The 144,179-nt window shown below is 37.5% G+C and overlaps 1 protein-coding gene across 1 annotated transcript; it reads right to left on the bottom strand.

Moving 5' to 3' along the window:
- Positions 1-42,103: 42,103 nt before the first annotated feature.
- On the bottom strand, positions 42,104-136,410 carry LOC128862722 (protein sax-3). Its single transcript, XM_054101408.1, has 13 exons — positions 136,225-136,410; positions 122,107-122,209; positions 117,690-117,974; positions 117,396-117,536; positions 100,732-100,863; positions 97,490-98,427; positions 97,289-97,408; positions 96,580-97,006; positions 81,798-81,893; positions 79,961-80,207; positions 76,630-76,793; positions 66,684-66,921; positions 42,104-50,131 (listed from the first exon to the last, which is right to left on the bottom strand). Exons 1-13 carry the CDS (start codon positions 136,384-136,386, stop codon positions 48,652-48,654), a joined length of 4,533 nt encoding a protein of 1,510 aa, XP_053957383.1. The 5' UTR covers positions 136,387-136,410; the 3' UTR covers positions 42,104-48,651.
- Positions 136,411-144,179: the final 7,769 nt, after the last annotated feature.

Raw genomic sequence — 144,179 nt, 5'->3', positions numbered from 1 at the left:
GTCGCAAGAAGGCCTTATCATCGAAACCCACCAGTTCGGACGGAGAAAACGATCGCTGCTGTAGCTGCAGCTATACAAAGCAATCCAAGGGTTTCAACAAGAAGCTTATCTGCTCAACTTGGTGTCAGCCGACAGTCTTTGCAAACAATAATGCACAAAGATTTAGACTTATTGTATTTCCCTACAAAATTCAAATGGTTAACAAACTGAATGCAGCAGACTTGCCGATTCGCTTGGAATTTTGCCAGAAGATCCTGCAAATGGTGGAAGAAGACCAAAACATGTTAAACTGCCTTTTCATGTCTGATGAGGCCCATTTCGATTTAAACGGCAATGTGAACAAACAAAATTGTCGAATATGGAGTACTTCTAACCCACAGATACTCCACGAGACGGAATTGCATCCTCTTCGCGTGACAGTGTGGTGTGCGGTTTCTTCACGCTGTATTGTCGGGCCTTATTTTTTTGAAGAAAATGGTCACACCGTTACGGTTACTGGAGACCGTTATTTGAAAATGCTGAAAGAATTTTTCTATCCAGAACTACGCTGAAAGAGAATTCCTTTCAACTCTGTGTGGTTTCAATAAGATGGGGCAACGTCTCACATAGCCCAGACTGTTATGACAGAGTTGCGACGAAAATTTCCCAATAAACTGATTTCAAGAAACTCCGAATTTCGTTGGCCCCCCAGGTCGCCTGACCTTACTGCACCTGACTTTTTCTTGTGGGGTTTATGTAAACAAGAAGTTTATAAAACAAAGCCAACAAAACAATCCATTCGGGCAACAATTGCGGCTATTCCTGTCGCAACTCTCAAAGCAGCAATGAACAACTTTTTACTTTTACTACAAACGCGTATAAGAGGCATATTTTGTATTTTTTTAATAAATACTTTCAACATCTTTTTTATTAATTTTAAAACCACCTTTTGAAAACGCACGCACTTTTGGAGTGACCTGATAGTACATTGTTGTGGTATCAGAGGTAGAAGAAGGCTTCATGCGAATTGAAAATTTTAGATGAGAAGGCATCAGTTAGTGTGGAGCCTAACTGATGCCTTCTCATCTAAAATTTTCAATTCGCACTTCTTTTATGCTGGTGAATTATTACGTAAGTCTCAAACCCAACGCATAACCAGATAACTGTAACCATATTCGCGCTTGTTTCGCCTTCTCGCATTTGCTCGTTCCCACACGGATGCTCGAAAGTTACTAAGAGGATACTTGGGCGAGTCTCGGAAGTTGTGAGCTGCTTGAACCATGTGCAAAAGAACCAATGGTCAGTAGTGATTGTCGCTCAGGGACCTTCACCACTTGCGTGAACTTCTATACATGCAACCATTAAACATCTGAATGATGGAAAAATATTGCCGAGAAAGGAGTATTCCTGAACGCACTTGGGTGAAGAAAAAGGTTTTCATATGAGCCATTAGCTTCTAAGTTGTTAGGACTATACCACAAGTTGCGGAAGAAACTCGGCTTAGTCAGTTCTGGTGTATAATTTCTTTATAGGTTTGTAAAATCCAAACCTTCGTCCCATGAAAGTTCTTTCTAACTTGAGGCAAGCAAGTGCGATAAAATATATGTATATATTTTTCAGAAACAATTAGCCTTAAATATCCTCGTATCTATAAATATTACGGCTTTGAATAATTTCTCGTTTTGTTAAACTTTTTATTTCACTTGCCCCGGTTGATCGTTGATACTTTATGACCTCATAGTGCTTTTGCGGGCTACAATCTTTTTACCCACATTACCTTAGCAACAAAAAATCTAATTTCCAATATCTTAAAAATAAATTGAATTTCTGAACTAGTTGAACTACAGGGGTGCAACGATATTGTTGTTAATTTAGTAATTCAATAATGTGCAGCTATTCATAAAACTACTCATCAACCGCCGGCAGGCACAATTTGCTTTACGGTGTATTAATTGCATTTATGAATGTGCACGTTTAACTATAATTGAGTTATGTATGTATGTGTATGTGTGTAGCACAAAGGACTATCTGTGAACATGCGACGCTCACACTTACGGAGACCTATATGGTATATGGCAATATGGATAATTGAAATCCTAAACTAGCTTTCGACTTGTCTTACCGAGATCGCTCTGCCCTTTGTTAATACATAAGAAATCTCCATGTGGCAGCAAATTTAGCTAAAATTTAATTTTCCCATAAATGCCCTGCGCACCTATTTCCAGACATTCAAGTGCATTTGTATGGGTGTACATAAGTATGTGCAAGTAAGCTCTTTAGTATGCAAGATATTCACGACTGCATTCGCTTAAGTCATTTAGTTTTATGTAACACAATATGTGCTCATATGTATACGTATGCACGTGTGTGTGTATGTGTTGCGTGGGTGGCGAACGGTTATATATGAAATTATCGAAAAGTTTGGCGTAATCAAACAATAATAGGAAGAGGAATGTGATGAAAGTTGAAGTAATTAAATGCAAATGAAGAACTATCCGATTTCGGGGGGAAGGGGTAATAGTAATTAACGAACAGGAAGATAGAACCTTGGTTAACTAATCACAAGTATGTATGTTTATATAAGTATTCGTATATAGATAATGATGGCCTCATATCAGCGGCTCATGCAATGAGGCAGCAATTCGTTTTTTTACTTTGACTTGTTTTTGGATATCCAACTCATCAGAGCCAATATAAAATATTAGATGCCTACAAATCGGAGTGCCGATAGAGGAGGAGTGAAATTATTTCGCTCACTTCGCCTATCTTACAGTTTCAGCACCATAATCCGAATGATCTATCCCGGTGGATTAATTAGCTGGTATTGTTGTTCAGCTTTGCCAAATCTGCAGATCAATCAATTTCCTTACCACGAAAAGTTTTAGGAGCTATTCTTCAAACATATTTGTTTACAAAATCAATTATTATTTTAATTATGTTTAACAAAATGGAAGAATATCAAATGGACCATCTGCAAGCAACGACGATACAAATAAATGACACTCTAGGCCAGCTTACCATATCAGTTGCTTACTGCCCTCCGAAACACAACAACAAAACAACAAAATACGCTAACTACCTTAAACACTTGGAAGTATATTAGATTTATTGCCGGAGAAGATTATAACGCAAAAAATATGATGTGGGGTTCAAGATTAACAAACACGAAAGGAAAAGCATTACTTGACGCCATCAGAGCGCGTAATTGTAATTATATAAGTGCCGGAGAACCCACTTACTGGCCCTCTGACTTTAAGAAAGTACCTGACTTACTTGACTTTTTTATCATGAAATCAATTAATCCAAACGTACTGACAATTGAATCTTGTATTGAGCTCTCTTCTGATCACTCGCCAATTATACTAAGAACTCAACAACCACCGCAACAAAACTTAAATCCACCACTTTACAATCATCGTACAGACTGGAATGCGTTTACTGAGCTTTTGGAATCATATTTAGACACAAAAGTATCTTTGAAAACAGGCGATGAAATTGAGACAGCTATAGCTTTTTTTAACGACAAAACTATTAAGGCAGTTAGTAAATCTACACCCTCTTCACCAACTAAAGTAAATAATGACTAACTACCTGATACGAAAAAAAGAAACTAAGACGAAAAAGAAGAAGGAAGAAATGGCAGACAACCAGATTTCCAGACGACAAGAAAAAGCTAAACAAATTGGGAAAAGATATAAGAGACCTACTTCAAAAGGAAAAAGACAAACAACTTAGCAATTATCTCAAAAATATTGACGCAACAGAATCCTCAAACTACACACTTTGGAAGGCGACGAAAAAAGTGATGGGCGCCACAATACATTTACCACCAATAAAAACAACTAAAGAGAAATGGGCACGAACCACTTCAAAATTAATGATGACCTGAATAAAAAAAGAGTGCGCATGTCCATATACCTCGACGTAGCTAATGCTTTTGACAAAGTGTGGCACCCTGGGTTACTCCATAAATTAAAAACACAACTACCTAATGACTTTTACCTTATGCTTAAGAGTTACATCCAAGACAGAAAATTCTATGTTAAATATAACGACGCATGTTCAGACATTCAACCTATGAACGCAGGCATTCCCCAAGGCAGTGTCTTAGGACCAACATTGTATCTATTGTACACGGCTGATCTACCGGAACCGAAGTCAAAAAACAGCATGATTGCAACATTTGCGGATGACACAGTCCTCATGGTATCTCATAAAGATACAAAAGTCGCAAAACAAAATTTACAAAACGAATTAAATGTGACATTAAACTGGTTCAAAAAATGGAACATCGAAATTAACACTGACAAAACAATACAAGTAAACTACACAAACCGAAGGACAACCACTGAACCAGTTAGCGTTGGTAATTCTGACGTGCATATTGACACCAAAGCGAAATACCTGAATATTGACACCAAAACGAAATACGACTCGAAATTAAACTGGTAGGAGCATATAAATAAAAAGCGAAATGAAGTTAAAAATCGTTTTAAGAAATTGTACAGGCTACTTGGATCTCGGTCCAATCTATCATTGCAAAATAAAGTACTTAATTATCGAACGATAATTGCTCCGATCTGGAAATATGGAATTGAGATTTGGGGTCCTGCTGCAAAAAGTAATCTAAGTATACTTCAACGACTCCAGTCTAAAATACTTAGGACCTTAACTAATGCACCTTGGTACATACCTAACGCAGATATTCATCGCGACATTAACATCGATACTATTGATGAAACAATACAAAGCGCTAGCAGAAGACACATAAATAGATTATTAACGCACACAAATCCTATGATGAGAAGACTACCAAATAAAGAAAAATCTGCCCAAAGTCGGCTTAACCGTCAAACACTAACAGATCTTGCAAAATCCATGTAATCAATTGTCAACTAATCGTATATGTCATTGTTTGTTAACCACTTGTTCTTAAATAATATGTATATTTTTTCTATATGAGCTTGGTGGCATTGGCCCTTCAATATCACTCTCATTCCATCTTTTTGTAAATCAAATTACTTATTGTCTAACGGCAGGTGTAATATTTTATGGAAGAAATAAAAAACAAAAAAAAAATAAAAAATTTAATAAACTTCAATAATTACATAATAACAATAAATTTTCAGACGTCAAAATTTAATACCTTAGCGTCGGATGGGCCGAAAAAAACTTAAGGAAACAAGATTTCAAGCTACATCACTGACGATTGAAATACAGGGCCGCCAAGTGAAAAATGCAATAAATTTATCACCCGAACGTTCAAATTCCAGATTGTCAGGCCATTTACACTTAATTATGAATTTCTTCTTCTAATTTAAGTTCTATTGTTGTGATCTTAGTTTTCTTTAATGTTTCGATTTTATAATCCATCAGAAGTATTAACACGCATCTGTACATATATGTAAGTAGTTCTCTAGTCAATACAATTAATGATGTAGCTCTCCGCCTTTCCTTTCAAATTGCTTGGCGGGTTGTTTTTCTTTCAATTCATGTTTTATTTCTCGTATATCCATCGAATTGAAATGTTAAAGCATTGTGAGTATAAATATCCTATCAAGTGCGTACAAGTAATTTCTACTTGAATATATATAAATGTGTGCGGTACATGCAAGTATGGATATGTGCACATCTACATCTGTCTGTCTCTTTGTTCGTGGGTAAATGGATTGCGGTGTTATCATGATTGAATGACCAAAAATAAGTTTGATCTTTATCGCTGCAAGCTGTTTCGACCTCTGTGTTCGGACGACTGGAATGTTGATGACTTACACACAGTTAGTTACACATACACAGTTAGAAGCACGTAAATATATGTAGGTGCATATGTATGTAGTAATGCAAAACACATAATAAACACATAAAAGCGCATAAATACTTTGCACTTTTTAGCTTTTCTTTCATCTTTGATTTTCTTTGTTTGTGTTTGTATTTTGTTTGAAATCTTTTATCCAAAAGTCAGTCAATTTCATTAAATGGTATCCACCATTGTTATTGAAAAATCCAATTTCCTTTAAAACTTCGTAAATACAAATCTTAAAAATCTGTGTAATTTTTTTCGCCTAATCTTTTTTTGAGACTGGACTTTCTAAAAGTCTTAGTTAATTACTTCTCAATCAGTGCTGATATGTCAGGTATTTATTTTACAGTTAGACATTTATAGAGTGGGTTTATTTCCAATAGAAAAAAGTAAGGAAATATTGTACATTCGAAAATCGAGTAATCAAACGAGACGTTGATATTAATTGGTGACCCAAAAGCTATGATTTGTATTCATTAAACAATTGTTTATGAGTCTACGTTGAGGATAAATGTAACACCAGCAATCCAGAGGCGATGCAAAAGCTTAAACATGGAGTCCTAGTTGGATGAACCCCGCTTCACAAAAAATATTATATGGCGGCTACCGTAGCCAAATGGGCTGGTGAGTGGCCACCATTCGGTAGTGTCTGGGTTTGAATCTACAGTAACACCAAATGACAGGAAAAGTTGTTTGTAATAGCGGTCATCTTTCGGTGGGCAATGACTAACCTCTCAGTGTATTTCTGCCATGGAAAAGCTCCTATAGATCCCTTTATTTGTGGAAAAACATCAAGACGTGCATTACACATTGGAGGAAGAGTTCGGCAAAACACAAAATATATGGTGTAAGCGCCAAATTATCATCATTATCATTACCCGCACGCATTCATTCATTCAGACTCTATGAATGTTGATACACATTTCATTTTGTTTCCCTTCTCGCTTACTTCCCTTACTTGCTTATTTCCTTTTATTTTGTATTATTTTCCATTCGTTCACTAACTCATGATAATTTACTAAATAACGCCATGTAAATATAAGCGGCAAAGGTGGATAGCAGCAGAATAGTACTAAAACATCGGGAAATAGGTGAATCAAAGTGCTCATAAACGATATGAAAATAAAATAATTAATTATTTTTGATGACTGTCGGGCCGCTCGCCTTTGAAGTTTCTTGAAGATATTCACAACACAATAGTCAATCAGCTGCAAACTTTATAAGAAATCAGTCCAGTTTGGTAGTCGCATGTAGCTAAAACCAGCCTTTACTGCCAACTTACAGACTGGACTGCTAACTTTCACTCTCTGCGTACTTATCATTCATTACATCGTAAAAGTTTTGCCTCAGTTATTAGGCAAAGTATTGCAGACGAGCTCGTCAGACAGGCTGCTTAAATTTGTTTGCAAACTACCACTAGCTTTCTATTTCCTTGCTACCCAGTAGGTAAAACTTGAAATGGTGCAATAATATTCTATTTTAGTACCAAGTTAAGATGGAATAGAAGTAGATGCTTTCCATTTCAATTCAAACGGGCTATTCGGGGCATGTTCTTCGATGTAACTCAAATATGTTGCTCTCTGGTCAAAATATTGAGACACGCATTTTTTAAATTTTGATTTTATTGATTCTGGGTAAAAAATGATCGTTATTACTTGCACGAGCAACTTCATGTTCAAGCAATAGCTTGAAAATTTTTTATTTTGCAAAAAAACAAAAAGGGCGATCCTGCAATCTGTGTCAATTACCGCGAGATAAGTCTTCTAAATATGTCCTACAAGGTTTTAGCGAGCGAGGCTGAAGCCCACCGTCAACCAACTGATTGGACCTTATCAGTGTAGCTTTAGACCTGGAAAGTCTAACATCGACCAAATATTCAAAATACGCCAAATCTTGGAAAATACCCATGAAAGGAGAATCGACACACCCCATCTTTTTGTCGACTTCAAAGCTGCATTCGACAGTGCGGAAAGTAGTTACTTGCATACCGCGATGTCTGAATTTGGTATCCCCGCAAAACTAATACGGCTATGAAAGATGACGTTGCTCAACACCAGTAGCGCCGTCAGAATTGAAAGAATCTCTCCGAGTAGTTTGATACCAAACGAGGTTTCAGACAGGTTGACTCGCTGTCGTGTGACTTTTTAACCTGATGTTGGAGAGTATCGTACGAGCCGCAGAACTTAATCGCTCAGGCACAGTATTTTATAAGAGCGTACAATTGTTGGCGTATGCCGGTGATATCGATATCACCGGCCTTAACAAACGCGCTGTTAGTTCTGCCTTCTCCAAACTGGATAAAGAGGCAAAGCGAATGGATCTGGTGATGAACGAGGACAAAACGAAGTACCTCCTGTCTTCAAACAAACAGTCGGCGCGCTCGCGTATCGGCAGCCACGTCACTGTTGACAGTTATAATTTCGGTGTTGTAAAAGACTTCGTTTATTTAGGAACCAGCATTAACACCTATAACAATGTCAGCCTTGAAATCCAACGTAGAATCTCTTTTGCCAACAAATGCTACTTTGGACTAAGTAGGCAATTGAGTAGTAAAGTCCTCTCTCGACGAAAAAAACTAACACTCTACAAGACTCTCATCATGCCCGTCCTAACGTATGGCGCAGAAGCTTGGACGATGACAACATTCAATGAAGCGACGCTTGGAGTGTTTGAGAGAAAGATTCTGCGTAAGAGTTTTGGACCTTTGCACGTTGGCAACGGCGAATATCGCAGACGATGGAACGATGAGCTGTATGAGCTTTACGACGACATAGACATAGCGCAGCGAATAAATATCCAGCGGGTCATGTCGTCCGAATGGATACAAACGCTCCGGCTCTGAAAGTGTTCGATGCGGTACCAGCTGGTGGTAGTAGAGGAAGAGGAAGACCTCCTCTGCGTTGGAAAAATCAGGGGGAGAAGGACTTGTCTGCACTTGGTGTGCCCAACTGGCGCCGGTTAGCACGAGAAAGAAACGACTGGCGCGCTTTGTTTAACACGCCCAAAATCGCGTAAACGGTTATCGCACCAAGTAAGAAGAAGAAGTAGGTATTTTCATATTTTCAATTCATATAGAGGAATCATCAGTCCAAATGCAACATTCTGTAGTCTAACAACCCTTCTGAAAGCAAAGCTCTTAGCATAATAGACGAGGTGGTTCCTTAAGGTGCGACTTTTATCCACTGAGTAGCTGCTACGAGTAGAGACTGATTCCAGCGCTATTCTCCATTTCCAGCCTGTCTGATGTCTAAAAAGGTGGCCGAAAGTTCTTTGGTACTCAAGAGGGAGCAGAAACTCTACTCAATATCGATATCAGTTTAACTATAAATGACCTTTTCGGACTTCCTTGATCTAAGGATCCCCGGTAGAAAAACTTTGGTGTGAAAATTTTAGATAAACTGCTCATAGTACTTCCGATTATGCAGATTTATTCCATTCGTTGTACAAAACTATTTCTAGTTCTAATCCTTTATTTTTTTAGTATCCAAATCAAAGCTACAAAAGTAATAAGTACGTCTAGTAGACACAGCTGGAAAGAGCTGATTAAGGAACTAGCTGCAATCTATGAAATTCAATACTAGTTCGCAACTATTGAAAAACTTACGCCGTAGCTCACTAACTACAGTTTTTCTAACAGGGTATTTTGTTGATTTTCTTGCAACTCATAAAAACCACTGTATTCATATACATAACCCTTGGTTGTGCTCACCATTCTATCTAATCTTTTGTAATCTGCTTTCTTTTTCTTCACCATTACTATTTATCATTACTCAAAACTCCTGAAATATTTACTTGAACGAAACTTAACCTTAAGATTATTTTGGCACATGTGGTAACCACGCTGCCCCAATACCAAGCTGTGCAGTTGGTGTTGTATGTCAATGAATTACTCACACGTAATTCTTCAGGTCGACTCATTACAAGAGCATCAATTAATTATGTCCGACATATCACCTGAAGAAGGGCCAATCTGATTTATTTTAGAGCTTTCGTGGTGGCGAACGTGGCGTCCTATCAGTTCATAAAAGTTGTGTTTGATTTATTTGCCAAAGACATTACACCTGCGGTTATCATATAAAATTATTTTTTATTGATGAAAAACAAACAATTGTGTTGTCGGAATTCATAATTTCTAGTTTTCACCAACTTACAATGGAATGATTAATTAGAAAATCTCATTTGTTCATCACTTAGGTTTTTGAATTTAATTCACACTAAATGCCTATTGGATTGCTGAAAGTGGAAATCCAGTGTTCGCCTTTTTTTAATTCATCTATCACTAGATCAGCTGTTATTCCAAAATCGGAGCAAAGAAATTATTCCACTCATCTTAAAATCAAAAAATACATAAAGCGTAAATATTTGTGCCGCCACGATTTTTACAAAGTTGAGACTTTAATTTGATTTACTTCTTTGTTCTGGCCTGTCTTTATTTGTTTTTAAATAAGAAAAGATCTAACCTTTAATGGTAATATAGCTAAAATCGTCAAAAAAAAAGCCGAATGAGATTTGCGAAAATTCTCATGAGGAAGATTATACATCGCTTCTGGTGAGTGCAAAGGATAGTATTGCTTAAGGTATTCATATATGTATGTTTTCCAACATTCCCAATTAGGTAACTGCAGGACCATTGCATAAATAGTAACTTTGCAGTGAATTACTCAATTAACTTCTCAATAAATATATATAAATAGTCTGATGTCTTCAAGCCCGATGAGTCAATTAAATACATGCCTCGCTTTTTATTCGCTTAGGATATCCATAAAAGCACTCATACGAAAGTAGTGTTTTATACTCCCAAATTGATGATTTCCACGATACTTCTAAAGGGTGATTTTTTAGCTATTAGCTTTTTAAACAGTTGGTTTAAACAGCTGACGCACGTTTCGTGTTTTCTTTCACAAACATCTTCAGTTTGGTCTATAATTTAACCATGAATCGTCTTACAAACGAACAACGCTTGCAAATCATTGAATTTTATTATAAAAATGCGTGTTCTGTTAAGAAAGTTTAAAGTCGAAAAATTGTGTTCAGCGACGAAGCTCATTTTTGGATCAATGGGTACGTAAATAAACAGAATTGTCGGTTTTGGAGTGAAGATCAGCCAGAAGAACTGCAAGAGCTACCAATGTATCCAGAAAGCAGAAAAGGTCACAGTTTCGTGCGGTTTATGGGCTGGAGGTATTATTGGACCGTACTTCTTCAAAGATGCTGCAAATCGTAGCGTAACTGTGAATGGTGAGCGCTACCGGGAAATGATATCCAACTTTTTTTTGTCCAAAATGCAAGAGCTTGACTTACTTGACATATGGTTTCAGCAAGACGGTGCCACATGCCACACAGCACGCGTAACAATGGACTTGTTGAGAGGCGAGTTCTGTGAACATTTTATTTCACGTTCGGGACCTGTCAATTGGCCACCCAGATCGTGCGATATAATGACTTTAGATTATTTTTGTGGGGCTATGTTAAAGCTCATATCTATTCAGACAAGCCTACTTCAACTAACACATTGGAAGACAACATTAAAGCAATTCTATGTAGATTCGATCGCTGATTGCGAAAATCGAGGAAATTTTTATGGACAAGTTTTCAAGATATTTGCAATTTACCGTCTTTCAGAAAAAAACAAACAAAAAATAGCTCCACTTAATTAAGAATATTTCACTTCTTAAGAATTAAAAAAATGAAGTTACTAGAGAAGAAAATCGATGGAGAAATAACACAATATTTGGTCTACGTGTTTTTAAAGGGTGGTTAAGTTTCAAAGGCCGGTGTTGATTTTGAATAAAATACAATTTTTTTAAGAAATTATTCTCATTTCTCTTTATTATGATAATACTGATATAGCTCAATTACGTATGGAACAAAATATTGGCCAAATAGCACACCTTCATCCGATGGTCCAAATTTTCGATGACACTGCGGCATAATTGAGGTTCTATGCTGTTAATGTGCCGAATTATCTGATCCTTTAGCTCTTGAATTGTTGATGGCTTATCGACGTACACCTTTTCTTTCAAATAATTCTAAAGAAAGAAGTCCAGCGGTGTCAAATCACATGATCTTGGCGGCCAATAGACATCGCCGCGACGTGAGATTATTCGGCCAACAAATTTTTCGCGCAAAAGAGCCATTGTTTCGTTAGCTGTGTGACAAGTGGCACCGTCGTGTTGAAACCACTGATCGTCCACATCCATATCTTCCGATTCGGGCCATAAAAAGTTCGTTATCATCTCACTATTGTGTATCTTTCCATGGTTGAATTTCAGACTAAAATTGAAAAATGTCAAATGAAATCAAGAAAAAAACTTGACGTTTAGGTGTGGTTCACATTCAACATCGGCCCTTGAAATTTAACCACCCTTTAGAATAAATGAAAAAGAAGGAGTTAAAGTACATTTCGGTGAGAAATATGTTGCCAAGGCGGATGATTCAATAATAAAAAGTTCTGTATAGTTTGACAACGTATTTCAGAAGCTGCTTATACATTTGATGTAATTTGGTGGTAACGGAAAGAGGAACATAAGTTTATCCCCTTTCTGATATGGTAGTAAAGAATTAAAGAAAGGTCTATGTAAGTCATGGAACAACTTTGTTATTTTATGAATGGTACTTAATTATTTTCATTATGTTTTTAACTTAACAATTCTCGAAGATTTGTCATAAATATATAGGCAATGCAAGTGATTGGCATCTATTTACGTCTCCTTACCAAGTTCTTTCATGGTATTTTGTTTGTAAAGCTATAATATAGTAATGCTTCCCAAATTTGCTGTTGTTTTTTTAGGGTTTAGAAACATGAATATCTCAAATCCAAAAGTTAGCAGTTTGACAAACAATTGTGATAACAAAAATAACCAAGTAATTTTTAATAACTATTTAATGTTTTTTGCGAGTAAAGGGGCGGAAAATGTCTAATGCATCATCGAAACTACCCCCGCAGCAAAGGTATGCCCGGAGACTAAAAAACTCTCCTTCGTTTTAACCGTCGCCCCCTCTGGAGCCGCTTTCGCATTCCTTCAAAGTAGCGTTCCACCTTCCTCATTACAAAGGTCTAGGTACTTGTGTCCAAGTGCCGCTTTTTTATCCGGAGAATTCTTTCCTCGAAACCACTGATGATCTCGCACGTTTCCTCGCTACTTAGCAACTTGCCGATTACATTTTCAGTGGCTATGTGACCGACTGCATTCTCCAGCGTTCGACATTCTTCTTCCCAACGCATGCATTGGAAGAATGTGTGTTCAGCGTCATCGCCGTCATCGCATTTACCCATTTTGAACAGGTATTTCTGGAAATACCCGTGCCCTTGACTTCACCGAAGTTCCTGCCACTTGATTTCTCTCATCTGATGTATTGGGGTGTAAGAGAGGTGAAATGTTTCACCAAACATATAAAGCACGGCGGTATCATTGCTTCATTCACTGTCAATCTGTGTCTATCTAAAGGGACCTTCTTTCACCGCCACACTTTTAGCTTTTCAAGGTCAACTTCCACGTCTTCAAGCCATCTCTTTCTGGGGCATCCTATTCTTTGGCCTCCTATAGAGCGTAATTCAACTGCCTTTCAAATTGTTCTCTCCCTCTTATCCCCTGAGATTTTATAAACCTTATCACAGTTTCATTTTTTGCTAATAGTTCCAGCTCATGATTATATCTAATTCGATAGGTACAGTACCTGCAGTCTTACAGGTCCATATATTTTTCTAAATATTTTTCTTTCAAATACCAGTCTGTTTATGGTGATAAGATTTCGCTTTCTGTTTCTCCAACTCCACTTAAACTTTTTCCACGGTTTGGGTCGATATCTAGATATTCGCTTCGAAAGTTGTCTTCAGAGCAAAACAACCTATTTTTTCATAATCTGTGCATAGCCAATATTTTAGTGAGATTTTACCATTTTTAAACACGATAATACTTTTTGTGCAAAGCTCCATAAAAGCTAATTAGTTTCATTAATTTTAATAATAACTAAGTGCTTTAAAAGGCTATTTATTAAAGCCATTGTTTGCTGCTCCTTTCCTCTTGGCCATGGACTGGTGTCCTGATAGTCAGCAACAATTCGCCAAACCATTGAATTTCAACTGACTTGGTGTAGCCATTGGCATAAAATCAAAGCAAACGACGCAACAAATAGCAATAGGAAGCGGCAGAAGTAGCAAATACAAAAACAATCCAGACAAAAGATGCTACTACTGCAATAACAACAATGATCAACTAAATGACAATAAAGGAAATGGCGTTTATTGTGAAATAACAATGAAATTGTTAAATACAGCAAAGAACCAAGAATGAATATCGACGGCGAAATTTGATAATCCGAAATGAACTTTTCACCTCTGTCATATCGTCAGACAAACAACCAGGCAACGAGCCTGTGAGACAGCCATACGGGCGAAGAGTGAACATGAGGTTGGAGGGGATGATAGAGTAGTGGTGCTAATGAGAGCAAAATGCTATAGATAAAATGGTGGCAGTAGCAATGGTAGATAGACAAAGAGCGGTTAAAGGCAAGAGGGCAGAAATAACTACAGGGGGAGTTTTGGAACGTCAAAAATATCGCATACACAACTATAACACTATCAATTGACAAAAACAACAATCTAAGCAACATTGTCGTAAACGAAATGGAAAAGTTAAAAATCATTGTGATTTTAAAGCCAACAAACATTGGGACTCAACAAAGCACAATATTCGGCTCTCCATTGCGTGATGCCATACTTGCTATAAGCGGCCTTATAGGAAATTTCAAGCTTAAACTACATTTGGAACAGAGTGCAGCACAACAAATTTAGGTTTCTTGATTGGAGGAGAAAAGCGATGATATAATTCTGAAAGTGGATCTAAAGCAGACCATTATTTGAAGTTATAGCCCAGCACATCTCAGCTTTTATCTTTGCCGTGGGTCAAAGTTTCCAAGTTTCTTCATGGTAATCTTTATATCGGGCTGCTTTATTTTTAGCTGCTAATAACTATCAATATCGATAAAAATGATTTGACTGTTGAGAATGGGAAACTGCGTTGACATTTGAGTTTATTAAAGTTTGGGAGGTCATTATAAATCGTTTAGAGCCAGAACAACGCTTCCGAAAGGTGGAAACATTCTTTGAAAAAAAAAATCTCTTCACGATTAAATATAAATTAATCAACTAGTAGTATAAAAAATAACATTTCAAAACAGTTCAAAAAAATAAAGATACAAAGATTTTTGCATTATCAAATATACAAAACATTTTTGACACTGACATTCTTCAATAATTAAATTCTTAAATGAGTAATTCTCTATAATTATAGGCATATGAGGGTGGATTGATAAGTCTTTAGAATGAAAAACTAGACATTGGTTTTTAACAAAAAATTTATTTATTTTTCAACATAATCTCCTTTTAAGTCAAAACATTTTTTCCAACGCTTTTCTAACATATTTATTCTTTCTCTAAAATAAGTTTTTTCAAAACCTTCAAAATAAGCATTTGTTTCAGCTATATTTTCACTATTTGACACAAATCTTTTTCCGCCGAACCATTTTTTCATATTTGGAAAAAGGAAAAAGTCACTGGGAGCTAAATTTGGCGAATATAGGGAGCAATTCATAGCCTAACTCATTTATTTTTTCCTGCGTTTTCCAAGATGAATGTGAAGGAGCGCTATCATGATGAAAGAGAATTTTCTTCTTCTTCAAATGTGGCCGTTTTTGCTTAATATTTTGGTCCAATGTATCCAACAAAGATGAATAATATTCAGCTGTGATGGTTTTACCCTTTCCAAGATAATCTATGAAAATTATACCTTGTGCATCCCAAAACATAGATGTCATAACCTTACCAGCTGATGCAACGACCTTTGCCTTCTTTGGAGCACTTCAGCCACGTTGTACCCATTGTTTGGACTGTTCTTTAGACTCTGGTGTATAGTGGTTTCATCCATCGTTATAAAACGACGCAAAAATTCTGATGGATTTCTGTTAAACATGTCTAAACCAACTTTTGAAGTCGACATTCGGTTCATTTTTTGCAGAGGAGTTAGCAAACGCGGCACCCATCTTGCTGAAAGCTTTTTCATACCCAATTCATCATGTATTATGTTATGCACACGTTCATAACTAATGTTTACAATGTCAGCAATCTCTCTCAATTTAATTCTTCGATTTTGTGTGACAATTTTGTACACTTTTTCTACCGTTTCTGAAGTCGTTACCTCTTTTGGCCTCCTAGAGCGTGGCTCATCTTTGGTGCTTATCCGACCACGTTTAAACTCGTTTACCCAATTGTAAACTGTTGCATTTGAGGGTGCATGTTCCCCTAATACTGTCTGCAATTCCTCAATAATTTGTTTCTAGTTTAAACCTTTCAAATGAAAGCACTTTATAACAGCACGAAGTTCGCTTTTTTCCATTTTTAATAAAAATACAATAGTGTTTTGCAAAAATAATTCTCAAAAAAGTACCGTTTGACCAGATGTTATGAAATTTTGACAGCTCGCTTTTGACAGTTCACTTTTAACGATCACAATAATTAAGTAAATTAATGGCCGATAGATGTCGCAATTCTAAAGGCTTATCAATCCACCCTCGTATTTAATGTAAGCACGAGTTTATCTCAGTACCCATGGACAAAACTGTATTCTATACTCCTTAGTACTGGGCAGTGCACCAAAAAGTGTGCTATGTATTGTATATTGGACATGGAACAAGTTCTTAAGACAAGTTATTTAAGATAAGCATATATATAGCTCTTATTATCAACATGCTTAAATCAAAAATTAATCAACTAAACATCGACGACATTTGGTTCTAGCAAGACGGCATAACTTGCCATTCCAGCGGGCTTGCCAATTGATTTAATGCAATATTCAAGCTATCAATGACGCCATACCGCCAAAATTGTACTGATCGAATGGACCATGTAACTCGTGGTCGCGGGGCATATGTGTTGGGTATCATATTCAAGAAATAAATGTCATGAAATTGTCTACCAGATTATAATAAACAAAATTCATTCCAACAATATTTTTGTTTTTTATTGTCATTTTACATAAGTTCTTAAAAAAACACCCGAGATACGTGTAAAAACTGTTAAAATAAATTTCTGGGGTTTTATAGTCAATGTTCTGTAGTAAAATTTCTCGTGAATCATTCATGTGATATTTTCTAACCCTCTAGCATCCCATTTTGCGGGAGAATTTTACTCGTTGTTAAGAAATTGTGGAAGAGATTCTTTTAACTCCGAGTCAAACTGAGTCGGACTCAAAACAAACTGCTTGTTAGTTAATAATATTTTTTATTTATAAATAGTCGCAATGTAAACTTAAAAAGAAAAACTGAGTCTGACAACTTTTTTTTATTTTTTATTTAAATTTATGGAATACCATATGTTCATTTGACAAAAAGTACCTAATTAAATAATATAAGAAATTAAAAAAAGATTCAAACGCATTCTAGTAAGAAAAAAATTAAATAGATTTTAGGTAAAAATTTAATTTACAAAGTAAAGACTTTGGATAAAAAAATAATAAAAACAAAACGACGATTTACTACGTAATCACTATTTTCATTCAAAAACTACACTGGAAGTATTTTTCAAAGAAATCTGGGCACCACTTTTTTGATTGAAATTGCAAGACAAGCTTAAAGCACCTTTCTGGTCTAGAATTTCAAAAACATCGATTTTTTTTTTTCATGTTATGATAGTTTATAGTTTAAAAAATATACTTGCAAATTTTAATTTTTTCGTTGTAGTTCAGACACAGTCCTTTAAAACGAGACCGGTTTGGAGTACGACGCCCAGGTGTTTGGTAATTTATCAATAAGGACTTAATTGATTGATTTGAATTTTTAATATATTATTGAGTAGACTTGTGACTCTCGCGGGTAGCAGAATCATAATTTTATTTAATTTAATAATTTTATTAAATTTTTATTTTGTAATAAATTTTTCTATTTTTTTAAGACCGAGAACGTGAAAAAATCCCTTTTTTCGTTTTTACGAGAAACAGATAAAATATCTAGAAACATTTTTTTTTTGTAAATCTGCTACCCACTATAGCGATATATCTCCTGATGAATAATCGACTGAATTTTTTTTTCAGACGTACCTGAGCAGTTACGCCAGGGGAAGCAATTTTTTATTATTGTCATTGAAAAGAATAATTTTTTTTGTTTTGTAAATAAAGAATTGATTTAATGATCTTTAATTTTCAACACCTTCAATTTTCACGTCTCTGGACCAGAAAGGTGCCTAATGGATTTTTGAAGTATTAGAGCAAAGAAAATAGAAGGTACATCCAACGTTTTTGTTACTCCAGGATCACTGTGGATTATATAATAGTTTATCCCATATAACCGGGCGCGCTAACTGCAAGAATTTTCCTGGTTTTCATAAATTATTTTCCGCTACCAAAATGTGGAACAGAACTGAGAGATTAAAACAATATTTTCCTATCCATGCTTTTTGTCGACCACAATGTTCTGCAGCACAACAATAAATAGGTTGGCACTGTTAAGCAGTACTCTGGGAAACAAGTGTCCTTCGTGTAGTACATTAGGTATATCTGGGTTAAACTCTTGTCACCTGACTGCGACACTGGGATATAATGAGTAAAATAGGGCTTTTGAGAATTAGAAGTTTCTGCGAAAATTTTTGAAAGAAAATTTTAATGGAGGTTATAGAAAACACAAAATCAATTTAGGCGTTTAAAAGTTATTGAGAAAATACATCTCCTGCATATAAAAAATAAAGTAGGTGGGTTAGATGCCAAGAGTGCCACGGCTACATTACAAGTAGCACTAGAACGTCGTTTTGTGGGCCACTACCTGCGAAATTTGTCAAACCTTAAAAGAAGAAAAACCATCTACAGCCATCTAACGCTGTTGATAAAGTGGTTGACGGAAGCGGGATCTAAGCTGCAGAACTGCCTCAGGCTATCTCCGAAAGGCACACTAAGGAAACTCAAGTGCCTAGCCACCAGACCCGGACATTTCCAAAGAAAGTGTTCAACAGTATCTTTCTCTGCCGGATCTCCACAATTTCTGTAAACGAGATGAGGACAACTGAAACTGGCTCCGTCCACCCTTTCCTGGCAAGCTCATCGGCAATTGCATTTCCCTCTATGTTCCTATGCCCAGGAACCCAGATAAGAGAAATGTTTCGTGCACGTTCGAGACGTTTGATCTTCCCCTTACAGGAGTTGACCAGAAGAGAACTTCAATAGAGGAGGCCTTCCTCTTCCTCTGCTACCACCAGCTGGTACCGCATCGAATACTTTCAAAGCCGAAGCGTTTGTATCCATTAGGACAACATGACAAAGCCAACGTAGCCGCTGGATCTTAATTTGCTGCGCTATGTCTATGTCGTCGTAAAGCTCATACAGCTCATCGTTCCATCGTCTGCGATATTCGCCGTTGCCAACGTGCAAAGGTCCAAAAATCTTACGCAGACTCTGTCTCTCAAACACTTCAAGCGTCGCTTTATCGGATGTTGTCATCGTCCACGCTTCTGCGGCATACGTTAGGACGGGCATGATGAGAGTCTTGTCGAGTGTTAGTTTTGTTCGTCGAGAGAGGACTTTACTGCTCAGTTGCCTACTTAGTCCAAAGTAGCACTTGTTGGCAAGAGAGACTCTAAGTTGGATTTCAAGGCTGACATTGTTATCGGTGTTAATGCTGGTTCCTAAATACACGAAGTCTTTTACAACCTCGAAATTATAACTGTCAACAGTGACGTGGGTGCCGATATGCGAGTGCGCCGACTATTTGTTTGAAGACAGGAGGTACTTCGTTTTGTCCTCGTTCACCACCAGTCCCATTCGCTTTGCCTCTTTATCCAGTTTGGAGAAGACAGAACTAATATAACAGCGCGGTTGTTAAGGCCGATGATATCGATATCATCGGCATACGCCAACAATTGTACGTTCTTATAAAATATTGTGCTTGAGCGATTAAGTTCTGCGGCTCGTACGATGCTCTCCAACATCAGGTTAAAGAAGTGACACGACTGCGAGTCACCCTGTCTGTAACCTCGTTTGGTATCAAACGGCTTGGAGAGGTCCTTCACAATTCGGACGGCGCTGCTGGTGTTCTGCAACGTCATCTTGCATAGCCGTATTAGTTTTGTGGGGATACCGAATTCAGACATCGCGGCATACAAATAACTCCTTTCCGTACAGGCGAATGTAGCTTTGAAATCGACGAAAGGATGGTGTGTGTCGATTATCCTTTCGTGGGTCTTTTCCAATATTTGACGTATTGTAAATATTTGGTCGATGGTAGACTTTCCAGATTTAAGGCCACACTGATAAGGTCTAAGCAGTTGGTTGACGGTGGGCTTCAGCCTTTCACACAATGCGCTAGAACCTTATAGGCGATATTTAGAAGACTAATCCCGCGGTGATTAGCACAGATTGCAGGGTCGCTCTTCTTAGGGATGGGCAGAGCACACTTAAATTCCAATCGGTAGGCATGCTTTCATCCGACCATATTTTGCATAGAAGCTGATGCAGGCACCTTACCAGCTCTTCGGCGCCATGTTTGAATAGCTCAGCCGGCAGTACGTCGGCGCCCGCGGCTTTATTAATCTTTAGCCGCGTTATCGCTATTCTCACCTCGTCATGGTCGGGTAGAACGACAATTCCGTCGTCGTGGGGTATCGAGATCTTCACATTCTCTGTGACATGCGCAGCTATCACTGTTTAGCAGGTTCGAGAAGTGTTCCCTCCATAATTTAAGATTGCTCTGGATGTCAGTCACCAGTTCGCCGTCTTTGTTTTTACAGGAAAACGCCTCGGTCTTAAAACCTTCTGTAAGCCGCCGAACTTTCTGGTAGAATTTTCGGGCGTTGCTCCTATTGGCCAGCATTTCAAGCTCCTCGCACTCATGTATTTCGGCATCTCGTTTCTTCTTTCGGATAATACGTCGCTCTTCCTTTTTGAGCTCTCTGTTATTTACATCTAATGCAGTTATAATCTTCGTTTGTGGACTCTATTTTAACAAAAATATACAAATATTGTTGCTTAAATAAAAATAGTTCTGGAGGGCTGTATGAGTACCATTCACGTTATTTTATTGTTCGCAAACGTTTAATATTTCCTACCGGTCCCCATTAATTCAATGTCGCAGCCAGATTTTCTTTCATGTAAGTATGGAAGTGTGCGAATGGGGGTCGTAAACAAGCATATCACCGCTTCCGTATCAATTCAATTGAAATGCCGAATTCACAACTGAATCCTGAATTTGAATTGAAATTTGCAGCTCATTTCGGAGGGGTGGAAGTGGGCTAGCCATAGTAGCTGGAGTAGCTTTTCGCGCCGATAGTATCGCTGAAAATTCCTCTTCGTTTTTCCATTTCATCCGCCTCACAACGCACCATCAAACCCTCCCACCCACATTTTACGCTTCATTTCCACATTTTTGGTTGAGAATAAAACGAGCAAATCATGCACTGCTGGTGTTTTTCAGGCACGCTAGATATTTTAAGAGCTGTTCTACTCCTGCCTCTAAGTTGGGCTGTCTGTCTGCTTCATGTTTCGCTATTCAAGCGCTGCCGAAGCGCCACTTGATGCGATGCGCTGATGCGTCGAAACGCTAACGACATTTGTTTTCTAACAAACAAACAAAAAATAAAAGCAACACAACAACAAAAAAGAAAAAAAGAAAGAAGATGTTTTCCAGTTGTTATCACTTGTTATTGTTGCTGAGGTAGCTGATGGCACTCACTACTAACTTTTTAAGTATTTATTTTTGAGTGTAATTTTTGCGGGTAAGGAAATGACTGATTTCCTCTGCAAGTGCGGAAATGAATTGTAATATTGAGTGACTGAAATGATGGCTTTACTGGTGAAACTCCCAAGTTTTTGTGAGTAGTGGGGCGCCCGAGGATTTGCAGTTTTCTTTCATTTTGTGATTTTGGAAATCGTAGTTGTTAATGACTGCCGTTTAGAAATCTTGCAAAGTCATTGTTTAGTTATTGGACGCAAATCTGAAATTGCACAAGATTAGAATTAGGGATGCATATGGACCTTGTAGCACTGAAAGTATTATAAGCAGTACCTGTAGATGGTGCAAGGGAACAGGCCCTTTCTCAGCTGGATTGACCAAGTGAAGAAGAACTTGCCAACGCACTGAAATTCTAATTGGCGTCGATTAAGACGAGAAGCAAGTGGCGGACTTCGCTTAGATCGGTTAAAATCGCTTTTTAGCGTTTGTACCATTCTGTATAGAATTCACAGATCGTCAGTGAATATCCTCTGCATTAAAATACAAGATGATTTTTATTGACAACTCGTCAGCTATATCTAAGCTTGACCCGCTTCTGTTAAGCCTCCTGCAGTGACAAAAAGTGCTCTGACACGCACGCCTGTTAGGTATTTGACCGAACTTGTGAGTTGTGTCTTGATCTTGTGGAGGAAGAGGTGGAACCTACAGTTTTACATCGCCTGTGAACGACAGATGGTCTGTTATGAGAAGCTTTTCTAAGGCAGATATGCACTCGGAGGCTTACCATTGCCTGGCGACTGACGTCTCTTATTAGAAAACATATTTTTTGTCATTTGGTATTTCACGCCCACTGTGGGTTTCGAACCCGAGCACTATCGATTGGTAATCATGCACCAATCCACTCAGATACCACGACCGTTTTTCTTCCTCAATACGTAGTCTTTCATTTTTTTAAACTACTGAGGTGCTTGTCAACCCTGAGTAGCCAGCTGGAAAGTCTGTTGCTCTTAGTACGAGTATGAAAGCTCTGAAGAGGAAGATTTTAGCCCATCTGAGAGTAGCTACAAAACCATCGTTAAACTATGGGAACAGCAAAGCAGATGGAGATAATACTTATGAAGGTGAGAGTGATGCTTTCTATTCCGAATCAGACGAAGAATATGCTGCCGATGACATAAATTCGAGTGTGGATGAGGAAGAAGAATTATGCGAGAATGAGGTGAGTGAAGCACCTGCCATTGCCACCTGGACTAACGTCATAGAAGATGGATGCTTCGCACCCAAATTTCGAATGCCATTAGAAAGAGATCTTCCCAGAGGGTCTACCGAGTTCCGTGTATTTAGAGAATTTTCCCCAAAAAGTTTGTGTATTTTTATTGCACAGTGCACAAATCAGCGTCTAAAAAAACTTAATAAAGAGAAGAAAACTAATAGAGCATTAACCGATGAACGTGAAATAATGGTGTTTTTACGCGTGGCTATGATTATGCACTACAACCATTAGCCATCATTACATGATTATTGGAGCAAACACACATCAATGGGAAACGAAATGATAAAGCAAAGTATTTCTCGCGCTCGGTTCGCTCTACTTTCTTCGAAACTATATTTAAATGATTGTGACAAACCTGATAATGCTCCAAAAGATTACTATATTTCCGAAGTCGTTTCATGTATGAAAGAAAAATTCATGCGAATACGAAGTGATAGTCCTTTTCAATCAATCGATGAATGTATGGCAAAATTCAAAGGTAGGTTCAGTCTAAAGCAGTACATGCCTATGAAACCAATCAAACGCGGTGTTAAAATTTGGTTGCGATGTGATGCAAAAACAGGATATACATACATACGATTTGAATGTATACACTGGTAAAGATGTCACCACTAATCTTTCTGGAACTCTTGGAGAAAGAGTGGTTTTGAAATTAGCAGGTACTATCCGTGATAATGATGCGGCTGTTGCATTCGATCGATTTTTCACATCAATAACATTGATGAAATCCATTCCATTTCCTGCTATTGGTACATATATGAGAAATCGAAAAGAAACACCGGAGTTCGGGTCGCGACTAGAACGTGGGCAAAGCCAGTTTCAAACAAACTGCGATGGTCTACTAGCTACTCGTAGGATGGACTCGAAAGAAGTACTTGTTGACTCCAACTGTCACAAGCCGAGCATAGGAGAAGTAGATAGGAAGCAAAAGGACGATAAGAAGAAAACAGTTGCCTGCCCTTAGCTAATGTGGACTATAATCGTTTGATGGGAGGTGCAGATCTAGCTGATCAGAAAGCAGCGGTATACGATATCAACCGGAAATCCCAAAAGTGGTGGAAAAAGGGGTTTTTCAAGATTCTGATGCTTTCAACTGTTAATGCTTGGATTGTGCATAACGATCTGAACCGTAAGAAATCAACACTGATACAGTTCATAGTCCCATTAGTAGAGTCCCATATTGCGGAAGGAACCAAGCACAAGAAGTTAAAAACTCAGCCAATTGGTGGAAGACCATCTAAACGCCCACGTATCGAGCTCTTGAATATAGGTGATCATTTACCATTAAAAGGTAGTTCTCGACGTCGTTGCGTAAGATGCACTTCCCTGCAAAAAGAAACGAGAACAAATTACGTTTGCTCTGGATGCAACAATGCACTTTGTTTCAAATGGTTTGCCTCGTACCATAAGTAAATACTTTTTCTGTAATAAAACACAAAAATACTAAATTTTTCAAATACATTTTTTAAAACTAAATTCGACGGTTTATTAAATTGTCCCAATATAAATCCTTATTGGGACAATTTTTCCCAGGATAATGCAAGGAATTAAGGACTTTTTAAGTATGCAGAACATATTTTTTCTATTATATTTTTCGTCTTTTTTGAGTATGCGTACAAGAAGTATTCCGGTAGCGAAAATAAAACTCCGACGCGAAGGGGTTAAACCACTTTCCAAATAAACGGCTCGTATAATAAGTTAATGTTGCGTAAACATTTCTGAAGTTTCATTCAATTTTATTCAAAATAAAACCTTTTTACTTTTACTTTCGAGTTTTCTTCAAATTCTGTAACCTGCATATAAATTTTAATACAAGCAATTTAAATAAAACATTGACCAAAAGTTAACAACTCTATTATTTTTCACCAGTACTTGAATTAGTATAATTTACTATAAGAAACTCCACAAAAATATTACGTATTGATTGCTCTTGTCGACTGAAAGCTCGTGGCCGGACTGAAATAAAACAAATTTTTTGAAGAAACTTTGGGTTAAATATATAATGTTAAATTTAAAATGAGAGGTTATTTAATTTTCTGGCTAACCAATTTATTTTCAAGAGGTTTATTTCACTTTTTTTTTACATGGATCTTTCAGTGAGACTTTCTTTGGACGGACACTCACCATCGGCCAGATATTGTCCTTGCACATAAACAATGGTAATTTCCTCCGATACAAAAAAATGTCTGCTCAAGGGATATGCCCGTCTAATAGAGGTGGCCGTTAGGAGAGGTAACAATTTGTATACACTCATGCAAAGGCATTTTAATTACCTGTGGCATGATTACATTTTTTTAATTTTGAAACGTAGTTTGGGCGTTAAACGATTTCGGATGACTTGAACATTACTTACTGAACAGAAATGTCAACGCAGCTTGCCATTCTCTGCGATCAAACCATAGTCGGCGATACGATAGTTGTCATGTAGCTAAAAAAACACCCGATATGTATGCACAAAAGCGTTAAACGCCAAAAAACCATAGCTTTAAAGGGATTGTTCCAATTGCAACCTCAAGAACGGAAGTCCTGAATTAGAGTACAATGAACCTATAAAAATCGGTAGCCACAGGAAATTTACTGAATGAAATGGGAAATATTTAGGGCGTCATTTTTCTTTTTTCCTTTTTCATTAAATGCGGTGAATGTGCTGAAAATACTTACGTATCTACTATACGTATATACATATACTAGTACGCGTAAAACAACGGGAAATACAAAACTAAAGAGACAAGTGAGCTTAAGCGCCAACAAAAGCAAAGCACTTCACCGCGCAAAAAGGCGAAATGTACAAAACTAAATAAGATGCGAACAGAACCAGCAGCACCAGAAGAACAGGAAGAAGAAAAACGAAAATCCCGCCACGTTGAGTCGACAATCCCGTGAATTTGGTCCAGCCAGCCTGAATCCAGTTGAGTCGTCGGGAATGTAAATTAAACTTTTACATTCATTGAAATGTGAAGTTAAAACAACAATAACGAAGCGCCACAATCTGAGTGTGTGTGGCATGCGCGGTCGCACATAGTGTTCGTACACTAACAATTACGCCATAGCCAACAAGGATGAGTTGTAAATATGCGAATGAAAAAAAAAGCAACGCAGGATTACAACAGAATCAGGAAAAGTACAAAATGAAACTTCATTGGCAGTAATAGTCGGGCAGACTGAAGTGCTATGTGCTCGAATTTTTAATTTTTGTGTATGTTGCAAACGGCAAAGCGACAAAAAATTAAGCGGCCAGGCTAAAATAAACAAAAGGAAGCGCTAGCATAAAAAAATACTTGAAAGTGGCTCTGTACGCCGTCAAAAAATGCGCAAAATGCAATCAGCGTAAATGAAAAGCGAAACGTCAGTTGATGGGAAAAGCTATTAAGAAGTCGTTAAGCACTGTTAGTAGCGGAGGTTGGTGGAAAGGTTCCACTCTATGTATAGGTATGTAAGTACTTTCATACATATCCACGAATGTGTACAAGTTTGTTCATATGTCGGTATTCCATGCTAAGTTCTCTAGCATTGATTATATTGGAGCTGAGAGTGTTGAAAGTGGGGCAAGGCACCACTTGACACTTAAAATAAGAAAAAAGTAATGATTTAGCAATTCATTGTAAATTAGTGATAAATGTGCAAACAGCTAAACTTCTCATCTTACGTTATATTGACTTTTGACTTAAGCAAAGAATTGCAAATTCATGAGCTTAAAGCAATAAATAGGCCTTTTGAAAAGTATCCGTTTGGAAATTGCTTACGTCAGAATTTTATTATTCTACATTGCAGGATTTATTTTCTCATACGTCACAACGCGCACAACCAAATATTTTTCCGGAGGAAATTTTTTTAAATAAAATCGTCTCATACGTATGAATATATGAAATAAAGTGAATGTTTATGCTTTTCTTACAATAATGTATTTAGAAAAAATTAAAAAAAAACTTGAAAATGTAATGGTTGCGCAAAATGAATCAGCCCATGAGAAGATTTATAATTTTTGAAAATAGCGTCGGTCGTCAATCACATTTGGCATTTCTGAACAAGGCAGTTTAAATAAACAAACAGACAAGCAATGGAGCGCGTAAAAGCCACAATAAATATTTCCATCACTCGAAATCATTTTTTATTTAATATAGTAAAAAATTTATTCAAAAATAAATTGGGTGATTAATTTTGCGCCACGTTATATAGCACATAAAAGGTGATATATATATATATATATATATAATTGGCGCGTACACCCTTTTTAGGTGTTTGGCCGAGCTCCTCTGCCTATTTGTGGTGTGCGTCTTGATGTTGGTCCACAAGTGGAGGGACTTACAGTTTTAAGCCGATTCCGAACGGCAGTGAGTCGTAGAAAAGTTGAAATGAAAATAAGTTTGATTTCCCGGCGTCCTATCAATAATATGAACTGCCACATAAGCATTAAAACAGCGACAACTCTGAGTGGAAAAATTAAATATGAAGCAAAAGTTTGATACAAAGCTTAGCGCTAGTTCGCATAGAAAAACAATAGCTCAGGTCAGCCATCAATATTGCATCAACAGCAGCTGTTGCTTGTGTCATTTTGCTCCTTCATTCCCCCACTAACGTGTCTGCACAGCTGACAACACACATTCGTCGAAACGTAATTAGTTTTAAAACCAGCGTTTTTAATTTTACACTGCTAATTATGACAAGATTCAATTAAATCGTCATTAAGGCGTAACAAATTGTAAAACTTAGCCTTTTATGGGTGTGAGTGTATGTGTGTTCCACAAAGAATAAGTACGAGTTAAATAGCAATTATCCTTTTGCAACTCATACCTCCCTTTAGTTAAATAGATTATGAGTGTGTATGTGTGGATATGTATGAGGATGTGTATGTGGATGTATTTGTAACAGTATATGTAAAAATATGTGTAGAATACAGTTCGGAGGCTAACAAGATTGTACGCTACATAACTATTTTAATTTTCTGCACTCGCTTACTCGTATCCAGCAAAGCTTGTAGTTCGTTCGAGGTTTTTTATGAATCGAAAAGGGTTTTTTTTTAACGTAAAATTACATTTTCACTTGTACTGCTCGTTATTAGCTTTCATCTACGGCTTATGTTCATATTTATTTATGTATGTATATATCCTATAGTATTTGTACTACATTGTAGATACATGTTGCTAGTTGTATGCCTTAGGAGGACCTTGAATGGATCTGTTACAGAAAAAATACTGCAACATTATCTGCCACTTATTGCTCTAGCATCTAACAGCGTATTAAGGCATATTGAAAGGCTATGAAGGAAATTTGTGAAAGAAAATGAAAAGGTTATATACCATGGCTTTGAGTTGGCATACAAGGGTTGCTATTAATATTTACGAAGGTGGGCATTTCTAATATTGTCAGGCGCCATCTGACGTTTCCATTGGAATATTTTACATATTTTACCAAAAATACACTCAAAACGTTTTAATGTGAGTCATATTAATGTTGTTTCATCTCATGCCATTTTCGTGCGATTATTTTTCATTATTTCCGACGTTGATTTGAAAAAAAGAATGCATGGTTCAACTGAAATCTTTTTACGGTTAGCAGGCATCATTCTTTAGCACCGTATGAAACTGGTAGAATGAATAGCCTCATGGTCGCTGATCGCTTATCGACACATTCCGGTCGTCCGTCCGAAACCAATTGTTGCGCCAGAAAATATCGACTCCAAAGATAAAAATTAGAAATTCATAGATTTTCCCTATTGCCCGCTAGACAACCCAATAAGTAATAGTGCACACAGAAACTCCTTGCCGGCGACAAAGTCAGTCATGCGAAGCTTCAGCTTTCTTCGTCGTGATGGCAGCTGTGCAGAAATTATTCGCCAACAGACCTATTTTACAAGAGCGTATTTTCAATAGACTTTAACAAATGATAACTTCTAAAATAAAAGGAGAGTCCTGGACATTTTCTTATCATTTTTAGAGCAGACACGTTGTGCTATCCTCCATATGAGTTCTGAAGACAAGCGGTTGGTCTATTAGATGAGTTTGCAGACTATAACCGGGGAGATTTATTTTAAGTTGGCGTAAGTTTACTGTAATTCTTGCTTCCTTGCAAAATGTATTTGCTTTTCGCCAGGTGGTGTGCGTCTTGATGTTGTTCCATAAAATGGAGGGATCTACAGTTTTAAGCCGACTCCGAATTGCAGATATTTTTTATGAGGAGCTTTTTCATAGCAGAAATGCGCTTGGAGGTTTACCATTGCCTGCCGAAGGGCGACCGCTATTAGAAAAAACGAGTTCTTTATTTTGGTGTTTCACTGAGGTTCAAACCAACGTTCTCTTTGAATTCCGAATGTCACACACCAACCCAATCGGGTACGGCGGCCGTCAATGTATTGAAATCATTTTGATCCTGAGCAAGTGTCTTTAAAAAATTCCAGGTTGTATTTGAATTTGATAAGTCCGTATCCACAATGCGTTGCCGGGAGGTTTTTGGTCTTCTACGGTTTCAAACACCACCATGGATCAGCCCTGCGCTCTGCATACTTCGCTGGGATCTTTGCGCAAAGTGTGGCATATCCAGCCAAATCGTCTGCGGTTAATCATGGGCTCGATTGAGAGTTCGTTGGTTGAGTTAAGCAACTCTTGATGCGGGAACGAATGTTCGCAGCCTTCGGATAAGCACAAATGTAAGTGACCAGGAATCGCAGCCATATAGCAACACTGCTTTCTCGTTCGAGTTAAAGATTCATAGCCTAATTTCGTCAGAGATGGGTTTTGAGATCCATTTGTTGTACAACTAGTAAAAATCTGCATGAGCTTAGTTGATACGGTGTGCTATGTCTTCAATCGTTGCACCAGTTAGTGTTATTTTCCCCCCAAGGTAGCAAAATTCCATCTTCTGATTGATCTCCATTCCATATACTGTAAACGGAGGGTCTCGGTTTTCATACAATTTGAAATTAATTCCGTATTGTTAACGTTTAGTTTAAGGCCAACTTCAATTGCGACACAACGGAGTTGTTCCAAACTTGTTTCCAGATCTGACCTTTTGATGGACAAAGGCGCTAACTATTTTAAGTGCTCATAGAAGTACCAGGATACGCCGCGCACATCGTGGAGAACTATAAGAAATAGCAATGGCGACATGAGTCATCCTTGTTTTACTCTCGTACCCGAGAATTGTTTGTTGTGGGAAATTTTTTTTATTTATTTTCCCAACCTGCATAATTAGCTTTTATTATGCTGATGACCAATTCAATTTCAAGTACAAAAGCTTTTGCAGTCGTGATGATTGAGTTTGAAGGCGATTTTTGAGTACCGGATGCTCTGGAAAGACTAATGATTTTGTGAAGAATTATAAGGCATTTGGGGTTCGTCGAGTGACATCGAGGTTACATTGCGATTGCTTTCTGCAATACGAGGCGTGTTCAAAAAATAAGGCGAATTTTCAAATTTCGCAGACTACGTAGACTCGAGTTTAGTTTTATGTTGGCACTGTCGTCTCGAAGATATGCTGATTGTTTTACTAATATTGCCAATTTAGTTTGTTTGTGAGAGGCATAAATAAGACACTTGCGTTTTGCGTATTTGACGATTTTCTGCTTTTTTACTATTGCTATTTTTATAGTGAAAAAGTTCACCAAACAATTCCCTCCTGGGTAGTAACTTATTCTCTATACATTCTGTGTTGTCACACACTTACATGCATGTTTATAAACTCTTCTTATAAACACATACTAGTATACATTTATGCATGTGCATGTGCATGTGTCCTAGCAATGTTTCCAGTTGGTGATGTTGTCAACAATAGCGACGGTAATTAGCGACGCTAACGAGAAAACTTTCATTGTAGTTTGGCGAGTACGTCATTGTGTGGGATTGTGTGGAACATTGGCAATGTGTTCATGGCAAAAGTAGTTATCAAAATAATAAAAATAACGTTGGCAGCAGTTGACAACAACTAAAATATAAATTTCAAAAATAGAAAAATCGCAAACGCAACTGTTCATGTTCATGCTGGAAAATAAAGAGCCAAATAAAAAATTGCTAAAAATATTTTTTTTTTATTATTAATCAATGAGAAAATATGTATGCATGTACGTATATGCATATCTCTAAGTAATGACATTTTAAATATGACAACTGGTATAAAAATGATAGTTACTAACTTCTTCTGCTTCCATCAGGCAAGCTCTGCTTCTCGTACTGATCTAAACATAATAGATAAGTTTTGGATAAGGTTGCTGGTGTGAAATGAAATGATAAGCAAACTATGGGGTGTTTTTTAGCTGCATGAGAAATATTGATATCAATAAATATGGTTTGACAGCCGAGAATGGCAAACTGTGTTGAAATTTCTGTTCAGTAACGATTGGCGAGTCATCATGAATCGTTTAACTCCAGAACAACGCTTCAAAATTGTGAAAATTTACTTAAAAAAAACTGTTCGCGAAGGTTATAGAGCAGTGGTGGATTCATCGGTCGTTATTTCTTTCGAAATGAAGATGGAGCTGTCGCTACGGTGTATGACGAGCGCTATCAAGCCATGGTGACAAAATTTTTCTTCCTAAAAATTAATCAGCTAAACTTCGAGGATATTTGGTTCCAACAAGACCGCGTAAGGCCGGAGTCACACTATGCGTTTGCACCGCTGCGTTGAAAACGCTCCGGCGCGAAAGGATGGCAATGACGTACGCGTTTGTATGACAGTTGTCACACTATGCGTTGTCGCCGCACCTACCGGACGGTTGCCGCAACTTGCTGCGGCGATCCGGCTTGACCGTAAGACCGGAAGACATCGACGACACAAGTATTCTTACGAATACCGTCACACTGTGCAGTTCAAACGCAGCGTTTTGCAATCATGTTCGATACGGATAAATTTATAACTTGCATTCAAGAAAAGCCGGCCCTTTGGGATAAAAGTGCAAAAGAATATAGTGATAAGAATGCAAGAGAAAAAGCCTGGATAGAAGTTGGCGAAAATTTTTATCAAGAGTGGGCGGAATTGGATGTTAATGAGCGGGAAGAAAATGGTAAGAGATTTTTTATTTTCATATATGTATATATTTTCAATTGTTAGTTTATCTATATAATTAAACAAATTATAATCTTAATACATATATTGGGCCTGAAAAGGCACGGCTACGGGACCCATAAAATAATTCGCGAAATAATCACGAATTTCTAATCCATGTCCACGTGGACATTGCCCAACTTCATCACAGTCCACTAAGGTGCATGTGTCACTTTCTTCGTAATTAATCCCATCTCTTTTACGAACAAAATTTTGCAAAATGCAGCAAGCTTTAACGATTTCATCAATGAAATCCGGTTGTACGAGAATAGGAGTATGGAAAATTCGCCATTTGTTGGCTAATAGTCCAAATGCACATTCCACGGTGCGTCGACATCTCGTAAGTCGGTAATTGAAGACCCTTTTGCATGGATCAAGGCCACGGGACGGATATGGTCGTAAAAGATTTGTGGAAATTTTGAAGGCCTCGTCCCCAACCATTACGAATGGTTGAGGATTTTCGTCCGTATTTGGCAATAATTGAGGAGGTGGTAAATTTAATTGACCTGAGTAAAGTTTTCTGCCTAATGGACTGTCCCTAAATACTGTAGAGTCTCCTTCACTTCCATAGCCGCCCACATCAATAGCAATAAACCTCAGGTTAGCGTCGACTACCGCCATTAACACTATAGAAAAGAATTTCTTGTAATTGAAAAAATTGGGCCCTCCTTGTCGAGGATTAATACAACGAATATGTTTGCCATCTATTGCACCAACACAGTTCGGAAAATCTGTCTTTCTATAGAATTCCTCAGCGATGTCCAACCACATATCTGTCGTAGGCTCCGGCATTTCCATTGTTTTTAGACATTGCCAAATAGAATTACACGTTTCTCGAATGATTGCTCCTATTGTGGGTCTTGCGATGTAAAATTCAAATTGTAATGCCAAAAAACTATTTCCTGTAGACAAGTACCTGCAAAAAAATAAAAAATAATGAAATATTAATAATTATAATAAATTCTATAGTAGGGCTTACCCATATTTAGATGTATAATTAAAATTTATAGTATTAATTATCATGAAATTTATTGATTTTTTTATATTCTTACAGGAAAGGAAATGAAATGCAAATGGCGCCATATCAGGGACAACTTTTTAAAATATCTAAATAGAGAAAAAAGTGGCGATCCAGCGGCAAAAACAAAAAAATATATATACGCTGATGCTCTTCAATTTCTATTGAATACAGTAGAAAAACGTAGGACATCAGGCAATATCGAAACCACGGATAGCAGCGAAACCCAAGGACCATCAGGAAATACTGTTGATGAGGAAGAGGACCATCAGGTGCAACCACCGTCAACCAGTTCTGGTAGCGGATTGCAAACACCATCACGATCTGCATCTCGTCAGCGACAAAATGAGCGATTTACACCATTTCAAAGTGCTCTATTACAAAAATTTGACTTGACAAATACCGACCAAGGCGATGAAGATCCAGATAAAATATATATTCTGTCACTTTTATCTGATTATAAAAAATTAAATGACGATGAAAAAATGGATCTTAAATTTATGACGCTGGACTTCTTTAGAAATGCACAACGCAGGCGAAGCTCGCACTATTCTGGAATTAACACATCCATGCAAAATTTTCCACCATCAACTCAATCATCAATGTATGTTTTTTCGCAACCGGGATCCAGATCGACTGATTTTTCTTATCAATTGCCGCCGTCATCATATCCCATTCAAGGGCCATATCCAACGCCATCGCCAAATTCTATGCAACCACCATCGCCCATGCATCAATCGTCGCCATCACCGTCACTTCTTCCAGTGCAACGTCCAAACCCAATGACAACACCATCACCAACTTCAGTGCAGTCACAGCCAGCAAGAGAAACAACACAACATTCTTTTCATGAAGAATCTTCAGAATCCTCGACTTCCATGGACTTTTATTACCATCATTAATGTAGATTACTTTTTACTTACATTTCTGTGCTGCTTCGGCAGCTTTTTGACCTCGATGAAAAGCAAAGAAGAGCAGGTGTCAAAAATTTTGAATTTTGCTTCCTGGGTATTCCGTTTGCAAGCCTCAAAACTAGTATAAAATTATAATAAATAACTCAAAAAGACATTTAACATATCAGGCCAGTCCATAAGTTCGGGAGTATTTTACCCATAATTTCACTTTTGTGCGATTTTTGCATACAAAATATTATTCGCGGAATATAACGGAACTATTTACATTTTCTGTGATATATTGTGCATTCAACAAGCGATTTTAATCGCGGATGGAAGCACGTGTTGTTAAAAAATAAAATGGAATCTTCGAACGCGTATAAGAGGCACATTTTGTATTTTTGTATAAAAGTGGTAAAATGCAACAGCTGCTGCTGCAGAAATAAACACTGTTCACGGAGAGAATACCGTGAGTGTAAGGACTGCGCAAAAGTGGTTTTCAAAATTCCGAAGTGGTAACTGCGACGTGGAGGATGCCCCGCGTGCTGGTCGTCCTGAAGTCTTTAACTCCGACGCCTTGCTCGAACTCGTGGAATCTGAGCCAAATTAGAAAGTCGATATGATAGCTCAGAGGTTAAATGCATCGCATGGAACAGCTCACAGGTACCTGGTTCAGTTGGGAAAGGTTTCAAAGCTAGGCAAATGGGTTCCGCATAGACTTACGGCGCCAACCTTCCGCAGAGAGTGAATGTGTGTTCTCAGCTGCTGCAACGGCTTGAAAATGAAAGTTTTTTGAACCGTATCGTTACAGGTGATGAAAAATGGGGCCTTTACAATAATCCTGTTCACAAACGCCAATGATTAGATAAAGATGAAATACTAGAACCGACCCCTAGGAATGGTCTTCATGCCAAGAAGATTCTCATGTCTATTTGGTGGGATATGGCCGGTATTGTTTATTATGAACTTCTGGAACCAAACCAGACGATAACTGCTGAATAATATTCCCATCAGCTACCAAACCTGAATGAGGCACTTGAAAAAATCCAGCGTCTTTAGTGAATAGACGCAAAGTTTTGTTTCACCACGATAAAGCAAGACCTCATACGGCAAGGCAAACATTAGACAAGCTGAACGAGCTCGGATGGGAGCTAATGCCGCATCCACCATACTCTCCGGATATTGATTGCACCTTGTGATTTTCACCTTTTCCGTGGGCTTCAATCCCATATGAGTAACAAGAACTACTCCTCAAAAGAAGCTATAACCGTATTTTATCTCCAAGGACAAACAATTTTTTGAACAGGGAATTAAAAATTTGCCTAAACGTTGGAAAGACATTGTAAATAATGAAGGAAAATATATTATTGGTTAATAAATACTTTAAACATCTTTTTTATTAATTTTAAAACCACCTTTAAAAAACGCACGAACTTATGGACTGACCTGATAGTTTTGTAGAGCAGAAATTAAAAAAAGGTTGTGGAACAGAAAGAGGTCTATGGAATGAATACTTATCCTTTGCCAGAGAGCAATCAAATTGTTGTAAAATAAAAGAAAATATAAAAACCCAATACATATAAGTATTTATTTAAAAGTCTTCTATTGGAAATTTAAATTCAAATTTTAATAGTATTTTTTTTTGCATATATTTAAATCTATGGGTATGAGGTCAATTTATGTAGCATACTTCCGCAGCATTGCTGAACGGAGGTGGCGAGTGGAAACTACTTGCCTTACCACCAGACAAATCTGGCCATCCTACAATCTGAAACACACAAAAACCCTTATAAGTCTTTCGAAACACGAACTAAGGCATATAATATCTCTTATCACCGGCCACTGCCTTTTGGGCACTCACGCACGTCGGCTCGGGGTTCCTCAAAACGACTTGTGCAGATACTGCGAGGACGAAAATGAGGAAGTATCGAGCAGACATTTGCTGTGCAGTTATCTCGGTCTAGCCAGAAGCTGACTCCCTTTTCTAGGCTCTCCGACAATTGACAAATCTTTCAGTACTCTCGGACCTGAAAATCGAATCTCTCATCAAATTCTCGAAGCGAATTAATATTTTGGACCAAAATCTATAATAAAAATCTCGGTTAGGTGGGAAAATCATACAAGATAATGAGGTCTAGGGCAACACAACGGACCCAACTTGCAGTCTATGTGGCACTCCGATGCGGGGTCACCCTTAAACCAACCAACCAACCATACTTTTTTCTTTCTTCTCTACTGAAAAATATTTTTTTTTCTTTAAACCGATTAACTGCATGCGACTTGTCACTTGCCCATTAAAAGACCGAAAATATTACTGATGACCAGTAAAGTGCTGTGCTGTACTTTGTTGCTTTGTTACCGGCTGCAAAGACTTTAGGATTTAAGGTAGATTTTGTGGCTAATTTCAAGGGATCTCAAAGTTGAGACTTACCTGGAACGCCCTACGAATGGCAACCATTTCCCTTTGCCTCATTAGGAAGATATGACTGGAAATGACTACAATTTTTGATATTGAAGCCCTATTCCTTTCAGGCTTTCGGTCTTAATTGGCTGATTCAACTTATCTCCTTCCTTAAAAAAGTTTCCTTATTCTGTGACCAGGTTAAAACAACAACCAAAACAAAAAAAAAAAAAAACAAAAAATCAAACTAAATTTTCATCAAAATTTAACACTTTTTAGTTAAAACCTTTCGAAAATTTTCATGTGTGCAGTTTTATATTTTATATCGTTGATGTATAAACATTTTTTTGCCGAGGCTTTATTAATTTTCGATTTTTGATCGACTTCAACTTACACTTTCTTATTCCAAAATTCACAAGGCTATAAAACTGGATTTTATTTTTTAATTCTGATTAAAATGTTTGCTTTGAAAATTGGTTGAATTCTTTTTCTAATTTGAACAAAATTTGAAACCTTAATTTTTATTCCTTTTGCGGCAAAATGAAGAAGAAGAAAATAATAAATTAAATAAGAAACAAATAAATTGCCGAGATTTGTCAATTAGTCCTTTGACGTACTACACATACATACATACATATATTTAAGCCAAAGCCCATATGCGCTTATTAATTTTTAAAACATTTGCACCAAAATCAGCTACGATTTCCGTCCGCAAAATTTCATTCCACATCATTTGTTGTTGCTTTTCTCTTCATTTATTTGTATAAGGCACAACGCAAAAACAGCATTTGGGCGTTGGTTCAACTGACTGTTGGAAAAAAAATTAAGCGCACATTTTCCGCATTTGCAGCTTTTAAAATTATTTTTTACGGTACTTCGCACACTAATTCGAGTATGGAAGAGAATTTGCAATGTCTTTTTAGGGACGATTGCGCATTAATTGAAATGAATTTGCGTAATACAAGCGCGGGCGACCCAACGGCAGTGCACTTTATGACTAACACACACACATACGTATGCAAACGTGTACATACGAATTTTTTATACGAACGAACACTTGTGCAAACGAATATCGCACTGGTCAAATGTGATTTACCGAATCAACACACAAGCACACTCATACACCCACACAAACGGTCACCGCCCCTTTCATGTGACAACATTTTTGCACAACCAATTTTCATTTGCATTCCATTTGCTCACTCATTTCATAGTCTACAGTTCGCTGTTGTTCTCGTACGTTTTTTCCTCGCTCAATGCTTTACATTTCAGCAGCGCTTTAAAATTGCAAATTTGTAAAACATGCCACAACATTGATGAGATTAATTAAAAATGTTGTTCCTCGGTTGTGGTAGTGTAAGGTTCTTGCATGTATGTATGTATGCAGCAGCTAGAGTTGTTGGGCGACGAATGGTAATTGTGTATGGACAAGGACATTTATCCTTTTTGTTTAGTAGGGCACTTGCTAAAATTAATTGATAATAATTTGCTGCTTCGTATTGAGTGCCCAGCTGGTTTTGGTTAATTTTTATTTAAACTTTTATCACTCAATTGTTTCAGTTAACTGTTGAAAGGAATAGTTCGAGACTGGAGCTTGTCAGTATAAATAAAATTCACTTATATTGTTCTTTTTTGCTTCTGGTGGGTGAGGTAGGGTTCAAAATGCCTTCGCACTTACAGCGACCGTCGTCTACTGCGTAGTGTGGCCACTAAAACGATCCCTCCTCTCCTTCTGGGGAGACACCCTTTCCCGGGACTACCTTCTATATTACTTCGACATCCATAAAAGACCAATTCTTTCACCCACGTCTGTGTCCACCATATTTGTAGTCAGCTTTTTTGCTATAGGCTCGTCTTCCTTCTTGTGTCTCTATTTGTGCGGCATAATCTTGTGCCTGACCGAAGTTTTTTTGTTTTGCAAAATGATAAATATGGCGGCCTCAGGAAATATTTTTCAGATTTTTGAGAAAAAACCCGACAATTAATTATTTAAAAAAATCGAAACTTTTTTTATTGAAATCTACCATGCGGTTTTTAAGTTACAGTGGTCACCAGTTCAAAAAACATAGTTTTGGGGAAAACGCATTTAAAGTTTTGCCATCGATTTATATAGAGTTATACAAATTATTTAATTACTTACACTGTGCCATCTATTCCTGGGCCATATAATAGTTGTTCAGCCGTCATAGCAGCTTCCAAATTATCGATTTGCTGTTGACTACGTAGCATTCTGCCCTCTCGGTTGTTACCGTTAGCGCGCTTATCTGCCACTTTCATACGTCGGTTGCTTGCTCGAACGCTCCGGAGCGCCCAAGCGCCTTTTGTTAATTGTTGAATAACTCGAAAGGTATTTGCCGGATTCACATTAAAAAATTTTCCCACAAAATTTCTAAGATATTATACTTACAAAAATGCAAAAAAAATCCAATTTTTTGAAAATTCTGACTACGCCTAACACCTTAAACGCATGTAATATTTTCGTAGAAATTCTCAGAAATATATACGAAAATATGGCGCCAAAATCACCCACATTAAAGTGTAGGAATACCTGAAGCGAACTCCTATGCAGCGAAGCATATGCGCTGGGGGTTCTTGCGAAATGCCAAGTTCTAGTATATGTCGATTTTCTACAGCAACTGTTGACTTGAGCGCAAAAAAAAACTAAAAACTAAAAACAATTTCTCTGTGAGTGTTCTGCCTTTGCTAGAGCAAGGGTACGGTTTTGGGTTTTGGGTTCCGATGTCGTGGGAATGAGTAATAGTCGTTCTCTAAAACTGGCGGATATTTATGGTACAGATTTGCCAAAGAATCTGGAAAATTCTCACAGGACTAACTACCTTTGTCTCTGTCTCCATTCTTTCCTATCTCTTTCTCTTTTCCTCCTTGACTTTCTACCTTCTTTTCAGAGCTCTAAATAAAATGGGCTTTTTAGCCTGAGTATTTTAGGAGCCACCAAATCTCTTGGTGCTCCTTGGCTCGATCACTTCCAATTTCAAATTTCAATAACAATTTTGGGACTTCACTAAAACACAAACTAGCCCGAAAACTAATCAATGAGGAAAACCTAACAGAGGAGACTTTAAATATGCTACATTTTTATTAAAAGAAGCATAACTCTGTAGTGCGTGGAGCTTGAGAACTTAAAATGATAATAAAAACAGAAATATTATTGGAATAAATTTTTTTATTATAATAAAAGATGGTAGATAATTTCATGGCATTTATTTTTTAAATATTATATCCTGCATAATTATATTGTCAACTCGATCAGCCCAATAAATCGATTGTTATGCGCACTATTTTGCAAGTTGCGCCATCTGGTTGGCATCAAACGTCGTCGAAATTGAGCTCATTACTTTTTGGAAACAAATATTCAATCAGCGTAACTCAATTGCGCGCGCCATTCACTATAACGCAGTTATGTACTTCCTTTACTCGAAAGAAAAAACAAGCGATGATATCGCCAGTGATCTGTGAACTTCGCAAACGGATTTTTTTTTTTGCCAAGTAAATTCCCACAATTTATCGTTAAACAAGTCATGATGACTTGTCAAACCATTTTCAACTGTCAAATAATAGTTAAGGATATATAAGTAAATACATACTTTTCAGCTAAAAAAACACCCCATATAACAATGAAATTTCCAAAAGAGAATAGCTAGCTTTACTTGTAAGATGCGCTATCTGGTAGTGATGCAAATCTGGGCCAAATGATTACCAAAGCTTGCGCAGAGACGAACACAAAAAATATTCTGAGTTCAACACTACCATGCTCGCAAAAATTTGGGTAAGATTTTTTACTCAAATAATTTTGTAGAAAAAAAGCATGTGTCCTTAGCATTAGCAGAGGATATTGCTTTTAAGATTGCATATAGAAAACTACTTTTTTAAAAAGTTTTACTCTGGGCTATTAAATTTTTGAACTCTTACTGAACACCACTCCGAGCGTTTATCACCTGCGCAAGCGATCCAATCGAGAACTGCAGCAACGGCACAAATTACCGCAAGGCAATACCAATAAATCTGACGCCAGAATGGATAGCACTTTATAGTATGCACAAGCACTAGCCAGGAAACGGAAACAAGCGCCAAAAAGTAGGCACAAAAAAAACAAAAAATTGCAAAAAAATTGGGACCAAAAAAGCGCCAAACAGTAGGCGCCAAACAGTAGGCACCACGGAAATATAACGCCAAAAAATAGACACCAAAAATATATTTTCTACAAGTTTGCACCAAGAAACAAGCGCCAAAAAGTAGGCAGTGTTATTTCTTACTAGAAATTAGCAACTACAAGGAAAAACTCAGGAAAAATAGCCTAAAGTGTATCTCCTTTGCCTTTACGTTATATCTTTTTTCTCTCTCGTGGAACGAAAACGCCAAAAACGTTACGTGGCCTTGAAATTTTACTCTCCATTCTCGCTCGTCCATCGACGCATAAGAAGTTTTACTTTAAAAAAAGTTAAAAGCTAAATTATATACATAATAATAGCACACAATTTACAAAAAAAGCAATGGCCGATCTGTACATAAAGGCAAATAAATTACATACTTTTAAAGCTATAGCGATGGGATTGTATGCGCCGAAAGCTGAATCTATTTAAATTAACTAGACAGACCTATTTTTTTAAGTAAACGATACACTGGGGTAAGTTTCACATCAATTCACAAAAATTTGTTTCACAAACAGAGTTAAAGGTTTTATTTAAACTTTTTTTATAAGTATTTAGATAAAATAAATTTAACATGAGTTTCTATTTAAATTATTCAAAGATATCAGATAAAATAATGAAATTCTTGGATTTAATCACAAAAAAAAGTTATATCAGGAATGAGCTTTGCGTCCTAAAGAACAAAAATTAATCAGGCAAGTTTGTTGGGCTTTAGAACTAAAAATAAAGTGTGGGGTTGAAGGGAAAGTTCTGTCGTATTTTAAAGGAACTCTTTTCATCACTTTGTTTTAACACAAACCCAAGATATTTAATTTGATCTCAAACAGTTGCATGATGAATGCCAAGCGTTTCTGCAATTTCTCGACTTGTTAAATGTGGACTATTTTCCAACATGGATCGCAAATCATTATTATCGATCTTGGATGGTCGTCCAGGTCGATCACTTTCTTGGAGGCTCAGATCCTCGGAACGAAATTTCCTAAACCATCTTTTACAACGACAAACATTTACAATATCTTTTCCAAGTACCGCACATAAATTTTTACATGAACCGATGCGTTGCTTCCTTTTTAGAATTAATGCGAAATGAAGTGTCGTAAATGCACGTGATCTACTGACATGTTTTTCACTTTATTGTACAGCAGGTAAAAAAACACTAAAATAATATCAATGGCTCACTAGCCAGATGGTTTTTATTTATAAGAAAAGCTACCTACCTATTCAAAGTACGACCGAACTTTCCTTCCAACCCAATAATAAGCATACGAAAAAAAATATAAAATTCATAAAAATTAGTTATTGAATTATTAGTCAGTTAGTTAGTTGCTTTATATGGTTTTTGTAGTAGCATGTACTATATTTTTGTATTAAATAGATTAAGATTAAAAATTAAATAATTTTTATGCATAAACGCTTTTAGTTGATTAAAACTGGTTTATTCTGAGTTTAATTCAGTTGTGCATTTTCTTCATATTTAGTAGCATAAAGAAAAGCGTAGACTTAAAAACTAAGCCCATGAATTAATTTTAAAATTGGTAAGGAACAGGAAAGCCAGTAGCTACGGAAAGGAGACAACCTATGCTACTAAAATTCCGTGAGCCCGAATCTGATTACAGAAGAAATCATAGAATAACAATCATACAATTTTTTATAAATATATACAAAGTTTATAAAAAGGAAACCGTAAGCCCCAACAGCAAATTTATATTAAAAAAAAATTGAAGCCTATCCACAGGAGCAGCCTCTTAAAACTCTAAAATTGCATCAGCAGCAAAAGTCAAACCAAACTGAAATAAAAACACATTTTTTATTTTATAATTTTCACTTGATAGTTATGGCATTTATTCATACTAATTGCTAAATCCCAGCACACATCTGTTAGTGTGTGGCTATATTTTACATATGCGCATAGTAGTGGCTGAATTTGTGGCAGTACGACCATTTGCATAAAGAGGCAATTACCAAATACGTTTATCGATAAATACATACATACACTTATGATATATTACATAATTTTGTCATAATAACTAAATACACATACACACATACATATTTATATATATATATGTATTTGTATCTGTAAATGTGAGGCCGATAGCACTAGAATAACAACACTAGATATATAACTAAATTAATTTGTATTGTGTGTATGTTTGTGTGTGCGTTTGTTTGTTGCTTGTATGTATGCAGAAACTGCTAGCGACCACCATACGCGCCACAGTAATTACAATTAATGCTCTAATGCTTAGACTAAGCACTAAACTAAGCGTAAAGGTACTTATTATTACATTTCTCTTTTTTGTTTTTGCTACTTATATTTGAGAGCAAATCAAATAACAGTGCACACATTTACATAGATTACTTAGCACATACGGAAGTAGTAAAATTAGTTATTGATAATAAAGCAAATAATTTACAGTCGCATAACAATAAGCTTAAGCAATAAAATCCTTTTGGCGAGACGGTGTAAAATTAACGACAACAAAAGAAAAACAAAACAAATAATAAAAAATAAAATTATTTAAAATTTAATGAATTCTAATGCGAAAAATACGTGTATTCGCATGGAGTATGTCAGAGAATTTGCACATGCACACATACTAAAGCTGCGCACACGCATACTGGACTAAAATACTCGTATAGATGCGCAGGGGTTGAGCGGGTTGTGGTGCGTTATTTAGTACATGCACCCGCCCCCCCCGACTGCTGTAATGCGAGAGTTGAATTTGGAAATTTACAACGTACCATTTCTTTTTTGCTAAATTAGTATTACAATATTATTGCTGTTATTACACAGATATACATACATATGTACATACATTCCAATTCTGTACTTGTTTTTACTTAACAATTAATGCAATGATATTTTAGGGATTTCGTACCTACACATACATGCATACACTTATAGGTATTGATGAGTATGTACAGCCTTGGCAGGTTTAGGCGGCACTTCTGCTGCAATTTGTTGGGCGCAAAAGACATTTTCGCTCTACAAATTGAGTTGCCTACAGCTATAAGTATGCTAAAGGCAGGCATTTGTCCCAAGGCGGAAAGGTATTCGAAAGTTTATCAGCGTCTGCCGAGCGCAGACTCTTAAAAGAGCAACTTTGACGTTAGAATCAGGCGTGGAATCTGCTATGCTACGCCATAAACACTCGGCTACGGCAGCTGGCATGGCGAGTGAGGGCACATAATGTAATTAAAATAGATTTCTATAAATTCTAGTTTATTTTGCAAGTTTAGTTTTTGTTTATCTTATTTTGAATTCCACATTTCATACACACCTACACACATGCATACACACTTTAAGCTCACGAATGTTCATGCACACAATTTTATTTTACTTTATATGTATATGTGCCTGTATAATTATAAATATCTGTATGTTAGGGCGGCTCAATTTTCTTTCTCACATTGTTTCTAGCAGGTTCGCGTTCCACATAAATTCTTAAGAAAAACAGTCCACTAGAGCATAACAGCAAATTCGATTTCGAGCTACCCAAAGCTGTTTTTAATTAAAACGAAGCTTCAATTAAGTATTAAAGAAATGAATGTGAGGATTCATTTTTACCAAAGTATTATGAATGGTATTTTATTGTAATAGAAACTTGTAATTCGAGATTTTTTGTACTAAAAATTTAGTTAAACATACACGATTTTTTTTATACGAGTTAAAAAGCAAAAAATCTTTTTAACGAATTGTTTTGTTTTAATAGGATTTTCCAAATAAGGTGCGGTTTTTCGACGCATGTACGAAGCGTTTAAATTAGTCTCAGGAAAAGTCTCTGAGAATCGGTAGATTGTTGTCGCTTGTTGTTTGTAAACATTTGCATAATGATTGGCAACACTAGGTGCAGCCATTTCTTTTATAAGAGTTAGTCGATGAATAAACGGGTAAAGCTCAAGTTGTCGTGTTTTATTGGTTCGTCACTTAGACGTTTAATAATTTATTTCTTGCAATATATTTAATGATTTCAAATGTGCAAGCACGAAATATGATAAAACTTTGACCGCTTTGTCAGTCACCGGTGATTGACACTGAACTGTTCCAATGGAGCCGTGTCAGTCACCGGTGACTGATAAAAGTCACTGGTGACTACTTTCATCCTTTTATTTTGCGCAAAAATGCATTGAAATAAATAAAAAATTTTAACTTCTTAAATATCCTATTCAATAAAACCTAAAAAAAATTTTTTTTGGACATTTTTCTGAAAACCCCGTTGGCACTCAAAGTGCTAATATTGTTTTTCCCTAATTCTCTTTTTACATGAACGTATCTATCGTGTAAAAGAGAATTAGGTTTATACAATTTTTTTTAAATCGTAATAGGAAAAGTGGCAATATAATTTTTTTGACGTGATAACGTCTTATAATTCGATTTAGCCGGCTGCACGCATGAAAAAATGTGTCGTTACCTTGCTCAATCGTAGTTATCTTGCTCATTCGTTATCTTGTTGAATCGTCGTTACCCTGCATGAACTGCAAGCGAGAGCACGGAACGGACGACAAAGAGCACAATCGGCCCCCGGGTTCGGCAACGTTCGATATCTGGCTCTCTCCTACTTAAGTGAGCATATACCTATATGTATGTATATGCGCATTTGTATATAAATTCACATACTTGTATTTGCATATGCCTTCTTCCTGTGTGCATGGTAATGAACCATTTCTCTGTTGAAAATAGGACGATGATAGGAAAAGTAGGAAATGAAAGCGAGTGTTTCGAGTGTAATGTGTCTTGAGAAAGGCAAATCGATGATGCTGCCTCTGAGTGCTGTTGACTTATTAACGTCTGATGCACAATCGAAATTGAACATATCTTTCATAAATTTGATAAATGTTTCGTCATTTTTCACGTTTGTGTAAATGTAACTTGACCTATTCCATTGCGATTCCATTTACCTCTTCCTCTATATCCATACAAAATATCTATCAAACAAATAAAATTTAAATTTTCTTTTGAAAAATGCAACCATTCCATCAGTATTTTCTTATGACGTTGTCACGTTAAACTATCGTCAGTAAACCGACTTTACAGACAACCTCTTTTTGTACCTAAATCAAAGTAGGTCCTGTAGCAATTAAATAGCACTTGATGTAATAAATTTAGTGATAGTAGTGCCTGTAATAGTACGAGAACTACTTCTAGACGGTATCCAAGGACACAAAAGATCTTTTAGGTCGGCCATTGCGCACACTACAGATACTAAAATTAGTATTACTAAGAGTTGCATAAAAATTAAAAATGATAAAATTTTCCAATATTTGAAAAAGTATCTGTTTTTTCAAAAAAAATATTTTGTTTAATAATATTTTTTTATAATTAGCAACATATTTATAATAATTTTCGTTTTAAATCCTTTTTACTTTCAACAGGAGGTGCACTTTTTCTACTCTCCTCCTTCTTCACTCTCCCTTCAATTATGGCACTAATTAAATATAGCTTCTTTTATATTTAAGAAACTCGAAATTGACTTTGTAGCTATGCTATAATGGACTTTTCTTCTTCTTAGGATTCTATTTAGATCTCGAATCTGCTAGGAATGATATCGAGAAAAATGATTCCACACAAATTGAGCCACCCTACTGTATCTGCATATAGTACTACATTTAAGTTAATAGGATTTTTTATTTACAAGTATTGCTTAATTTATAAATTTACTATATTAAATTTTAGAAATATTAAAAAAAAGACACCTATAATTAATCTGACTTATTTTTTTTCTTAGTTTCAACCAGTTTCTATATTATAAATACTTCACACTTCCGTTAGCTGCAGTAGCAAAAAACGAGTTGCTATTCTATTACTTTTTTAATTAAATTATTTTTGCATATTTCATTTCATTTACAGTTTTCATTACACCGAGTAAGTAAATATGTATGCCTATGTTTGCTCAGAAGCATCATTTCATAATATTTCGCTCTCTTTGAAATAGTTTTTATTTTACATTTTTGTATGTAGGTATACTCGTATGCATATTTCACATCAATAACAGCCTATCTTACAGTAATCCGCCTTCGAGATTCCATTCAATCAAATATTTAATATTTACTTTATGTATATGTATGTAGGCGTGTGTGCCTTTGCACGTGTTTTTGTAGCTGTTGCTCTCTAATTTATTATTTAGAGCACATTTGTGTGTTTGTTTGTTTGGGTTTGTGTTTTTATTTCATTAGGACAACAACAACAATCACTAGAAAATAGTTCTCTCTTGTTTATTAAAGTACCTATATGCTTTTTTTGTTTTTGTTTTGTGTTGTTAGATTTTCCTTTACTGCAAGCATTTTTAGTTGCAGCATTGATTCAGTCTTTGAACGCGTTTTATTTGATTCGAAAAGGAAAGAAGTGTGGATCAAATATTAGTTAGTTGCATGTATCAGATAAGCGAGTGTCTTAAGGTGTCCTTTGGTCTTGCTGGATGCACATGAAAAATTGCATAAGAATTGTAAACTTTTTTGTTTTGCAAAGTTCTGCAAATTTTATAAATTTTAATTACAGCTTTCGCTTAAATTTATTTTTTATGTTTAGCTTTTTTACTATTTTGAAATCTTAAATGTTTTTCGAAAAATATAAATAATATTTGTGAACTTCCTTAAAAAATCAAAAAGAAAATCCTTTCATTGTCGCAATGAAATGAAGAAATTAAGTGACTGCAAGTTCCATGCACAGTTTTTCATACAGGCGCTTAAGAAATGATTTACAATCTCCTCTCTTCCTGTTAAAAGCAACAAATATGGTTTTTCAGCTTTACATTTATGTAAGAGGAAGTTTATGTTAAGTTAATAATGTGCCAACACTCTTAACACCAGTGAAGGCACTGTTGGCAGTAGTTAGCAGCAGCAGAGAATATAGATGGATCCCATTAACATTCTCTGGCTGCAGCGTTTACACTGATGTTATCACCGCCATTGCCCGATAGTTGGATTTATGTGACCGAAACTACCCGAATCAATATTCGTCACCCACGAATGCAATTTCAGCAGCATGCAGAAAAAAATGTGTGCTGTTAAAACTGTTGGCAACATGTTGTATATACGAATGTTATAGATACAAATGTTGCAGTTGAAAATGTTGCTGTTACAAATATTGTAGGCACAAATATTACGCAACATTTCGTGAGGACATAAAAATCAACTTTAGGTAAGGCTGGTGCATATGGTTGCTTGTTACCTATGCGTTAGACCTTTCAATCTTTCTATCTGCCCTGATAGATATATAGGGGTTTTTAATTGGCGCGGGTCGATTTTGACGCTCTGTGGCAGCCATTTTGTTTTGGTGATATCTGTCAAATCTTTTGTTTATTATTCAGTTGCTTATTACATATTGAACCATATTGACCTAGACGACATGTGGTTCCAGCAGGACGGCGCTACGTGCCACACAGCAAACGCCATTTCATTCCATTTCAACATCTACCCGCTCTTATTGAAAAACCCTTTATTTCTCGGAGAAAACAAATGTCTGACTTTCACACTTTTGTTTATTTTTTATTTACAAAAAAGAAAAAGAAGGAATAAATCGTTATAGCAGGAAGCTAATTGCAAGCCTTATTCCCCTTAGTTAAGTTTCGGCTATTTCCATTATTAACGCACTTCACTATTAAAGCAAAGAATTGTGGCAATAATATAGAATTAATTTTTTTTTTAATTTTTACATTGTGAATTAGTAAATTTTTACCAAAATTAAAAATACCAAACGAGCTTAGGTTTAAAGCACAGCTTTAAAATTTTTGCTAATTTCATTTTGAACACAATTTTTAAATTCTATGCATTGTCACTTGTCGCAAAATTTTAAACAGCAAATACAATTTTAAGAGCAGTGAAAAAATGTTGCTGGCATCATGTTGGCAGCATGTTGCGAACTTTTTCCTGAACCTGAACCTGCACAAAGTATAAATTTCTCGTAGAGTTATTATGAAGTTCAGTTTTGACAGCTAATTTCACGTGAAATGCGAGCAGCGTATTATGCTTAAAAGTGAAAAAGAACTGTGAAAAGTCAAAAATACTTCTACTTCTTCAAATATGAGTCTCCTACGGACGCCTCAGACACCGCTCTGCTAACTTTGTATGCGTTCGTATATATGTAGCTACTATGTGTTATAAATTTATATATTTTCGTTCATTTTTATATTTATTCACACTCCCTCTCTACTACTCTCCTGCACTCCCCTCACTCACTCGGCTCCAGCTGTCCTTTGTTTACGCGTTCACACCACGCCAACAATTCCTGCACTTCGCGCGTATAATAATCCACCTGCGCTGCCTCATCACATGCGCTCTCATCTCCTAACCCCATAACACCATAAGTTGTTAAGCCCATACTCTTCAACGCGCCACACGCTACACTACCGCCTACAATAACACACTGTTCTACCGGTCACACAAGCGGCCCTTGCGGATGAGCCGACATGCTACCACCACTGCCACAACCGCTGCCGCTGCCGCTACCGCTGCTCAGCAAACTGCGTTCACTCGCCACGCTGCTGGGCGCATAAATCAATTCACAATCACCATTTTGCAACATTTTATGTTGTTGTTGCTGCCGCTCCTCAGCGCTCTCTGAACATGAGCTGAGTGAGCTACTGCCGCCAATGCTGCTGGTATTGCTCTTGGCCGCGCTGCTGCTACTGCTGGTCATCATTAGGTTATTACTGCCGCTGCCGGCGCGATAGGAGGCGCGCACGAAGGGTTGCTGCTGTTGCTGTGATTGTGTGCGCCAATTATTGCCACTGTTCGCGCTGACTGTTATGGCTACGCTAGGATGCACTTGATTTGGTGGCGGTAAAGGCATTATGTGTTGTGGTTGTTGCTGTTTTTGTTGCTGATGATGATGCTGTTGCACGCTCAATTGTGATTGCTGTTGTTGCTGCTGTGGCTCCTCGTCGACTTTCACATACAAACGCTCCATATCACCATCCAACTCACCGTCAGCCGTGTGATAGAGCGCCTGGTCATCCTCATGCGACATCAGCATGGCCATGGGAGAGGGCGAACCGCCACAGCCAGAGTCCGCGAGCCCATTGTAACAGAACGAGCCGGCGTCTAAGTCGAGCAAATTTTTCGAAAGCTCAGTGGTGCCGCTTTCATTGCCATTGCTGTTGCCATTATGGTTGTGGTTGTTGTTGTTTAAAGCATTCAACTTCTGTAATTGCAACTTCTCAGCGCACATGCTAGGACTATGCTGTGCTGCCTGTTGTTGTTGTTGTTGCTGCTGCTGTTGCTGCATGATAACTTTAAAGCGCCCACTGCCGCCACCCACGCCATGCGCGCCATTCAACTGGCGACGTAGCGTGCCAACGCTGGCAAATTGCTGTTGTATAGGTTGCAATTGCAATTGTTGTTGTTGTTGCTGCTTTTGATGTTCACCTGCCGTTTCATAGGTGTGACAGCTGCTCAACTTGTTCTCCGTGATATGTATCTTCTCCTTGGCATAGTAATATTGCTCCGAATAGGCGGAACGGCTGCCAGTGTTGCTTGGATAGATTTCGCTGGTCACCGACATGGGCTGGTAAATATTGCCCACAGAGTGTTGCTGCGGATGATGATGCGACTGCTGTTGTTGTGGTTGTTGCTGCTGTTGTTGGTGATAGTGTGGATGCATAGGTCTTTGATGTGGCTGTTGGAATTGTTGCTGTTGCTGTTGCTGCTGCATACGGAAGTCGCCTGGTCGTTGCTGATAACGTGGCTGCTGCTGACCACTGCCGCTGCTGCCATTCAGTATGGCCGATGTGGCGTAGGGTGCTGGTGAGCTAGATTCATGGCGTTGCACGCCACCACAGCCATATTCGCTGGGTGCTTTGCCAAAACTTGATACTTCCGCATAGTCAGTGGGAATGTTGGAGTACTCGCCGACATATCTGCAAAGGTAGTGATAACAAAAGGGAGTAGAGAAAAAAAACCATTAGAAAACAGTTTATGAATTGCGGCCATGAATTTTCAAAAGCTACACATTTTGGGAGTTAAAACTATGCATACACAAAAGTTTTAAAATTTCCAAAGGGAAGGAAATGTGCGCGTGAGGAAATAGGAAATATATGCACAAATATTCAGTTATGGCCAGTTATGGCGTTTTTCCAGTGAAATCATAATTTTGGCGCTTTTCGGCGGATTTGGCGCAATTTATAGTCCCACATCGCTAGCTCATAAGCATACAGGACGAAAGCCGTATAAAGTAAGAAAGAGTATTAAAGCTCAGTCCGACGTAGGGCGGGAAATGGTCAAAACGGCATATCGCTTCAAATATTAAAAAAAAAAAAATTTTTTTGTTTGATAATATTTTTTAATCCATAAACAGTTAAAATATTATATAAGGTGGTTGTTTTTATTTGTAAAACGTTCGGTTTAGTGTAGAGTAGTGGGCGTAGTAAAAAGCATCACTCAACAAAAAACCATTTTTTAGTTACCATTTGCTCAGACCAGTTACCTACATGTCTAACAGAAAATGCCAAGTCAACGAATGTCGAACAATACCTACTTCAGATTTCTGACACTGATCCAACAGAGCTAATTTTTGGTGACCATTACACAGTTGTCTCCGATGGATCAAATATAAGAAAAAAAAATCTATTTCATGTTTCTCTCACTGCTATTATGATAAGTAAAATATCGATATTAAAATATAAAAAAGTTGCACCAAAATTGTTTCACCCAGATTAACAGTTAAAGTGCGTGTATTGTCTTAATAATTTTCCTGCGGGTTTTAGGACTAGTCACTAAGTATTTATGGAGTAAAGATTCCCATAAAACCAAGTGCGAGATTTAAATATTTTGAATTGATTGTATTGGAAAAAAGTGCACAGCTTATATTCACATATTTATCTTTTTTGATTATTTTAATAGATGGTTAATTTTTCATATACTTTGAAACGTAAAATTTCTACTTTATATTTTTGAGGTTCAGCAAACATTTTCTTTGCTTGCTACTCTTACACAATGATAAAATTCATCGTATAAAATTCAGAAGAATTTTTTCTACTTAAGACAATGTGCTTTCTTGGAGGGAACAAATTACCAGTACATGTCACTTTTTTCAATTCTCTGCATTAACAGATTTTTCAAGTTTTAAATACGAACAAAAACTGCAAGGTGTGCGAACACCACGGGCAACAACAAAAGAGAACTCAAATGTTGAAGCAAAAAAGTCTCCCCGTGTGAACACGGTATAATGAAACTCTCTTGAAGTAGAGTTGGCAGCATTGAAAAAAGTCAGTTGTACCATTTTTATTAGGTATAACCATACTCCCAAGCGGAAAGCCTTGCTCGATGTTTTTGGTGTTGCTTTCACATGCATATTTTTTGTCAAGCGAGTAGAGAAGTAGCGAATTGAAGCCGCCATGCATGTGACGAACTCTTTCTTTCATTTTTATATAAATTAGTGCCATTTATGTCAGATCTATTATCAGTTTTTCAACGGGTCTAATTTTTGAAATAGCTACTCTTTCAGATCACAATGGACCTGCCGAAGGTCTAAGTGTGTCTTACGACAACCACCCTACCTACCTACTCTTTCAGAAATTCACTACTTCACTAGGAGATCAGTTTATATGCGAGCTATCTAGAAGGTATGCGTTAGACCTTTGGACATTTAAAGTGGTAAGTACATTTACTGTAAAAGCAAATGAAATTCCCCACTCCTTGCAGGAGAACATTCTAGGGAATATAGAAAAAGAAAAAAAAAAACAATAGGAAAATCGTTATTTAGGAGGCGAGCGTGGTTTGATTTCAAGAGGTTACAAGCAATATTTGAGTGGAGTTAACAGCAACAATGGTATGAAATCGGCTGAGTGGTTATTGGGGTATATATGTATTTCATTATAATTCGACTTGATTACGCCTACTTCAATCTACATGCTAATTTTTAGCAACTTGGATGCATTAGTTACTTAAATATCGCAGTTTCATACTTTCTCAAAATTACGGTTATATGGAAGGCATGTTTCGTTTTGGTACGTTTGTGCATTTTGACGTGATCACGTCTTATAATTCGATTTAGCCGGCTGCACGCACGAAAAAATGTGTCGTTATCTTGCTCAATCGTCGTTACCTTGCATGAACTGCAAGCGAGAGCGGGGAACGAACGACAAAGAGCACAATCGGCCCCCCCGTTCGGCAACGTTCGACATCTGGCTCTGTCCTACTTGAGTGAGCATAGGTATATATGTATGTATACGCGCATATGTATATAAATTCACATATTTGTATTTGCATATGCCTTCTTCCTGTGTGCATGGTAATGAACCAATTCTCTGTTGAGAATAGGACGATGATAGGAGAAGTAGGAAATGAAAGGGACACTCGAGTGTAAAGTGTCTTGAAAAAGGCAAATCGATGATGGTGCCTCTTAGTGTTGTTGACTTATTAACGTCTGATGCAAAATCGAAATTGAACATATCTTTCATAAATTTGATAAATGTTTCGTAATTTTTTCACGTTTGTGTAAATGTAACTTGACCTATTCCATTGCGATTCCATTTACCTCCTTCTCTATATCCATACAAAATATCTATCAAACAAATAAAATTTAAATTTTGTTTTGAAAATTGCAACCATTACATCAGTATTTTCTTATGACGTTGTCACGTTAAACTATCGTCAGTAATCCGACTTTACAGACAACCTCTTTTTACTACCAACTAAGCCTAGTAAAAAGTAGTTAAAGAGCAACAAGTGCGCCAGGTTTTATTGTGAAATGTCATTTAGTGTTTTAGTCTCAGAACAAAAAAAAGAATTTTGGTCGTTGCTCCATGCAAGGGGAACCACTGTTCATTTCAAAGGCAAGATCCTACTCGCGAAGTAGTAAATTACTGACCTTCTCGCCTACACCTACAGTATTCGGCAATGGGGGTAGCACCGCAAAGTTAAGACAGAGAAAATGGCCAAGTTTCCACCAGTTCTATCTTTTCACGTGAGATGGTAAAAGACAATATTCTGTGAGTTTAGTGTATCTCAACCACTAATTCAGTTGGCAGTTTTTACAAGACGTTTATGCATTTCACGAAGTAGTCCTTTGGATGATTTTGTGGATTTTTTGAGGGATCTCAAACTTACACTTTGTTATACTGAAATTAAAACTGCGTGCTTAGAAGTTTTCTAGAAGTTTAATGGTATTCTTTTTAATTCTTTTAAATTTTGTAGAAATATTGGAACTTTGAGTTTTCTATGTTTTTATAAAAAATAAAATAAAATCTAACCTGAAAAATGACGAGAATATTGTGAAAATATGAGGTGACTTCAGTATGTAACCACAAGTGTATAATACAAACTGGCGTAAAATTAATCAACCAACTTTGTTTTGGAATAACTTTGGGTGTTGGAAATCTTTATTTTCGCTTTAAGCTTAACTGTTTGTATATTGCGGCTGCCTGCAAACAAAATTATGCCTCGCAGAGCAGTTGTTGGGTCTTAAGGGGGGCGCCTGGTTTATAAGGTCAAAAAACTCAATTTTTTTTTTTTTCGTTTTAAGCGATTCCTAATATATTTCAGAATATTCACACAAAGTTACAGAGCCTAATTCTCTATATTTCCGTAGATACAAAGCCATAGGTAGGCGAGCGTTAGGTAGTTACGCTGTGACCGGACAGCTATAGTACAAACTTTATCTTCTTTTCTCGACTTTTCATTTTTATGATTTCTTTGAATTGGCGTACATGAATGAAAAAAACGAATGAACCTTTTGAAATTAATCATAGCTTCTTCCCTTCAGTATTAGATTTTCTTCTATTTGAACTAACAAAATAGATAAAAAAAATTTGTCAAGATTTGTATTTTTGTTTATAGAAAGGCAGTTTTTTCTTTAAAACCTCCAAAAAGTTAAAATTTTGGAATTTCTCTCAGTTTTCTTAGTTCATCTAGAATAAAAAATTATGATAATTAGAAATCCATTTGAATTTTTTGCTTTAGATAATAATTACGAGCTGTATCTTGTACGCCAGTTGGAAACTCCAGCGTTGCAGCGCTCTACTAAATTCTATGTTAAACATTTTTTCAACTTATTTTAACCAGTACAAAATTTTTTTATACTTTTTAAATGTTCATTAAAAGATAGAAAAAACTTTGCTGTGCTAAATTAATTTTTTCCTTAAAAAACAAAAATTGCAAAGAGATGCAATGTTTAGACCAGGCTCCTCCCTTAAGTCTCGATTTTGATTGTGTATTTGAAACTTTGAGTATTACTCGACTAGACCCACAACAGATATCACTAGTTAACCAGACTTGGGTTGTTAATCTTCAGCGTTTAATTAAAGATTAAACAAATAAGAACTAAGAAAGACTAAAATATGCAAGAGTAACAGTAGGTATGAAGTAGGTTAGGTAGACGGGACCCATCTGATCATGCACTCTCTCTCAATATGAGTATTATAAAATTGTATCATAAGAAAAGTTCTATACATTCGAACTTGAAAAGCTATCCCTCTTCACCGGATTTTCGAACGAAAAATTCATTGGAATTTATCTATATTAATTTTCGTAAATTATTTATTTACTTCAAGCTTTTATTAAGGTTATTATTTAAAGTCAAAAATCTCCTTTCAAAAGCAAGCGTGCCGAAGTATACCGTTGCATGAAATAAAAATCCATTGGGTAAATGTCTTTAGTGTATTTAATAATTGTGTATGTATAGCTATTTATTTTTCATTAAATACATTTTATGCGCACACAGATATAAAAGCCATTCCGATTGGATAATGTCATTCATAATTGTGGCAGTAATTGCAAAAATTACTTATTAAAATCAACACATACGTTAATGGCCTGCAATACCTGGGGACAAGTGAATGCGAAAAGGACACACTGCTGGCAAGCACAATACGAATATTATTTTTATGTGTGTGAGTAGGTACTTAAACTTGCTGAAGCAGTCGTTAAACGGAAAATTCATATGAAACAGGCCGGATAGCTACTCATATATACCGGTATTTGCCCACGAAAATGCAGCTGTGTGCGTTCTGTAGGTATTTTTATTTTTTTGTTTGTTTTAATTAAATTTTAATAATTATTAATTATTTTTCCACAGCTACCGATACACTTCATTAACTTCACTACCGCCAATGCAACGAGCAAGCGTGCTGCCAACTCTTCTGGATATTATCATAATATTTTCTTTTATTATTATTATAATAATTTGACTGTGCATCTACAATCCACAGTATGTCAAATAAATAAGTAAGTTGCAACCCAGCAAGATCCGGTTCAAAAAAGCCTATTTTTTATAAATGAAAATAATCATATTTGTTTTCATAAATTAATAACGTAAAAATTATTGGATGAAAAAGTGTAAACAAACTTAATGTATTGGGTTGGGGAAAAAGAAATGTCGTATTTGTGATCGAAATTTGACGCTTTATTTAACGTACTTAGAATTATCCGATTCAAGTCAAATATGCCCCGTTTTGTTCGCAAACTTGTTGCCATTTAGAAGGCAACTTCATTATCCCCCCTTTATAAAGCCACCCCTCCTTATTTGCAAAAAACTCAGACAACCAGTTTTCGTAAACCTCTTTTGAGACCAACTTGGTGTCATCAAGGGTGTTTTGCATGGGCCGGAAGAGATGATAGTCACTTGGTGCCAGGTCCGGACTATATGGTGGGTACGATAGGACATCCCATCCGAGCTCCCGTAGCTTCTGGCGGGTCATCAAAGATGTGTGAGGACGAGCGTTGTCCTGCGGGAACACAACACCATTCGTATTGACCAATTCTGGCCGCTTCTGGTCAATCGCCTGCTTCAAACGGTCAAGTTGCTCACAATAGAGGACCGAATTAAGGGTCTGGCCATAGTTGAGCAGCTCATAGTGGATAATTCCCTTCCAATCCCACCAAACACACAGCAAAATCTTCCTGGGGGTCAATCCGAGCTTGGCGATGGTTTGGGCCGGCTCGCCGCTTCTCGACCACTTTCTCTTTTTCACTTGGCGTTGTCGTATGTGACCCACTTTTCATCGCCAGTCACCATCCGCTTTAAAAATGAGTCTAGTTCATTCCGTTTTAGCAGAGAATCGCATGCGTTGATTCGGTCCAAGAGATTTTTTTGCGTCAACACGTGTGGCACTCAAACATCCAGCTTTTTTTGGAATCCAATCTAGTTCCTGACTAATCGAGCCAATGCTCACATGCCGGTCCCTTTGGATAATTTCAACGATTTTATCAGTCTCTACGACGATTGGCCTACCAGTACAGGGTCCATCTTCGACATCTACTACACCAGAACGAAATCGATCGAACCAACGCTGTGCTGTGCGAATCGTTACAGTATCAGGCCCATATACTTCACAAATTTTTGCCGCCGCCTTCGTTGCATTTCTACCTCTAAGGTAGTAAAAACGTAAAATATGATGAATTTCTTGCTTGGTGGACTCCATCTTTGACGCGCTATAACTTAAGGCTGAAACGTACGATCACAACACTGTCAAAGAGACACTTGTAGTACAGATTGTCGTCTTCAAATCGCCGTTCAGTGTGACCCGATGCAATAAGTACAACACAAGATATGTATAAATTTCGCGCTCAATTGACAAAATACGACATTACTTTTTCCCCAACCCAATATCTCCAACTATAATAAATTTAATTGTATCCATAAAACCGAAAGACAAGTTAAAAAGGGCAAGTTGATATTTCGGCATGAAAGATATTTCGGCTAACTATCTCTCTTTAGCCCGATTTGCATGATATTTGTAATCTTGACGCTTTGAGGTGTTTATTGCGATACGCGCAGTTTTAATAATGCCCAAGTATTGTTTTTATAGACGGAAGGTCAGAGCTTTGAAGTGGTAATTGCAAAATGTCTATATCTTATTGCCTCCTTATCACTAACTCGATAGCCTCCAATGAATATCGTGTATCTCTAAACTAGGTTAACTAAGCAATTCAATATCAACTTGTTGCAAATCATAGAGAGAGTGATGGCAAAATCTAAGGAAATGAAATTGCAAGAAAAAAGAATAGAAAAGAAATCATTCGCGGTAAAATCTCTATAGAGATGCCCTTTCCCTTTGTCAAAACACAGCTGAAACTAAACTAATACTTCATTAGCAAATTATAGTAGAATTAGTGCACCTATCTGGGCGGGGACCAAAAAGTCTAATCTACGGGAAGTCACCCAGACTTACAGGCAAGGCGCGCTGCGTGTAGCTTGCGCGTATAGAACGGTGTCTGATGATGCAATCTGCGTAATAGCGAGAAAGATACCCCTAAACCTCTTGGCAGATGAAATGTTTCGGCTCTATAACAGACAGGGAACGCGGGCCACACCTGGAGAAAAAGCAGCGGAGCGACTGCTGACAATAGGCCGGTGGCAGCAGCGGTGGGATGAGTCACAAAGCGGACGTTGGACCTACAACCTCATACCACGTGTTGATGAGTGGTTAATGAGAAAACATGGAGACACCGACTATCACCTTTCACAGTTGCTTAGCGGACATGGCTGTTTTCAGGAATACCTGCACCGTTTTAAGCTGGCAGACAGCCCTTTCTGTCCAAACTGCCCGAATACAGACAAAAACGCAGAACACGTCATGTATTATTGCGGCCGCATTAGAGAGGAACGAGCTATACTGGAGCAAGCCCTGGGTCATCAAGCGTCCTCCAACACCCTCATATGAGATATGTGCGCAACCAGCGGTAAGTGAGAGGCAACGCAAACGTTTGCAGGTAAGATTATGACACGACTTCGCCATATTGATTGGGAACGCAAAGCATTTCAGCAACAGAAAAGGCGGACAGTCTCTGACGAACCGACAACAAGCACAGACGTTTGAGTGAAACACTCAATATAGTATCATACAGAAGACAAGACGGTAGTGAATTAAGATAACATTACTGCAAGCTTTCCGATGCCTCCTTTACTTTGGACCACCTATAAACATAGTGTGAGTAATTGAGACTATCGACGGTGTATAGCCTTCATACGCCTACAGGAGAGGAACCTGGACGCGGGTACCTGTTGTGTCTTCGGACATAAACGCGGCTCTACCCAGAAGTTATACTTTTTTGGTCCCAGGGTAGAACTAGCCGAGGTGGAGGATTGTTATAGTATTAGTGGGAGCGTGCCCCACATACCATTGGTGTGACGGCACCTTTGAGATGTTTCTGACATTTTGATTTCAACCTCCTTAAAAAAAAAAAAAAAAAAAAAAAAAATTGTAGAATTAGTATGGGTGCACAAGAACCTCGTGAACTTACGGTGGAGAGAGTACATAGGTGGCAACATCCGCGACGGGCTATCCTGGTCTCAGTGAATTTCACAGAATCAGCTGATTTTCTGACGTAATAATGAAATACTTGTATTCATTTTACTTTTGAGAGAGTGTCACAGATTTACAATTTTTTTTAGGATCTGAGTGGTTTTGATAAAATAAGGAAATAGAAATTACTCAGATATGTTGACTTAGCTCAAAAATAACCAGCAAATTGATCAGTTTTCTAACAAATCAGCCCCGATTGCGGGCCTTGGTTTGCTGGTATAAGCCATCGACAAACACTTCAACCTAAACTCAATTAAGAACACCTAGGCGATGTGCACTCAAATCAGAAATAAGAATTTTCGAGCCTTGACACTTTTGCTTGCTGGGTTAGTTATGCACACATTTGTAATGGTCGCATACATATAAACCTATATGTAAAGGATGCCACCATCAAGCAATTATGCTCTGAATATAAATATGTGTTAAAGTTATTATTTTTTATGTTGTTATTTTTTTTTTTTTTTTTTTTTTTGGCTAATTAGGTATGAAAAAAAAAAAGAAATTGCCGCTGTAAAATCAATGACGCTTTGAGCTTTAACTTAAACTCCATTCGCATCCCAGTAACTCTACTTGATTTTGTATTGCCTATTTAAAGTATACACCAACATCTTCCCCTTTCGCGCTCATTAAGCAGAAATCAATATCAAATTATTACAAATTACACAGGAAAATGAGCACAACCTTTTGTGATTAATTAATGTTATTTTTATAAAATGAAATCAATGTTCAAATGTTCAATTAAAATTTAAAGGCCAACAGGGCGTATGATTAATATTCAATCGAAATAAAATTGTGTGCGGAGAGGGCTTATGCAAGAGGGCCATGCAAAAACAAAAAAAACGTGTGTTTATTTGTTCAACTTATGTAAAAATAAAAACATTAAAAACTGTGAAATTTTGAATGTAAACTTAAAAACTTTACAAACTGTTCGTTTAAATTTTGAAAATTTTGGAAAAATTTAATAATAAAAATGTATTGCAATATTTATGTAAATGATTATGAGTATCACATTCCAAAATATATAAATGATTCAAAACTCTTCATGCGCCCAATAAATTATAAAATTGATTTGCTCTAAAATGTCTTTTTGTCTAAATTTAGTTAGTGCGTGCTGGAATTAAATTTTGTTCGCATATTTATCAACAACAACACAAACAAATCAAGCCAAAAAAACAGAGCAGAAAAAAAAATGCTTATACATTTGGAATTTCTGCCGCCACAAATTAACCGCTAATAATGCCACATCGACACATCCAAAGTATTTGAGAAATTTGCGTGCGTACCGAATACCAGCGTGAATTAAATATTTTGAAACTTCAAAGCAAACAAAATATAAGTATGCCCTATATTAAATTTGTAGCTTGGAGGTGAATGCTTGTTTTTGTGCATAAATATGCAAATTCGTTTATTGAATTATTAATGACTGCCGACGTGACAAGGCTGCGCGTAAAAGCGAATGCGCTAATTTGAGGCATTTAGTGAGCGCACTGCGAGAATTTTTTTTCGTATGAAATTTTATATGAAAGTCAGAACAGTGGAGAAGTAAGAACTTTTAACGAAAACTATTGTGACCTTAAGCACAAAACCTTATGAACAAAAACGAGGAGAAAATTCGGCCTGCCTTAAGTTCTAAAGGAAGAGTCTTCAACTCTATATTGACTCAACAACGAATATGAATGGAAGTGGAAATGAAAGTCAAATGGAAAGGGAAGGAGAAAGGGAAATTAAATTTTATAAGAACTTTATAACTGGGTCGATCTGGAACAGCTAAGTGTTCGTGAATGAGACTTCTAATAGAGGTCGAAATATCGGCAAATATATAATAACCTTAAATAAATATGCTATTTTTTATTAAATCTGCCTTGAGCTCATAACATAAAAACACAAATAACAGCTTAAGTAAAAATATTTTTTATTTTTCTGAAGGCTTTTATTTCAAACTCCATTAAAGAATAGTCATCCTCCCTGCAGTTCGCATTCAGCTTGTGTTTATCTTAGCAGCTATTTGGTTGGCTACTAAGTAATTGTGAATTTCCTTTAGAAAATCAAAGACTGTTTTTTCATTGAACTAAATAACTTTATTCTGTAATGTATTGCTCATTTTGATCAATGACCTTTTGCCATCTTTCAGGCATGTTCATAAAACTTCTGGTGTTTATTAGCAAAAAACTGAATCAGCTAGGATTTGACAGCATCATCATTATTGAAGTTTTTACCATTCAAGGAGTTTTGTAAAGATCGAATAAAAAGGAATCAGGACGATTTGTATATCGAAACCAAGCTCCAATAATGTTTGCCGAGCGACCAAAGATGTGTGGCCTTGCATTGTCATGATGGAATCAAAACCTTTTCGATTTATCAAATCGGGTCGCTTTTCTTCAACTGCATTATTTAATTTCGTTAGTTGTTCAATGTAGACATCAAAGTTGATCGTTCCGTTGGGTGGTAAAAGTTCAAAGTAGACAATTCCTGTGTAATCACACCAAACTGATAACAAAACCTTCTTTTGATGAATATCAGCTTTTGATGTTGTTTGAGTTAGTTCACCTGGCCTACTCTACGATCTTTTCTGCTTGATATTGTTATAAACAACCCCTTTCTGAACGCCCGTTATCAATCGTTTTAAAAATGGTTCATTTTCATTACGGTTTTTTAGCAAATCGCAGCCAAGTGGTTATAAGCTTCTCTGCAATCTCGTGTGTTGTACTGTGACGATCCGAAAAGAGTTTTGCTTTGATTAGGGCGCCATTAACTTCAACTGGACGACCAGAGCGTTTTTCATCTTTGAGTGAAAAATCACCAGAAAGAAATCTGGCAAACCAATTTTGACACTGCCGTTCTTTTAGGGCTTCGCCACCATAAACAGCACATACCTTTGTATGAGCTTGGGATACGGTTTTCCCTTTGCGCAAATAAAAAAGCAAAATATGACGAAAATGTCCTTTTGTTCCTTTTGGTTTTCCATTTTTCAATGAAAACTACGCAACCGATCAAAAAACTTTTTTATGATTGACAGCTGAATTGCCAACTATTAAATAACAAAATGTGTTTTACATTTGTACTACGTCTGCAAATCTAAAAATTCAACTGAAGCCATCTATGAATGAAATCCGCAATTACTTAGCTGCCAACCCAATACGTACGGTTAACGGTTATTTATATTTCGCATAACATTTATGTTTCGAAATAGTAACAAAATAACATGAAACATTGCTATTCACCTTTGGTACTTAATATTTGTAATCTAATAACAAAATGCAAGAAAACTTGGAGTTTCAAGCTTAAGCTCTATGAAACAAAGCGATCGTTCCAGAATTATTCAAACGAAACTGCTAGTCAACTGAAGGTAAATTGAACTCAGTGGGTTGAACTGAGCTGTGTCACTTCAGCTCTACACCTATGATAATTTTAAGCGTCAAGCCCATTATATTTCGTGTGCTAAATCGGCGTGTTTTCCAGTGTACTTAAATACGAGTGCATATAGGCATTTTGTGAATATGTTTCCGTTACATATACAATTATTTTACACACTAATTAGTACTAATAATGTATTAATTTATGTTAAACTACTCACAGTCATCACATCAGTTATTAATTATTAAGGCTGAAGCAGCTTTAGCTTGCTTCCTGTTAAAGTTAAATATTACTCATACGCCATGCAGTACGGGAATATTATTTAATTGTAATTAAAGTGGTATTACGAAGTATTCAATGGATGGGAAAAGTTTTAATTTTAGAAACGTTTATAAATATACGCTTTCTAGGCAAGAATTTTAAATTGAGCCACAAAGTCACATAGCTTCATGATCTTAGTATGTAAGTAGATTAAAGTTATTATAAAGCCACAGTCCTCAGCTAATATTTTCAACTTATTATGGATACCTACAGCTGTAGTCTAAATGTCTTATGCATTTCTAAATGAAAAATTCGAAATAAGCTCTTTCGTAATTTCATAAATTGTCCAGCGTATAAAGAGAATTTCAAGAGTACTTTGAATCTTTGAGGTGAACAAAATGTCAGTGATATAAAATATAATACAATAAAAGGTTGGGAAATTTAAACATTATACCCCCTCAAGTCAAAGTAAGTCATCAGTATCGAGAATTTGCAACCAAAATGAAAACTTAGAGAGGCTTGAGTATGGAAAATGTGTGCAAAGAAAAGAAAATATCTTATCAAACTTAAGTCCTGTGTTTGCGGCATTTGCCTTCGCCAAAAGGCAAATGGATACTGCGCATATCTGAAGTATAAATTGCTGTCTATTTCGTAGTGATTACATTAGTGGCCCATATCTCATCACCCTTTTTTTGTTCTAAAATGTAAGTAAAGGAAGGAAAAATTTGAACATTTTTTCAGTATCACAACGATGAAAGTGAAAAGTCACGACTGGACACTAGAAAGGTGTATGCTGTATATGTATCCTATATCTTTATGCAGGTTGCAATGGTCCCATTCTGGTAACGTGGACGATAGTAACTGGCTGTTATAAGCGAATGATCGAAAATATCGACAAGACCATTGAAGCCGGATCACAATGTGAGCACTTATTCCATTAACTATGAACCGAAAATTGTTAAGAAACGCGTTTGGGCATTTGAAAATGGCTGGACAGAAAGGCTCGATATACGGATGACACACAAATTTACATTATAAAACCCTAGGGCTGAATTTTTTTATTGCAACTTTTCGCTGAAGAGTAACGAATATTTAGAACAGCCACTAAACTTCCCATTGCAATGGGCGAATGGTTCAATGTGCTCTAGACTGAGGTTATATTTATACATACTTTTGAATAGCCAAGAGGCCATCAGGGCTTGCGCTAATCGAACAATTACACCCATGCTTGCTAAGAAGTGATATGATCCTCTTTAATTCCAGGTAGTAAAATAAAATATCGTTACTGGGAACTGGCCATTGAAGATTCGATGGACATCAGGCCAGTTGCCCATATGACAATGAAACAATAGTGGAGTAACTATTTGGAAATTATAGGGATCAGCTTGATAAATAAACTTGGTTATCTTATCTAACACTAGGGTAGGGCATGAGAGAGAATACTCGAAGAATTACCCATTGTGAAGTCACACAAGGAATCCGTCAAGCCAAAAGGCTTGTAAGATATTTATACCTACACTAGAGAACTGCATAATATGCGTAGAGTAGACATAAGGAAAATAATTAGTATTCTGACCGATCACTATTACTTAAATTACCTTCTCTTAAAAACTCATATTGAGAAAGAGAGAAAGTGTCGGGTCTGCCTGGAGGATGACTAAATCACGTAGCATATCTTGTGCAACTGTATTGCCTTGACAAAGATAAAACTGCGCATCTTTCATCAACATAAAATGGATCCGAATAAAGTGAATAATGCGCCTGTTGCAGATATTCTGAAATTTGTCTGCAAGGTGATAAATTTGCTGAAAGAATTTGCCTTTCAACCAATTCCCAACCTAAGGCAAGGGACATCTAATTTAAATAGGACCTGATGTAATACATTTAAAGTAGTAACACCAGTCTATAGGACTAGAATTAACTGCTTATAAAACATATAGCAGAACACAAAAACTCTTTTAGGTCAAAGTACTCGTATCGGATCTGCAGGTTAAATCCATTGCTGCTCAGAGTGCTATCAGACTGAGGGAGTTTGGCCTTTGAAGACAACTCCCTGTTGGGCATAGCAGCATCTTGAAGCAGATCTCCCCTTCCTTCTCTGATATTCGCACCGACCTCTCCATCCGCAAACTGTGCTTTGAGGGTTGTGCTAGGGCTATCTTTCCGAGCAGGCAAGATTGGAAAGAGGGGAGAGTTGTTGCGGATATAGAGGCCTCTGTTTTCACTGACGGATCCAAAATGGAGTCTGGAGTGGGAGCGGGGGTCTACTCCAAATCAGCCAACATCTCGGTCTCCTATAAACTGCCGGAGACAAGCAGCGTCTTTCAAGCAGAGGTCTTCGCGATCCTGCAGGCATGCAAAATGCTTCGGGATCGCTGTTGGGAGGGAGACATAAATATTTTTTCCGATAGCCAAGCTGCAATCAAGGCACTGTCGTCGCCGCATTGCAGCTCTCTTCTCGTAAACTCCTGTAAGGAGGAACTTAAACGCCTCGAACGGGCAGGAAACATCTCCCTCATCTGGGTTCCTGGGCACAGGAATATAGAGGGAAATGAAATTGCCGATGAGCTTGCCAGGAGGGAGGCGGCAGAACCGAGTCCAGCTGCCCTCTTCTCAGACATCGGTATCCCCTTGGTCGTCGTTAAAGGGAAACTACACAACTTCTTTCTAAGAAAAGCGCAAGACAGATGGAGGTCTGTCTCATCGTGTGCCATTTCAAAAGCACTATGGCCTCAATACGACATAAACAGAACGCTTAAGGTGATGGGAACCCCCCGCCATTCAATTTCCAAACTCAACGCGGTGATCACTGGCCACTGGGTGATCGGCACTCATGCGGAGAAGCTTGGAATTCCGTACAACCCCCATTGCAGAAGCTGTGGGGATCCTACAGAGAAAGAGACTGTGGAACACTTTCTCTGCAGATGTCCGGCTTTGGCGGCTAGGCTCTTGAGATTCCTCAGCGTCCCCTTTGGGGATGACTTGATGAAATTCTCCAGCCTAGATCCCTTTTCTCTCCTCCGCTACATCAACAGCACTGGATGGCTGTATACGGTCTTATCTCCTCCCTTAATCCTTTCACAGGTAGTGGTCCACTCTATGGTATCAAAACGGCACGTAAGTGCTACTTGTAGCGTACCTGGGGTACTCTTGCCATCTTACCTACCTACCTACCTACTCGTATCGGCCATTGAGCACACAGCACATATAAAATTCTTATTATTATTAGATCTGTCAACTCAGGATGATGGGACATCCGAGCACATTTTGCGCAAATGTGCAGACAGCTGTTGAAGCAATTAAACTACTAAATATTGGCGTTAGCGTTAGTTCTCGTTAACCGAGAATAGGGACGTATTGTGAGGATACACTTCTCTGCGGCACAGAGGTACTACCATTTTTTCTCATTGTCTATCTAGTTGTAGGCATGAACACTTTTGTCGTTTGGTAGAAGTCTACGGTACTCTGTACTCTATACTCTATACTTCTTGTGAAAGCTAAATGTCAGTCAGAAAATTTGAACTTTTTGCATTTTTCTCACATCCTAATAACAGTAAAAATTTACGAAGAAATTAAATTGATATTACTGCAACAAATTCCACCTGAGGTCTTAAATTTTAATGCAATTTTCGCTTTCAATTTTCGATTTTCACTCACGCATACACACGAACAAACTAACACTACAAATTGCCTTCGTTTGCTATGAGCAACGTTCAAGTAATGCACAACGTCCATAGGAGGCTGATATTTGAGAAGCCCAAAAACCAAAAAAGGCAAATTGCAAGTGGCGAGCATATTTGTAGGCATGTATGTGTGTAAGTAGTAGAGCATTTCATTGCAACTAGAATGCGTAAATGCAAAAGAAAACCACACTAAACTTAGTAGCACACTTTCAGGCGATGGTCTCACTGCTACCATAAACTGAATGCCCTACTACGAGTATGTATTTATGTGTGCGTTTGAAGCATAGAGCAAGCGAGGTAGTATAAACAACCTTGGGTATTATTAAAATTACATTTTGCCAACACAGCCACAAAAGTACGAAAGATGTAATGAAAGTGTACGATGCATTATTGCAGACGCCAAGCACTGCGAGGTGCGCTTTAAAGTGTAGCATGAAAAATGAGGAGATGAGAGGAAGCAGAAAGAGAGGTCTAGTTGAGCGGAGTGAATTGGAGATGCAATTCATGCATGCAAATATTCGCAACTTGGCATAGCACGCTTGTGTGAAAGTTTGTGAGTATTCTGTATTCGGTAGTTAAATTTTCAATTTTCCCGTTCAACAACAATGCTGATTGCAATGCCACTACAGAACTACTAGTGGAATTTTGTGAATTTCGTGTTTTAAATTCGGAGGATATCTTATTTGGCGAGCAATTTGTCGCTTAGTTGCATTTATTTGCGGCGAAGTGCAAACTACTGCTAACTACAATGCTTAGCGCCAATGGCTATGCTACAAAAAACACAAAGAGAAAATACCTGCGAAGAGCTGGCCATCAGACAGTAACTAAATGGAAAAAAATCATTTTTAGCGACACAATTTGCAACTCACCTTTGTTGATTGCGTTCGCCAGCGCCGCTACCAGCACCGCCCTCCCCACCATTCACACCAACAGTGCCGTTTGTTAGGCATACAGGTGCATAGTCGGCGATTTGATCTTTTTGCAGGTCCAACGTATCGCCAGAAGGTGAAGTGCGCCATACCATGCCACCAGATGATGAGTCCAACCAATAGCCATTGCCATTGCGCGACAGACTAGGCATTTTGAGCACATCGTTTGGGTGAGCGCCTAAAAGTAGAGTAAGACAAAAAAAAAAATAAAATAAATATATGGAATTTAAATGAAATAACAGAGAAAAGGTTTGTGAAATATGATTTCATTAGTTGCATTGCCGATAATGTCGCATATTAAATTTCGGAAAAAAACGCGTTAAATTCGTTGCATACTTATAGACGCGAGCACATATCGCGCAAAAACTCCACCGTATTCGCCTGCACGCCAATCGCTAACGCAGTGTGGCAGAAAATTTATGCAAGCGACGTAATGAGAGAGGCAAGAGTTGAAGTGAATTATATAAACGGAGGAGGAGTAAGTCGATATGGGCGGTAATATGTGGATATGGAGACAAAATGTACGTTTATAGAGGCAATTGAAATGACGACAGAAGCATAGCAATGAATGAGCGGATAAACAAATACATAAGTGGACAAAGCAAACTAAGCACGTAGGCATACATACAACCACATACTTACAGACATATGGATATATTTATTTGTGTGAAATGTAAAGTATTTATGAAAGGCATTGAGACATTTCTGAAACAAAGCATGCATGGAAAGGAAAGCTTAAGTCTAACATTAAAATAATAACCTTAGAAAAAATTTGTTTCATAGACTTCCCAACCAAATAATTGTCTTTCTAAGGGATATCCTTTATGACTTTTCCATTCCAAATCGGTATAGATAAGCGTACAGTTTGCGTAATGTTATTTAGAATTTATGGTGGAGGCATTTTATGAAATATTCTTCAGAAACTTGGAATTTGTTCAGAATCAATGCTTCGTTGAACATAACTAAGATTTTTATATGTATTTTAGGTCAGGAAATATCAATAAGAGGTGCGATTATGGCCCCAATTATGTTAGCATGGGAATATTTAAGTATGCACGGAGGAGAGTATGGAGCTAAGTAATTGTGTAAGTAAGTAAGCATATAAGCATGTAAGTATATAAGCATATAAATACATTAGTATATAAGTATATTATATTAGTATATAAGCACATAAATATATCAGTATGTAAGTATATAAGTGTGTAAGTACATAAGTACATAAGTATATAAGTATTTAAGTATATAAGTCTATAAGTAAAAAAGTGTATATATAAATATATATTTGCCCGTGGTTCCTAATAGACGCATAGAGCCTCAGGTATCTAAGTAGATAAGTACACAAGGCTATAAGTATGTAAGTATGAGTATATAGGTATGTAAGCACATAAGAATGTAATGATATAACTATATAAGTCTATTACTATGTAAGTATTTTGGTATGTATGTATATTAGTATGTAAGTATGTATGTACATAAGAATATAAGTATATAAGTATGTAAGTATGTAAGCATGTATGTATATAAGTATGTAAGTATGCAAGCATGAATGAAGTACAAGCATATAAGTACATAAGTATGTAAGTATATAAATATATAAGTATGTAAGTATATAAGTATGTAAGTATGTAAGTATGTAAGCATGTATGTACATAAGAATATAAGTTTATAAGTATGTAAGTATGTAAGCATGTAAGTATGTAAGCATGTATGCATATAAGTATGTAAGTATGCAATCATGAATGAAGTACTAGCATATAAGTACATAAGTATATAAGTATATAAGCATATAAGTATGTAAGTATGCAAGCATGCATGAAGTACAAGAATATAAGAACATAAGTGTATAAGTATGTAAGTATGTAAGTATGTAAGCATGTATTTACATAAGAATATAAGTATGTAAGTATGTAAGCATGTAAGTATGTAAGCTTGTATGTATATAAGTATGTAAGTATGCAAGCATGAATGAAGTACTAGCATATAAGTACATAAGTATATAAGTATATAAGCATATAAGTATGTAAGTATGCAAGCATGCATGAAGTACAAGAATATAAGAACATAAGCGTATAAGTATGTAAGTATGTAAGTATGTAAGCATGTAAGTATGTAAGCATGTATGTATATAAGTATGTAAGTATGCAAGCATGAATGAAGTACTAGCATATAAGTACATAAGTATATAAGTATATAAGCATATAAGTATGTAAGTATGCAAGCATGCATGAAGTACAAGAATATAAGAACATAAGCGTATAAGTATGTAAGTATGTAAGTATGTAAGCATGTATTTACATAAGAATATAAGTATGTAAGTATGTAAGCATGTAAGTATGTAAGCATGTATGTATATAAGTATACAAATATTGTATACCTATAAGTACGAAATCCATTGTCCAATCACTCAATTTTCGATCAAATTGTTTGAATTGTTTTATGTTCGGCCTTTAGCTCCTGAGCGATGCTGCGACTACTCAAATGCATCATTTCAGTGACTTTATCGATATTTTTGACGACGGACCTGCCTGTGCGAGGTGCATCTTTAACATCAAAAATTCCTGAACCGAATCGACGGGAAAAATTTGCACGTACTTACCAAACACACCATTGCATTTTCCATTGAATAAAACAAACAAAACAAAACAAAAGAATTTTTTCGAGTGAAATGCCAGCTTGACAACGAGCATAAACTTTAAATTGCATGATCGATGCTTTACGAGATATCACAGCCAGTCTACCGAGAAAACAATATGTGAAGCCAAGACCTTCTTCACCTGATCTTTCCAACACAGAAGAGGCCTTTCTCTTCCTCTGCTACCACCAGCAGGTACGGCATAGATCATACTATATAACGATTCTGTGGTAATCAGAGACGTTCACTTGAAAAGTGTTTACATATATGTAGAATTTTTGCTTAGAACTCCCTCCTCCAAAGCGTTCTTTAAGCTTGAACTGAGAGGTTCTGCTTAGTGCTTTAAAGGCGCAGGAATATTTCAAAAGCTGATTCAGGCTTATTAAAGAATGTGAACATATGCCACATTATTATTATTACAGAAATATGTGAATATGAGTGCACGCATATATTTTTTAAGTATTTAAGTCTACGTTCATTTACACAAAAAAGTTGCGCTATTTTTTACGCCTAGCTAGATGCTAAAGAATTTAATATAATTTTTATATTCACTTTTGCAATATTAACAAGCTCACTGCTGACCAATGCACTTTTAAATAAAATACGCAAATGCAAGCATTTCAGTTTTCCCTGAATCTTGATTTTTTTTATTTATCAGCTCATACAATTTATTTAAATTTTTTTGATATAACTTAATTTTATTTAAATATTGTAGCTTTTGCTTAAAATGTCTTTCAACTCAGTTGATTTATTTTCCTTATTTTCTTTTTCATTAAATGCCATGTATTTGCATGAAAAAGCAGAAAAAAGCAAAACAACAACAACAACCAAATCACACTGATGTCTCTTTGCACACGGTTGCATTGTGGGCGTCTGCGGCATTTTGTCATGTGTTAATAAATGACACATGCAACCATCATTGTCCGGTGTGCTGCCAGGGCTCTTCCCCCTCTTACCCACAGTTGGCAAGCTTTTAATGCCATTATAGCAGACAAGTGACCAGAATGCCCGGAATAGTTAGTTGAGTTGCATGGCATTTAGTAAAGTGAATGTTGAAAAATGGTTGTGCGCTCAAAAAAAAAAACAAGAAATTGTAATAAATAAAGCGTGGAAAATCACAGTAGCAGCAAAAAGCAGAACAAATAAAACAAATGAACACAAAAAAAAAAAACAGAATACAATGAAAAAAGAATAAAGTGGAAAATTGGCAACAACAATGCAAATAGTGTCATGTTCTTGTTGCTGCTGCAGCGCAATGAACCAATTAAACTGTCAGTAATACAACAAAGCTGTATTCAGCCAAGTGTTTTATTACCATTGCCATTTTATTTTATTTCATTTCATGCTTTTGCTATTTATATTTCGCCCTTTTGCAAAAACAATTTATTTTTTTAACCCGACTCTACTCATTTCACTTTTAATTTTTTAAAATTCGCCATTTTTTATGCTATTTATTGTCACGGCAAGCATTGTAGCATTTCGATTATTATTATTGTTGCTGCTGCTGCTGTGCAATCTGTTCACACAACAGCAGTTTAATATGCAACAGCGCTGTCACTTACATACACACATCCGTACATGCACACAAACATGCATTAACATCACCAGCTTACCATCCACAGCCACTTCTATGGCACTCATTTCGGCTACATGGCCAGCTGAGTGCGGCATGGTATGCTTGTGTGGGTGTGTTAGTGACTACTACTGTGCTTGTTTGCATATAGGCCCAGCAAACATTTAATGCCATAAATGGGCAATTGAGGAGTCCCAGCTCGGAGCGCTTATTCTCATAATTAGGCCGTTTAAGAATCTGCAATTAAAAAGGTCTTTGCTCTTGGGAGAGTCTACTTGCATGAAGCTCAATTCCTACCTATACCAAATGTCGCTCTTAATGGACTCATATATGCATACATTTACTCATGTCAAGGGGTGAAGAAATGGCCAAGTATACAATTTTATAGTTCTTTAATTTTGGTATAATAAAGTGACAATTTGATGGAGATTTAAAATCCCACTGATTTTTGAGAATTCTTTTGGTCGCAGTCTTGTGCATTTTCTACATTTTACGCCTACTTCACATTTTTTGACATGGAAGAAAACGCCCAACACCGTCAGCGAAAAAATTGTCAAAAATCAACGAGAATTTTTAACCACTTAAAGCTTCCGCTTTGTTCTACCAAAATTCAATGATCTAAAAAACTGCATACCCGAAATTTTTCTAAAAATTCTAAATAAAAAGTTTAAAATTTTGATGGAGGTTTGCCGAACAAACCAAATAAATACATAAATAGTCAAAACTTATCAATCTGTGGCGTAGACTTTCTTTTGATATTGACTGTATATATAAATACATACTCTTATATATACTTACTAGGGCGAGTCGATTTAAAAATCGCTCATTGCTCTGTGAAAATCGTATTCTGGGGATCAAAATAAGAAACTTTGTCGAAGGAACCATACCTCTAAAACGAATTCTGATGTCCCCCAATTTGGGTCGAAGGAAAAATCCCACTTTGACCCATTTAGAGTGCTCCAATCGAGTCCAACTGTATGACCGACCCCCACTAACTTTGGACGGCCGATCCACACATGCCAGTGGCACACCCCCTGGAACTCCCCTGGGGGGTTCACCATACAATCATTTCAAAATGTCACCATTTTCGGCCTTCACATGAGAAAAGAAACTAAAAAGTTCGACCCAAATTGGGGGGCATCAGAATTCGTTTTAGAGGTATGGTTCCTTCGGCAAAGTTTCTTATTTTGATCCCTAGAATATGATTTTCACAGAGCAATGGGCGATTTTTTTGCCTCCCCACAAATCGACCCAGCCTAATACTTACATATAAATATCGTACATGTAAGTCAGTTTTTTGTTTTTAAAGTCTCAGGAAGATTGATAAATTTATGCAGAGTGATAGTACACATTTCAGAGGCTTGTAGAAAAAAGTTAGTACTGCAATCGGTTCAGTCATTTCTAATCTGTTTATGTTGGAACTTTTTATAAGACGTAAAGTTAATAAAGTAGCTGTGTTCCAATGGTCAATGATCCACAGTTTTAAGTCGACTCCGAACGGCAGATATTTTTATGAGGAGCTTTTTCATGGCAGAAATACACTCGGAGGTTTGCCATTGCCTGCCGAGGGGCGACCGCTATTCGAAAAATGTTTTTCTTTAATTTTGGTGTTTCACCGAGATTCGAACTTACGTTCTCTCTGTGAATTCCGAATGGTAGTCACGCACCAACCCGTTCGGCTACGGTGGCCGCCGAGCTATAGTAATGGTTCTTATTGAAAAACATTTCAATTTTTACGTAATTTTTTAGACTTTTTTAAAAAGATTTTATATGATTTTTAATACAACCTGAATCTTTTGCTACCAAGTTACATAAAAGAGCGTTTTGGAATAAGGTGATCTCAGCTTTGAACATTTTTTGACAACCAGTTGAGAGTGGTTTCGCTTATGCCATAGCTAGCTATTCAAACAAGAGATGAAACATTAACTAAATGTTACAGCTACTAAATTGAGATTTAGTTGAAGTAGGATACACCAATATAACTATGCTAATCTCGCCGTTGTAATAAAGCGAAAAAAGTTTAGAGCATTTTACTTCATCTAATATATGAATGGTGCTTACGCCCTTAGTTACGCCCGTATTTAGCCGACTTTTCGTCTAATTTGAGGAGTTTTATGTCGCTTGCGAGTGGCAGATGACAGAAATCCGCTCGGAACTTGGTCATTGTCTACTAAGCGGCGACCGCTGTTAAAAACAAGCTTTCAAACTGTTTGATGCTTCAGGCTCTAGACTAGATTTCGAACTCTGTGTAATGGAAAGTAATCATGCACAAACTCATTCAACTCTGACAGCCATCGCAGTTTTATTGCTCCATATATGAGCCCCACCTTTGCTAGAATTTCTTCAGTTCTTCAGATTCACATTTCTTACATACGCAGTACTCATTTTGGAGTCACACATTTCAAACGCTTTAAAATGTGTTTGCTGCGCAATTCAAAAGTGAATTGGGCGAGCGGCGGCAGTCACATATGTATGTACGTACTTTTTGGGCAGCAGCGCAATGCGCAATCCAAGTACACTTCAGTGAGCACCGAAGTGCACACATGTGCGAACACGTACTCTTAGCTACTCACATATACATAGGTAGCATATACTGTATGAGCATATATTTATATGCATGCATGTATGTATGTGCAAACACCTGCTTGCAAATTTTTAACTGTTGCTACCGTTGCAAGCGTTTATTCTGCAAGTTTTTGTTACTTATACGAGTATGTTGCTTGTTGTTGTTGGTGCTCAATACACGCTCAACAATGCTCAAATGTGCTGCGCATTTATTACTTTTGAGTACTTTAGTTTGGCGAACAACACACTTAGATGCTCGAGTGCCTGCTTTGCGGCAATATACAGTAAATTGTATGTAATTGTAGTTTTTCAACTATAAGTTGTATTTGTATTGGGTGTAGTTGCATTTTTTGCAGCAGTTTTTAAAATAGTTGAAAACTCGCCAGCAGTTGCTCCACATAGAAAAAACTCTTATGTGTATGTGTATATGTGCTTTCATACAATTAAAGCTGTTAGCGCATTTTTGTGGCTTTAAGCCGTTTGCGCGCCTTGAGTATGCAGTAGTTTTTGTAATCAACAAGTTAAATATTTCAATGGTTTATTAAATGTTTATAAAGAACGTAGGGAGTTGCAGGGACAACTTAACTCTTAATAACAAGCCTGAGAGCCCCGTAGCTAGTGTCGCTTTTCTTAATTTATACTGTAATTTATTATTGTATAATTTGTTATAAATAAATAAATAAATAAATAATAACATTTAGATTTATTAAGTAATTTCTTATACATATTTTTTTTTTTTTTTTGGCAAAAACAGTTGCGCTTGGTTAAGGAGGCAAAAACAAAAACATAATCACTAAGAATGTTCGTTAAAATCAGGACCTGCAGTGATAACCAAGCTGCTTCTTCAAAATATTTCTAAAAATTTATTTGATGCTGAGCTCCGTTGCAAGGTGGAATGAGCTTGAATTTGTGTGGGTGCCGGCAGGCAGCGGTATTCAAGGCAAAGAACTGGGTCATAAGCTTGCGGATTGCGGTTCTTTAGAGCGTCTACTAAGACTGGATTGGACTGGATCCACTTTTAAGACCAAACATAGCGCGAATAATGGGACACATCAAAGTTTTCATTGTAAAGTTTTAGAAGACCCGTTAGTAAAGTACTGATGACAATCACAGTTTCATTCTATTTCATACTTCTCAAAGCTTCTATTGATTATCTAGTGAAAATAGGAAGGAAGTGTTATTTATTATGAAAAGCTTCTCGCACCAGGTTGATTGAAATTCTCCACTTGGAGTGATATCAGGACGATGGATATTCTATGCTTTATAAAAATAAGATAACAATGGATAAAGGCCTTGATTACATTCACAGAAAAGTGACATTTGCTACCAACTCGCTATAAAGGCTTCACACCCCGTTGAAATGGAAGATGAAATGACGTAACTAATTTCAGAATGAGATAAAGGATGTTAATATTTCATTGGTTTGGAAAAATAGTTTTCAGAAACCAAATTTCACAGATGTATGTACCGTTCAATAACTGCGCCCTTTTCTCATATAACGGCAAGTAAAAAAAAAAAAAACAGAAAAAAAGGTGATATCTGATATAGTTCATTTATCGACGAAATCCTCCTCCTATTGGTGTTTAGATGACGTTCCACAAATATAGGAAGCTTCAATTTCAAGCCGACTTTAAATGGCAGGTGAGGAGCTTTTTGGTTCGGGTGTTTTCTATTGCTAGCCAAGAGGTGACCGCTATTAGAAATAACTTTTCTATCATCGGCTGTTTCAAGGCCACAGATTCGCACCCGCACACTTCGAAATGGAATGGTGAGTTGGTGCGTGACAATTCAACTCATTTGGCAGCGGCGGCCCCACACTATTTAGATCCGACATAAATATTATTGTGATCGGATAAAAATGATGCCCCTTTTTATGTGTTCTGACTAAGTTTTCGATTTGCGTTTATTAATCTGATATTGTAAGAGATACCTCTAATTGCCTATGAGTTTGTTTGATTCCAAATATTAACAGTCAGCCAAGATTAAATTTTATCAAAATGTGTGTGGGTGCTTAAAGCTCAGTTCGGACCGAATTTAGGCCTCTTTACTAATTTTTTTGAAACTTGATCTTCAACGACCTACATCAATCCAGAATAGCGTATCATATTCCAAGCCGAGATCAATGCTGTACTGCGCAAATTGGTCGAGGTCACCATTCAGATAAATGAAATTTCTATACATTTTAGATTGAAAAAGCACTGTTCATATCGTGCACCTGGGCATAACACATCCAAAAATATGTCATAAACTCAAATCAGCATTTTTTAGTAGGCAAAGTAATTAGGTGTTTCCTTGTCTCACTTTAACTAGGCAGATAGCTTTGTTCCAATTCGAGTTCCGGAAATATTAAAAAAAAAATCAGTTAATAGGCGCTTCAGGTTTTCTCAAGCACCCAAGTGCGACCTACGTGTGCACACGCCAACATCGGTCACATAGTATGCAATACAAAATTAACGCTATTTGTGTATGCTGCGTTGCCGCGAAGGAAGTGATACAAGACCGCCACTAGCAACTATAGGCAGAAATAATAAATAAAGAAAGCTGAGTGGGCAAGCAAGCAAATGCCTTTACATACATTCGTACACACACACATATAGGTAAATGCATTTGCATATGTGCCTGTACATATGTACGTGTCCTGCGCGCCACGTTGCCCACATTCTTATGTACATTTAAGAGCACATGCACACTTCCATATACAAAGTTGCTTGGCTCAGTGTGTGCACGTATTCAATAGTTCAAGTATTTGCATATGGTTACGTATTCAAAGCTACATCGCTCCACGCACGTAACATGCGTGTTAAACGCTTCCGTTGCCGCCGTTCAGGCGTCGCTGTCAATGCTGTTGCAGCTGACTCCTTCCGGCGCAGTCATCAGCTTGCAACTGTCCTCGCCACATAGTTTTCGACTTTTTATTTTTTTTATTTTTATTTTTTTGCACTTACTAACAAGGCATATGCGTGCTGCAACTTTCTTTCGCTTTTTTCTGAACGTTTTTCTTGTCCGCTGTCATACGTTAATTTGCTCAACACTTGTCTTTTTTCAACTATGTTATCATATCTACATATACATGTATACCTCATACTTGTACATATATGCGTACACTTTAAACTCACCTCTGATCGTATTCAAAGCGGATTGCTTCATCAGCATATGCTTGCGTTTAATAAATACCATGGCGCCGAGTGAGAGCATCATCATGGCCAAAAAGGCGCCGAGCAGAATGATGAACCAAGGTTGGGTGAGCACATCATCGACGTGATCCTGATTGATGGGATAGCTGCGGGTATTAAGGATAGAGTAAATAAATTAAATTGCTTTTAATTAAACCAATGTAGATGAAGGTGGAAGGTGTGGTGGTAGGAGATAGTAGTGCTCAAATATCATTTATACTAAATTGAAAATATTAAATTGCTGTATTAAAAACAAAAGACAAAAAAGAGTGGAAATAGTATATCATTTTGAGTTAAGAGCAGAAACATAAAAAACAAAAAGTGAAAGGCGCAACCTTTAATACCATATTCAATAATAATCAAAAAAATATTTACTTTTTTGTCTATTTATTCATTTATATAAAGTGTCTATCAAAAGACGCGCCTAGATGTTGTTTTAAAATAAAACATACAAAAATTTAGATTCTGTTAGATTTCTCTATTTTCTATTATTCAAATGCGGCTCTTAACAATTATATGTGAAAAATTACATAATTTAAATGATCGCCATTACCACGTATACAGGCCGTTATACGTGAGCTGAAATTTCCACGGACTCGCTCACACATTATCGCATTGAGTTTAGCAACCTCGATCCGGATGTTGTGTTTCAGCTCTGAAATCGTTGTTGGCTTATTCACAACCTATGTGAAGAAAAATCCCACAAGAAATAATATTGGGTAGTCAAAAAAGTCTTTTCGTATTTTGTCAATAGATGTCGTTGGAGTCATCTATCTCCAGTGCTACCAATCACATTGCGTCATATCATATGGTGTTAGAAAGGCTACATTTTAAGCTTCATTTAACCAAAAAAAATATAAATTCGGAGAAGTAAAAAAAAGTTATAGCCGTCCAAAATGAGTGAAAATAATGAAGACATTCGCTATATTTTGAATTTTTGTATAAAAAAGGGAAGAATGCCACGCAAACCACCAATGAAATTTGTGAAGTTTACGGAGACGATGCTGTATCAGTTCGTGTAGCACAACAATGGTTCGCTCGCTTCCGTTCTGGAAATTTCGATGTGAAGGATGCACCTCGCTCCGGTCGACCTAGCGTTGAAAAAGTCGACGAAATTAAGGAAAAGATTGACTAGGACCGTCACATAAGCTGCCATGACATCGCCAAGGCACTAAACATTCATCATCAAACGGTTCTGAGCCATTTAAAAAAGGATGGTTACAAAAAGAAGCTCGATGTTTGGGTACCACATGAATTGTCTGTGAAAAATTTAATGGATCGAATTAACATCTGCGATTCTTTGCTGAAACGAAATGAAATCGAACCATTTCTGAAGCGAATGGTAACTGGAGACAAAAAGTGGATCAAATACGACAATAATGTGCGAAAAAGATCATGGTGCAAGGATGGTGAAGCTCAACAAATGGTCGCAAAGCCAGGATTGACGCCTCGAAAGGTTATGCTGTGTGTTTGGTGGGATTGGGAAGGAATCATCCACTATGAGCTACTCCAGCCTGCTCGAACCATTGATTCTACACTTTACTGTCAACAACTGATGAGATTGAAGCAAGCAATCGAAAAAAAACGGCCAGAACTGATCAGCAGAAAGGGGGTCGCCTTCCATCAGGACAACGCTAGGCCACACACATCTTTGATGACTCGGCAAAAACTTGGAGAGCTTGGCTGGGAAGTTTTGGTGCATTCACCATATAGCACTGACCTTGCACCATCGGACTACCATTTGTTTCGGTCAATTCAGAACTCCCTAATGGAGTAAAGTTGGCTTCAAGAGAAACCTGTGAAAATTACTTGTCGCAGTTTTTCGCCGAGAAACCACAAAAGTTTTACACTGATGGAATAATGTCTCTAGAAGAAAAATGGCAAAAGGTGGTCGGGCAAAATGGTACATATTTGGTTTAATAAAGTTCATTATGAATATAAAAAAAAATGAGTTGAAGTTTAAATAGAAATACGAAAAGACTTTTTCGACTACCAATATAATGGAGTTAGATGGCGATGCTTGGGTGTATACATAGTTTATGTCAACATTACGTGAAATTAATCGACTGGGAGATTAAGATCGCAATAATGCAATGCTTTTCCAAGTGATGCTACTTGCGGCTCTATTCTGTTGAAAATGTAGATCGCTAGTGTCTATTTTTTCAAGCTCAGGCCACTTAAATCTCTTGTATCTGTTGTATACAGCGAGGTCCATTGGCAGTAGCAACTTTTTCATATACATCTTCGAAGAAAACCGGGTACATTTAAATGCATGAAATCATGTTTCTGTTACTTGAGTGTTTTTTCATTGACAAATTCATTCAGTGTGAAAAAATTACAAAGTTTTCTTAAAGATCGACTATTTTCATAGTACGTTTCAAACATTTAAAGCGTTGTTCTATAGTGCGAAATTGTGCAACTCTTTAATTGACAAAGATGGCATGAAAAAAAGATATGGTCTAGGAATTATTCACTATTGATCACAATTTTGAAGGACGCTTTATAGGAAACAAATTTTTATAACACTGGGCAGCAGCCAAAACTAGACAAGAATGAGGTATTGCATTTATGAAAGAGGAAGAGCGTAAACCAGATACTGTTTTGTTCCTAAACGTGACATTTTTTCTTTTTTTTTTTTTGTTACCAAGTGTAGAAGTGTCTGGTATAAATTACTTGAAAAAATTAGTATAAAACTGCTATACATTTAGCTTGAATACTATTTTTAAAAGTTTATAATGAAATTTAATGGCGCATTTTTTGTGGAGTATTTTAACCTAATATTTTTAAACGTTTGGATAATTAACACCCTATTTTTTAAAATCTCTGAATCTAAACGTTTAAAGGTCGATGGAGAGTAAAAATTTTTCACAAAAATATTTCACGGAAAATTTGAGTCTTCTCAGACAAAAATAGTGTACTACAACAACCAAAAATGCCGCTATTCTCCATTCAAAATTGCTATACCGCATTCTTGCATTTTTCTACGTCTCACTTTGTCGCGCAGTGTAATTATATTACAAAACTAAAGATACTAGTCACTAAGCTTATCGGCCTGAAATCATGAACAAATTATTTAATAGCCAATTTATGAATGAAAATTATTGCATGGAGTTTCTACCTAACTAATTTAAAAAACGAAATTAGGAACTAAAGCAAATCAGAAGTCAAAACATTCTTAAATTATCCTTTTCTTGATCATCTATAACTATTTTTCCGAATTTTTTATATAGTAAATAATTATTATTACTTTTTACCTAAATATTCAAAGACTTACCGCTGATTTATGAACGGATCCAAACGCTTGGTCACTGGATCCAGTCGCAATGTCGCCGGTGAGCAATAAGGTCCGATACCCGCATTATTGCCTGCCGCCACACTTACAGTATACATAACGCCCTCCGTTAAATTGGCCAGTACCAACGTTGGCGAGGCAGAGTCAATGGTCACATTCGTGAGAATGCGTGAGAAGTTGTGTGCGGTATCAATGCCGCGCACAATTACGTGATAGAAAAGTAGAATGCCTGTGCAAAAAAAAAAATAGAAATTTGATTAAAATTTAACAAAGGGTTAGACCTCTATGTAAATTTAAAAAAATACAAGGTGGCGCAAAAGTAACCTTGCGATGTTTTTTGGCTGTAATTTAAAAAAAAAAATCAAAGACTTTGATGACATAAACCCGCGACTTCAAAAAGCCCCACAAAAATAAGTCTGGAGCGGTCAAATCAGGCGATCTTGCTGGCCAGTGCAAATCGCCAAAACGAGAGATTAGGCGCCCGGGAAATGCATCCTTCAGCATATGGGTTGTGGCACGTGCAGTGTGTGCCCTTGCACCGTCTTGTTGGAACCACATATTTTCCAATCCCAATTCATCAAGTTGCGGCAAAAAGAACTCATTCATCATTTCTCTGTAGCGCTTACCATTCACAGTAACCGTTTGGCACGCGACGACTTCGAAGAAAAAAGGTCCGATGACTCCTCCAGCGAAAACAGCACACCATACAGTGACTTTGAGCGGGTGTAATGGCTCTTCATGGGTTACACGTGGATTTTCAGTGCCCCAGAAGCGTAAATTTTGCTTATTTACGTACCCGCTAAGATGGAAATGGGTCTCATCACTCATGATTATTTTTGATGAAAAATCATTTTCCGATTGGCGGTCAGCAGTTAACAGCTGATGCACCGTCTGGACTTTGTATGGAAACATCTTCAAATCTTGTACCAAAATTCGCTGTAAAGACCGTCGACTGATACCCATTTGCGTGGCACGTCGTCTGGTCGATGTCGACGGCGCTTCCATGACATCCTCGGCTACAGCAGCAATATTCTCTGCAGAACGGCTACTCCGGGGTCTGCCACGCCTGGCATCATCTCGTGTTGTGCCAGTCTCTTCGAGGCGAGCGGCTAAACGTCGCAGTGTTTCACCACTAGGTGTTGGACGGCGAGGAAATCTGCGACGAAATTCAAGTTGTGCCAAAGTCACCGACCGATTATTGGTCAAATAAATAGTCAGCAATATTCCGCGTTTTGGAGCCATATAGCGTAAATAAACAATGTTACGTGTATTTCGCATGTGTTTACTACACAAATGTCAAAACAGAACTGACATTAGGGGCCAATCGCAAAATTTATAGCATTTTCTGATAGGAGGATTACTTTAGCGTCACCTGTTATAACAATTTCTTTTTTGCTTAAATGCGCGAAACTAACCAGAGACTAATATTAAAAAAAAAATTATGAAGAAATGATTAAGAATTATTTTTCATTTTGTTTGTGAAACAACTACATATCTTCGCCGGCGCGGCTAAAGCTGCTAACGCCTTGTCACCATGGTGACACAAGTCCAACTCTACTAAACAAGTAAAATTAAATAAACAAACAAAAAAAAAACGAAGCCACATTATTATATTTTATTTACTTTCTAAATAATCTTCCTTTTATAACATAAGTGCAGAGATAACACCTGTCTGCGCTAACTGAGAAAGGTACCGATTATCTAAGCAGCTCGAACACATTAAAAAAATCAGTTCATCTAAGGTATTCGCGATAGAAAAGCTAAACAAATCACCAACATTTTTGGTTAATTTTTCCCAACTTGTACTCTTCATACATACCATGTTGAGGCTTCATTGCAGGTGCTCGCCATTTCAGGAAGACTGCAGAAGAATTCAACAGCACTGCTTCCATTCCAAAAGGTGTGTCGTTTATAACTGAAATTAGAAAATATAGGAATAATAACATTACCACACATTTTAAGATAATATAATAAAATAAAAAATAATAAAGACTTTTCTGCATCAGCTCCTATGCAAAATATGGTCGGATGAAAGCATGCCTGCCGATCGGAATTTAAGTGTGCTCTGCCCAATCCATAAGAAGGGCGATCCTGCAATTTGTGCCAATTACCGCGGGATTAGTCTTCTAAATATCGCCTATAAGGTTCTAGCGAGCGTATTGTGTGAAAGGCTGAAGCCCACCGTCAACCAACTGATTGGACCTTATCAGTGTGGCTTCAGACCTGGAAAGTCTACCATCGACCAAATATTCACAATACGCCAAATCTTGGAAAATACCCATGAAAGGAGAATCGACACACACCATCTTTTCGTCGACTTCAAAGCTGCATTCGACAGTACGGAAAGGAGTTACCTGTATGCCGCGATGTCTGAATTTGGTATCCCCGCAAAACTAATACGGCTATGTAAGATGACGTTGCTCAACACCAGCAGCGCCGTCAGAATTGGGAAGGACCTCTCCGAGCCGTTTGATACCAAACGAGGTTTCAGACAGGGTGACTCGCTGTCGTGTGACTTCTTTAACCTGATGTTGGAGAGCATCGTACGAGCCGCAGAACTTAATCGCTCAGGCACAATATTTTATAAGAGCGTACAATTGTTGGCGTATGCCGATGATATTGATATCATCGGCCTTAACAACCGCGCTGTTAGTTCTGCCTTCTCCAAACTGGATAAAGAGGCAAAGCGAATGGGTTTGGTGGTGAACGAGGACAAAACGAAGTACCTCCTGTCTTCAAACAAACAGTCGGCGCACTCGCGTATCGGCACTCACGTCACTGTAGACAGTTATAATTTCGAGGTTGTAAAAGACTTCGTCTATTTAGGAACCAGAATTAACACCGATAACAATGTCAGCCTTGAAATCCAACGTAGAATCTCTCTTGCCAACAAGTGCTACTTTGGACTAAGTAGGCAACTGAGCAGTAAAGTCCTCTCTCGACGAACAAAACTAACACTCTACAAGACTCTCATCATGCCCGTCCTAACGTATGGCGCAGAAGCGTGGACGATGACAACATCCGATGAAGCGACGCTTGGAGTGTTCGAGAGAAAGATTCTGCGTAAGATTTTTGGACCTTTGCACGTTGGCAACGGCGAATATCGCAGACGATGGAACGATGAGCTGTATGAGCTTTACGGCGACATAGACATAGCGCAGCGAATAAAGATCCAGCGGCTTCGTTGGCTGGGTCATGTCGTCCGAATGGATACAAACGCTCCAGCTTTGAAAGTATTCGATGCGGTACCAGCTGGTGGTAGCAGAGGAAGAGGAAGGCCTCCTCTGCGTTGGAAAGATCAGGTGGAGAAGGACCTGGCTTCACTTGGTGTGTCCAACTGGCGCCGGTTAGCACGAGAAAGAAACGACTGGCGCGCTTTGTTAAACTCGGCCAAAATCGCGTAAGCGGTTATCGCACCAATTAAGAAGAAGAAAGACTTTTCTGTAAATATGCACGCGTATTAAGTAAAGTAAAAAGCTCTGATCATTTTCAGCTTTCTGATTTTTGGAGAGAACCATATCTCATGACTTATGCATAAACAGCATCGGGTCAATCTGTAAATTGCTTTATTCCAAAATTTATCTGAAAAATGGGAATAATTGATACTTTCTGCAGAACAACTACTACCACGGTGAAAATTCGTAACTGATAACCAAAAAGAAGCATGTTCTTATGGACTCACCCCAGTATCCAATGCAATAGTAATGAAATGATTGTAGTAATAATGAGGCATACTCTGCTAGGACAATAGTCGAATTTTTAATGAAATGATGGAAATCGTGAAATCAGTACGGCACGCGAACACTTATTCTGTTACCGAAGAACTGTAGCCAGAACATAGAAATCTGTTTGGAACCATGTGAAAATAGATGTTTTAAAAACAGAAGCTCGAAAAAGTTCGTAGAGGTAAAGAACGGATGAACGACTAAAATTGTTTTATTATCAGTTTGATGGGATTGGAAGAGAAACAATCGCAATGAGCAACTACCATCAAGCCAAATACCCAATTCTGGCCCATGCAGTCAGCAAGTGGCCAAATCAAAGTAGACGATTGACCAGAAGCGGTGAGAATTGAGAAATAAAATATGTGCCACCAGTACTGCGATGTTTATTTATTGTACAAATAAAGTAAAAACAAAACTAATTAAAAAATAATAAGAAATGTGACGTATTCCATCAGGACAACGCACAGTAGGGTAATCGACCCTGAAAATTGTGGATCAATTCATACGCACATTTAATATAAAAAGCTTTGATTAATTTGTGTACTGTAAGTGAAAAAGACAAATCCGAAAATAGTAGAAAGCTTTATTTTTATAAAGTATTTTATTTTATTACCAAAGAGCGAAGAAAGTGAAACTTCGGTGGTTCTCCTTATAAATAATTTCCATGATTAATAATTAATATATATTATTATAATATAAGTTAATCATTAATTGAAAAGTAAACATAACCACTAGCTCCACAACTATCTTCTCTGATTTTATTCACGCTCTCGACATTTTCTTTAACACGAAAAATGCCTAAACGGAATCGACGAAACCAAAATTGCACCTAATTAACTGTTGCAGTATCGGCACTATAAACACCATTCAAAATTTCCGCGGTCTGTCTTGCATTTTCGTCTTTGTCGAAGAAAAACCTTTAACTCCTGTAACTTACAACTAAATGGATTAAACAAAAAATAGTAAAATAATCTTTTAGTGTGAAATGCCAACTTGACAACGAGCCTAAATTTTAAATCATTTGATCGATACTTTATCAGATATCGATCTCTACAGCGATCTACCGAGACAATAATGGATTTCTTTTTCTCCCAACTTATATTTAACGATACGCCGAAAGCCTCTAATGCTTAAGTAGGAAATTCTATAGCATCTGCCGTATGTCTGCATATAAAGTTCAGTCCGGGCACTAAGAAACTCTCAGCTTCGAAAGCATTTTAAAAATTCTATTGATGGAACTGTCTGCAAGAGAGACCTGTGAATATAAGCTGGTCAAGTTTTTCATCAATTGGGAGGAGCACTTTTTCCAACGCGGACTAATGAAGTTACTTTCAAAATGGATAAAAGTTATCAAGCAAAAGGGCGCATATTTGGTTTTAATCGAGTATTTTATACTATTTTAATTTCACCATCTAAATAAATTGAAAGAATGCTTAGAATCCAATCCTTTACTTAACTGGATTTTTAGTAATAAGTAGTATTTACGTATACAAAGGTAAAGAAGGCAGGGTGGGCGGAGGTGTATGCTCCGAACATTTGGAGATCTCCTTCAGTTTTCGGCTTCCCGACTACTGTAGTGTCTTTCAGGCTGAACTGATGGCAATAATGAAAGCCGTGACACTGGTACAGTGCGATATGATACCTGGAAGGGATAGCTACATTTTCACTGATAGCCAAGCGACGATAAAATCTCTCACAAAATAGTCGACAACATCCAAAGTAGCCATGAAATGCCGCGCATCTCTTAACGAGATGGCTGAGTCATTTCATCTAATTATAGCATGGGTTCCTCCTGGCCATTGCGACATTGAGGGGAACTGCAGAGCCGATGAACTAGCGAAAATCGGTACCAAAGTGACTGATGAGTACATATAGGTATACCCTTGTAAACATGTAGACTACGTATCCGCGAGGATACGAACGAAAGATGGCGTAACGAATCCACTTGCAAAATAGCCCGACAGATGTGGCCGACTCTCAATGCTAAACGCACAGATCTTCTACTAAGAAGAGATAAGCACAGTCTTAACACACTGATTTCAGTTATTACGGGGCACTGCCTAATCGATAGGCACGCCCAGAGAATGGGTGTGCAAACATATGACTTCTGCAGAAGTTGTCTAGTCGAGGAAGAGGAAGAGACGATCCCGCACCTTCTGTGTCACTGTCCTGCTATATTCAGACGTAGACTCGCCATTTTGGGCGGACATTTCTTTAACGAGTTAGAAGACCTCGGCTCTGCCGAAATTAAGGATCTTGCGAAATTTTTGAATAGCACACATTGGTTTCAGGAGGGATAGGGGCTAGTTCCCCACGCGCCACCTATGGGCCATGAGTCTGAGTGTGTCCTACAATGGACAACCGCTTCAACCTAACCTAACCTAAGGTAAAGAAAAAAATTATACGAGCACCACAAGTCAGGTTTTTTTTTTAATTGTCTATTTGTTTGTAATAAAATTATTTATAGAAATAAAGTGCGTTTTTTTGCAAAAACCGAATAAACCCGAATTTCAAACTTTAGGTGAATTAAACAAATTTTTCGTAAAATTTCATACTTTTTATTCAGTATTTTTATAAAAATTGTTGAACATAAAGTTTTATAGCCCATTGAATTGTAGTACAATACTGAAGTTTCAAATACCTCAAAATACTCATAGATACATATGACCAAAAATCTGCCATGACTGTCTGCTAATTTTTTCCACGTTAAGAAATGTCTTGTTTTCGTTATATGGAGTGAATGCGCAACACCATCAAAGAAGAAAATTATCAAAAATGCGCGAAAATTTTGAGCTACCTCCAACTTCTACTTTTTATGCTAGAACTTAATAGGCAATAAAACTGCATACCAAAATTTTGTCTAAAGGTTCTATTTTAATAAAAAGTGCTACATTTTAATAAAAATTGGATGAGTATTTAAAATTTGTATGTGGTTTTTTGTTACAGAATTAATTATATTCTTATAAATTTTTTATTTGGAAAAATCATTTTTCACTTTTTGATTGAATAGTGTGTGAAAGGCTCTTTAAAATGGTGAAAACCAGAAAGTCATAATTTGTTTAAAAGTTTGTTAAAAGTAAAAAAAAAAAAAGTACAAATACGAAAATATAAAAGCTAACTTATTTTTTAAAACGATTTCTGCGACTTGCATTAACTTTTTCTTATTTATTTATAAATAAATAAAATGTTTTTTACTGCTTCTGTGATTTTATTGATACTGTGATCTATGCTGAAGAAAATAAGCCAAACCGGATTGAAAAATATTAATATTTAAAAAAGATACAAGGGTTTTTAGAAGTTTAAACTTTAACCCATTACAGCATAACGTTCGATATATCGGACATGAGTTAGATTAAATTTGTATCAAGCAAGTGTGATGTGGAGGTGGCTTAATGGTTGTAATCGAAAGAAAACTATTTCTTCAACAATGGCAACCCTTCATTTGTCGACCCCTCGCAAAGAGTTCTCGTTATTTTAAATTTTTCAGTATGGCGGATTGCAAGCAGACTTTTTCGCGTAAAGGGTAAAATATTTTTTTATATTTTCTTGGTATATTTTTAGCAAACAATTTTAGTGACAAGTGGTTATTAGTGCATAAATGTGTTAGTAAGCAAAACATAAAAAATTTTGAAGTTTGCTTCATTATCAAACATTTACTGTAGTATTTAGTTGTGGCGTCCGATATATCGAACCTTATGCATAGCAGGCTCTAAGTGGTTTGGTTTTTTGCGTTTTCCAGATTGACTGTAGGGGAAATATTGAGCCTTTTGAAAGGGGGGATGATGGAAATATTAACAATGAAAATACTATTTACGTAGAGCCACCAATCGAACTTGAAGGCCAAGCCACAGATGAGGACAGTGATAAATCGGATGAAGAGCACGATGCTAATTTGAACCATTTAGGACGTAAGTTATTGCGAACTAAGTGCGAACTCCGTCGTTTTCACACAAATAGGGGATCTAATCAAGATCAGATAACAATGTAGTTACGGTCGCAACCAATTTCGAAAACATGACAATGACAACTGCCACGCGGTGGTCACACGTGAATAAAGCAAAAAAAAAAAAGCACTCCCCCAACCGTCTTTAATTTCTAACTATAATAAGTATATGGGTGGAGTGGATAAATGCGATCAGGCGATTGCAAATTTGCGTACAAGGATGCAGATAAGGAAATGGTGGGGGCCAATTTTTGCCTATTTCGTTGATATTTCAATTGTACATGGATGGTTACTTGCGAAAAAACTTGGCTGTAATAAGGACTTTGAGTCCTTGTATGCATTTAGGAGGTATGTGGCTCGAATTCTGCTTGTGACACACGGAACACCCCCCCCATCAAGGACGAAAACCAGCTACACCATTGTCCACTACACGGTTTTATTGCCTCAACCATTGGATTGTTCCAATAAATTCCGAACGCCGTTGTGCAAATAAGTGTGGTGGGAAATCAAAATACAAATGCCGAAAATGTGAAGTAGGCCTCCATCCTAAGTGTTTCATGGAGTATCATGGAGTATCATGTAGAGCCCAATACCTAAATATATTTTATATATAATTAATTTACTTGTATTTCTTCATTTTCAGTAATATTTTAAATAAATTTTGCTAGAAGCATTCGGTTTTTTTATTTCTCATGAGATAGCTTGAGGTGCCGGTATGCATAACGTTCGATAAATCGGACGGCTTGTTTACAACAAACTACAGACAAATGTGTAACTTTTGTTTCACTACTCGATTTATGTGATCTCCATAACCCAAAATTTTCACAGAAATTCATTATAAGTATAAGGACAAACGAGGATATGCAGTAATGGGTTAACTGCTGTTTTCTCGAAAACTTGTTTTCGCACGTAAGGTACCTTTTCATAGACCAGGTCACATATATACTTGTTTACATAGGTATATAGTCTAAACTTATCACTATGCGATTATCTCACTCACATTGTTGCTGGTTTGCTGGAAGAATATAAAAATACAAAAAAAGCCATTTTTCGGGAAAAGTTTATTGAAATGGTCACCAAATTTTCTTGTATGCTCTTTAAAAAAATCATAGTGTCAGATATTAACAACAACTCATAGGAAGCAAATCTGTCTTCCTTTTAGCTTAGGACGAGATAATAAAATGAATATTATTAAACCGTTTTTCTCGATCTTTTGGAATATGACATTCTCCCAACCAAACTTGCTAAATTTGTTTTTCTAATAGTTGATTGCTAAAGTGCATACATGCATTTATGTTTATGTATGTATGTACAAGCCTGTCCTGAATAACACTTTAAAACTCATTTTCAACTGTCTATTTATATACCTATGAATATTTTAGAGTGAGTGCGCAAAAATCAAGGACTGAGAAAGTGATTATTCGAATGAGAGTGAAAAACGCTGTGTGCTGTGTGCAACATTAAGAATATGAATAGGAGTCTGTAGTGATTTAAGCAAGACAAATTTAAATAAGCACATACATATATGTTTATAACAAAGCATTCCCTTAGTGCCAACTACCAAGTATGGGTAACCGTCTGAGCAAACCCCAATTGAGTGAGTGTTGGAATTTTGTGGCAACGCTTGCAATTTCTAACTCATTTCACTAAGCTTTTGTTTTGTCTGCTGCCAGCCAGCCAGTTTTTCTTTCATGGCGTTTTATCACTTTTCTCTGTTGTATTTTTGTCTTCTTGTGTTTTTTGCACCTCATTCTCAACTTGCACTTTTGCATTCATTACAATACATACAAATGTATGTGCATACATGAATTTGTGAAGAAAATATTATTTAAGGTGAGCACCATAGCTAGGCAACGTAAAGCAAAGCAATTTCTATTTAGACAAATACACCTATGACAAGTGTAGACAAGAGAGAGGTGAGAAGAAATGGGCGAGTAGACGCATGGTTACCCAACAATGACTGAAGTTGGCATAGTCAAGCTGTGAGGCTGCTTACACTTATACAAACATGTATTTAACTAAAAGCAAGTGAGTTTGAGTTGGTGAGGGTGCACAGGATTCACTCTCAAGAGATGCCAAATCAGGCGGCTGAGTTGCATTTCTGCGTGATTCACGCAAGTCACACATGGCAACATGGCTAAAGTGTCCTGTCGGCAGTGTGAGTGTGTAGGCGCGTATGTATTTTTTGTTTTTGTTCTTTTTATCAACTGAAGTCACCCCCTCCAGTACACAAAACGTCGTTTACTTTGATGCCCTGTGCTCTTCCTTTGCATCATTTTTCAAATTGCATACAAATTGCCGCACGAAACAGCAGCAGTTGACATTTGAGTTGCAACACAAAGCCACATGCACACGCCGGCAATCATCCATATGTACATACACATACACACTCACTCATACCAATAGAGTGCGGCGGGTGTAAGTCTCCGCTGAGTGTTCACTGTACCTACTTGTGGAAATACCTCAGCAAATACGCTGATGCAAATAAATAAAAATGCCTTTAAAGCGAAATGTTGGAACTTTTGCGGTTGTTTGCTCAACTCGAATCGCGCCTCAGCTTCTACAGCCTTCAGGCACCGCATCACCACACCCTCACCAATGCAATGCAACATTCTGAAACAACACTTTCGGCGCTTATTTGCATGTCGCTTGCTGAGTTCCTATACTGCCGTATATACTAGAAACGCCCGAATGTATGCTATGTAGCGTGAATCTGTTTGTATTCGTTTGTTTGGGTGCATACATATGAATGCACGCATGTTTGTGTGTTTGTTTCTGAATATAAAATAATTGTTGTTTATCTTTTTCGCAATTGCAATTGCAATTCCACCACTTCGTTGCTTTTCTTCTTTTTCATAGACTGAAAATGCAGCTACTGGGAGAGGTGTAAAGAGTGCAAATGTGTGTGTGAGTACGTTTGTGCAAACTTTGAAGTATGTGTTTTTGTAGTGCAAGAAAGCAATTCCAAAGTGGAAATGTGATGAATACGGAATGAGTTTGATTTAAAATTTTTACTTTGTGGTGCGATTCGGTAAATAAGTGGCACAGAACTGTGTTACGCTGTGAGCGGATATACAATTACATGTATGTGTGTAGTTGCATATACTGAGAAATTTATGCTTATGTATTTGTATTGCGTGTGCATTTCTGCGCTCTTCTCTATGCCTGGTTGCAATCTCTAACCTCGGCGTTTCTAGCAGCTTTTAGCTTCAACCACAACGCGGAAATGTTTATTGCCACACTTTGGAGTGGATATTTAAAATATGACCCTTTGCCGTCGGAAAAAAGCAATATGACAGATATGAGCGCTTATTTAAATTAAATATATTTCTCCAAATTGAAGTAACCAATTACATCACATTCACATTCAATTACCTTAATTATGAAATGCGCTTGCCTTGACTAACTTTACTGTGGCCTATCCTACTCCTGTAATTTGACAAGGTATTTTTTCAGCTTGCAAATGGTTCCGCTCGTATTTGATTAAGGCACTAAATGTGGTTTCCTACCGGCCAAAAACATCAATTGTGCAACTCATAAATCAATACAGTAAATAATTTGATACACAAAAATATCGCTTGACCTTCAGAGACTTTTCTGATAATTTTGGCATAGATTTATACAGGGTGGGTCATATAGCGTTTGCTTTTTGAACCACCTGTGTTCATAATTTACTTAAAGATTTGACATTTACGAAATGGGACGCTATACGCTTGAACAAAATTGGGAAATATTGAAAACCTATTTCCAAAGTGGTGAGTCTTCTTCTTCTTTTCTGATTTTCACATCGGTGGCTACGTCAATAAGCAAAATTGTCGGATTTGGGGCTCAGAAAATCCACACGTTACTGTAGAGAAGCAAATGCATCCACAACGAGTCACTGCTTGGTGCGGTTTTTGGTCTGGCGGCATCATCGGGCCATTTGTTTTCGAAAATGAGCGAGGAGCCGCGGTTACAGTAAATGGCGAGCGTTACCGTGACATGCTCAACGAGGAAGAGAATGACATGGACGACATTTGGCTTCAACAGGACGGTGCAACTTGTCACACTGAGAAAGTTACACTCGAACTTTTGGCTACCGTTTTTGTAAACCGAATAATCAGTCGAAATTCCGATATCAATTAGCACCTCAGAGCTATGATTTAAGCCCGTTGGACTATTTTTCGTGGGGAGCCGTTAAGGACAAATGCTATGCGAACCATCCAGAGACGATTGATGCTTTAAAACACGAAATCGAAGTTGACATTCATGAATTCGGAGCCCAAACAATCGAAAATGTGCTTAAAAATTGGGTTGATCGAATGGCCTACTGTAAAGCCAGTCGTGGCAGTCATTTGATCGATATTATTTTTTTTTTTTTATAGCCGTTTCACATATATAAATGTATACAAAATTTGCGCTTACACCTTTTGTTGAGTATTTGAGCGAGCTTGCTCTTTTATTTCTGGTGTGCGTCTGATGCTTTTCCATAAATGGAAGGATCTACAGTTTTAAGCCGATTTCGACAGGCAGACGGTTTCGAATGGGAACTTTTTCATGGTGGAAATACACTCGGAGGTTTGCCATTGCCTGCCGAGGGGCAACCGCTATTAGAAAACTGTTTTTCTTAATTTTGGGGTTTCACCGAGATTCAAATCGGCGTTCTCTCTTTGAATTCCGAATGGTAGTCACGCACCAACCCATTCGGCTACGGCGGCCGCCAGAAATGTATTAATTATTAAAAATTATCAGAAAATATCAATGATCACAATCGCATGCATAGTTATATAACTAGGGCTGACTTCATCTTCGATTAAAATCTTCTTTAGGTACCTTTCATTAGAAACTAGTCCAAAATAGTGCATTCCGATTTGCCAAAACGCAATGAGATATTTTTAAAGCATAATCCCTTCCATGAGTTCTGCTTTTCAGCTAACGCATGACTTGTCACTATGATCCCATATGCTCATTACAATCCACACTAATAAAAGAACAGCTGTAAATACATTTACAAACATTCATGCAATCAATGCTCGGTACGAGTATTCTACTTTCCAATATTACAAAATACAATATCCATTTTTTGCGAAATTTATCCAACGACCCTTAATACTACCAACCATTGATTACCCGCAGAAGTAGTGGCAGCGTTTGAAGCGGAAAAAAGAGAATCGAAACCTTTCACATGTGTGCCACATTGGCCTACAGCTAAAGACGCTACTCAGCGTTTAATGCACAGCTGATGCCGCAAACCAACGATTGAAATCGAAGAGTTCGCCTTTACACAGTGAAAGTTGGTGCGACCGCCTTCTTTTTTTTGGAATAAATTTTTCAATCATTTATTTGCTTCGATGTTACATTATGAAATTAGGTTATTGTTATATAGAAGGGAACAAAAGATTGGCAAAGCAGCACACCAGGGTGATAGTGTACAAGTGAAAGAATGAAAGTGATGGCAGTAATCAGATTGGTGGTGGTTACAATTTGCAGCTGATGGTAAGAAGAAGAAGCGATATGAGAGGGATGAGAGGACAGTGAGGTTAATGAATGGCATGAGGTAAAAACACATATGAAGTGTGAGTAGTGAATGGAGTGGGCATGGGTTGGTTGCTATATGTTGAGGTAAGCTTCCGCAATATTTTGGCACTAGTTTAGGGAACATTCCTGTAGTGTGCAAAAAATATATATGTATGTACATTAGGGCGAGTCAATTTATATGGATAAATTTTTTTCGACAATGTTCTTCACAGATTCGGATTCTAGATAAAATTAAAAGAAAAATAGTACCTACATTGGAGCAAAGCTCTAAAGTCAATTTTATTTTCATTTATTTAGATTGATATTTACTGCCGTGTTAATAATGCAATTGCCTTGCACAAACGTGTACTTAGGAATTTTTTGATACCAAGAATTTATTTCTAATATCTATTTTTGATTTCAAGAGCCGCAACAAAGCAAAGTATTTGTAATTTTTAATACAATAAAAAGAGGAGTGATTACATGTAATTTTTTATATGTGACCTGGTCTACGAAAAGGTACCTACCTTAAGTGCGAAAACAGGTTTTCGAGAAAACAGCAGTTAAAGTTTAAACTTTTCAGTCTTTTCGTATTTGTACTTTTCTTTCTTCTTTACTTTTAACAAACTTTTAAACAAATTATGACTTTCTGGTTTTCACCATTTTAAAGAGCCTTTCACACACTATTCGAATCAACAAAAAAAGGGAAAAATGATTTTTTGACACGTAAGGTACCTTTTTATAGACCAGGTCACATATGTTAAATAAACAGAAACTTGCCAAAAATTAAAAAAAAAATATTGTATTTTTTCGAAAAACTAATTTTTTCTTCCTTTTTTACTTCTTCTAATTCTCTTTCATACAATTATTTTTCCTTTTATCCTTTTTACTTAAAAAAGGAGGTGTTTTATTTCTACTTTCAATGGTCATAACTACCTCTCTGTTTTTATGAATCACACGCATCATTTCGTACTAATTAAAAATAACTTATTTAAAAATTTTGTATGAAATAGACTTGTTGTGGTCAAGTGGTTGACTTTAGAGCAGTTCTGCTGAAATATTTTCTTGCAATTTTATGTAGAATCTGAATCTGCTAGTAACGTAAATTTAGCCCGCCCTGATGTACGTTCCTATTGCATACATATGCATGTGGCGGTGTGCATGCATGGCTTAATGTCCCGAAACATCAATGCAGCACAAGAATTTAACGTTATTGCTGTCATTTGCATAGAATAAAGGAAACTAGTGCACTGGTGTCATCAATATACTCATGCAAATGCAGCTACAAAAGTCTGGCTGAGAGCCAAATGGGCACACAAAGACAGCGGAAGCTTGTTGCTGGAATTTTATGCTTTAATTTTTAGCAGAAAAAATAATTGCAATTGTACACAAAATCGATATTTATTGGCAAACTTCGTTTTCAATATTAATTTAAGCACATTCGAGTGGCAACCAACCTAAGAAGAAACTGTTGCTTGGCTGTTTCTGAGGGCCTCTGGTAGCAAAAGTGTACGAAAATCATGTATAAAGGAACGAGGTCGAAAGGCTAACAAGCAGCAAAGTAAGTAATACATTCAGCATTGAATTGCTGGCAGAGCAAAATCGTTTGAAGACTCAAAGTATAGAGCAAAAGCAAAGACACTACCTCAAAATGGAGCAGTTGCAACATGAAACAGTTGAAATTAAAATTAAAATGCTTGAGATAGAGACTAAAAAATAAATATAAAAGAATCTTATTGAACTGTTATGTATATATTTACTTTTAATATGAATACATTTTATGTTTCATAATATAAAATTTCTAGCAATAGAGTCTCTTATATTTCTGCCAACACTGTATAAACTACAGTTTTCCTCATTTTCAGCAATTTCCTCATCAATTGGATTGTTTTCTAATACGCTTTCTGTTTCGAACTTAAATTCGAATTTAAATGAAATCGGACGAATTACAGTACACCCAAAACAAAATCGTACGAATTGTCATTTCGGATCCGAATTGAAATCGCGCGATTTTCAGAACCTGCCTGTATGTCTTAAAATTATGTTGGCAATTTTAAAGAGATAAGCAAGTGTAGTAGTGCGCACTACCTGAAGCTTGGACAATGGCAATATCCGATGAAGCGTCCATTTGAGTGTTTGAGGGAAAGATTCTGCGGAAGATTTTTGAGCTTTTGGATGTTGGGGATGGTGAGTATCGTAGGCGATGGAACAATGAGCCTTTCGACGAATAGGCATAGTGCAACGAATAACGACCAGCGGCTCGGTTGGCTGGGTCATGTGAAACGAATGGATGCTCTGAAAATATTCGATGTGGTAGCAGCTGGTGCCAGCAGAGGAAGAGGAAGGCCTCCTCTGTGAAGGAAACATCAGGTGGAGAAGAACTTGGCTTCACCGGATGTGTCCAACCGACGCAGGTTAGCAAGAGAAAGAAACGAGTGGTGTGTTTTTTTTCATATCGGCCAAAATCGCTTAAGCGGTTATCGCGATAATCGCTAATCAAGAAACAGACGTGCGGTACGTACATTATACAGTCTAATAAGTAAGGATGTGCCAACTTCGGTCCGGATCGAACCTTATATAGCCGCTCACATTTGAATAAAGTCTAATTTGGTATGGCTGTTAATTTTTGAAAATAAGCGAACTCATAGCCGGTAAGAGGTATGGTTTGCAACATCAAAGAAGAGTATGGAAATCTAGCCATAGCATATTAAAAGTGCGTCTGGTTTTTATCCCATCTCAATATGATCACGGAATTGTGCTGTCCGAATTTCCAGGGCTTCTTGATGGATGGGTTTTGAACTAATTAACGCTGTTCGGATCAGAGCATTTACCATCCTCCTACCTTTTAAAAGAAGAGTAAATGCAGTTCTTACTGCTTGGGCTAGGCTGAACGCAGTAAATGGGTATGCCAACACTACTTTTGGCAAGCAAAGGCAACCGCAATTTGGAGTAAAGAGTAAACAATTTTTTGAAGGTAAAAGGAGTATAAGATGTTTTAACCTTTGTGTACATTAAAGGCTTGTGGTATTCATGCTCATATTTCCCATATTCATCTCACGTTCATCCTTGCTATTGCTATTATTTTTATCAGCATTTAAAAAAATGATAAGGCCAGAGCACATATCTAATCTATCTATCTAAACGCTTCTTGAAAAACAAACAATATCATTTTTTCCAATTAAATTAATAAAGTTGTTAGTGAAATTTTTGCTCATATGCGTAGATACATAGCAGATTCAAAATAGCCATGAAGCAGTTGTAGTGCAGCGTTGAGGGCGCCTGCCAAACCATATGACCGCCAATGTGTACACTAAGACTTTGGATTTACTTTGCACCGAGGCTTACGATTGGCCTGAGTAACTTATATTATATATATATATTTTTTTTTTGTTCTTGTTTTTTATTTTGGTCAAAATATACATTTTTTGTGTACTCACCATCCTCCAAAGTGCGCGCAATACGTGAGTTCGACGGTCTTCCCTCGACGGACTTATAAAAGGGTACAATAAAAAATTCATAGAGCGTATATTGCAGTAGGCCAGTTAGTGTGCAGGATGAGGCGCCACCGCCGTTCAGGATCGTTAGCATGCGATATGTGGTGCTGCTTGATGTTGCGGCACCAAAGTCGGTGGTGAAGGTGGCAGCATTATTGGCGACCGCATCACGTCTGGCAGCGGCAATATTTGGTTTCACAGAAATAAATGCGGCCGTCGCAGCGTCAGCTGCTGACAACGACGACGAGCTGCCGCTACGTGATTCCAGCAATGGATTTGCAATCGCGCTGCTGGTGGCTGTGGTGGTTGGTGGATTTGGCAATTGACGCGCGTAGATGTAAAAGCCTTCCACGTATTTGCCGTTGATTATCTGTGAAGATGAAAGATAAAAGCGAAAAAGAATTACGGCATAAGCGCACGAAAGAAAAGTGAAGTAGGAAAAAATTGTGTAATTGGAAATGCTGCACCAGCCCTCTGTCTGCTGCCTGCAGGCAGGTGCCACACAAATTAGTTCTGTTTTCGCAGGGCATTCGACAACTTTGCGACACTCGATTGCTTTGTCACGCCTCGGCGCTACAATGACATTGACACCGAGCCATTATAGCCGAGGCGGATAAGAAATATAAGAGATATAAGAATTGTTACTACTAACCTGCCACGTCAATTTCATGCTTGTCGAGTCTACGATGCTCGCGTTAATTAGTTCCACCACGTCGCCAGACAATAAGCTAGCGCGCGCCTCACTCAAATCCAAGCCGCTGTTAAAGAAACGCTATAAAAAAATGCAAAGAAAGAAATCACCAAACAATTAGCCTTTCTCATTCAATGCAGCAACTTTATTGCTCAAACTTACCATGCCAACATTGATCGGCTCCGACATCGGACTAGGCAGCGATAAGCCGTGCGAATTTTCGGCACGTATCACAAAAAAGTAATTCACACCCGGCACGAGGCCCACTTGCATGAAGGTCGTATTTTGTATGCGCGCTCCAACAGCCACCCAACCGTCCGTCTCGTTCTTACCGAACATTTCAACGATGTAGCCCACCAAGCTGGATGCGCCGACCTTATTACTGCGCGTCCACGTCAACGTCACTGTACCTTCGGTCTTTTCTGCTACCTGCGGTTTGCCCGGCGGTCCCGGATGCGTAGAAAGCTCGGGTGCGCGATAAAATTTGATATTCGGATTAGTTGGAGTATCCAAGCGCAGGTAGCCACTCCACGAGGATTTACCATTCCGATTACTGGCCACACAAGTGTACAAGCCCTCATCCTCATTCCGTTGCAAATCCGCTATGGTGAGTGTACCCGTTTCGGAGAGATTTCGCCGCTCGTGCTCGTTCACATCGATTGGTATGCCATCCAAGTACCAAGAGACTTGCGGTGTTGGTGTGCCGCTAGTGCGACATGGTAGCGTTACGATCGATTTAACTGGCAGTGTCTGATTGACAGGACCCAACTCAATAATTGGCGGTGGCAGCTCAAATTGTGTGTCCACGGTAACAACGGTACGACTGCTGACGCTGCCAACCGCATTTAATGCATTACAAACGACCACTTTACCCGAGTCTTCACGCGCAAAACGCAATATCGAAAGCACGGAACGGCTTTCAGGCGTTAACGTCACCTCAATGCGTCCATCCTTGTAGCCAGGAAAGAGCAACGAGCTATTACCTTCGACCGACCAATAGAGTGTGGGTTTTGGATAGCCGCTGGCTTGACATTCGAAGAGCACTTCATCACCGATTTCGACGAGTTGATTTTTGGGGCGTATGATGAACTTTGGTGGTGCTATTTGGGGAGAGGGTAAGAAATAAGTTAGAGTGTGTATTTATTTTTCGAGAGGGTGCACGAAAGCAAATAAGTTGTTAAAGCTAGTAAATGTTATTGCGGGGCAATACACAACCATGTCTGCATTGGGAATTTCTGTTTTCCCTTCCCTTTTTATTTCCTTTGTCTTCCACTGTTTTTGAAATGTTCTTGATGTGCGGTCAGGTAATTAATTTTTATGTGGCAATTCGTGTGGGCACCAATGTGTTACAGGGTGCTTCAGTTAATGTAGAGTAAGTATCATAGAACTTAGAAAACATGTGGTTAAATTTCTTCCTCGCCTATAAGTATGCAGATGGAGGCGCTTCCTGATTACCGTCTCATTTGTCAGTCAAATTTCTGTATATCTCAAATGGCTTCTGAAGTGGTAAATATCAGCAAGCTTATTCAATAAAAACGCTCTTGTCTTGAATGCATATAGAGATAGAATAGAGGTATAAGGTTCGCGGAATTACATTCGGCTCATATAAGTTCCGGAGTAAAAGGCCATACGTAACGAGGTAGCGTTATGGTCATGGTCATGGAACCCTAACAACAAGATGTAGTTCAGAGGTAAAAAGTTAAGGCTAAGGAACATAAGCTGTCACCGTACTGTGGGACTACACTTAGCAATGTCCTTACTGCAATGGCACAATCAGAAGAAATATATGCATCTCAAAGGCACTATTTGAACACTAATGTCATTCTCACGATGCACAACTATCTGCATAGGCGCGAGACATGATTCATCGACTCCAGCGGTTATCTGACCAGTTTCCAAAAACACCACTTACTTCTCAAATGCGATGTCATAGCGAGAAGAAGAGGTACACATCTCAGCCTAGTACGGCGTCTTAGGTTTATTGATAAAACTGGATCTGAGGTATTGTGAAGAGAAGAGTACACAAGCGATCCTAAGACATCCTTACATTATATTTATCATGGAATGGCAATTTTTTTTGTGAATTTTCGCGATTGGTAAAATTTGTTGTTTGTTTTTTGATGGACTATACTAACGGTTGACGGGCGCCCGATGGAACTTGTCGAAGGCTTCTGCTACTTCGGCTGCATTATCACTGAAGACGGCGCAGGAGATGGAAATGTCAACTGCAGACTAAAAACAGCGGGCGAATGCATACAGTATGGGCGAGTTCGCAAATTCCAGGCGCTCTGAACTGCGAATATTCATCTCATGTATGAAGTCGGTATCGTTCTGCGGAAGTTAAATATGGCTGGCCTCTAGCATCATTACTAAGAGGTCAGTATATGCCTTCGCATCGTCTGTATTCTGGCCCAGCACCAACAGCAACGACGCGCTGTGGAGATCGACGATTGAGGATGAGTTATCCTATGGCAAATTAACTGCATAAAGTGACAATGGTTTAGTCACACGCTTAAGAAACACCAGATAGCATCACAAGAATGGCTCTTTACTGGAGACGGTCGATGTTGCTTGCAGATGCCGACATCAAATGGGACGGCGAAAAAGCAAAAGCCCAGAACTATGTACGATGAAAATCTTGTCGAGGCCCTATGCTCCCTAGCGGAATGAACAACAAACAAAAAAAAAAAATACTAAGGTGATATGAACAAAATATTTTCTTCCACAGCTAGTTTCACATATCCCTTTTTGAATTGTATCGCTCCATCCATCTGTAGAAAAAATATGAACACAAGCGCTGTAATTTGTGCCAAAGCCGACTTGTTAAGGCCTTAATCTCATGATATTTATAATTAAAAATATATATGGAGTGAGCTCAAATTGCTGGTATTTTGTTATAGAATTGCAAATCATATTCGAGCTTCTAGTTAAGACAGTTAAAAAGTTAGTTAATTCTTCTGAATAATAGTTTTCTGTTAACCTTAAAATTTTATGATACGCGCGATTTTGCGAATCCACGTCGTATTTTATTTGTCGACTATCTATTTTTAACAACAAATCTCATTATAACTTTAACAGCACTAAGCACCACTACAACTTCAACTTGGACAACTAAATCTGCGGTCACATCTTCGGCACCCTTTATGTAAACTTCCATCAAGCAAACACTTGACGCTGCACACCTTCTCGCCGCACTATCCGAAATACACTTCAAATGAGCCATAAAACTTTTATGCTTACACATACATATGCACATATGTTAAAGTTTATATGTATACTCATGTACATGTGCTTAAATCAAGCTTCAGTAGATGTGTTGCCCACGCATCTGTGTGCCATTGTCAGAAATTTCGTCACACACGCACACAGCCACGCACTAACAGCATTCATAGCAATTAACTCACCGTGTACGGTTAATGTGCCCGTGGCTGTAATTGAACCGACCGCATTATCCGCTTCACAACTGTACTCTCCCATATCTTCCAGCGTAACGTCATCCAGTTTAAGGCTACGATCCTCAAGGATGTGCACACGACCTGTGAAAAATCCGAAAGTAAAAGAAAAAAAAAAGAATGAAATGAGTGGAATACACTATAAAAAGAGAATTAAAGTTCAAGTGATGGCCAAAAAAAGAAGTGAAGCGCAAATAGTTGAGTCGTAATGTGAGTGGGTAGCTAAAGGAAATAAGATATGTATGTATATATATAAACAGTTTACAAAAAAAGATATACCCAGCTGGAAATTGTAAAAGAGCTTGTCAAATAAAGCTCTGCGATTAAACCTTCTCATTAAGGGCATTCGAGCATGTTGCCTTTCAGTGACTTTCTAATCGCGAATTGAAAAGCTATTAAATTTTAGCAGGATTTTCTACTTCTGAAGGGGTTATAGGAGGGTTCTATTTCTTAGCAAGGACTGCAAGAAATCATTAGATGAAAAGAGGATGTGCGTACAAAACCTTGCCCAGCGGGCCACCTTGTACAGAAAATAGTCAAAAGCGGCAGGCTTGCAATCTGCCAAACAAATATTAGAAGTATTTCTAGAAGTGAATTCATGTTCTGCCCTCGCCAACTAAGTAACCATGTCTGGTAAGATGATCGTCGTTTTTTTTTTACAAGGAGGAAGCATCGAAATCCAGACCCCGTCTGAGTGGGACTTGAACCCGAACTAAACTGCCTACCGTCAAAGTACCGATCTGCTTGTTACCACTCACTGCTTGGGTCCTTTGATGAGAGAGCCGCCCCTGTAGTAGCAGTACTACTTCACCCGCCATGTCACTTTCCATACCATAGAAAAGTGAGTTTTTATGTCGCATGTTCACAGTTCGATTCTAACTGTAGGCATGAAATATCCAAGGATAGAAGGAGTGTTACCTAAAAGCGGTCGCTCCTTCGTAGATAATGGCTAACTTTCAGGTGCCTTACATCCCGGAAAAGGTGCTTATAAAAACTATGTACACGCTGTTAGAGGGGGTTATAAAACTAAAGGTCGCTCCATTTATAGGGCAAAAGCTAGTAAATGATGTGTATGCCAATTTATAAACACTTGTGCTCACATAATTAAGTCACTTTATACGGTCACAGTATATTTTAATATATTTTTTGCAGATTTTCTATAAAAATTTACTTCCAAAGCACTCAACCTAACTCAACCTCAACTGAAACTAAAACATAAAAGCCAATGTTCCAAATCTTGTAAACTTTTTATAAAAGAATAGTTCTTTGTATTACAAAAACCGTATGAACCAAACTTCCAAATTTTTACAAAATTCACAAAAAGTTAACAAATTTCAAAATATAGCCATGGAAGTGTTCTACTTTTCACTAAGAACAAACAAAAACGTACACTTACGGACTCCTCACCTTGGATAGTGCAGAAGAAGGTGTCGCCGAACCAGAAAAATAACTCGGCAGCGCTAGGCAGGAATACAAATAAATTTTAAGTAGAAGTCCACATCTGAGCTCACTTTAGCCTTGAATGCAATTAGCAATTAAGCCAAGTAGTAATTAAGGCCCTCAACTTTTTCCCTGCTTACTTCAAAACTGGTGCTGGAATGTCTTGATAAGCTGAATATCTTAGGCCAGAACAGTGCACAACAGGTACGCATCCCATGAATTCCTGGGTACATAGAAATTACTGAGAACTAGGTAGTAGATAAATTAGTCAGGAAAAGGGCAGCCTCCCTGTTTACAGTCCCAGCATAATTTTTCCTAATAAAGGGTAACTTCTCTTCTCTTATTCAGAAAGTAGAGTAAAGACAAAGAAGATCATACTGAGGCAATTTACCAGGTTTATCGCAATCAAAATTAATGATAGATAGCTTGAACCTAAATCGATTTAAGGATTGTATTGAATGAAATAAAAATAATTTAATTAAAATTTTTTTAATTTTCGTACTCCAATGGAGCTTGCAGACTCTGTAGGGAGGACACAAACACCTGGCTAAGTATTTTTTAACAGATGTGACCTGGTCTACGAAAAGGTACCTTACATGCGAAAAGAAGTTTTCGAGAAAACAGCAGTTAAAGTTTAATAGGACTATGAATAAGTTCGTGCGGTTTTTTTTCGAAATTTGAAACTTTATTGACGTAAAATGGTTACAAATTTAATATTCAAAATATTGTCCATCGCTTACTACTACTTTTTCCCATCTTTCTGGCAATTCACGGATTCCCTTTGTGAAAAATTCGGTCGGTTTTGCCGCAATCCACGAATCGATCCATTTTTTGACTTCATCGTAATTACGGAAGTGCTGGTCAGCCAGGCCATGTTGCATCGATCGGAAGAGATAGTAATCGGATGGCGCAAGGTCTGGACTATACGGCGGGTGGGGTAGGACATCCCATTTGAGCGTTTCTAAGTATGTTTTGACCACTTGTGAAACATCTGGCCGAGCATTGTCATGTTGCAAAATAACTTTGTCGTGTCTATCGGCGTATTGCGGCCGTTTTTCTCGCAGTGCTCGGCTCAAACGCATCAATTGTCGTCGGTAGACATCCCCCGTAATCGTTTCATCCGGTTTCAGTAGCTCATAATACACAACACCCAGCTGGTCCCACCAGATACACAGCATAACCTTCAGGCCATGAATATTCTGCGCCGACGTCGATGTTGAAGCATGGCCAGGGTATCCATACGTTGCCCGACGTTTTGGATTGTCGTAATGGACCCACTTTTCATCGCCAGTCACAATTCGATGCAAAAAACCCTTTCTTTTGTGCCGTTGAAGCAGTTGTTCGCATGCCATAAAACGGCGTTCAACGTCTCTTGGCTTCAATTCATACGGCACCCAATGGCCTACCTTTCGGATCATTCCCATGGCTTTTAAACGTTTGGAAATGGTTGATTGATCAACTCCCAAAGTTTTTGCAACCTCTTCTTGCGTTTGAGCCGGATCTTGATCGAGCAATTCCTCCAATTCGGTATCCATGAACTTTGGCGGCGCACCCTCGCGTTCTTCGTCTTCCAAGCCAAAATCACCACTTTTAAAGCGTGCAAACCACTTCTGGCACGTTCGCTCAGATAGAGCATGCTCACCATAAACTTCCACCAAGATACGATGACTTTCGGCTGCTTTTTTCTTCATATTAAAATAATGAAGAAGAATTCCCCGCAAAAACACATTATTTGGCACGAAATTCGACATTTTCAAGTGTGGTAAAAATATTGTTGTTTACGCTTCAAATAAAAAACTTATACTGACGTTTGTGCCTTACGACAGTAGCTCTCCAATGAATGTTTGGAAATGTGGATCGATGGAATAATAATCAAGTTACGCCATCTGTTGTAAAACCGCACGAACTTATAAATAGACCTATTATCTTTTCAGTCTTTTTCGTATTTGTACTTTTCTTTTTTTTACTTTTAACAAACTTTTAAACAAATTATGACTTTCTGGTTTTCACCATTTTAAAGAGCCTTTCACATACTATTCGAATCAACAAAAAAGTGAAAACTGATTTTCTGACACGTAAGGTACCTTTTCATGGACCTGGTCACAGATGATGAAATAAAACTCGATAAAATAAGACAAATACTAAAATTTATTGAGGAAGCTTAGTTCAGAAAAATATTCTGAAATCATGAACGTCGCACTGCTAAATAATAATCATAATAACCAGAACTCCCAAAAGACTTGTAGGCATGCAGTTTTATAGCCCTTTCAATTTTGTTGTCAACCTTAAGTTTGACGTCGCTCATAAATCAAGCCGATTTTTGGAAAAAAATTTGCGTAAAATCTTGGGACTTTACTTTCAAATAAGGCATATATTCCGAAGAATATACAATGCAATTTTTGAGCGACCTCAGCCTTACACTTTATTATACTAAAATTTGGTGGCTAAAAAGGCGGCAAACATACCTTTGCTTAGTTCTGAGCCTTTCTGTTGACTTAGAAAAGGCTACATTAACAAATTTCTCAGAAAGTGGGATTAGCCACAAGAGAGACAATTCCGAACGCCCGACAGAGGAATTTCTGATAAGCTCCTTGCACTCAACAGATTGGACTTCAGACTATTATTTGGTTACTTTGCAGGTCACTTTAGCCTGAGGTATCACTTAAACAAAATTGGTCTATCAAAATTGATCATCATTTGTCAATTCTATGATGAATGGACTCTGAAAATTCAGAACAAATTCATTGTGAATGTCCTCCACTAGGGAGAAAAAAAGCTGCACCAGCTTGTTGGTATTGTATTAATAGAAATTATGGAACAATAGGCCCCAGAGTGTGCTAAAATATTTAAAATATAGTCTAGTAATAATAATAATACTTTAAAAAAAATTTAAGAAAAAAATTTAGCTTGAAAAATAAACTGTGAATACTGTGAATCGATAAAGTGGCTTAATTAGGTGAGCACAAGTGTATTTATGGCAAAAGGTATGGCTGATGGAAGCGAGTGCGCACAAATGTGTGCGTAAATATCAATAAAAGCTTGGGCATTACTGTGAAAAATATGCGCAAGTAGGAAAAGTAGTAGTAAACAAGCTTGAAATTGGTGCGAAAAATTGCGCATCATAGTCTACTAAATTCGGAACAAAAGCAGTTATTATAATTGTTGTTAGCGTTATAGCTTTCCCCCACAGTAAAACAGTAAATGTTGTTGTCAACTACTTCGTTGCGTTCGTATGCTACACAATTGGCTTTTAGTGGCATTCCTCTACGCTAAACAAGCACAAGGATAGACAACGCGTATACGCCCGGGTGTACTTCCAATAATCTGATTCAGTGCAAACGGTTCGTTGATATTCAGTGAAATGAGAAATTTGTGTATGTTTATTTATAAATTTAAGTTTATGTGTATGTGAATATGTGCGCATACGTTTCTAGCTTGAAATAGTGTAATATTTTATGCAACCTCACAGCAAAATAGTTGAGTGGCTTTCAAGTGTGAATCCCGTGCTCCCTGCTATGTTGCATCTAATTTCCTCCTTGCAAGCGGAAGAAAACTTTAATACTTTGTATCTTCCTCACACTTAGATGTGCAAAGATACCGGGCATTTATACGCTGCTGCAGTCGCACATACATATGCATTTATGCATATAATACATGCATAAGAGGACGTCTAAGTAACCACAAGGCGCTGAAGTAATGAGCAGACTGTGGGTGGATGGCAGGCATATGAAGCACTCGACAAAAAAAGTTTTTTTAATTTAATTTTTAATTTGTTTTTTAATTTTGTGTTTTTTCAACAACTTTTTTCGAAATAAAAAAATTTTATCTTGGGTAATGAAAATCTTTATTTTGACCTTTACGCACTCTGTTGCTTGTTTGTTTTTATTCTGCAGCTAGTTCACAATCGCTAAACGTGATCGACGTGCGACACCACTTGGAAAAAGTATAAATCTTCTGATGGAAGAATTAATTTTGTGCTATACTATAACGAGCGCTTCGATTCCTTCATAAATATTTTTTATAACTTTTCGATTTTAAAATTCACGAATAAGCTACGTTTGGAAATTCTGAAAAAATTACTACCAACTAAAAGATAAAATTTAATTGGAGCTCTATTCTGACATATGTTTGGCATTGAAAAATTCTATTAAATCTAATTTGGCATTTACCGTGGTTTTGGGTCTAAATTGAAAAACGAGAAATTCAACTCTACAGAGAATTGTTGAAATTATAACTTCTATGAGAGTGATGTGATCACTTTTTGGCAATACCTAGTCATTAAGGGGGGAAGCTGGTCTAGAGCGCAAAAAATGGGCATATTTTATGAATTTATTTTGACTCAACAAAGGAATCAATCGAAAATCTGTGAAATAGGTTTAATAATATAGCTTTTATGGTACAAATACAAAATTTTTCGTCTGAATTAATTTCAAAATGGCCGCTGTCCAGCAGTTCTCCTAAGGCGCCTTTTTTTCTAGTGGGTCCATTGCCGAAGACGTAAACTCCTTAATTTTTGTCCTGGATCAAAAAATAAAATTTTTTTAGTTTCTATATAACAACAGAAAGAGACGTACGTAGGATTTTTTCGATATTTTGTTTTTTCGCGAAATGGTGCACGTTTGAACAAAAAGTTACAATTTTCACTATAAAGAACGACATAAAATTGTTGATTAAAAAAAAGCTATGTAATATAAATAAAAAATCCTACGTACGTCTCCGGAGAAAGGTATTTCGAATGTATTGTCAAAATTTCGTAAGAATCGGTAAAGATTTGTTCGAGTTATGTCTTCGGCCAGTTTAAAAAAGTGATTTCGAGAAAAACGCGTTTAAAGTTGTAAATAGCGTTCGGGGCATACCTGCGAGGCACTGCCGTCGAATGAAAAATTTGGGCATTTAGACATTTTTGCTGGCATCCCTCATTTGGTATATTATTTCTAAGACCCTAAAGCACCTTTTAAGACAAAAAAAAAATTTTCGATTTTTTCAAAATTCTAGACCAGCTTCCCCCCTTAAGCAGAGTAAGGTACTTAAACTTTTTTTTCTTCCTTTCATAGTTTTTCAAATTAACGCAAATTTTCTCATAGCACTAAACGTTTCAAGTCGACCGGAGCAAAATGTACGGGGTTACAGGTATTTGAGCGTCCGTTGCTCCATGCCTGGTTTCTATATCCGCTCCACCTCAAAGTTTTTTCTCAAACTTCTTATTTTGGAAGCCTGTGTAGGCCATTTTCGCAAATCTACTATATCTATCGTTTTGAAATTCAGTACAGTACTTCTCCGCATATTTCAGGAGTATCCCTGGAAATTTTTTGTTTTTTATAATTATTAATCTTACAAAACCAGAAATATGAAGATTTTTATTGGCGAAAGTCGGAATGCAGGCTTCCTGCAGAATGCAGGATGTTAAAAATATGACAACACATCAATTTTGTTTTTTGATTCACGATATCAAAATCGTGCTTGGTGACAGTAAAGTCCGGGTGTACAAGGATGATGTTGTTGGCTCAGCAGTCGAAAAATTCAGCCTATAGGATGAAACTACCAACAACGGTAGGAGGCTGATTCACTTTATAGTAAATAGCACCAGATTCTAGCACCAAGACATCCATAAAGTTACCTGGCTATATCCAGATCAACCGAGGCGTTCACAGATTGGCCACATTGTGATGAATGGACAGCATAGCTCCCCAACTGCTATCCCTGCTTCATTTCACACAAGGTCCTGTCGGACGTATGGTGTGAGAGAATGAAGCCCATCGTCGTCAAACAAAGGCCTGGAACTTTACAGTGCAGCTTCACACCTGGTAAGTACACCATAGACCAAATCTTCATAATACGCCAAATTCTGGAGAAAGATCACGAAAAGCAAAAGACACCACCGCCTCTTCGTCGATGAAATCAACTCTATTCTGCTATGCCTGAGTTTTGTATATGGTATGTTTGGTATTGTTGTTGTTTTACTTGCTTAATGTGCTTTGATTGCTATTTGATTAATTCTTTTATTAGTATTGATATTCAGATAATTTCTCAAGGTTACTCACTCATTTTACATTTTTGTATATTCCACGCCCGCTTTCAGCACACTGTAACTACATACTTCACATCCTTCTTCCTTAACTAACGACACCTGCCACCTTAGGTAAAGCCTGTCGCTTCACTTCACACCTGTCCACCTAAATACTAGCGGCAGAAACCAGGAATGTTTTAAGCCTCTACTACCAAGGCGCTACAACAACACCACTTTATGCTAGTTGACAGCTGTAAAATCCTTGGTTTATTTTGAGTCACGTTGCCACTTGCATAGTTATAGGTTGGTTAGTAGTTCAAGTGTTGCAACGATGACTCGAGCGTTGCAGCAAGTCGAGTGTTCGGTTTCTTCGCTGGCACTTGGAAAGTGGGAGAAGCGAGGAAACGGCTATAGCAGCCAATAGAAATACGGATGGTGGGGTTGGCAGTGTACAGCTTCCGAAGGTGCAGCACTGAAGCACACACACACACATCAATACTAATGTATGTACGTCAACTGGCACATGCGTTGTGTTGCATTGTCTGTTTGCCGCTTACAATGGAGTTCCATGCGTTTGTGTGCGTTCGTGTGTGAAATGCTTGGATTTTAAATGTTTTTGTTGTCTGTGGCAATTGTTTGCTTAACAAAAGTTTACGGAAGCTTTGGCGTTTACATTTGCTTTTGCTACTTCCGCGCCACTGCACCACCGCACAGCTATAACCACAGTGTCGGGTCCGGCTGGCAAAACTTTTTCTTGCCCCAACACAAACAAACAAACAACCGCGCGCATTTGCGATTAAATGCTAGTGTAGATGTGTTTGTGCGTATATGAGTACCAGGTATCCCACATGCCCATGTACTTGCCGCTCAGCCTTAGCTCGTTAGCGTTTTGTGGCTCACACAAAAGGCACTCAGCCTGCGCTTTCTTATTTGTTTGCATAGGTTAGTGGCTAAGTGTGTGTGAGTGTGCCCCTCAGTGTGTGCGTGTGTGTATGTGTTTGTACCGATGAGTTATTTCTGTTGTTCCACATTGTAGTGTTTGCGCACATCCTTTTTCCTTCTCAAACCCACCTGCTTTCACTTCTAGCCTCCCTCCCCCTTCCCACCCTCGCTCGTTTTACTACACCTGTACTACTTCTATGCTCTTGGACTTGCCCACACTTAGTCAGTCGTGCTGATTTTCCACCATTCAAGTGTTGTGCAAGCAAAAGCAGCAGCAGCACAAATGTTGATTGCTGGCAACAGAGATTGGCAATTAACGGAATTAAAAGTTGCAGTTTGTTTTGTGGTACGTGTATGAGTAACAACAACAAATTGGTAGAGTTTTATTTTGTGGTGGATAACAGACAACAGCGCCAACAAAATGACTTTTACACTGTGGTAGGTACTTTTCCAACAACATCGTTCACTCCGCTAGTCCGGCACTCAGTCAGCACTACACTTGAAAAGACGTTGACCAAGTGCACTTGCACTGTGTTTACTGAAGTGTGATGAGCTTGAAGGTAGTGGGCTGGTCGACTGCTACGAAGGTACTCAGTAGCAACCACGTGTGCACATAATTACACATCACACACATACACACACAAACGATTACCCTGTGCGTGTTGACTTTTTGGTGGAATTGGCAAAGTCAACTGGCTACCTTTTTGATTGACGCCAATTCGAAAGTCTCGTCAAAGTTAGATTGAAGCAGAACTTTCGCTTCTTGAAGAGGGTGGAAATGCTTGATTGACGCATTCAATACTCGCGCACTGAATTGTGGGTTTCGGTAACTCTAGCAAGAAATTTGAAATGCTGATATTTGCTTGATTACCGCAATTTTATCACATAATCAGCAAACTAATTTCGACAAATTTTGTGTACTTCTGAATTCTTGTGAACTGTCAGTGGGTTGCTACTTTCTATGTTTCTGTATTTATACTCTAATAAATACATTTAAATATGAATAAGGAAATAAGAAAAAAAGGGGACAATAAGTCCCAACATAGTCTACCTAAGCAACATAGGAAGTCAATTGAAGACGATCAGCATGCAGGCTCGCCACTTAGATTTTAACTAACCTACGTGGGTTGTACATTTATGTATATGTCCTGAAAAATTTCTCATCCATTAAACAAAAAAATTATGGCATACAAATATTTAACTGCTCATTACTTTCCATATTATCTTCCAGATGGCATTATATGTGCTTGAGGATCGCCTTTTCGATGTCCAACGAAACGCTTAATCAGAACATACAAAAATAGAGTAATGGATAAGAAAAAGTATAATATCTCTTAATGTTTGATTAGCAAACATTTGTCAGTTAACTTTTGCTATAGTTTATCGTAAGATGATCTGCCGGCTAGCAGCTAACCAAAACAAAGCAGGCAGCTTATGACAGTAAAAACAATAAACAACATTAAATATCGCTATCTTTTTGACAATTTTGAAAAAAAAATTTGTTTGGTCCAGCTTAGGAGTACGGTTTTTAGTATTTTTTGCATTCCACTCTTATAGTTGGGTCTTAGGGTATAATATATCGATTTTTTTGTATAGAACAGACAATTATAGAGAATATAACTGTGTTTTTTTTTGTTTCACAGGATTTTAGTTGAAGTAGCCCGTCTAGCACTTGCCCACCAGATCTTAGTTCCTATCAACCCAATGAACCACCCTAATGCCAGTCAATTAAAGCTCGCTAAAAATTAATAAACATTTGCTAAAGTGGAAGTATTTCGCTTATTCCAGCAGAAATATTTAAAAGAAATTATTTACGGTTGAATGCAGCGGTCGCCTTTTTATGATTCTTCGTCATATCTTCGGCACATATAGTCGGAACTTTAAGTATAATACAGTATATCGATATTTTTATCTAGAACAGACAATTTTTTATTTTGTTTCACAGAATTTTAGTTCAAGTACACCCCACTTTAGCGCTTACCCACCAAAGCAAAAATAGTGAGATTTTTCGACATAACGCACCCTAAATACAAAAGGGTCCCAACTCAAAATTTTCCACACTCGAGCTTGACTTGTTTACAGTAGCACAGAAAACAAACTATGTGACATATCACGCTGAAATTTGCCATGTAAGCTTATAACAGTCCTACCAAAAAACAAAAAATTTATTTTTGCCATATGTCATCCGCGGACCGTTTTATTGATAACGTCTCGCTCATATTTGAGCAGAAGGTACATTTTGAGTTGTGACCCTTTTGTATTTAGGGTGCGATATGTACGAATCATTTAATTTAGTCTTAGGAAGGGTCTCTGAGAATCGGTAGATTTTACTGTCACCGTTTAATAAATTATTTCTTATAATATATTTGATAAACTCAATTGTGTAAGCACGAAATCAATGCTTAAGTGAACTCTAAAAACTATTTTTTAATATTGCTTTCACCTAATGCTCTCTTCACATGAATTTTTAAGGAACGTATCTATCGTTTCAAAAACTAATGAGGTGTATTTCAGTAGTAGTGTTTAAATTTTTTTTTTTATTGTCGAGCAGCAGTTTTTATTGTGCAGTAGTCGTCTTTTAACATTTTTCGTCACATCTTCGGCATTTAGTCTACATGTACTGTGGGCAAAAAGTAAGGTGAATTTGGTTGCAAAATGAAAAATCTTTATTTATTCTTGTAAATCAATTTCAGCCCCTTCAAAATAATCCCCTCTCGATGAAATACACGTATGCCAACGATTTTTCCAATCCCCGAAACATGCCAAATAGTCCATTTCCAGTATAGCCATCAGCAACTTCTTCGATTCAGCTTTTATCTCCTCCTCGACTCGAAACGCGTTCCCCGGAGTGGTCTCTTGAATTTTGGGAATAGCCAGAAGTCACACGGAGCCAAATGAGGCGAATACGGTGGTTGCGGAACGATATGCGTTAAATTTTTGGCGAAATGGTCACGAAGAACGAGTGCAGTGTGAGACGGTGCATTATCGTGAGTTGTTGGCCCATAATTCTGGTCTTTTTAGACGAATTGCTTCACGTAAACGACGCATAACGCTCAAATAATATTCCTTATTAACAGTTTGGTCAGGTGGAAGGACTTCATAGTGCACCACACCACGAAAATCGAAACAAACTGTCATCATGACCTTTATTTTTGAACGACTTTGACGTGCTCTTTTCGGTCTGGCCTCGCCTTTAGCACGATATTCGCTTGATTGGTCGGTTGTTTCAGGGTCGTAAGCATAAATCCAAGTCTCATCTCCCGTAATGATGCATTTCAGCTTGTCCTGATAGTCTGAAAGCATTGTTTCACACACATCAACGCGACGACTTTTTTTCCAAGAAATTGAGAGTTTTCGGTACCAAACGAGATTTGACTTTTCGAAGGCCCAAATGGTCTTTCAAAATGGTTTTTACAGATCCTTTTGATATTCCGATCATATCAGTAAGGTCCTTAACAGCCAACCGACGATTTTTGAGCACTAACTCCTTCACTTTACTCGTATTGACGTGTTGGTCATCTGTTGACGTCGATGGTCGTCCGGAGCGCTCCAAGTCATCAACACGTTCTCGACCCTCTTTGAAGTCTTTGTACCACTTATAAACATTTTTCTGCAACATGGTCGAATCACCAAATGCCTTCTTCGAATCACCACATGCTAAACGTTTCCGTAGACGAAATTTCATTCCGCAAACTAAATTTGATGGCACTTCTCTGCTCAATCAAATCAGACATTGTAAAAATCGAAAAATTCACTCTTGGTCGTTTGGTAAACACAAGCGTAAATATATTACTAATAATGATATTCACATGAAAGTTGGCCCAGATGTTATTAATAGTGCTGCCAACTCATGAAAAAAATAACTAGAGCTAAATTTTAATCCCGCGAAGTATGACAAATAAATTCACCTTACTTTTTGCCCACAGTAGTACTTTTATCATAAGCTTTTTACTTATTATAGCTCACACTCCGTCAAAAAAGTTCCTGGAATTGTTCAATAGAATGCAAAATAATTGTTTAATCATCAAAATTTATTTTGTCGCCTTCAAAATAGGCTTCATTCGAAGCAATACACATATGTATTTGTGTGGAATATGTATGACGACTGCCGGGAGTGTTAAGAAGTGTAAATAATAAAGGGATTTAATGAAAATGCCCCTTCGCTTTTCCTCCCGAGAAATAGCATCCATCTACTTACTTTCAAAAACATTGGCGTATCGCTCACGCAGTTTCCATATATTCACAATGGATTTTTGTTAATTATTTTCCAACATATTGCCAATGATCGAACTAATTTGACGTCAGCTAACACTGGCTTACAAATAAGTAATAATTTTTTTGTTACATGAGAATCAAACGATTCAGTTTTCATGAAATGTCGGTCGCTGAGGTCGAAGATCCACATTTGTTTCTGCTATTTAGTTTTCGAAACATTGCCAAGTAATGGTTTTGGATTGAAGCAAAAAAGTATATCGTAAAAATGTCTAAAATATGGAGAATCAAATCAAATGACGCAGCAAAAACGCTACGTAACTTATGCTTTTCGGGTCATATACCCGCCTATGGCACAAAATGCTTGTTGTTAAACTTGAAAACCTTGCAGAGTAGGAGAATAGTCTTGTCCTTGTCTTTCGATTTCCTCCAAGTCTAATTATTGGTAGATTGTTCCGCACTCCTTTTTAAGATTTTGTTGAACATACCTGCCTGACCTCTTCAATGCTCAGAGTTTTTCCATGTCGATGTTTTCAATGTTCAGTATGCACGAAACCCTCCCATTGCTAGAGTTTTCAGAAATTTGAGTTTAATGCAAGTTATAAATATGTTGTTATCAAGGCAAATTGAACAGGTAGTAGCACTAAAACAGCTAATTGGATTTTTTCTATTTGTTCGGTCACAAAATTGTCAAATTTGATGTAAATTCATTTGAACTGCAAATATATAATATATTGCCCTTGTTGTTTTTGCTCTACTGCTATACTACCTGCTCAATGTGCCGTGGTAGGAAGTGATTTGTCATTTTGAAAAAATCGCCTTACGAATTATATTTAAAACTGCTTTTGTTTATTTTAATTATTATTAGTTTTAAATTGCTTTCTACTACGTTTTGATTGCATTTAGCGGATTAACGAAAAAAAATAATAAGCTTTTATTCCTATGCGAATAACTTCTACATTTAATTGAAGATTTTTTCGAATTGCATCTTAAATTATTTCTAGATAATTTTTTTAGACTGATCACGGTAATATTTCTTATAATATAAATCAAAGATTATCATATTTTAGCAAAAACCACTGTTGCTTTTTACTTTGGAAATATTTGAAGCACATTTAATTTTGATAGAATTTAGGCAACAATGCAATTAGCAAGTGTATTTATATTCAATTTCACTCTTATGACCTACCTCTTTTTTAAACCGGGACCGTTATTTGGCAATGTCCCAAAAACTAATATACATCAAACCGAACTATTTCACACAGGAATTGTAACCAGAACTGCGTGGAAATGAAATTGGCAATTTTAAGCATTCATTCGCTTAAATTACCACCAGCTAAAAGTAATATTAACCAGATATTGAGAAAACGTCACTGAATGTGAAAGAATTTGATGACACAAGAGCACCTTTTGTGAATCTAAATATGGTCATTTCCATTGTGACGGGTGTGACCGTGTTACTGACATTTTTCGTTATAATTTTAGAATTTAAAACTGTTACTTAAATTAAAGGACACTAATCCCTGCCATGTGAATATTAAAGTTGTTTGATACCAAGTACATACTGAAAATGCATCATTTCCGACCATAGCTGCCATTTTAAGACTGTGACGCGTGTGACTTTACATATTTAAGCTTTCAACAAAACTTTTTTTTTGAAGTTTTTGTAAAATTTCCCAAAGAATGCGTATAGAAATGTTGGAGGAGCACATTGTTTGAAGTCTTTCTGGTTATATGTCATACTTACTTTTCTAAAAAAATCATATTTTTCTTTAAAAAAAATGCTTAAAAAAAGGGACATAGTATGAAAATTCAAAAATTTTGCTTAACTAAAACTTTTTATTGAATCCAATTATGAATAAAAACACATAAAATAACATTTCATTTTTTTTATTCGCTATCATTGACATCACAATACTCTAGACCTGTATTTTTCAAGGAAATTTGTTTAAATTCAGATAAATATGAATAGGAAGCATATACAGAGACCGCATCTGCTCTTTTAAAGGCATGTATTTTTTGAAGGTTCTTTACCATTTTAATGCTTTCCCATCTTTCGTTTAAGAAAGAACTATTCTGATCGATGTCGTCTTTTGATGCGTAAAAAACATTGATCTTATTCAATTTGTGTTTTGCAACAAGATATTTGAAACAGTCCAGCGGTGTTTTCATAATACATTCTCTAGCAAAACTTTTGAAGGACTCTCCGGTATAGTAAAAAAAGTTTTATGAGCAACATCTGTCATAAACTTAATGTTTTCTTGATAGATGCAAAGGCACATATTGAGGGGAGTTTCCGCCACTAGGCACACATTTAGCGGCCGATAATTATAAAATTGAGATTTACCAATTTTAATTGTTGGATTTTCTTCCTTAAATAAACTATAGCACTCGCCTACAGTCATGTTGAGATATCGTTTTTGAACTTTTTTCTTAGCGCCCGTTGATGGATTTTTCACGATTTTTACGTCCCTTATTCCAGGTGTATGTCGACTGATATCATCCCGTAAATAAAAGCTATTGATTTTGTCAATATCGTCAATAGGAGTTTTCACTCTTGTACCTACTGAGGGCATTATAGATTTTAAGGGAACGTCTTTAGCGAGTTGCTTAATAACAGCAATTCTTTTCGATGGATTTTGGTGACTGTTTTTTTCAATGAACGACGAGATTTGAAGCTACCAATTTCAGATGCATTCAAAACATTTGATACTTTCTGCTCATCCTTTTTGCGCTGTCTACGCTTTCGCTTTCTTTCTTTATCTTTTCTCCTTTTTTCTTCCAACGCCGCTTCATCCATTGTAATTTTTTTGGCATCTCTTCTTTTTTTATCTCTTGTTCTCTCTAAAGCCAAATGCAGTTCATATTTTTCTTTATTGTTCTTAAGTTTTTTCCTTTGTTCTCGCTTTCTGGTTTTCGAATCCATTAAAAAAACAAGCATTTCGCGTTTATGTGACGGGTGTGACCAAGTATTTTATATTACTGAATTGTCTCCAAACTATTTACTACGCATACTTTGTTATCATTGCAAAGTATCAAGTGATTATAATGTACAGTACCAATTTAATTGAACTTTTTCAATTTTTAGTGGGACGGGTGTGACCGAAAATTTTAAAGTTTTAAAAAACCGATAAAAATTTTATTTTACAATGTACCATGTCGAAACTTTGAAAGAATGCAAGCAATAGCATATTATATTCAAATATAACGGGGTTTTGTCAATAGTCATAAAGGAAGAACAAGAAAATGTAAAATAAAGACATCGTAAAAAGAATGTAAGCTCACTTTTCAGTATAGGCGAAGTCCACAGTGTTGCTAAACTTATTAAACTTAAGGCAAAAATATAGTTTTTGATTTTCCCATATATATTATTCTCTGGCAGACATTATTTGACTGAATTTAACTAAAAACAACTAAATTAATTTTTTTCTGCATAGGGCCGTTTTAGGTGGAATTTACCATATGTAAGTAGAATTGTGAAAGAAGCTCCAATACATCTTCATGCACTCAGGACTTAAGCGATTGCATTTAGAATGCGAGCAAACTTTAAAGATATCACGCAATATGATAATTTCTACCTCAATATTGTAAGAAAGACCTCGATGTATATCTGATCCACAATATGAGATTTCATTGAAAACCAATATTGATATCGAAAAATATTAAAAAAAAATGTATTCTGTAAAAAAAAATCTTCAAAAATTGAATAAATCTTTGATTTTAAAATATTTCAACTTAATCAGCATTTTTTCTAAGCAGGTAACAAAAGTATTTCCAATGACACCAACAAAAATATTGCATTCACTCATAAAACAATGTCATGTCAGCAGTGGCATGTCAAAGCATTAAATCGCTTGCAATGCAGTGGCTGACCGCAAACTTTGAAATCAAAGTGCATAAATCTACAAGTATGATACATACTTATATACATAAAGGGGTAAAATAAATATTTTATAGATACACATACTCGTATACTATATGTAAATCCTAGAAAAGCAAGCAGATAAACACTTACGTAATGGCATATTTCCGCCTGAAGCGGTGCGTCGCCACAGGACATCCGGCAATGGATCACCGCCAATGCGACACTGAAAGATAACCGAACTGCCAACGACGGCGGTTTGATTTTGCGGGCCGCGTATGAGAAATGGACGCACTGCAAAACAGAGTGGAGTGAGAAAAACTATGTGAATGTGGAGAGTTAGCGTTAATAAAGATTATTAATTAAATAATAAAATTTGTAAAAATAAATTCAAAAATTCATTTTTTTGTGTTCATAATTAATTCAGAATACGCCCTCCGCACTTACCATGTACTTTCAAAAAAGCTGTTGCTGATTCACGTGTCCCCACCACATTCTTCACCACACACTGATAACGCCCATCGTCCGACTGTCGCGCATCCTGTATCGCCAGATTACCGCCATCGACAATGCGTATACGCTTATTGCTGCTTAAATTCATTGTTTGACCATTTTTACGCCATGAAATCTGCGGTTCCGGTGAACCACGCGGCGCTCCGCACTCCATCAGCGCCACTTCGCCTTGTGCAACGCGCGTGTTTTGCGGTTCGAGGCGGAATTCATCGCGTAGAACTGGAAGAGAGCGATTTAAGTTGGTTGAATGTAGGTGGTTGATAATTTCAAAAAACTAAGATTTTTAAAATTTTCAAGAATTAATTATATCGGAAATTGTGTATATTAAAAAATAAAAATGAATGCACGTTGCGGGCAAGGAATAAGAAAATATTTTTCGCGCGAAATAAAAGTCAACTTTTTTTCTAAACACACCTCTTATACATAATTTTTTTAATATTTTCCTCTCTTGGTGTAATATAAATATCATATGACTTTTTGTTACTTTCCATTAATTATTAATTATATCTTATCTTTTAAATTTTACGTTAAATTGTTTGATTAATACATTTTATATGTAATACTTAGGGCAAAAAGTAAAGGGAATTTATTTGTCAAACTTCGCGGGATTAAAATTTCGCTCTAATCATTATTTTCATGAGTTGGCAGCACTGTTAATAACATCTGGGCCAACTTTCATGTGAATGTCATTATCAGTAATATATTTACGCTTGTGTTCACCAAACGACCAAGATTGCATTTTTCGATTTTTAAAATGTCTGATTTGATTGAGCAGCGAAGTGCCATCAAATTTTGTTTGCGGAATGAAATTTCGGCTGCGGAAACGTTTAGCATGTTGCAGAAGGCATTTGGTGATTCGACCATGTCGCATAAAAATGTTTATAAGTGGTACAAAGACTTCAAAGAGGGTCGAGAACGTGTTGATGACTTGGAGCGCTCCGGACGACCATCGACGTCAACAGATGACCAACACGTCAATAAAGTGAAGGAGTTAGTGCTCAAAAATCGTCGGTTGACTGTTAAAGACCTTACTGATATGATCGGAATATAAGAAGGATCTGTGAAAACCATTTTGAAATACCATTTGGGCCTACGAAAAGTCAAATCTCGTTTGGTACCGAAAACTCTCAATTTCTTGGAAAAAAGTCGTCGCGTTGATGTGTGTGAAACAATGCTTTCAGACTATCAGGACAAGCTCAAATGCATCATTACGGGAGATGAGACTTGGATTTATGCTTACGACCCTGAAACAACCGACCAATCAAGCGAATATCGTGCTAAAGACGAGGCCAGACCGAAAAGAGCACGTCAAAGTCATTCAAAAATTAAGGTCATGATGACAGTTTTTTTCGATTTTCGTGGTGTGGTGCACTATGAATTCCTTCCACCTGGCCAAACTGTTAATAAGGAATATTATTTGAGCGTTATGCGTCGTTTACGTGAAGCAATTCGTCTAAAAAGACCAGAATTATGGGCAACAACTCTTGCTTTTTGCGTCACGATAATGCACCGTCTCACACTGCACTCGTTCTTCACGACCATTTCGCCAAAAAGTCCCCGCATATCGTTCCGCAACCACCGTATTCGCCTGATTTGGCTCCGTGTGACTTCTGGCTATTCCCAAAACTCCAGAGACCACTCCGGGGAACGCGTTTCGAGTCGATTGAGGAGATAAAAGCTGAATCGAAGAAGGTGCTGATGGCTATACCGGAAATGGACTATTTGGCATGTTTCGGGGATTGGAAAAATCGTTGGCATAAGTGTATTTCATCGAGAGGGGACTATTTTGAAGGGGATGAAATTGATTTACAAGAATAAATAAAGATTTTTCATTTTAGTTATTTGCTGGATTTCACCTTCCATCTATTTAAACTTATGCTTGTTAGTGCTTTTTGTAGAAATACTCTCAAAATGATAACAATTTTGATGAAATGGTTCGAAAATGTAGATGTCTTTTTTTTCTAAGAAAGGGTTAGAAGAGCACCTTAGAAACAATTCCTAATACATGCGCATCTGTGATGAAGGCACAGAAGTACAGTTTCTTCGATTTAGATATTCTGTGTCACTGTATTTAGTCTTACTCCTCTAATTTTAAATTTTTTGAACCTAGTCTCCATTTTATAAATTTTTTTTTTTTTTTTTATTTTACCTCCCAATTTTGATCATCCCATTTTGAACCTTTCATCTCTAATCTCCCATCGATTGCCTCTCATTTTTTTAACTCCCATCTCTCATATTTCATCTTTCAGCTCTCATTTCTCACCACTAATTTTGTATCTCTCTTCATCTTAAATTTTTCATCTCAAATCCTAGGGTATTTATCATTTACCACCAATCTCTTATCTGTAGTCTCCCAGGTCCTGTCCTGTAGTCTCCCAGGTCCTGTCCTGTTAGTCCTGTTTTCTAATTCCCCGTCTCTCATGTCGCATCACTCCTATCTCATATCTCATCCTCCATTAATCATTCCTCATCTCTCACTTTTAATCTTTCATCTCTAGTCTCTTACTTTTAATCTCTTTCACCGCGCATCTTCTATCTCTCATTCCTCGTCCCTTATCTTTTTTAAATCTCATCTTTTATATCTCATTTCTCATCCCTCATTTACGATCTGTCTTCATCTTTTGCCTTTCATCTCAAATTCTTGACTTTCCATATTTTATTTCCTTTCGTCCACCTCTTATCTCTGGTCTCTAGTCTTTAGTTTCTAATATAATATTGTATATAATTTAATTTCTAGTCCCTCCCATCTCCCATCTTTTATCTTTAGTCTCTAGCCTCTAATCTGTAGTTTTTAATTCCAAATCTTTAATATCTAATCTCTCACTTATAATCTCTAGTCCCTTATCTCTCACCTCGCATCTTCAATCTGTCATACCTCGTCCCTCATCCCTAACTTTTAAGCTTTCATCTCTAATCCCCCATTCCTCATCTTTCATCATTCATACTTCATGCCTTATCCCTCAACTCCCATTTATCATTTTTATCTCTCATCTTTTATGTTCCATTTCTCATCTCTAGTTCTTGATTTCTCTGAAAAGTTAATCTCGAACCTCTCACCTTCCATTTCTCATCACTAATCCATAATTTTTAAATTCTAGTTCCGCATATCTCATCTCTTATCCCACATCACTCTTCTTTTATCTCCCGTCTCTCATCTCTAATCGCTTATCTCTTTCATCTTTTTTATCTCCCATTTTTCATTTCTCGTCTTTTATTTCATCTCAACTGATAATTTATACCATAGTTCCTGTCTTATGTTAACCAAATAACTGGTTTATATTTTATTTCATTAATTTCAGCCGTCATTATTATTTTCCTAAGTATATCCATTAATTTTTAATATAAATTATTCGAGTCAACACTTTTTTATTATTTTACGTATTTATTCTTTGTGAAGCTACTTCCGACTATTATTAGCTCTCAATTAAATTGCAATAACATTTATGCTTCCAACTATTTTCCTCTTGTGCTTCCGTACCTCACCAAACATCTCTTTGTAAGCCTACGCTCCTTTGATCCTTTCTAATGAGGCACAGTATGCAAATAATACGCCCAGCTGCATAAATCTCTGCACACAGGTACAGCCTTTAGAATTGTTTACCTGCTGACTTGTTTATTTGTTATGAATTACCAAAACAACAACAACAAATCTTCAATTTGCGAATATCCTCTCCAAATGCCAGCTTTATTGGCGCTATTTGCCATTTCAGCATTTGCATCCCCAAGTAAACTATCCTATGAATAGAACTCATTATTATTAGTTGGCAATAACTGACGGAGGTAGTGTAGGCAGGTAAATACAGAGAAAAGATATTACAAATATTGAAAATATCAATCAGTTTGTATTCCTATGACAGTTCCAAAGGATATTGAATTATACTCGTAAGACGAGTTGCTTGGCAGCAAAAGATAGCAGCAAGTTAGAGTAGAATGAGAGTGAAGAAAATTTGCATTTTGTAGCATCTTTGTGTGATGTATTTACAAATAAAATGTATGCAGTCGCGAGACTTTGTTTTTGCTAATATAATAAAAATAAGGCACGAGTAAGATCCTCAAAGCTCTTCCCACCTGCATGATTTTATTGTCCTATTTGCATTTCTAAGCTTTTAGTTAATTAGCCCTATTTAGCGCAATGTAATCAATCAATGGCTGCAGTTTTTCGCTGTAAACACGCTAGTCAATTTGTCCTGGTGCAATATTACCGTTAGTGAGCGTATGCTGCGAGGTTGTAATCGGAGCACTCACGAGGGTAATAGGCAGCTTGCGCTTTAAATAATAAATTCTCTACAGTTACTATATGTCCTCGGTGCATTTTTCTATACTTATTTTTTCATGTTTATCTTCCACTTACATGCAACTTGTAGCGTAGCATTGCGCGAACGTGCCACACCGAACTCATTTTTTGCTACACACCAGTACGTGCCCGCGTCGCTTTCCCGACGTGAATGTATCACCTGAAAGCATAAAAAGGATAAATAAATAAATAAATCAATAAATTTTATTAGAAATGTAAAGTTTAAAAGTGCTAAATGTGCAGTATTAAATAATTAGGATTATTGCATATTGAAAAGATTATTAAAGGATTATTCCATATTCAGAAAAAGCTTTCATTGTGTTGGCTGCAACTTCGAAGAAGACATTATCAGTTTCAGTGAATTATTGCTAACTTCTCAACATCAAAGTTCTTAATGTTTAAGTTTTAAGATATATCAAATTCTATACACATTCTGAAATACTTTGCAGTCAAAAAAGCCAAATTTCTGAAAAGGGTCCCTCAAGAAGGAAGTCCCACTTGAGTACCAATGTATTTTTTTGCTCTGCATGGCGATTATTTAGCGAAAATTTTTTAACTGATTTAATTTCGTTGCTAATCTACACGCATTTTGAGGGAATTTAGTGAACCATAGGTTATAGGGTTTATTTATTTTAGCTCCTGGAAGAATTAACTCACAAAATTATTGTTTTATTTTAATGACTTCTATTTTTTTAAATACAAGGATCAGCGTACTTTTGTGAACCAGCAAGAAAAAATGGAAAAACACGGCCTTATAGTTTATTCCATTCGAATTATTGGAATAATAATATAATATCTTTATCGGTATTAATTACATTGATCCAACTAAAATATGTTAGTCTGATTGGTCTGCACACGCGGTAAAAAATAATTCGCAACTTTTTCTCATTACCATAGCGTTTTAAGCTTTCACTCAAGCGATATTGAGATTTCTATAGTATCCAATTTTTCAATGGTCAGCTGAAAAGTGCCAAAACTTAATGTTTTGCCATTAAGCTGTGATCTTCCGAAAATAGAGCAGTTATTATAATATTATTATTTATTGATTTTGCGCCGTATCGAGAGAGAATAGAGCTGCAATAAAAGATTTCCATCATTGACCCAACCCTCTGTTTCACAAAAGGATACATAGTTACCTTTCCTGAGAGGATCGAGTGGAAAACAAACCCTAAATGGATGAATGATGATTCACAAAAATGGTACACTGATGGATCAAAAACACCTTATGGTGTAGGAGCAGGAGTAGTGGGGCCCAGAATCCACAAATCATACACTCTCACCAGGGACACCACTATCTTCCAAGCGGAACTATACGCAATAATGGAAGCAGCAAACATCATGCAAAGAAACCACAAGAGAGTAAAGATTAAAATACTCTCGGACAGCCAACAGTTCTAAAAGCTTTAGATGAGGGATATGACGGCAACGAAAAGGCAGACTTTCAAGCCAAAAAAGGGGCAGATGCAAACTTCATCGGACCTAGTCCTATGTTCGGATTCAACAAAAACAACCTGAAACAAAAAGTAAAAGACTAGGCCAAAACTCTATTAAATCAGCATTGGAACAACGTAGAGGGTCTTAGACACTCCAAAAAGTTCCTAAGTTTCAACGCTAAAAGAGCTAACATGGCCCTCACGTTAAACAAAAAGAGCATTCGCACTCTCACAGGCTCCCTCACGGGTCACTTCACCTGCAACAAACACTTACAGAAATTAGGCATAACTAACACCAGCACCTGCAGATTTTGCTGCAAAGATGAGGAGTCTATAGAACATCTCATCATCGAATGTCCGAGGTTGACGCATAGAAGAAACAGGTTTTTAAAGAAGTTCATGCTTACAGATGAAGACCTTCAATCACTCCCTCAGAAGGAGCTGGTACAATTCATAAGCATACTTAACAGTCAATAGACAGCATAGGGTGCACAATAGATCAATATGGTCGCAGTGCTAAAGGGCCATACCTTAACCCTTTACAACCATTAAGTAACATTAAGTAAAGATTTCCATTGTTGTCGATTTCTCGCTTACGCCTTCAGCTGGTTTCATGTGAGAGCGTCGGCAACTGGTTGGATTTCAGATTGATAAGATCTGCTCCAAGAACTTTTGAGTCTTTCGCGTCTGACTGAGCTTTGAGAATTTCATCCTTACTATAAAAATATTCGGGTTTCTGGAGCGTGCGTCCCAGCCAGTTGCACTTTCTTACTATCATTTCAATACTGATGGATTTTTGCTTACCCCGCTTCATAAGTTCTTCTTTGGAGATCCAATTTTGTGGCCATTCAATTTGCCGGAAATATCAAGCAGAGGTGGCTGATTTTACTTACAAAAATCTTATAGAAACCAACTACATTTGCTACAGGGTGCAAAATGTTGTAGACCAGTGTTATTCCTTCACTATTCATCTTCATGTGCTTCAAATGTTTAACACGCGAAATTTTTGCACGAATTTAAACCCAATATTAAAACTTTTCACTTTCAAATACCCCAAATTTAGTCAACACTTCTTCTTCTTCCTCTATTTTGCATTCCTCGCCCAGTTGGATTTTCAAAATTGATTGCAGCACGTGCTCGTCAAAATTTTTCCAAGTTGCCAACATCAAAGCGAAAATTTCAAATATTGCAAAATCTCTGTCTGTTGTCCAAAATCTCAACAGCCGCTGCTAGGACAATAGACAAGCAACAGCAGGAAAATCACAAACACAACAAACTCGCATAAACATTTTGTTAGAGGATGAACCAACCCTGTGGCATGGAGCACCAAAGTCAACACATAAAAACACATTGTCCGACTTCATTTAATTTAATTAAAAATGTTACGCAAGTGCGTTATCTCGAGCATCTACTCTTACTGTTAGATGCCGCTTTTCCCATTGGACTTTGAGGTTTAGAACTCCCTTCAAAGCGAAGAAGGAGATACAATAAAAGCATAAGAAAACCAGCAAACAAAAAATGACATACGAGTTTGTTGCTGTTCACTCGAGTTAATTGACAACAGTGTCCTTCTACGCCTGCCTCTCAGTGGCGAGAAAGCAAAAATTACAAAAGTAACGAAAAGCTTGTAAATACAAATGTGAAAGTTACAAAGTCAACAGTCAACATTTTGCAAGTTGAATGAGTTTTAATGCTGTCGAACCTCAGCGTTAAATTATAAAGAGGGAAAGAAGGTGGCATGCGGGAGAAATATGCTCGCATACACTGCTCCACGCCGTAATTTGTAGCTAAATGGTGGAAGTATAGAAATTTGAGGCATTTAACGGGTGCTAACTCTTACCCCTGTTCTTCGAACATCAGTGAAATATAGATGTATCCCTTCAAGTGCTATTGAGTGCTCACATTGAAGCCCCTCCAAGCCGTTTGATGAATGTTTGAAGCGATTAACTTTTTATTTTATTAATTTTTTTTTTTTTTTTGACATGAAGAGTGCTGAAGGACATTTCAAATCATTGCGTATAATGGAACGATGTGTTTTGGGTCCATGTTTGACGCATTTTTCGTGCTTTTAATAGATATATTTGTATGTGTTCGCCATAATTGTTACGACTGAATAAATATTGCGCAGCCGTGTGGAAAATATTTTCCAAGCTACTTGTGTTGCTAGCCTTTTGTGCGTGAAACGGCGAAGAGTTAAAATTTATTAAATTATTAAAAATCATTATTTGAATATTTCAATCAAAATTGTATCGAAATACTTCTTAATGTAGAGAGAATGGTTTCTTTACACTAACAATTAAAATTTTATATTAGTTTCTTCAAAAACTTTTTTACGGATTTTAAACAATGCAATCACACATCTGCAGCTTGCAATATAGTACAAAGCTATTTGCAGATGGAGTTTTGGTCTAAAGATAATACTTTCGTTTAAGTCAAGGGTTCAAATAAAATTAAAAATAAAGTCTTCACTAAAGTAGAAAAGACAGAATCGCTCTAAGAAACTTTCACATGTAACCTTTACCACAAGGAAATCACCTGCCCACAAAGCAACTTTAACCTTACATCAATCCCACAATGTGAATGCCCAAATTCACAGGGGCTTCAAAATTCCTTTAATGAAAGAGGAAATAAAAAATGTAACTATCAAATACCGAGATCGTACTTAATCATACCCTAATGAACTAGCCTCTACTCTCATGCCATCATTGCGTGTCTTTTTAAGGTTGAAAAGAAAACACCGATCCCGCTTATCCATGTAAGATCTACTATAAAATGTTAAATAAGTTTACTAGAAAGAATATTTTACATAAAACATACGTTAAATATAACTCTTAAATCAGCGCCATTTTTTAAATATATTGAAATACTTGTAAAATGTCTTCTACGAATTACAAGTATAGACAGAATACAATATAAATTTTATTAAAAAAAAAAAAACTTAAAAAATGGTTGTTTTAAGAATTTTAGACTAGTACAAAATTATTTTCAGTATTAATTTTACATTTATGAAACCTTCCGTGTAAAATGGGTTTCCAGCAGGTGGAATAAGATGATAGGATGCGTTGATACGTAAGAGTAATTTGGCACGAAGATGGAACTTCGGGACACAGAGAAATCTATAAGTTGCTATCGGAGAAGTATCCACTGTTTTTGGCACCTAAAGATGACCTGATACCCATAGTTTCATTTGGAAGGAAATTTGATGTCAGCAATCCAGAATGCATGCAGGGAGGTTTGACGGATATTTTCTTTACCGATGGGTCCAAGACTGAAATAGGGTCTGGAGCCGGATGGTACTTAAACGATAGTAATAAGTATCACTATGCTATGGGGGGAATGAGTTTTTGCAATCCTAAAAGTAGCCGAATGGAAAATCGAGAGGAGATGGAGCGGGAAACAGATTAGAGTCTTCAGTGACAGTCAGGCTGCATTGAAGGCCCTGGAGAACGCGAAGCAAACCTCAAAGACTGTTCAAGAATGTAAGAAGAAGCTTAATTCTGTCGCAAGACAAAACAGGCTTGTACTTATATGGGTTCCGGGACACTCCGGTGTTCAAGGAAACGAAATTGGCGACGAATTGGCCAACCGTGGATCAGCGGTGCCCCCACAGGGGCCAGAGCCAATAATCGAAATCAGTTCCGCAGGAATCGAGAATTGGATCAGCGATTATGTAGGCAATCTACATAAAGAGCGATGATCCGGTCTAGAACGCTGCAGAACTGCAAAGTGTTTTGTGACAAGTCCGAACAGAAAACTGTCAAACTTTCTACTAAAACTTAGAAGGAAAGATATTCGGTTGATGGTCGGCATCATTACAGGACACAACCCATGGGGTCAGCATATGACCACCATTGGAATCATCGAGGACCCGTTATGCCTGTCATGCTTGGAGGAGGCGGATAGCACTGAGCACTTTCTCTGTGAGTGTCCTGCCTTTGCTAGAGCACGGCTACGAGTATTGGGTTCCGATGTCATGAGAAGAGTAAGATTCGTTCTCTAAAACTGGAGGATATTTACAGATTTGCCAAAGAATCTGGAAAATTCTCACAGGACTAACTATCTCTATCTCTGTCTCTATTCTTTGCTATCACTTTCTCTGATACTTTTCTCCTTCCCTCCTTGACTATATACCCTCTTTCCAGAGCTTTAAATACAATGGGCTCTTTAGCCTGAGTATTTTAGGAGCCACCAAATCTCCTGGTGCTCCTTGGCTCGACCTTTTCAAATTTCAATTTTTCAAAAGTAGTTTGAGATAAGGAGGGAGGAAAAGAGATGGAACATATGTTTCTCAGGTCCACTATTAGATGAGATTGGCCATGATAAAATGCTAAAATAAAAACAACATATCAATACATACGATAGGTTATTTTAAATATTTAATAGAGTAAGGTAGGAAGTAAATGATAGGACTCGAATTATATTAGGATAAGAAATAATAGGATAGAATGGGATAGAACTAGGCAATATGAGGTGGTGCACGACTCGATATGACAGGAAGGAGAACTTAAGAAAATAAAGAAAAGAACAGTAAATGAAATACTGTTAAAAGTTGAAGGACTAGCCTTTATCGCCCTGCAGTGGTAATCAAAATAAAAGAAAATCATAAATGTTTAATTTAGGACTCTTGCTATAGAAGGGAAACCAACAAAAGATGAAGATATTTGTAACGTCTAGATTTTAAGAATTCCAGACAGAATATATTTAGGAGAATGGCGCAATAATATACCTGACGACAATTTTTATTGGAAAAAATGTTATAAAAAATCAGGAAACGTTTATTGATCTCATATCACTGCCTGCGCTAATGTAACAAATGGTCGTGAAATAATTGGAAATAGGGTTTAAACTCCTTTCATATCGCCCCTATTCTCCAGACTTGGCTACCTCGGACTACTATTTGTTCCCAAATTTGAAGAAATGTCTGGCAGCCATTTATTTAATTTCATTGAAACGAATGGCTATTTTTCAGACTTGAACAAATTCTATTATTCGGAAGGGATCAACAAAGTAGAACAGCGTTGGTTGAAGTGTATAAGACTAAATTAAGACTATGTCGAAAAATTCGTAAAACAATTAAGGGGAGAGCCTGGTTTATGTGGTCTAAAAATTGCATCTCTCTGTAATTTTTTTTTTCAAGGAAAAAATTAATTTAGCACTGCAAAGTTTTTTCTATCTTTTAATGAACATTTAAAAAGTATAAAAAATTTTTGTACTGGTTAAAATAAGTTGAAAAAATCGTTCAACATAGAAATTAGAAAATGTTTAACATTAAAAACTCAAATGGATTTCTAATTATCATGATTTTTTATTCTAGATGAACTAAGAAAACTGAGAGAAATTCCAAAATGTCAACTTTTTGGAGGTTTTCAAGGAAAGAATGCCTTTTTATAAAAAAAAAAATCACTTCAACTTGGTATAAAAATCTTGAAAATTTTTTTTTTCTATTTTTCCATTTCTATTCATTTCAAAAGGTTCATTAGTTTTTTTTTCATTCATGTACGCCAATTCAAAGAAATCATAAAAATGAAAGGTCGAGAAAAGAAGATAAAGTCTGTACTATAGCAGTCCGGTCACAGCGTAACTACCTAACGCTCGCCTACCTTTGGCTTTGTATCTACGGAAATATTGAGAATTTGGCTATGTAACTTTGTGTGAATATTCTGAAATATATTAGGAATCGCTTAAAACGAAAAACAAAATTTATTTTTTTGACCTTATAAACCTTAAGTCGTTTTTTCACGGATTTTGCACTGTTGGCAGTTTTGCTGAAATAGTACCCAAGCCAAAAAAATGTGCTGTAGAAGTGGGTTGACAGGAAAAAACAACAGATCAGTGATAATATTTTAAGTACACTTGACATTTTTCCGTACAATTAATTTTAAGAGTAATTGGGAGCCATTTGTGCTGCACATAGGCAAAACTACAATGCAGCTCGAAATATTATTATTTTTGTGGTGACTTAGCAACGAAATATCATCTCTGCGCAGGGTCAAATCACAATCGCTTTATTCTTTAAGAAAGCAAAATCGTAAGCAGCATAACCCATGGTCTACCGTTTATTAAACAAATTATATTACTAAACATTTAAATATATAAGCTAAGAAAAATTTATACCAGAAACTGGAAATACTTTTAAATACTGATAAACAAAAATTCTAATAATATCATATGATTTTTTTTTTTGTGGCATTCAAGGAACGCAATACATTTTTTTCTACATTCTTTTCGCTTGAAATAATATTTATTTCCTACCAAGTGGTAATTTTCCCAACCATTTCGTCTTGAGAAAACCCAAAAATCGAAATTAATTTGCATATTCAAAATTTTATATCAACGTACGCTTCAATGAGATTGTTGAATAAATAATCGGAATATCAAATTGATAAATATTTAACTTATAGACAAAGCAGCAGGGAGCGTACAAAGTGCTGATATTGCGACACACAGATGTGATCTATGTACGTATGTAAGTATGTATGAAAGTTAAAGGCATTTATGGTTGACATTTATGTGAAAATAAAATTTACAATAGACTCTTAATTTTATAACATTCGTAATATTTAACCTCTCGTGTAAGTAAATGCATACGTACGTATGGGTGAATTTCCCTTCTTCCATTGGCCAAAAAGTACCCGCTCTTTTCTTCTTACTTGTGCGGTTCTCATAGTACTTTTATGTATACTTATTCATGTATACATATATACATACATACATATATACATATTTGCTCATATTGTCAAACTAACTAATTCTGCACTATCTTCCTATCACCTTGAATTGAAGCTGAAGTAGTTCGTTTGTTATTATTTTCCTCTGACAACAACTGGTATTTTGAACATTGCGTGACACTACGAAATGTCAGTTGGCAGGCTCGGCAGTAAATGAACTAGTAAGCCCATACATCATTTTTATACAAGTTAAAGAGCCAGTCGCAATATATACAAATAGAAACTAGTCCAGTTTGTGTTGAAAATCTTTGGTTTGAGACTAACACCAAAAGTATGACCAAAAGTATTTTGATAAATTCACATTTACTAAACATTTTGCTATGAATTAATAAAACAGGTGGCGCTAAATTAATCCTATCAGAAAATGCTATAAATTTTGCGATTGGCCCCTAATGTCAGTTCTGTTTTGACATTTGTCTAGTAAACACATGCGAAATACACGTTAATAAACAATGTTACGCTACACTGCTCCAGAACGCGGAATATTGCTGACTATTTATTTGACCAATAATCGGTCGGTGACTTTGGCAGAACGTGAATTGCGTTGCTGTTGTTGTTGTTGTTGTTGTTTTAACAGCATAGTTAGCCCTGTCAGTGTAGGTATATCATCTGTCGTCTTCGTCTAGCTCATCTAGGGGTAGGCCCAGGAAACATGCTGTTTTGACGGGTTGGGTCCAGAGGGAGAGGGGGGTTAGATGAGTCCGATTAAGGGGGCATGTGAAGAGGTGGTTAGTGTTGTGCGGGGTACCTTCACATGCCGGACATGTGTTTGGTATGTCGGGGTCAATTCTGGATAAGTAGGAGTTTAACCTGCTACAATATCCAGAACGTAATTGTGCCAATGTTACACGAGTCTCACGGGGAAGCTGGAGATCTTCATCTGCAATGGGTGGTGGTTGGACTCCGATTACGGCATTCACGGGACGGGAGTTCATGAAGGTGGTAACGGACTCCCGGTGAATGTCGTTTATTGACTGTCTGAATACTGTCCGGTCCAGTAGGTCTCGGTCAGTTTTGTCCTGGAGTTCGTCAGCGTAGTCGAGGAGGTGTCTCCTGACGTGCCTGGGAGGCGGCTCAGGCTCAAGCAGGTGTCTGCAGGGGTGAAACCTGCGGTAACACCCCAGCAGGAACTGCTTGCTGAGCAATTTGTTGTGCTCCGCGACTGGGAGCATTTGTGCCTCGTTGTGCAGGTGTTGTATGGGTGACATCAGGAGGCACCCGGTCGCTGTCCGAATGGCGGTATTCTGACATGTCTGAAGCTTTATCCACTGCGAATCACTAGTACCAGGCGACCAGACAGGCGCAGCATAGTTTAGAACCGGCCTGCCAATTGCCTTAAATGTCGAAAGCAACAGTTCTTTGTCCTTGCCCCAAGTGCTGCCGGCCAGCGATTTGAGGGCCTTGTTGCGATTTTGGACTTTAGTGGCAATTGCGGTTGTGTGCGCAGAGAAGGAGAGCAAGCTGTCAAAGGTTACACCCAAAATTTTGGGGTTATTCACAGTCGGAATTGGTGTGTCGTCGACTTTTACCTTAAGGGACAGCTTGACCTCCTTTGTCCAGGTGGTGAAAAGGGTCGCCGTGGACTTAGTGGGGCAAAGTTGGAGATTCCTCGCAGTGAAAAAGCGAGAAAGGTCGGTGAGGTAGTTGTTCACTTTGGAACACAGGCCATCGATGTCATTGCCCGACGCCATTATCGTGCAGTCGTCAGCGTATGAGATCAGGGAAACTCCCGCTGGTGGTTGGGGGAGCTTCGAGATGTAGAAGTTAAAAAGCACGGGTGAAAGGACACCACCCTGCGGTACGCCTTCTTTATCTTCCTCTGCTTTGACATTTGATCTCGAAAAATCACTGACGAGTGCCGACCGCTCAGGTAGTTCGCGGACCACCTCTTTAGCCCTGGCGGGAGTGTCGACTGATAAATATCATCTAGTAGCGTGGAATGACTGACTGTATCGAAAGCCTTCTTTAGGTCCAACGCTACTAGGACAGTCCTCTCGCAGGGGCGGTTTTGGTTAAGCCCGCGATTTATCTGGGCGTTTATGGCGGTGAGTGCCGTGGTGGTGCTGTGCACTCGTCGGAATCCGTGCTGATGTGGGGCTGGGGCCAGGTGGGTCGTGAAGAGTGGGAGTAGGAGGGCTTCAAGTGTCTTCACTACTGGGGAAAGGAGAGTTATCGGCCGATAAGACTCCCCTTGGTTGGCGGGTTTCCCAGGTTTCAATAGTGGGACCACTCTCCCTGCTTTCCACTTGTCAGGGATGATGAGAGTGGCCAGAGACAAATTGAAGACCCTTGTGAGGTATCCTACTCCCAGGGGTCCCAGATGCTTCAGCATCAGCGCGTTAAGTCCGTCAGGGCCAATGGCTTTCGATGATTTCGACTTGTTGATGGCCCCCTGAACCTCATCACCGGAGAAAGTAAGTGGCGCACTGTCGTTCGTCAGTTTGTGCAGCCTTCTGGTAACACGACGTTTGGTTCTGTCGCCCGGAGGATGCAGTGTAAACAGCCGGCTAAAATAGCTCGCGCATCTCTTCGGGTCCGACGAAGTACAACCGTTGAAGGTGATAGCCACCTTGTCGTTGTGTTTCGTCGGGTTCGACAGGGACCTAACGGTGGACCAGAGCTTACTCACTCCGGAGGTGAGGTTACAAGTCTTCAGGTGCTCAACCCATTTAGTCCGCTTATGTTGATTTACCAGTTGCCGGATCTCCAAATTGAGATCCCTTATGCGGGGATCCCCGGGATCGGCCTGGCGTAGGTGGTCACGCTCGTTTGCTAAACTGGCTGCTTCTGCTGGGAAGTGGGGACGGATGTCCTTATAACATCCAGCTGGGATGAAGCGAGCCGCAGCAGCTGTGAGCACCTTGCGGAATGCGCGTTCGCCGACGCGCACATCAGTGGGGATGGGAAGAGCGGCGAAGGTGTCCTCGGTGAATTCCGTGAAGCCGGCCCAATTAGCTTTTATAAAGTTAAAATAGGACCGGTGATTCGCGGAAACGAAATCGGCAGGTCTCTCGATCGAGACGATAATGGGCAAGTGGTCTGATGCAAGCGATAGCATAGGTCGCCACATTATGCTATTTATCAGACCCGCGCTAGCTATTGTTAGGTCAGGCGAGCTGCTACAATTGCCCACTACCCTGGTGGGGGCGTCGTCGTTCACTGTGCTGAATGTCGAGTCGTCTATCTGCTCTGCCAATTGCTGTCCCCTACGATCATTTGGTAGGCTTGAATGCCAAAGATCGTGATGCGCATTGAAGTCACCTACAACCAATCGGTTTTCACCTCTGATGAGCGCACCTATATCAGGGTGATATCCTGCCGGGCAGCAGGTGACAGGGGGTATGTATATATTAAAAATTTCGAGCTCGGAATCGCCTGACCGGGCAGCTATGCCTTGACATTCTAAGGTGCTGTCCCTGGGGTCGATTCCTTCATCGATAAGACGATACTGCACAGTGTGGTGGACTATAAACGCTAGGCCACCACCGTTGTCTCGCTCGCGATCGTGTCTGTGCACGTTATAGCCATCCCTGGTGATCAGAGATGACCTAGCGTGCAACTTTGTTTCTTGGACCGCAGCTATCTTGATACTGTGCCGGTTCATAAAGTCGACTATCTCGTCGACCTTACTCGTAAGTCCGTTGCAGTTAAACTGGAGAAGCTTGAAGCATCTCGGTGAGGTCAGTGTAATCCGGGGGGTGAGGGACGCGTGGGGTTGTCTACGTTGGACCTGCTGTGCAATCCACTGTGGTTGTTGCGGCCTGATGGTGGTGGGCGGCCGCTCCTCCGGGGGAGGTAGTGGGTGCAGAACTCTGCAGCAGGGGGCAACGTAGGCAGTTGTCCACTCACGGGTGGTGCGCAGGCCGGAACATCTCCGAAAATGGCACCAGCCATTGCAGGAATTGCACTGGACTGATACCAGATTCCGAGGTATTACGGTCTGACACACGGAACAGACTGTACGGGGGACCAGGAGCTGCTGGTTTGTCCCCGCACTGGGGTTGGAGCAGGAAGGGATAGGAGGGGTTGAAGGGGAGTTGTGTTGCTCCGATAGGCTCCTCACCGTGGAGGTGTGGGTTGTGGTGGCGGTTGGTAGTGCCGGCCAGGGGTGTGGTAGCCGTGGAGGCATCAGACGCCCGTTGGCGGGAGCAACACGTGGCCACATACCGTGTGGACCACTCCCTGTGCGACTTAAGGCCTGAGCAGGTCTTAAGGTGGCTCCACCCGTTGCACTTATTGCACCTAACCGAGGTGGAGTTCGGGTGGAGCCGTTGATGGCAGACGCAGCAGTAGAATACCTCTGGCCCAGGGTTGGATTCGACTTCAGCCCTGAGGAGAAGTATTTGGAGCAGGTTAGCTGCGGGAGTTTGCTCCTGTGACGTAAGGGGTGGGGTGATATACGATACACTAGACAGGGCTAGTGTACTGGGGTGGCAGCCCTTGATCGGGAAAAACCCGAGTCATTCCGGTAACGTAGAACCGGCTGCCATGGGATTTCCTCGCCGTCCAACGCCTACTGGTGAAACACTGCGACGTTTAGCCGCTCGCCTCGAAGAGACTGGCACAATCCGACATGCTACCAGGCGTGGCTGACCCCGGAGTAGCCGTTCTGCAGAGAATATTGCTGCTGTAGCCGAGGATGTCATGGAAGCGCCGTCGACTTCGACCAGACGACGTGCCACGCAAATGGGTATCAGTCGACGGTCTTTACAGCGAATTTTGGTACAAGATTTGAAGATGTTTCCGTACAAAGTCCAGACGGTGCATCATCTGTTAGCTGCTGACCGCTAATCGCGTCTAACATACGCTCAAGCCATCCTTAATCACCACCAAGAGGAAAATGATTTTTCATCAACAATAATCATGAGTGATGAGGACCATTTCCATCTTAGCTGGTACGTAAATATGCAAAATTTACGCTTCTGGGGCACTGAAAATCCGCGTGTAACCCACGAAGAGCCATTACACCCGCTCAAAGTCACTGTATGGTGTGCTGTTTTCGCTGGAGGAGTCATCGAACCTTTTTTCTTCGAAGACGTCGCGGGCCAAACGGTTACTGTGAATGGTGAGCGCTACAGGGCAATGATCAACGAGTTCTTTTTGCCGCAACTTGATGAATTGGGATTGGAAAACATGTGGTTCCAACAGGACGGTGCAATGGCACACACGTGCCACAACCGATATGCTGAAGGATGCATTGCCCGGGTGCCTAATCTCTCGTTTTGGCGATTTGCACTGGCCAGCAAGGTCGCCTGATTTGACCGCTCCAGACTTCTTTTTGTGGGGCTTTTTGAAGTCACGGGTTTATATCAACAAGCCTCAGACTCTTGCAGCTCTTAAAGACAATATCCGTCAAGAATGTGAGGACCTATTGCCGGAAGTTTTGGCCAAAGTGATGGAAAATGCCATAAAGAGGGCTCAAATGGCAATCAACTGTGGCGGCGGCCATTTACATGACATCATATTCTCGACTTGATGTAAAAAAAATTAAAAGACTAAATAAAAATAATCCACAAGAAGAATCAAATTTTTTCATTTTTTTTTTTTTAAATTACAGTCAAAAAACATCGCGAGGTTACTTTTGCGCCACCTTGTATAACACGAGACATTTTCTTAAATTTTTTGAGCTACTTCGAATGATTTTATTTTTAAAAATTACATATTTTAGAATCTCTTTCTTTCTGAAACTAAATGAAAGCAACTTTCAAAAATTATTGTTGTAAACTGTTCTTTAAAAACCTAATAAGAATAAACACAACAGACATAATAAAATATTATTTGCATACAAGTTGCATACAGCTGTAATTAGTCCTTTTGCAAGTGGTACAATTCTACTCACACTACAACTAGTGTGATTGCATTCATAAAATACCAGTTCTGTAGTTCATGAACTACATGCAACATTTTAGCTGGATAGTTTGGTTTTTCATTGCAGGGTGCCCACAACATACATACAAACATACAAACACATTCATAGTACAAATATATGTTTATACTACAATGCACCGACTTACCTTCAGAAAGAACAAACCGCCAGCTGGCAACATAATCCGATGTGAACCCGTATCAGTTTTCAATTCATGACCATCTTTAAACCATTGTACGGATGGCGTTGGATCACCTTCGGCTTTGCAATTAAATGTGAAAGGATCATTTTTTGGCACGGTCATATCCATGGGGTGCTCGATAATGCGTGGATTATCGCCTGAAATGAGAGAAAGAAAAAGTTAATATTCATAAGTGTAAGTAATATACATATGTGGAAGTTAAAATGTCAAGCAAATGACTTTAGCAAATGGTGGAAACACATTTTTTCGAAATAAAATAAGTCAGTAATACTGAGAATTCACTACTTCCATCTCAGTAGAGCATATTATTGAAGCATACATAAATATTTGATATTCACTTCAAAATTTTAATATTTAAATGGAAATTTGTTGGCTGCATAGCCGCAAGCAATTATTAAAGAAAATTTCTTGGTTTTTTCTCAAAAGTTTTTCTGAAGTATCCTTCAGCATTTCTCATGCCCCACTACCCACCAACGTAGCTCATCATTACAAGTAATATAAGCAAAATATTTGTTCAAAAATGTCAAATACTGTCATAAATTATGCTGTTGTCGTTTGACCTTCCTCATAAACAGATACACATACATATGAATACAGCGAGTGTCACAAAAAATCGTACGGTTTTTTTTGCAATCTTGCTTCATTTAGGCTGTTTATCAAAAAAATACAATTTGCTTTCATATATTCATGACAGAGTTAGTATAAATTAAAATGCCATTTTTTTTATAAAATTATAAAGAAATATTTGCCAAAATTTCAAATTTCAGTAACAACAAAGTGTTTGAAATTTGGGTTAATTTTTTTTGTCGGAAACTTAGTTAATGGTTAGACATTTACAAAAATGGTCGCTGTTCGCTTAATATTGGGTAGTCGAAAAAGTCTTTTCGTATTTTGTCAATAGATGTCGTTGGAGTCATCTATCTCCAGTGCTACCAATCACATTGTGTCATATCATATGGTGTTAGAAAGCTGACATTTTAAGCTTCCTTTAACGAAAAAAACTAGGGTCTGTCAGACTCACGCACGGTAGAAGTGAAACTTCTAAGTTGGTTGTTCCATGCTTGGGAGCCCCGGTTTAGATCTCTCCCCCCTCTCTCGTGTTAAATTCAGGTTTTCATATTTTTTTTCTATATCACTCCACATAAATTTGTACTATTTATTTTTGTCCTTATTAGCTTCAAAGTTGACACTTGGGTGCAGTGTTGCACTTGACGCTGACATTTCTTTGCACTTCCAATGGTATTTTTTGCCTACTTTTGGCGCGTTAATCAATTTGCTTTGATCACCGAAACGGTTGAAATGTCATTTTACAACCTTCTACTTCAACTATCGTCACTCGTTTGGCAAACGCACTCATTGTATCACTTCGTCTCCCCCATACCTACCATCTATTTACTTCACAGCAGTTTCTTATTGCTTTCCCGCTTACACACATTCAATCGGCGCTTTATCTGATACTCACACACAGCACTCATTTGCACGGGCTATGGCTATCTATAATACCCAATGTCGGTTGTCGATTGTCGGTTGCCTGCATGTCCCAGTCTACTTCAATGCTTACTTGTGTGCTATATACATTTCAGTTCATATTATCGTTCAGCGCTTGCGATGCGAGAGAGCGACAGAGAGAGCGAATAGGCGAGAGTGGGAAGGAGCAGCTGCTCCTTCGCCCCGCCCATTTGACGGATTTCGGTAACGCTCCGAACTTACCGTTTCGCTCGCCTATTTTCAATCTGCCTTGGGGCCCCCGACGCGACTAAAGAAGTTTCACTTCAAAAAAAATTAAATTCGGAGAAGTTGAAAAAAAGTTACAGCTGTTCAAAAATGAGTGAAAATAATGAAGAAATTCGCTATATTTTGAAATTTTTGTATAAAAAAGGGAAGAATGCCACGCAAGTCACCAATGAAATTTGTGAAGTTTACGGAGACGATGCTGTATCAGTTCGTGTAGCACAACAATGGTTCGCTCGCTTCCGTTCTGGAAATTTCGATGTGAAAGAAGCACCTCACTCCGGTCGACCTATCGTTGAAAAAGTCAATGAAATTAACGAAAAGATTGACCAGGACCGTCACATAAGCTGCCATGATATCGCCTAGGCACTAAACATTCATCATCAAACGCTTTTGAACCATTTAAAAAAGGCTGGTTACAAAAAGAAGCTCGATGTTTGGGTACCACATGAATTGTCTGTGAAAAATTTAATGGACCGAATTAACATCTGCGATTCTTTGCTGAAACGAAATGAAATCGAACCATTTCTGAAGCGAATGGTAACAGGAGACGAAAAGTGGATCAAATACGACAATAATGTGTGAAAAAGATCATGGGGCAAGGGTGGTGAAGCTCAACAGATGGTCGCAAAGCCAGAATTGACGCCTCGAAAGGTTATGCTGTGTGTTTGGTGGGATTGGAAAGGAATCATCCACTAAGAGCTGTTCCAGCCTGCTCGAACGATTGATTCTACACTTTACTGTCAACAATTGATAAGATTGAAGCAAGCAATCGAAAAAAAACGGCCAGAACTGATCAGCAGAAAGGGCGCCGTTTTCCATCAGGACAACGCTCGGCCAAACACATCTTTGATGACTCGACAAAAACTGGGAGAGCTTGGCTGGGAAGATTTGATGCATCCACCATATAGCCCTGACCTTGCACCATCGGACTACCATTTGTTTCGGTCAATGCAGAACTTCCTTAATGGAGTAAAGTTGGCTTCAAGAGAAGCCTGTGAAAATTACTTGTCGCAGTTTTTCGCCGAGAAACCACACAAGTTTTAAACTGATGGAATAATGTCTCTAGAAGAAAAATGGCAAAAGGTGGTCGACCAGAATGGTATATATTTGGTTTAATAAAGTTTATTATGAATATAAAAAAAAACTGAGTTGAAGTTTGTTAGAAATACGAAAAGACTTTTCAGAAAAAAAAAATTAAAAATCATCGATCTTGTTTGAAAATCGAATAATCAGTCGAAACAGTGATATCAACCCGTTTCCTAGAAGTTAGACGGGCATTAATGCGTTATACGAACCTCTCTCATCTCTATCAAATTTTTATTCGGACACAGTTAGGACAGTTAGAGATAAATGTTACCCTAACCATTTGTTGCCATTGTTAATATCAAGATGATTGATAATACGGAAACTCGTAAACAATTTTCTAAAAAATTGGGCTGACAGAATGGACTACTATAAATCGGGCCGTGGAGGTGATTTGAATGAAATTGAATTCCGTGTTTAAATTCTCACTTTTTCCAATAAAAATAAATGTTGTAAATATTCATGCATTATTTATTTATAACAGGAGTGAAATAAATTCCGAACTAATGCGTCATGGACCTCTCGGCACTTCGAATTTTGATCATTTAGCGGTCACCGTTGACGAACGGGTTAGTGCAGGGCTACCAAAATTACTGTTTTTCTCATACCGGGCGTCGAACGGAAGGCAGTGGTAAAACTACGAGTGTGCATCTACAATAAAAAACTCCTCAGAAAATATCATTTGCCGATCATAAAACATATTCGAAGGTGGCACAAAACTCTAGGTCCTTCCATTTTTGGAAGAACATTAAAACCTACACCACAAATAGAAGGTAAAATTGAAAAGGTTATAAAACTGGGTGCTGACAAAAAAACCTAAAAATAAAAAATAAAAATAAAAAAATTAATATTTGTAATTCCTTAAAATTATATTAAATTTTGATTAAATAAAAAAGTCGGATATGTTAATTTTAATATAATAGAATCTATATTTTTATAGCAAAATATCCACAAATAATGAACTTTGCAAATTTTGCTAGCTGTACGATTTTAAATGACACCTACTGTATATTCCATTTAAAGATGGTGAAGTGTTGGGCCATTAATCTGCTTAGGAAATGAATGTAATTTCATCTTCAAATACAAACTCAAGCACAAAAAAAAACAACAAAAACCAGATGAAAAGCGAAATTAAATATCAAGAATCAGCTGCAAACGCTATGCGAATCTATCGAGCATCTACGGGTAACACACTAAAAGCTGCCCGACAAAAGCGAAAATTTGCCTATCATCCCTCCGCGCATACAAAATATGGCATCAGGCGTAGCTGTAGAAATTGCATGACAAAGGCATCCAATGAGGGTAGACGATTTTAATGACATTGTAAAAACATCAGCTTTTAAAGTAAAATGCGTCTTTACTTTCGCTTCATTCGTTACATGGAATTGGTGATAATGAAAAGACTTGCAAGAGAGCGTTCTTCCATTACAACTTCGCTCTGCGGAAAGATTGTAGGTATGTCGCAAGGTCGATGGAATGAAATAGCTGAAAATAATCCACAAAGTTCTCTGTAGAAGGTGTAAATACAGAAAAACTCAGGTTTACTAGCCACCCACTTAACACATGTTTACACCTTAGAAAATGCAACAAACTTTTAGCTGAGAATGCTTGGACGACCTGAGCACGGACGCCCACTTCACTCCAACCTTGCCTTAGTATTTCCATAGCTACTACATGCAAGTTGGCGCTAAAACGAACCTTCTTGACTGAGATCACTTCCTCTCATAATTTGGTTGCGCTGCTAACTTCTTGCAAATTCTGTCTTAGAACTAACTTCATCGAACGGTAACTACACCTCACAGCAGGGTCCATTTGCCTTCAATTCGGCAAGAAAAGATCTGATCGCCCCATTTCACTTAAGGTGTTCTTTTTCGCCAAGCCATTGGACTGACATTATCATTATCATTCCTCGGTAAGGACTTTGTTCATAGCTGTTTACTTATAATATCTTTGATTAACTAGGCTTTAGTCGAGATCGAATCAATAAAATGAATGCAGATTAGGACCAAAACAGACTCCGAACGGCCTTGCAAGTATAAATAAATTTCAAATTCAAAATATATTTTTTTAGAAAACTATTTTCAAAGCCATTAACAATCAAGAGCATACACTAATTAATTTTCTGTGATTTTCCAGTAACCGCTTAAGTGCTTTGGCTGAAATAAGGGAGCCGCACCAGTTCTTATTTCTTCGCTATTGCTAAGAATCATGCCTGAGCGTACTAGGACGTAGTTGCGTTAAATTCATTAACAAAATAAGTATTGGAAGTGATATAACAGAACTGATAGTTTCTTCTGTGATTCAGTGCGGATGCGTACTGCAGGGATGTCTTTGATATTCCCTGCCGCCAATTCACAAAGGTCTATACATCTTCCGCAGAACTTTTGTCTCTCTGCGCCTATGCTTCACATGCCCACTGAAACCAACTCAACTAAGATCTTTTACTCTCTATAAACTTAGCTTTTTTCATCTAGACCGGGCTTTACTGCTCACCTGCCTACTCAGAACAAAATAGTTCTTATTGGCAAGAGATACTCTCCGTTGAATTCCAAAGCTTACATTAAAGGTGATTCTCCAGCAAATGAAGTCATCATCCACTACCACATTTACATCTACTTAAGTAAATGAATTTAATATGCTTCCAATAAAGCTTTTACTGACTTCATTTCCACATTTATTGCCAATAATTCCACCACTGCCATGGACCACATAAATTTCACAACTCAATAATCCAAATCCCAATTAGCGCGCAATAACTAATTGAAAACGATTGGTAATTTAAAGTTCAGCGCTCATTAACATTTATTGAGCGTGCAAGGATAAAAGATGCAGCGTGACCAATATATAGTACTTAATAATTAACGCAAATACATGGCAACATAGGTACATAAAGACTTTAGTAGAACGATAATCCTTAAGCGTTTAATGACAAAAAATAAACATAAATAAGAACTCAATTATACAAAGCTGTCAGCGGCGCGGCGGAGATGAGCGCGAAGACCCACTACAACAACGGCAATGACAACGGCACACTACTTTACTTCAACCGCCGGCAAAGCGCTGCTCATAAAGCAACGCCAGGATGACAACAAGCGACGAACGGATGTTAGAGGGCATAATTCACTTAACAAACAATTGAATTAACATCAAATGTGAGCAAAGGTGGCAAAGGAAAGTAGGTGGAGCATGAAGAGCAGAAAGCGCCACAAAAATTATTACACAATGCATAAATTTTAATGACAAACAAACAGATAAATCGACACGTACACAACATAACATTTGGCAAAACATAAATAAGCGGCGTAAAGAGCAGGCTACCATTAACAGCATGCGCAGCAAGGACACTGGTAAGCCGCTGTTGGCAGCTGGACAGAATTGGCGCTTGCCAAAGGTGAATTAAGATTGTGGACCCATAGGTGTGTATGCGTGTATGTGAGTTGAAGGCAACGTAATTACACAAAGACTAGATGAAACTAGAAACTTAAATGTGTAAAGCTTCAAAGAGAGAATACTAAAGGAAGAACGAGCAAAAGAGAGAGAGTATATTTTTAGCAGCTGAAGGAGGTGCGGAGAAATGAAGAAGCTGAAGAAATACGAAGTGGTGTAGGCGTAGTTAATGGAAGAAGAGCCTTAGTTGGATAGTGCGCCATTCAGACTGAAGTAGGAAGACTAGGTTGTAGAAGAAGTAGTAAGATTTAGGTGTAAGAGCTGCTTAGGCGCTTGCTATTGTTGTCGCAGTTACGAGTATTACTGTTTTTGTCAATAGCATTGTTTCTGCTTTTGTTTTGACACTGCTTGTGGGATGCCTGGCGGTTTGCAACATTTTAGCCGGAAATTAAATTCTGTAGATTTATTGAAAGCGGATAACGGCGACGGATTCAAAAAGGCAGAACAGGAGAAAGAGAGACAACACAATACAATAAGCAACCGAGTGCAGAAATTGGAATCAAGCAAGCATAGACCAGAGTAAATGAAAAGCTTGAGAAATTTACAGGTTGTAAAAAAAAAAAATAGATGAACAAAAGCAGATTATGGCATTTGAAAAATTAGTAGCAAAAGAAATATATAGAGGAAACCGAATTAATGACTCACTACTGAAATTTTCTTTTTGTTTTTCATATTTCACGGTGTAAGTTAAATTTTTTTTTTTGCCAAAAAAATAAAATTTTTACTAAGGAAGAAAGTTTTCAATTTTTCTGAGTAGAAAAAAAACTTGAAAACTCGCGGGTTCAAAAGCAAGAAACTTGAGAATAAATTACAAGGAAACGAAAAAATGCGTAAACATTTACTTATGGACTATTTCTCTTTCAACTTACGAACCAGTTATCTCAAGAATTCGTGAAACTCACATCTAGACAAACTAATAAATTCTTTGCTTTCTTGCTTCTGTCAAACCTTAAAAGTTTCGAAGGAGATTCAACGAAAAAAGATTATAAACATCAGTTATAAGCTTAGAATTATAGGTAGAAACAGAACAGTTGGCAAATCGTATACCAGGCACTTTTGATATGAGACGTGAACATAAAAATATAAGCAGCCAGGGAAACGAATGGCAGGAGCAGCCACTCTGTGGGTCGTTACATACATTTTAATTACTCAATTATATACATTTTTCCGAGATTTAAGTTTCAAGTAGTAGAGCGAATCGTTTCTGCTTCTCGAGTGATAACAGTGATATCAAATCTAAACATAAAAATTAATAGAGAATCTCGATTGCTGCCAAGTACGACTTTAGACTATGCGAGCAGTAAAGTCCGCTTTTGACGAGCGATGCTAATCAACATCCCAAAAAGCGCTCTTTGAAAGAGGGAAAGATCATGTAGAAACTTAACGGATTCTAGCTGATGGAACGATGAGTAATATAGAGATCAAGCGAGTCGTTACATAGGTTATGCCGTACTAAATGAAATATAATAATACTAGAGGAAATGAAAGAGGGAAGGGAATTGGTGGAGGACGAAGAAAGGAGAGGTTGAGGAGAAGAAGGAGGAGGAGGAGGAGCATGAAGATGAAGAAGAAAAGAAAGGGGAAGTGATAGAAGTAGAGGAAGAGGTAGAAGAAGAGGACGCATTAGAGGAAGGGAA

Source organism: Anastrepha ludens, chromosome 5 (assembly GCF_028408465.1).
Source record: "Anastrepha ludens isolate Willacy chromosome 5, idAnaLude1.1, whole genome shotgun sequence".
Classification (NCBI taxonomy): Eukaryota; Metazoa; Arthropoda; class Insecta; order Diptera; family Tephritidae; genus Anastrepha; species Anastrepha ludens.
This window is presented reverse-complemented; position numbering and strand designations above follow the sequence as displayed.

Bases quoted from the DNA above. Each gene is read 5' to 3' on its own strand.
- LOC128862722 (XM_054101408.1), bottom strand. From the start codon at position 136,386: ATGGATATGACCGTGCCAAAAAATGATCCTTTCACATTTAATTGCAAA. The intron at 81,894-96,579 runs GTGAGTACACAA...TTCTAATTTCAG, and splicing joins TGCGCGCACTTTGGAGGATG to TTATAAACGACACACCTTTT. The intron at 66,922-76,629 runs GTGAGTTTAAAG...CTCTACTTTTAG, and splicing joins CGCTTTGAATACGATCAGAG to GCGCTCACCCAAACGATGTG.